Below are 121,896 nucleotides of genomic sequence, written 5' to 3'. Positions count from 1 at the left end.
CTCTTCATCGGTTTCACTGGGCTGGCAGGATGGGGAATACAAAGCGGGTTTTAAATCGTTGCCATCTGCAAAGTGGCACATTGTCTTATTATAGGACAAACTGTAATCTAGAACTGCACATATTTAACAGAACAGTACACTATCAATCACTTGTATGTGTACATAAAAAAGCCTTAATCATGAAAAGAACTAAACTTCCCACATGGTTAGGCCATCTGTGAGATACAAGCTTACTAAATTACCCAACCAAAAAAAAATATTCTCAATGTTCTTGCTCAGAAAGTGTTTGTTGTTGGAGTTTAAACAAGTTTTCTCTTGTACAAATTCTGGTATTCTTACGATTAAAAACTGAACACCGATTTATAAACTTTCTGCTTACTGTTACTGACACGTGGGCAATAACTGAGCTTAGAAACCCGCAAGAGCATCCCCTCCTGGAAGGAGACCCCTGAATCTCATCTTACTGACCACTCAGCAAAAATTCATTAAACTTTTCCTTCTTTATTTCTAGGTCATGTATTTCACAAGGAGTTTTATTATCTTGGTGTAGAGTGACAAAAGTAAAACTTAAATACATGGTTATAAACAGGCAGCAACATTACAGAAAACAAGGTATACACTTAATTGTCCTCTGTAATCATGCTTTAAAAGAAGGCAGAAAACCATTACATACAAATTTGTCTACTGCATATGGTCAGTGCAATTACTAGCACACCTGCAAAATACAGTTAAAAAGAGCAAGCTTGCAGATGTGCTATACTTCAAGCTCCTCCACAGCAACTTAGAAAAATAATCTGCGATTGTACTGATCCTTGCATTATACCTGTGCTTATCAGCACTTCTGATAACCTTCCAATGGTGATGTTTTTGAAGACAAAAATACGCTTCCTTAAAAGTAAGGCTAATGTAAAGCTATTACAAACTGGTACCACCTTGTTTAAAAGAATAATATGGAACACCACATAAAGTAGTAAGAGCTAAACGAGACGTTTCACAAGTACAGTAAAAGCACAGGCAGGCAGAGGAGGACGTGAACTCACAAGATGCCGGCTACTTTGCCGTGAAGGGCCAACACGCACGCCCTTCCCTTCGCCCTGTGCCCACCCACTGCGCAGCGAGAGCAGGCCACCACCGCTACCTCATCCTGCAGTCACTGGTTCATCTCGCCATACCCCCTTTTAACGTTTGGGGCTGCAAAGGAGCCACGGCACGGCAGAGAAAGAGCTGCTTTGTTACCACACCAGAAGCATTCGGTACTACAGCGATCATGCCATCATCCTTTAGTAAACTGGTGATCAACTACAAAGTGCAACTGCAAGGAAAATTAAGTTTAAAAAAATAGATCACACATCTGATACTTACAAAAGCAAGCCTTCAGTTCAAATGACCGATTTTATTTTTTTTTTAAGCAGTGACTTTATTTACTGCCTAATCTTCAAATCCCTGACAAGCAGTTCCACTAATTTAAATGTTTGCATAAATAGGGATAGCTTCTCGCTTAGTATCTTCAAAGACTGAGTGAAGAAGTACTACCTGCACAGAAAAATCATCAGTGCAACATTATAACACAGACATGTTTTTAGCATGAAACAACCTCTCAAAAATATCAATACACTTCTTTTTCTTTCAGAAACTGAGGCCATGCTTCTTTCAAATGAAGCTCTTCTGTTACCAATATAGATCTGATTTTTAAAGCATCACACTTTTCAATAGCAAATGATTGTAATCTTACATACAGCACGCTTTTTTTCAGTGAATCTCAGTTTAAGATAGTCTATCTTTAAATAATCTATATATATTACATATAAAAATACACATCTCTACCATAAATGAGGTCTTGTCTTTTTCTAAATGTCCCAGCTTTTTGGCCCGTTGGCCTTGCTGTAGGTCTGACTCATCTTCACCTCATAAACCAAGGGACACATTCACCAAGCAAATCTACTCACAGAAGTATTTCCTCAACATACAGTCCTGGAACGCAAATCAAATGCGACTCAAAAAAATGTATGCGTAACTTTTGTTCAAAACCAGCGTACCTTAGAACTTCATTCAATTTTCTGAGAAATTTTTGAATTCCAGCCAGCACCATAAATTTAACTTCCCCACTGAATCTCTGAGTGGTGTGCATCTCCAAGTAAGCTCGCTTTAATTTCAGTCTTTACATTAACAGATGACTGGGGAAAAGCTTCCATTATTCTATTTGTATTTCAAATGCAAACACATCTGTTTATTTCCATATGCTGTAACAGCACATATTTATTGAATGGCTGAATGTTTTAATATGGAGACCTTAACAGGTAAATTTCCCATTGTGCTGAATTCAGATGCGCATTTCACAATAGCAGAGCTACATTTGTTTCCTCAAGGATAAGCCTATCCTTAATGTTTAAGAGCACACAAAACAACATAAAGATACTAATCAAAGAGGAGTTATAAACCATTGCGCAAACTTATGCATCGTTCAATTTACCTTCAATTTATTTAGCCATAAAGGGAAACCATTACCTCATTGTAATGGCAAACGTGTTGTGTCTAAGACTATGGCTCCAAGGAGTGCACATACACCCATTTCTTCCAACTCTTGTTTCAACCTGGGCAGAAGTTTCCTAGCTCTGTTAGCATGACAGTGTCCTCTAACTGTTAAATTATTAAATTAATGATTAAGGCTATTAATATGCATAGAATAAGGGCTACCATGGTGATATGAAGTCCTGCAAGGAGACCACACAAGCTTCCAAAATGCTTAGAGAACCGGGGTCTTTTTGTACCAAGCCTAGTAGATTTGCCTATACTTTTAAAATTTTAATCCTTTCTGTTCCAAAACACTTTTTTTAAAAAAATTAAACACATAAATTATCTCACTGTCATGCAAAACATAAAATCATCAATTTCTTCATTAAAAACAAGCAAAAATGCTCTCTTAGCTACCAGAACAAGAAGCACCTGAATATAGCCTTGGTGAAACAAAGGCAAACCTCAGAGTAATATTGTGGGGGGGGGGGGGGGGGAAAAGCAGTTACCTAATCAACTGTGTGTGTAACTAATGTTACCATTTCCAAGAACTATAAATCATAAGTCAGCTATCTAGGAGTGCTCACAGCAACAGTGAAAATTTCAGAATTCAGAATTTTCAAGAAGTAACTGTTTTCTGGGGAGCCAAGTAATAGGACATAGCATACAATGCTCAGGCTCAGTTTTGTGATCTTTCTGTCTAATGTCTATCCCTTTCAGTAAAGAGATGTACAGATTTAGGCAACAAGACCGAATATCAAATCTATTTTTCTTTTACGTTGCAAGACATTTATTTTAGTGACAAAAATAGGCATGATGAAGAAATACTTGCTACTGTCTCAGAGCCAACATCTTAATGAGATATTTCAGAATAAAGGAAGGTAATAAAGATTTATTTTTGTGAGCATTCAAACATGTTCAGGTGAAAAAAGATCATATCTGAATTTCACTACAAGCTTCACAAATATCTATTACTAAAATTGAACAATACATAGGGTTCAGAATTTGCATTGGCACAATTTAAAACTGAAAATATGAAAGAGCTCATTCTTTAGGAAACAATAATTTAAAGCTTTGAGAGACAAGGTGTATTAAATTTAAAACAACCAGAAGTCGTACCATAATTAGAAAGTCACGCTCAGAATATAGATAAAAAGGAGGAAATACTGGAAAAACAGAATAAAATTTGTGTCTTTGCTGAGGTACGAATAGAAGGTTCCATAGTACAGGATTAACTCTTTCAATGGCAAATCCTTCACATACAAAAATCAAGCCAAGATTCACTTATCACATAATTCAAAATTTACATGTAATAAAGGCAAGGCAATACTCAGTTATGGCCTGTCAAATATTTACCCCACTAACATTATCTACAAAAGCACTTTACCATTTTGTACACAGTGATTCCTTATGCACGTTGAAAGGCTTTCAGTTAAAAAAGACATTATATACATATCTGTACACAATTCCAACAAACATACTCCATCTCCCAGTGGAATTCTTAAAGCAAGATACCTGAGGTTTCTCAACATCTTCAATTTCTCTATCACAAACCTAAATATACATTTCAGATTTTACAAAAAGACACCTCCCTGGAATATGTGCATTATCATTAAAAAATATTACAGCTTTAATGAGCTGAAAAAGACTGCCTCCATCTGAGAGACTTCCTTTTCACTCTTGTACATTTAGGAATGTCCTTCCATCAAAGGACATTCCAGTGACTGAGGGGCAGAACAACATTGGGGTGTGCGCCTTCAATGCAGACACCGTGGGATCTCTGTTGTCTTAGAAAAGTCAGGAACAGCATGTCAGTAGGATGAAGTACTTCCTCCAGCTAGTGAGTATCTGAAGAGGAAAAGAAATAATTATCGTCGTGACTCTCAGGAAGGCCTTCTACAACAAGCAGCAACTGAAAGTTATTCCATTTCACACTGTTGAAGTTCCAGCCTTTTTCCTTGCAGAATGACACCCACCACTGCTGCCGTGCTTTGAAGACAAAAGCCATAGAGCTGAACAACATGTAAAATACACCCTATTAGAACGTCGCTGCTTTTCTAATGAATAGGAACAACCCATGCTCAAGTGTGTTACTGAGAAGTATATGATGATGTAAGAATTCTGTATACGGGGGGCAACGTTTAGTGATTCCAACTTTCCTACTTGGCAAGTCTACATCAGAATCTTTCCAAAATACTACTGGGGCAGAAAACCTGTATTTCTTGGTCTAAGCAGATTCTTATATCATCCAAAGAAAGAGGCACACATTTCAATCATGTTAAGCTTTCAATAAACTTTGTAAAACATCAGAGATCAAAACTGGAGGGGGAAGGTAAATGAATTCACTCAAGTTATTGGGCAGCTCTTCTGAGGGGCCCAGCTAATTCATTCAGACAAACCTGGGAAATCCAGTTTTAACCAATCATAAGGGGAATGAAAGTCTCACTAGAAACATATTGATGAAGAGCCATCTTCAACAGTTAGCTATCAAATTGAGAGTATATTCTAAGTGGATACAATGAATGACTTAATTATGTAACAGAGCATATTTCTTGCATATTTCTTGCAGTATTCAAAGAAGGAACTATCTTTTCAGACGTTGACTAGCTCCAAAAATAGCTTTATCCATGAGGAATACCTACTAAGCTATGGAATGGTCCAAACTCCTTTTTAGGGGTGGAATCCTGCCATTCATTTCTTTCACTCATTTTCTGGAAGGAGTGCTAGTCATGATCACATACGAGCTGAATATCATCCCTGGAATGACTAAGAGAAAGTTCATCCAGATGTGACCCAGCAACAAACATTCTCTATGACTATTTCTTTCTCTCCTTCAAAGAAAATTAAGTGCCTGCCTCTACTGTTATAAGACATTATGACTGAGAAAAACAGCAATATTCCAAGGAAGCAGAAGAGAAAGAAGACAAAATGCTAAATAGGTATATAAAGGGTTCTGAAATCTATCTCGTAGGACAAAAAATGATGACTGTTGCTGTCGTGACAGGAACAAGTAAGATCATCTCCAGCATCCACAAAAGAAGTGCCCCGTGGAAAGCCTGTCTCCACACGGTCATTTTCAGCTTAAATTACAGCATCAAAAGGCTCCCAGTTCCAGGAAGGCCCTGTACCAGGCTGATAGAAACTTGACACTAACAGATTGGGCTGATGAAAGTCTGGGGTCAGTTTTGGAACCCCTAATGGAAACCAACTGAGATGGAAGCTCCAGAAAGTCTTTCAAGCCTGTCAGGATAAACTGAAAGAGAATCAGGACATCTGGCATCAAGGAGTGACCTTGTAGCACTAGAGATGCTGACCGGGCTTCATGCTTACCAGCCCAGAAAGCAAGAAACATGACTGATTGCAATTTCTTGGCACTGATTTTTTATTGAATGACAAAGTGTCAGCCTGGCAATCCTCTGCTTTAACTTCAGAGGTGTGAACTTTTTAAACCTTAAGGTTTACCAAGCTGTGGTTTGAGACAGTGTAAGGGAGACACCTGCTAAGGGTGATCTTTTTCAGCATAGCAGTCCATGAGTTTTTTCTAGTACCAAGCAATCCAACCTGGATGGTGTTGATTCACGACAGCTGTGGGCTCCTGGATTCAAGGTTGCTTTTGAAGTCTCTTCAAGCAGTAATTTTGAAATTCATACCCCGATCTTTTCTTGTGTAGCATTAAAAGAACAGCAAATTGAGTTTGTTAAGAATATATTCCTAGCCTAGGTAGTTAGAAAATCTCTTGGGAAATTTGGTCTCTTAAGGTAATACAAAATGCTGGGTTTGGAGATACCACCTAAAGGCCATACAGACTATCTTTAAGGAATGAACAAGGAACCACTTGCTATGTGACCAAAAGAAACACAAACTAACTGAACAGTCCATTTATCAAAGTGGATAAAAGAAATTAAGAGTGACACGGGGCATCCTCTGCAACATACACCCAGACATTAAGAAAGTGTGAATGTCCCTGACAGGAACTGCAAAGGGAAAAGGCTGTCCAGTCTCATTTGACACAGAGCATACACACAAACAGGGTGAATGTACGTGTGGGCTATCACCTGAAGCTAGAAATTAGAACTGCTGATATGATTCGACTTTCTTCTACTAAGCAAACACAACTGTACAAACTGTAAGCACAAGTGGTATTTTCCTCTATTATAAATAGAAATTAATTCTTTCAATTTAACACTAGTCAAATATTTGTAGAATCACATATGCAATCTTCTGTAACCCTTAGGGAAATAGTTTCATTACCTCTGAATCCTCTGCACAAGGTGTGACACCATGTTGTCTGCAATGCCTGGACAAGCCTCTTCAGCTAAATAAATAGCCTTTCTCAGCTCTTCTATAGAATCTGTGTTACCACCACACACTTCGCTCTTCTCTTTCAACTGAAAGAAAAACAGGAAGACATGTATTAAGAAGATATTAATAAATATTTCTATAAATGATATAATGCAAAAGCTTGTTAGGAAGTGACTGCCAGTGTTCACAATGTCAGGATTTGACTTTCATTATACACCCTCACATCCTGAAGTCTTTTTTCACCCTGAAGTTAGTCTTTTCAGTAGTTATCAGGATGTAATTCATCTTTACAAGCCTTCAATCATTCATATACCCTTTCAGCATGCTCAGATTCAAAAATTATGACAGAGTATTCCAAGAATGATGCACTATTTACCTGTAGCTGTTTGGTTTCGAGATGTGCTGCTTACACACACTCACTTTAGTATACATACTTGTACACCTAGAGCTTATATACATCACAGGTGCACTTGTGCAAGCACTGTTAGAAAATGTTTTCACTCTGTCAACTATCAACAGAGTACCCCGAGCACACTCTCATCTCCCCTCGAAGTGTAGAATCCCACGACTAGGCAGGAACTGAGGGCTCAGAGGGAAGGTCTCAGTGCTTTGCTTGTGTAGAAGCTGGTATAACATGCTAAGTATGGCTGGTAAAATGCTTGCTTTCTCAACTCACTAAAGAATGTTCAAAAATCTCAGCAGGGTCTGGGCTTCCTTGGAAGAAAGTGCCAGTTACCAGTAGTAAAGGTGAATGAAGGCATGGTCTTCTTTCAGGGACTGGCCTTTCCCCAGCAGGTTGTATGTCTGCATTTACAGGTTTCTCTCCACATTTATCACTACAGCTGTTGTCAAGAGCTGTTTTGCAGCAGCATTCTCTTAAGAAGGATGGAATTGGAGCCATTTCTCAGGGAAGAAAAAAAACCCACCAAACTGGTGAAAAAAATATGCCAGTCAAAAGCTAACTGGGCATATGAGTGCTTTAGACCAAAGAGTTTGAGTTGTTTACGCAGAACTGAAGAGCAGTGAAATATTCTTCTACATATTTATCTACAAATTATTCAATTAATTTTAAAGTCATCTCTGAATGCTGGACCTATAGCCAGTCTGCCTTTACGCCTTTACTACCAGTAATGAAGAAAGCTCAGCTTGAACAAATGGCAAGTTTGTGCCACTTTCTGAGACATAACGCATGCATACACTTTTGGCCCTGCTTAAGTATAGCACAGGGGATTGCCACATGGAATAAGCATGATCCCCAAAAAGCAGCAGAAAGCAGAAGTAATAGATCAAGACAATTTTGAGTTCAGTGTAGTACAAGACATTCCAGAGGGAACAAAGTGGCAGTGAAGTTCTTCAGAGATGTCCAAGCATTAAAGCAGCCTTTCAGGACTTTCAACAGGCGTCAGGAACTACAGTTCAAGAGTTCCCATGATCATTAAAGAACTGTTTTTATTTAAAAAGGAATCTGAGTCTTGCAAGGGAAAAAATAAAGGAAATAATCATTGTTCTAGTTCCACATTTAGCAACGTCTTATAGGTATAGGTCTCAACGAAAGGAAATCAAGAGGATTCTGTGTGTATATACAACAGCTGAGGTACAACCACAGCAGTAGGAAGGCTTCTGCACTCTTCTTTGGCTGCTGCTTGTGGCTTCTTTTCAGGATGCTCAAGAGTGAGATCTTGCATACAAAGCATAGGTAACAGGAAGACACAAATGCCTTTTCTTTTCCCAGTAATAACTAACTGTGTCTTAGTCTATACCAGGAAGCTTGAGGATGAGATGCTAGAAGTAGACAATAGTGGGAACATTACAACAAAGGACATCTCCAGATCTTCTGCCTTCAAAAAGGAACCCAGAATGAGTCCCTGCATGCAGCACTTGGCCAGTGTCCTCTGATAAGGAGAACAAAACCACAGCAGGGTGGTAGCTGGTCAGTGAAGATCACATATAACTGACAAACATGACAGCTTTGTTCATTTTCAGGGTGCATTTTGCTTTCTGTTGTTTGAGGTTTTGTTCTGTTTGGCGTTGGGTGTTTTGTTTGTTTGTTCTTTTAATTGCTTTGCTGAAGTGCACCAAGCTTCAGCACCAGCAACACAGAGCAGCAGGGCCCCGTAGCTGAGCAAGCCTCTTCAGCCAGGCTCTTAAGTTGCATCAGAGTTCAACTGAAGGAGAAGGATGCAGACCACACAAGATTACCACCCTGTAAGATTAAGGACCGCAGTTGGTTTTTACACCCATCTTCTCTGCCAAAAGCTTTGAAACCTCCATGATGACAAAAAGCTCTGAATGGCCAGCTTTGTTCTTCTTGGAGGAGTTCCATGGAGTAACTCACTAACTTAGCTAGCAATAATTCCTGAAGGTACAGATATCTGTGGTTTGAATGCTAAACAAATGGAACGCTGAAAATGTAACATAAGGCTTCCTTCAGACAGCAGAGACAGTGGCCATGCCCCTAAGAAAAAGGAAACCCTGCAATGAGATTCTGGAACAGTTTGGGAAAGTTGTGGCTATCCACCAAAAGTTGCATGGAAGAGGAGTTTAAAATATGAACCAAACAGAAGATACCAGACCAAGAGTCTTCTCCCATAGCATGAAAAGATACAACAAACAAGCATGTGAGGAAAAATTTTTCTGTAGCCTCTACATGCCATAGAGATGAAAGTAAATGTCAATCTTAATAAGGACTGCAATGAAAAATGTTTGTGTTGCTGCAGCAGTGCTAGGGGAATCCTATACACACAGGCATCAGCAAGTGGCAATTAAAAGAATGGCCTTGAAAATGAAAATGGGAAGCAAGAAAGGTAAAGAATGGCACAGCAACTAGGTAGCAACACCATGGGAAGGAAGAACCCAGAGCAGAGATAGCTAGAAGACAGGTAATAAAGGGAATAGTGGAGAGAAAATGAAAAATAAAGGATAAAATGGAGGATGGAGTGGGGAAGACAGTGGATGAAGGACCTGTGTCATGCCTGGTATTGGAAAAGGAGAAGGAAGACCTAAAGGAGAAGCACATCAACTAGAAGAATGTTTGGGAGATGGAAGGGTAGGGAATTGAAAGAAATTCTCAGAGGCAAGCAACTGGGTAAGATATAAAGAACTGCAATGGAAAATGCCCCAAAAAAATCCCTGTTTAAAGTGTTTTCCACTTTACATAGAAGAAAGACAGTCTGATTTAACACTGGAGTCTGAATAACCAATACAGAAGTCATCCCTTTAAAATAAATTTAACTGCCTTACTGCACTCAATGTTCTTAATGAGCAACATGCAAAATTCAATCATAACCCTCTGAAGCAGGACTTTATTCATTAAAACAAAATTAAGACAACATCCTTTTATTAGAACAATTTCTCTAAATATATTTCTGTAACAGTTGCAATGATTGAAATCATTAAATTTTCATATCAAATCTAGGGTGAGAGGGGACTTTTTGTTTCTTAGAATTCTATCAGCTTTTTAAAATAATCACACCTTCATAAATATCTGGCTTACCCTTCATAAGATTTTTTCTGAAGTTGTTTTTAAGTATTTGGAAAAACAAATATAAAAAATATAAAACTCAGAATGGGAACAAAATACAGTTTTCAGCACTGAAATTCAAAAGTTAGGTCCTTGCTGATCTGGTCCACAGCCATATCTTGGAACATGGAAGAACCTGAAATTTGTGATAAAACGACAGATAAAGAGATAAAGCAGTGTCAAAACATGGAATGCTGCAATCCAAACATTTACATACCTTTTTGGTTTTCCATTCTTTGCTTTAGGCTAGCATGGTTCATGTTGCTACCATGCATATGAAGTATTGTTAGAAGGAAGACAAAGACCTCAAAAGCAGACATGCATGAAAGCAAAGGTACAGCTAAAACTGTAACACATCAAGTTCCAAATGGTTTGTAGAACCCTTAGGTGTCATCCATTACATTTTTCTATTTTTCAGAGACATAAATCCTAAAATTGTTAAGTTTTAAAGCAATAACTTACCTCTTCAAATAAAGGGGATATAACTGTAGACAGGCATTGGGATAGAGGCCTCTTTGAAATATCCTTTTCCTTTAAAGTAAACAAAATTGTGACCAATTTTATTTCAGAAAAAAAGCATCCTCACTGTATTCTGTTTCTACTTAAAGAAAGAAATAGTTCCAACATGCTACACTTTATGAAAAATCTGTTTCTAAGTATATACAAATATGTAAAATGTCCTACAACAGACTATTCCAAAGCACTCTGGAAAATGAGCCTCAAAGTTTAATTGAGCCTCCAAATACATGCAAGCTCAAAACAAAAAACAAAAAAACTCGCCAAAACAAAGAACCCCACAATCCTACTGAGCATGTACTAAGTCATAGACATGCTGATATTTACTAGGTTCCTCCCATACGATACAACATTTTTCTTTTATTTCTCCAGTTCTGGTAAGAACACACACACAGAACTTTCAGAGCCAGGGTAGCAACCACCTGCCCTAGCCACACAGAGTGCAGAAAGTATGATGGAGCAACTCGAAAACAACCCTTATGGGTTGAGTGGTTTGGTTTTTGGGGTTGTTTTTTTTTTTTGGACACATGCACATTTTATTCTTTGCTACACTGTAGTCTTTTTTCCTAAAAGACCAGAATGCCTTCCCCAGAACCCCAGCCTAGCTTTGTACTGTACTGTATGGTTTAAGTTTAATTTATAGAAGGAAGATTTTTAAAATAAAATACTGCCTGGTCTTCCTCCAGTGGTAATATTTCACAAACTACAGAAATATTTTGGTACATATTTCACAAACTACAGAAAAAGGACACATTTGCAGAATACCTAAACTTCAAGACTTACTCAAGACATTTTGTGAAAGGCTACTGTAGAATATACTTTCTTAGCAAAAGTTCTGAAACTTTTACAATTTAAATGCTTTTAAAGGTATAAAATGAAAATCACCCCACTAAATTACTAAAGCAAGAAATTATCTCCTTATATAATACAGTCAGTATTTTGAGCACCTTATTTCTTTGCAACTCCAAAGGCTGGGCTGCTCCATTCTCTAGATTCTTGGGGTCTTTTTCTCTTATTGTAAAGATCCACTCTCCTGAATCACTCCCACCTGAAGCCTGGCCATCTGGTTCACTTCAAGGGAGGGGAAAAAAAGAAAAAGTTCTGTTACCTACACCTTATTGTCCATGTTCATTCAATATACACACTAAACATAAAAACTACAGTCAAGACCAAAATCAGGATTCTATTGTGCAAGCCAATAAGAATAAAGACAAGTATGAAAAGTACCATAATTTATCTTTGGGGGAAATTAAAAAAAAAAAAAAAGAAACCTAGATACTTCACTACATATTAAATTAACTTCAAAACAAAAGAGAGGCATTACAGATTGAAAACATTTTCCCAAGTTAGATAAACAAGTAACATGAAGTGCTTTATTGTTATCGGAAAACTGGCTTTAACCAGAGTATTTCAAATCATTAGGGAAAGGGGAAAAAAATTAAAAGACTTAAGCCACTTTTTTGCCTAGGAAAACAGCTAAGACACTAGTTTAGAATACCTTTGAGGAAAACAGTGCATCCCCAGACCGTTAGCAAGTTAAATTTCCCACTCCAAAACAAATGGCTAAAAAAGTACAGATACAGCATGGCTTTAACAAACAACATTACCATAAATCAATCTTTTGCCTCATGTTTTGTGGCATAGTACTTCTTTCTGTAACTCCTACTAAGTTAAAAGACCAAAAATCACTCACTGCATTACATTTCTCATCTCATGACCATAAAGATCCTTCTCTAAGTTCATTTCTTTCTGATCTGTGCATTAAAAGTGATTTGCAAGAAAACTACCAATTAAAAGGGCACCTAATGGCCATTGTACAAGAAGTATTTACCACAGCCTACCAAGTCAAAAAGCATGTGATCAGTGTAAGAAAATTCTCCAGGATTTCTGCTTGAAGTCACACAGAACTTCTGGCTGTTACTGAAAGAGGTAGGTCTACCCTCCTTGTATACATGAGCTCTAGTAACTTGATCCAATAGAAAAGTATTTATCGATTTGGAAAGTTAGTATTCCAGCATGCCAAATCAACTCACCCTTTTATCACATCTAATACAAGGGTTGCTGTGGAAGCAGAGGAGGGGAAGGCACGCTTAGACATAATGTTAAATTGCCTCACCAGCACTCAATAACCATTCTAGTTCCACTATTCTCCTATGCCAAGCTATTAAAGCTGGTCTGCCATTCCACAAGAACAATGAACTGTAACCTCAAACCTCAGTTAGTAACTGAGACCAGTATTGGGACTAGTAATTTACCTTCCAAATCAGAGCTGGTTTGGGGCTGGAACTGTGATCACTGGAAGGCATGAAGCCATTAGGAATGTAGGACAAATATACAGCTGTAATGGCAGCCAAGAAATCATAACCAGCCTGATGCTTGCCATTAGCACACAGACTGAAACGGCAGAGAATAGTTGTGTTTATGAGGAATTTAATCCATTTGTGAATAAATTGTGGCAATCCCCTCACTTGATTTTCAAAAGTGTGTAATCTGATGATACCCACTATTTTCAAAATTACTTTTAGACTAACAAAGTTAGTTTTTTAACTAAGTGATAACTATTTGTAACTCGGTTTCCTAAGGAAACCAATTCATGAACCTACTGAACATCAAAACTTGATGGAGAGAAGTAAAAATTGGAAAGAAAGAAATCTGGAAATATTTACAGCACTTCTCCATTTTCAATAAATACTCTGACTTTTCATGACTATCATGGTGTAATGGCCCAACCTTCCTGGAAGGACAGAAGGAAGAAACCTCACATAAAAAAACCTAGGTAATATGGTTTGTACCCCAAAACCCCATTATCACGGAAGCATTTTCCAATAACCCTCTCTTAGATGCAAGGATATGATTCTGCCCATTTACTCAGATAGCCAAAATAAGGCACAACCTGCCACCAAGGAAACAACTGCCCTCCTTAGGTGGCCATGTGCACACATGACAGGAGTAACAGCTGGCTCTACGTCTAGGAAGAACCCTAGACCCTCCATAAAAGAGAACGTAGTATAGAATGGGCCAGAATTGTTGTCAGTGAATGTTAGTTGCATGAAATTCCTTGCAATAATGAAATTAAGATTTCATTAGTTTACCCAGGCTGCTAAACTGAAAAGCTTTAACCAAAAGACTACAGGAATATATATGCTAAAAACAACTATTTGGCTCCTATACTTACAAAGGATATTTTACAAACTTGTCAAACTTACGTATCTGAGTCATCAGAACTGGAGTCATCGTGACTTTGTTCAGACTTCCATCTCTTGTGCCTATCAATAAGGTCAGTCAGGTAAGAAGTTTTCTTTGAGTTTCGTAAAATAAACTTGTGTTTTAAGAGCTCTTTTGCAGTAGGTCTCTTAAAAAAAAAAAATAAATTTTACTGCATCTGAGAGTGTTAAATGACTTACTATAAAAAGACTAAGAAATCCAGAATTCAGTACTGATACAAATGAGATTTTAAATATATACAGTATCTAAAAAAAAAAAAAAAAAAGATGCTGGTAAACATGTTGCCCCATATTAGAAAAGCTGAACTGCACTTATTCATGTAATTCATGTAAACCCGTCAAGTTCTCTACTATAGATTGACAAACAGATGAAACTCACAAAGCTTGGGTCCTTGTTTAAGCAGGCCTCAACAAATTCTTTGAGGGATTTACTGAAGTTTCCTTCCAGTGTTGGTGGATTGTTCTTAGGAATGAGGAACAAAACCTTCATTGGATGTAATTCTGAATGAGGTGGCTCTCCTTTTGCAAGTTCTATGGCGGTTATGCCTAATGACCAGATATCTGCCTGTAAGAAACAATGCTTTTAAGATTAGGTTGGAGAAAGAAAAGAAACAGTGTTGCTTGTTGTTGTGGTTTAACCCCAGCTGGCAACTAAGCACCATACAGCCACTTGCTCACTCTGCCTGCAGCTGGATGGGGGAAAAAGAGAATTGGAACAGTAAAAGTGAAAAAACTCGTGGGTTGAGATAAGAACAGTTTAATAATTGAAATACAATAATAATTATTATCATTATAATAGATGTAGCAAAAAGGAAAATAACAGAGAGAAATAAAACTGAAGAAAGCCAAGTGATGCAAACTAAAACAATTGCTCACCACCGACTGACCAATGCCTAGGCAGTCCCAGAGCAGCAGCCCCCGGCCCACCTTCCCCCTAGTTTTATTGCTGAGCATGACATTGTATGTTATGGAATATCCCTTTGGTCAGTTGGGGTCAGCTGTCCCTCCTCCCAACTTTTTGTACACCCCTAGTCTACTCGCTGGCAGAGTGGTGTGAGGAGCAGAAAAGGCCTTGACTGTGTAAGAATTGCTCAGCAATAACCAGAACATCTCTGTATTATCAACTCTGTTTCCAGCACAAATCCAAAACACAGCCCCATAGAGTTAATTTTCTTCGCAGTAGCTACTATCCCAGACAAAACCAACGTACTTGGCAAAGGCAGATTTTAAACCTTTACTGTAAATAATTTTATATGTAAATTGTTTTTGTTATCATGGTCTGGTTTATGTGGTTAAACACATAAAATGAAGTACACAGAGTTCCTTGGTTGGTTTTACTCCACAGCATAAAGCAGTTCTACTTACTAGAGTTTTAAAACTTTTTGAAATCAATACTATAACACTAACAGTTATAACTGATCTTGAAACAAAAATATTTTTAAAAAGTAATGGTAGAGTTGTCATAAACTAGTATTTTAGCCACCATGTTCAAGTACACTATGTAAAGATAGGGCAAGACTCAAATATTGGCATACAGGAAAATGTTACAACATGCACAAGATTTTTCCTCAACAAGCATCATCTAGTACAACCATCAGAAATTTAATACATTAGAATATAATTTTCCTGGGGTTTAACACTGTTTTATATATCATTCTTATTCACAGACTAGAGAAATGTAGTCTAGAACAGTATTATTCAACTTTTTTCAACCCACGATTTCAACCAGTTAAGTATTCGGTCCAAGTAGCTTCTGAAATATTGACAGCACTTTTCTACCTGATCTGCTTTATAGACTTTCTCCTGTAAGCCATGTCTTGTAGGCCAAGAAGGCCTGATCTAAATCAAACTTCTCTAAGTCACGCACATGCGAAATGCAGATCCAAAGGCTCACTGCCAATTAGAGGGACAAATCAAGTAATGCAGCAGAAACCAGTGCTACATCCACTACCATTTAATTTCATTGATGAGTTGGATTCACATTGTTACTGGATGCCACAACAGACATACTGTGTTTTTAGGGAAGATTATTTAAATATATTTGTTTCATAGGTTTTCATAATCAAAATGTGCTACTCTTTCTAGGGAACACTACCTCCCTAGATCCAAATCCTATTGCCAAATCTGCCTGAAGTAATGTGACATAATGCATCAGGTTTCTCTATGTTCTGCTGAAACAACAAACCTAAAAGTCAAAACAATGGATGAATAAACACCTCAGAAAGGTGAAAGAAAAAAAATTTCACAAAAACATCTGTTCCAAAGGGCAAGATAGCAATCAAAAATATTATGTTTTGCTTTTTCTGGGTTGTTTTGAAGTGAAAGCAGAACAAAGACTTATTCTCAGGAAAACAGGAAAGATCTTAAGTGAGCTGTCTGGTTTTACCTGCAAACAGAGCATTTGGAACTTTGCTACACTGTAAACAGATCTATTTCCAAGTACTGGATAGAGATTTCACTTATCACTGCTGTCATTACTTAGTGTCCCTCTAACCTATCTGTGTCTGCTCAGTTGATATGCTAGGTTATCTCTGACTAACTCATACAGGACTACAGGCTGGTAGCTGCAATGCATGCATCCACTCCACAGATACATTGTCTGACTAAAAACAAGCTCTTCCTTCCTTGTTCAGACAGTATTCTATTGTTAAGAGCCTAGTTACCTAATTTTGCAAGTAAGTATGGAAAAAAAAAATTAGTCAATTAGCACACCATCAAATTTATGAGATTTTGTTAACTCATGTTACAGAACTGCCATCTCACACTAAGCACAGAGGATTACATAAGTATATGAGCTCCGAGTTTCATTTATCTTAATCACAGCATTATCAGCTAAACTCTCCTCAAGTCTGAATATAATTGTGAGTAACTGCTCTATCAGGAAAGGTTTTCTTGGTTATGAAAGAAAAATGTCACCTGTGAAGATGAGTCTTCATGTTAACAACTGAGCATTATTATTTCCAATTTATTCTGAATTTCAGTTTCTCAACAGGAATGTGTTAAAGCCATATAAATGGATAGAATTTCTTCTGCCAGACTTTCAGTCACAGATGGAGCATGTGTATATATAGGTATAAAAATCAAACTTATATGTGTATGTGTGTATGGATATCCATATGCGCACACACATATATAAATACTTCATTTTTTTTCCTCATATATTTATAACTTTCTACTGCTAGTGACCTTCCTCCACAAAAAAGGAATGAAAATCTTCAACAAGCCACAGCTGCACACTGAATTCTTTGAAGGCTGAGATGGGTTTTGGAAGCCCATTCCTGTTGGAAGCATCAAGAATAAACCCCCATAAATTCCTCTGGAACTGTAACCTCTCCTTTCACAGATAAGAGAGGAACTCAAAACAGGGATGTAAGCACCAACTGCCTGTGTATCCAACTAGGCATTTCTAGGATGCACTTGTCTGTGACAACGGAACTCCAGAACAAGCGCAAATCAGTCCTCCAAATGCAGACCTTAAGAAGTGATGACACTATATCATCATTAAGTTTTACCACGTGTTATGGTTTTTACAGTTCAAGTCTTGAATAAAAATTACTCTTCCAAGTTCAGATGAGAGTCAGCAACTCACTGGGAGCTACTATTTATAGCAGTACTGCCACAGCCTTTTCTCTTCCATTCTAATGAGTAAAATTTAGTCTGACTTTGAAGCTCTTGTCAAAGAAAACAGGCTATGTGCAAGAGAAACACATTTTAAAATTAAATATTTTATTTTTTCTGTTAGAAGTTACATAGTAGAAAGGACAGGGGACTAGATATGAGAAAACTGTAGTAGATGAGAAAAGATGCTGACTTTCAGATGAAGAAAGGAATCAAAACAGGAAGAAGTAGTAAGAACTATTGCCAAAATAACAGAAATTAGGAAGAAGGGAAAGATCCCATGAAGACATTATATCAAAGAACAAATATCTTGGATAGAAGGAAATAAATGGTATGGGAAAAGATAAATTAAAAAGGAAAAGACATTTAAAAAACAGGTGGTACCTTTAAGGTAATGATTGCAGCCATGTTTTGACATTTCACTATTTTCCCCCATGGCTGAGTTTCTTTAGCAGCTAGATTTTATCACCCCCTTGGATTACTTGGGCTTTAAAAATAAACTACATAAAGAAAACGAAAAGTGAAGTTGAAATTTTTGCTCTCAAGTACACCTCTCACATTAACTACTGAGCACATCAAAATGCAAACATTATAGCTAACGTACTCTCTCACACAAGCCACCTGCTAATCCTGTGTTCTCAAATATATCAGTCTGAATTATTGTTTACAAAAGTCTGACAGAAGCTGCTGAAATTTAGTATCTGTGTCAAAAATTACATACCTTGATTATTTTTTAGGCAATAAAGACAAGTTGTTGGAATGCCTTATAAATATACCTTGCAATATATGATCTGAGAAAGAGTAACAGGAATATCTTAAGGACACAAAACACTTTGGGAATGGGACTGAATAAAGCAAGAATGGAATGGGCAAATTCTTTATGACAGTTAAGGAATACACAGCTCACGTATGCATAAAGCAGTCCAAAATACCTCACATAATTTTGAGAGCACAGTACTGGGAACATAAATTGGGACTTGGTTTACATTGTTATGTGTCACATATTTTAAAAGAAAAAAATACACAAAACGTATGCATTTGCATCCTGAATTAAAACAGCATTTTTCAAAAATGCAGACATTTTTTTATCTGTAAAAAAACCCGCTTCTCTACCTTAACAAAAGAAAAAATAAGTTATATACATAAATTCCCATTACATACATTTGGGAAAAAAAGAAAGACTATATGCAAAATCATCAGCTTATGTTAAGAATTCACTACTTTTACATAATCTTAAGAGACATTAAAGTAACTGCTAAAATATTATAAAGTAACGCAAAGACCATAAAGATATACTGTTTTAACCAAAAATATTTTAAGTGCTTCACACAAGGCAATTCCACAGAAGTTTGTCTCTTCAATTCTGGAAACTGTGTTTGACAGCATGGTTAACTCACAAGCATATCTGAATTTAGAGAAGGTTTAACTACATCTTAATATTCGAAACTGCTTCAAATGGAAATCAATACATTGGAATAATAGTTCTTGCATGAGTTATGTTAATAATATAGTGTAAGCCATGGTCAGGAAATCCACCAACTATCTGTAATATTAAGACAAGTGATAATAGTGCTGAATCAACAAGGAGACCTTAAGCTTTATAGCAATAATTGGCAATGTTAGACGTCAGGATGCATCTGCCTGCCTTTAGCCTGGTTAGTAGTTTTATGTCATAACTTAGGTTTTGCTTTGCCTTGCACAGTTGTGCTATTTGTGCTATATGTCAGCATGAACAAAGACATCAATCCAATCAGAAAAGGAGCAGTAAACAATTTAACAGTTGGTGTGAGGCATACAGTAAATGAGGAAAGAAGCAGGTGAACTGTGCCCAAGGTAGTGTTAACAGGACACTTATAAGCTTTTACTGGGAACCCATCAGCATGTGGGAAGTAAGAAGATTCAACAGGACAAAGAACAAAACTGGGTAACACAGCAACTACGTAATGGAAATTGCACCTCACAGGGACTATGCTATGAAGAGGACAGTCCTACCTAACACCTCCTCAAGCATTGCCAGCTTATAGAAGGAAAATGAGGTTAGCTCTGGATGTCTGTGTTCTCACATATGCATAAGACTATCTTAAAATAAACTGGCTTTCCGAAGAGGTTGTTGTGCAACAACAGCCAAACTATTATAGTCTAATACAATTTAGTCCGGTCTGAGTGCCAAAAGGTTCACAGATGCAAATAAGTATCTCTAGTTCATTCAAAACTTGATCTCTGGCCTTCCTCGGAACTGATGAAGTATCCAAGACCTTTTTATGTCCACATGACATTGGAGACTGAAACAGCCATAATTCAAAACCCAAGGACTGAATCATACTTTGTCCAAGTGAAGATCATTCCTAGAAGCCAAACCTCAAAAAAACCCCAACCATCAATACCCCAAAACCAAAAACAAACAAAAAACCCCCAAAACAATCATCCACCAAAAAAAATGGTTTACTCAACCTTCAAATTGGGAATTTGTGGTCATTTAGGCTTCTAGAGGCTCTACAGAGCTCTGCTAGTTATTTTTAAATAGCCTCTCTACAGAAAGATATTAAAGAGAGAAGGAAGTAATACTACAGTCTAGGCTAGAGTCAGTATTGGTGAGTTCCTTACGTGGATGAGGGTGGAAGGAAAGACACCAACCTGTCTCATTGCATGGAGATGTAACCAATAAACAAATCACTACAAGGAGATCAGAGGAGATGGGCAAGAAAAATGAGCTCAGGGAAGAACATAAGGAATGACTGCTAATTATCATAAAAAAAGCTGATCTTAACACAAGTGGGACGTGAGGGTGACCTTTGTTTCAGATATACAGCTACATCAGTGGGTTATCAGGTTGTGCAAATAGCCTTCCCCAACATAATCCTTAGAACAATGCCTTACTGAGCTAGCCAGACCAGCATGGGGGAGGGGGAAGGGAAGGGCGGCAAGGAGGTGTATATGCAACTCAGCCTACTAGAAGTATAAAAACTGAATAACTAACAAAAAGAACTTTGAAAAGTGCAACGGGCTTGAGCTGGCTTCAATGCACGTATTCCTTCCCAGCAACTGGGGACACCCAGTGCCATGCTGGTGAGCATAGGGAGACCAGTAGCGGGAATCACATTTCTATTGCGATCCAACTGTATATCAGAATTGATATATTGTGCTTGTGTTGTGATTTCAGTATGCTGCTGTACCACTCTGCTAAATCAAAATCCTGTGTAATGTGAATATCTACAAATGAGCAAATTTGATACAAAACATTAAACCCTCCCTGTGCAAAATATCTAAAAGAACATGGCCAGAGAGTAGCATAGACCTATGTGGCATATTCTTCCACAGATGGGTAACAGCACTATCAAACAATGGTTTCACACCCACCAAATCCATATTCTTCAACAGTGTTGCTTTTTTTTTTTTTTAAAAAAAAAAAGTGGAAGTATATTAACATTTTGTTTGTATTTGTTCTCTTCTACTTTTAAACAACCATCAAAAATACTCATCAATAAAAATGGGATAAAAGGTTACAATATGTACCTGTCAGTATTATAATATTTCTTGCTATCTGGAGGGGCTTAATACACTAGGAAACTTAAGGTTTGGATATAAATTAGGAAAGATTCTTTCCTTGCCAACAGTTTTAGGTGCTAGGTATTATCTAAATGTACATCTGTCTAGACACAGCCAAAGTTATTAGCTACATTCTGAAGACCAACCTATGCAATTCAAATTTTAAAAGGAAGGGATTTTGGCTAATGCCTTGAAAGACCTTACCTTCGAATCATATGCCGATTGCTTTATTACTTCAGGTGCCATCCAAAATGGTGTTCCCACAAAGGTATTCCTCTTTATCTGTGTATCTGTTAGTTGCCCTGCTACTCCAAAGTCTGCTAGTTTTACTTCTCCTTGTTCAGATAGCAATACATTAGCAGCTGGAATAAAGAAGAGGAAATAGCAGAAATTAAGACATTTGACACTGGAAGGGCGTTCATTTATACTGCATGAGCTCTTCTAATAAAACAAGTAAAAAAAGAAAAATTTACCTTTAATATCTCTGTGGATTTTCTTTTCTGAATGCAAATAATCGAGTCCTTTGAGTATCTCCCTCAATATTGTAGCAATCTGGGTTTCCTCAAGTGAACCAGGTTCTAACTAGGAGACACAAGATTTATTTTTATATATATTTTTATATATATATGTGTGTGTATATACATATTTATATATATGTAAAGGAGAAACAGAACAGAAATAACACTGACTATAGAAAAACCTGCAAAACTCCTTCTGTCACACCTCAAAATTTCCAATTTGCTAACTTCATAATATGAGATACAACACAGAATATTCTTTTAAAAAATACATTGTTCTAAACTAAGTGGCCTTATGAACAACTGGCAAAGAAATACTTCATTTATCTAAAACACTTAAAAGTTTGTTAAAGGCTCCGTAATGACACAGTTTCAAGTTACTGTTTGTGGTCCCGTCATACATATATACTCTTGAGTCTGAAAAGCATCTACATTGTAATCTGATTATTAACAATATACTGAACTTCGATGTGCAACTCCCCAGGCCCTATATTAAGGCAAAAAAGGTACCATAATCAATCACATGTTCTGTTACTATATACTGCAAGGAATTTTGTGAAGCTCTCTAAAAGTCAACCCAAAGTGCTTTTTTCATATAAACCTGGAGGTATAAATCTGAAAATTGTTAGAATTAAAAGTTCCAAGTAATTTAATTCTTATGAAAAGAAACAGCAGTGGTAGAAGATCTCAGAGCTCTCTACAACTGATAAAAATTCTAGAAGTGAGTATGCTAGTAACTCTAAAGGGACAGAGGAAAGGTCACTACCCAGAGAGGCTGCTTAACCAATGAGGGCATGTGAGGCATGATTTTCAAAGAAGCCAGTGCATATTCAAGTAAACACCAGCTTAACATGACATGTATACACTTCGAACATGGAATTCAAGGTTCCCATTCAGTCTTGCCTTGAGTAGGGAAATGTGATAACATGTGCCAGTTGTCCTACCAGATTCTAGCTGAGAACCATAATGTGCATGTTAGAACTAAGAAAACATGCAGCAGAACATACACTGAAAATTAACGAAGCACACACAAGATGCTTAATGTACATTTCCATGATGATTTCAGTTCTGTGTCACAGTTTCTTCAATAACATTAAGGATGTGACCACAGACTGTACTATTTCTAGGCAACAAGCTGTACTGGTTCAAGCCCAGAGGGCAACTGAGCACTACACAGCCATTCACTCATCTCTTCTCCCTCAGGAATGGGAAGGAGAAAATAAAGTAAAAGGCTCAGGAATTGAGATATGGACAGGGAGGGATGACTCACCCATTACAGTCATAGGCAAGAAACAGACTCATTAGGGGAAGAAAAAGAGAACATCACTTTAATTCAGACACTAACAAGGACAACACTTAATAGACACAGTAGGACCATAAGAAGCATTACCACATCTAAAAACACCTTCCCCCCACCCCTCTGTTCTTCCCAGGCTCAGTTTTGCTCCCAATCTCTCTACCTCCTGCCCCTTAGTAGTACAGGGGGCAGGGAACGGGGTTATGGTCAGTCTGCCACTCCTTCCTCCTCAGGGGAGAGGACTCCTCGCATTCTCCCCTGCTTCAGCATGGGGTCCCTCTCATGGGAGATAGTCCTCCATGAACTTTCTCCAACATGAGTTCCTTCCCACGGGCTCCAGCCATTCCCCTGCTGCTCCAGTGTGGGTCACCCCCACATGCTGTAGTCCTCCCAACGCTGAACTACTACAGTAGGGACTAGTTCTTCCCACAGAGTCCCGACCTTCTTCAGGTGCAGCCACCTGCTCCAGTGTGGGGTCCTCCATGGGCTGCAGGTGGGCATCTGCTCCACCATGGACCTCCATGGTGTCAGGGGGGCAGCCTGACCTCTCGCCATAGGATACAGCAGGAGGGTCTCTGATCTGGTGCATCTCCACCCCTTCCTCCTCCTTTCTTCCATGGACCTTGGTGTTGGCATAAGTGCCCTCCTCACACTCTCCTCCTCACAACTCCAACTCTTCCTCACAGATTCCCCTTCTTAAATATGTTACTGTAGAGGTGCAGTCACTGTTTCTAATTGGCTCGGCCTTGGTCAGAGGCGGGTCCAACTTGGAGCCAGGGGAGCTTCTAGAAGCTTCTCACAGGGGGCCACTGCTGTAGCCCCCCTCCCCCGCTACCAAAAACCCCCATCACACACACAAGCCCAGCACACAAACTTAGGGAATAAACATGGTCATCACACAAGTAAAATGTGTATGATTAAAAAAAAAAAAGACAAGAAAATATGATAACATCTGTTTTCTTTCTGATTTTTTATACTTTTTTGAAGCACAAAGTAACTAATAATTTATAAAAACCAGGCCAATTTCCAATAGTTTTCTCCTGACAGAAGAGCAATCACAACAGTAAACTTTTTCAGCATATCTTTATGGGAACATTATCAACTGCTACACAACCACAGAACTTCTTCTGGAGTGGAAACTAAAGGTACAACTGCAGGAAGCCTGCATTTGCTACCCACTCCTGTCTTCTGGATGTCACCAGCAGAATCCCTCTACACTGACCTTTTTCCTTTTACTCTTTCCTTGAGCAGCTGAGATCAGCAAGCTATGCTACACAGACATTCCGCCTCGATCAGTATGACAATTTCCACATACTTAAAACATCCATTTTCATATCTATAATAGTAGCTTTTAAATCCACAATAAATAAAAGATGGTTTGTGATTTTGTTGGGGATTTTTAATAGCTAAAGTGAATGGACAGCATCCAGTCACGGAAAACATGATCTGCACTGAACCTTCTGAATTATGATTCAAAATTGGGTACTTCGTCTGAGGTGCAGAATCTGGCACTTGCACTTGTTAAGTTTCATACAGTTGGCAACTGCCTGGCTCTCTCATCTATCCAGGTCTCTCTGTAAGGCCTGTCTAATCTTGAGGGAGTCCACAGCTCCTCCTATTTCTTTGAAATATATTAACACCAGCCTAAATTGTGCTTCTGTCTATCTAGACTTCAATGAGACTTCAAACAGGGAAATTTTTGTTTGGTTTGGAGGGGGGGGGTGGGGGGGGTTGGGGGGGGGGGGTGGGGAAGATGCATTAAAATGGATACAATTAGACGGACTTGTGGTGGCAGAATTAAGAGACAGAAAAAAGTATTTTCAGCCACTAGTGCTCTCCAGCTGACTGAAGATTAGCATTCCAAGATGTTTATATCCTGCTTCCAATATTATGTTGCTTAGTTCCCTTCCATTTATACAAATAATCAGTCTTGCCTCATGGAAAATAACATTTTCCTGACGTTGACAAATACTTTTTCTCCTTTACTGGAAGCAAACATTGTCATAGCCAAATGACATGTTATAGTTTCCAGAATTATAAGTTACGAAAATAATTATGAGGGGTAAAATAAGAAAAATCACACATAATCTACTTACTAGATCAAGGGCAGAGCCTCCACCCAGATATTCCATTATTATCCATAATTTTGTATCCTGCAAAACAAAAGCAACAAAAAAAGAAGTTTAAAAAAATAATCAGTTCTTAAGTTAATGGGACTTGTTCCATTCTTTTTGCTGAAGAAACTCTACAGTTTTGAAATTCCACTAACGTTTAGCTGTTCCTCCAAAATATCCTTGGATTATTCTTCAAGACATATTATTTTTAGTCCACCTGATAAGGAATTAATTTAGTCTGTCACAAGCTACTTACATAATTGCATATGTTCAAGAAAGTTTAATTCTGGTCCTCTAAATTAACAAAAGGAAAGCTACTTCACATTTGCCAACGGGTAAGAGCACAGACATCAGAAGTTCATTACTTCCAAATAATGTCATACTCATGTTCATTTCATGGTACCTCTTTTTTGTACTGATAGTAATACTACTAGAATATAAACAATATCCACAGAAGAAGAAACTTCTCTTTAATCCCTACCAAAGAGTCAGGTAGCAGAAGGAAACTTCTTGCCTTTATGCAGACTAGAACTGGACAAATACTCTGAGCCTGAGTTCACCAGCATATTAACTCCCAAAAGCCACCCAGTTCTTAGCACACTCCTTAGTACATTCTGCAAAAGTATCTTCTGAGACAAGGAAGAGACAGACAGGGGCCACTCAATGAAAATGGAGGAGAAAAAAGTTACATTTTAAAACTCTGACTATAGACATTCAGAATACCAAATAATAATTACATTACACACAATATAATTCCTTTCCTTAGAAAAAATGTCCTGATTCCGTTGATTATCTTTATTTGTACAGAGACTCCAAAATATTTTCTTTAATAAGCCTGACTCCTGTCTAGGTTGAATTTAATTTAAAATGTCTTCTTCACGTCTCTGCGCTGTTTCATTTTCTTGAACAGCCATCTGTTTCTGACCTAAGGAAGAACACAGGTAGATTTTCTCCACTAATGCTTATGCATCTAATATATGGTAGAGAATTTTGGACAATTGTGTTCAAGAAAGATGAAGCAAATGAGTAGTAAAGATTATTTAAGATGACTGTAGCAATTTGCTAGCTTTAGCTAGTAAAATAAAAGCTAACAACAACAAAAAAATCAAGCTATTATATTCTCAAGAGAAACCTTGATACATATTATAGGAATGTTTAACACAAGATACACAATACACTATGCTAAGTCTGGACCCAATCATTTCTTTCCACTGTCTGCAGCATCTTATTCCTAAATACACTAAAAGAAGCACTTAGTCCACCTTTCCCTTTGCAGTACCAGCCTTGAAGCATGTTTTAAAGCAAGGCCATAAATCTACCAGATAGATATTCAAATGAAATTGATGCATGGAACATATGGTGGGTTTTGTTTTAGTTTTTATGGTTATCAAGTTATATTATGGTTTGCTATTTTTAACTCTATGTACCAAACATTCACAAGACTTCTAGCATAAAAATGTAGGAGCACATAAATAGCAACAATATTCATTTACTTTATCCTGCAAAATAAAACTTAATATAAAAATAACAGCTCACAGCCAGGGCAGGTAAGATTCTGAATACTCATCTATAAAGATGGATTAAAACTTTTAGAAAAGTGATAAATGTATTGCAGAACATAACTTTTGTTAAATCCCCTAAGGGATTAGAAAATTTTGGCCCTTAGTACTCACGTAAGCCTTTTAGTCATTACTATAGCTCTGGTTCCATCTGCATCTGTTCCCTCTCTGGTCTCAGAACGCACATTCTGTAAGTAAATGCACACAGCCCTCCTCACCTACATCCAGTTTCACAACTTGTACTATTTTTAGGTAAGACTCTGGATTAGAGTTCCTTCATCATCCACTATTTTTAACACACAGATCCAGCTAAATTTAGATACATTTTTTCAGGAGTCAACCAGTATTATTTGACAAGCACAGTCTTGGGGGTTTTTTTAATTTTTTTTAAAAAAATATTTTAAAAGAGACAGAACACATTTTTTAGGGAGAAAAAGTAATTTTAAAGTATAATGTCTATAGAGCATTTTGATAATGTTTACTTTCTGCAGGCCTCACAGATACTCCAAGAAATACTGCTTATCCTAAGAAAGTCCCTTATAGTACTGAAATACTTATTTTGCTTCTAAGACTTTCTCGGGAGTTTGCCTGTCCCTTCAAGGTTCCAGGCCTCTAACAGTTTGAGAACAAGTATGCTTCTGAGACATGTCTTATAGTAAATCATTTCATCTTCAGAAATCTTCCTAAACTTGATGAAAATTTTATATATCCATTTTGCTTCAGCCTGATAATGCCTTTTAAAGCTGCATGAAATTTCCTGAACATTAAACTTTTCTGTCCCTGTAAAACTTAATTTTAATAGCAATTTAAACACAAACACATCAACTCTATCACTATTTTTTATTTCAATGGAAATGCCTGGGTGTGAAAGAACAAGGTAGGGCAAACTCCTTGATCCTCTCAAATATAGAAAAAACAAAACAAACAACACCAAAAAACAAACACAAAACCACCAAGAAGTCAATAAGAGATGCATCTTCTCTTTTCCATCATCTCAGTTACCTCATGGATTTAAAGAGCTAACAACTTGAAAGTAGATACAATTTCTCAAAAGATAAATTCTCCACAAACCTAGCTACTAAATTTTCCAGCTGAAAATTAGAAATTAGAGGTAGCAGAAAATAATTTAAAAAATAGAGAATATAATTTTAATTAGAGTTACAAAATCATGCAACACAATTACACAAATACAAATTATACAATTCATATTCTTCTAAAATCATCATTTATCCTTTTCAATTCTTTTCCTGATTTGCTCAGTCTTTGCTCCTGAAACTTTCAGCATCATCTGCTTGGGGTCACATGTCTGAATTTACAATATGAAATCCACAGATCCAGTAAACTCAGTAATAACTACCTTCTAAAACAAGTGAAGTATGGAAATGCAGTTGGAGAACACACACAGAACTGTGTCTATATCTCAGTGTGAAGCTAAGCAATAGCAATCTGTTACAATTATGGCATCTTTACACCTGTAGCCCTAGATTCAAATTGATTTTTAATTCGCTACGGTTTTCCCTCTCCCTTGCCAGAGAAGTATTACTCAACTTCATGGATATTTTGGAGTTGGTTTTTTTTTCATCATTCATATTAAGTATCTGAACAGATCTAACTAACTACTACTGTAGTGAATCTTACTATCACCTTTCATTTTTTCTGGAAATTTTTTTTTAGCTATTTAAAATCTGCATACATTGCTTAACAAGAAAATGCAAAGAAATGCTTTTGGTGAGACAGTCTTCATGAATTACTTAATATATATTCTACCTTAGAGCCAGTAACCCACATATACTTAACTTTATACCTTGTAACAACAGCACAAAGCAAGTAAAGCACTACTATCAATTGACTTTGGCATCACCAGAGCAACATGCCTCCTTCTTTCCCTCCCCTTCCAGAGTATCTCTGGCATGCTTCACATTCCCTAACACCTGTCACATTCCTTTTTAAAGCTGCCCAAATTCTTTTTTTTGCTTGTACTTCTCACATTCCTCTGTATATATTCCCCACTTTTCCTCTCAAACAGACACCAAAAGCACTAAAATTTCTTCCATAGCCTAGATTAGTAATTACATATTACACATAATCACTTATTTTCAGGAAGATACTATGCTTATATACTGAGACTAGCAACATTCACTGCTCCATTTTAAGACCTGAAATAAGACCAGTTTTCTTCTTTTAAACATCAGTCACAACACAGCATTGAATTTTTGTCCAAATACAGTGAAGCTATGGTGAGTCATCAATCCAAATTTAGGATTATTATTTCCCTATAAACATAGATGAACACATTAATGAGGGCACATGGAACACTTCCTTTTTCACAGTAGGAACAAGAGGTTTTCCTCTGCTGCCATAAAACTGAGGAAAGGAACAGCTCTGGAATCTAAAAGAAGCTCAGTTACAGAAAGGCAGAGTTTCTGTAAATCCTTTCCAAACTAGTTTGCTCTTCTTGAGGTCTGACTTCTCATTTTAACTCTGGAACAATGCAAAAACCTTACAATTTACCTCTAATGAAGTATTCTCCATTAAGTCACTGTTATACTGTGAAAGTATTTGTAAGATAAGTGTAGTTACAGCAGGTAAATAACTTCTCCTAATACGTAAAAATCAAGGACTATACACTGAAAAAAAGGCCATCCACCAAATAACTCCTCTCAAGCCTCAGAAGTACATTTCAAATGAAATCAAAGGAGTATAGAAGACACAGAAATAAGTAATCAAGATTAAAGTTTCTGTGTATAAGTCCTTATGAAGTTAATTAAACTTCTGAATAAACATGGAGAGGCCTATCTTCAGAGATGCTATGTATTTTATTGGGGTTTTTTTACAAGAATATACTCACACATTTCTTAGCACTGTGATATTATACAAGAGAGATTGACCTAAACCAATCAAGTCACAGTATATATTGATGAAAATGTTTCTAAATCACCCTTCTCGAGGGAAGGAGAGGTTGCAGAGGGAAACATAACACAGAGCCACGAAAGAGAAGGACTAGAAGGACTCATAAGTAAGAGCACCAAGTGACCTGTACAGTAATTTAGAATTGAATTGTAAGTCTTAAATCAAGGAAGTCAACTAATGCAATTTGAAAACAGTAAAATAGTGAGCATGTTTGTTTCTAAGTGAAATAAAATCCTCCCCATTGTGAGAAAGAGAATTTCCCACCTTAAATTTACGGTACACTATTAGCAGCAGAATAGAAAGTATTTATAAGTATGTATAAAAGTCATTTAGTTCTAGAGACAAGCCATCTCCAAATTCCACTTCGAATATATATTTACAAGCACTTTTAACTTATGTCAACAATCACAAGCTAGAAATCACATACTTGACTGCAATAACGCAACAGATTAGCTAACCAAAATAAGAACTAGCTTAAGTTGATCTATGTACTAAAAGTTTTACCATCACTGGCTTAGTAGAAAAAACCTACAGTACTGAAAAACAGAAACACAATTTCTTGGACAGAACCTCAACTAATCTGAAAAGAACAAACTAGTTCCAAAACTGATAGGCATTGCACAATGTGATGTGTGACACTTTGTTCAATAAAAATTTCAGCTTAACAGGTATATATGCCAAAGTAATACGGGCCAGAAAATGAGACATATTTCAAATACTGGTATAAATTTACTAATTTTTCAGCATAAGAAACCAGATTAAAGGAACCTTGAGATACACAATGTATGCAACAGGATAACCTCTCTAAGTTGCATTCCTCCTACAGTTTGTTACTACTCCTCGTGGAGATTTGTCCTCTGTTAACTTCATACACAAAAACACCCAGGGAAGTTTGACAGCTGTAGCAACCAGAAGCTTCTCAAATAGCTGCACACTGATTCTTAGATGCCCGACTTCAAAAACATGATGCAGAGATCATGGAACTTGTCTTCTATTATCTACTTTAAGCAACCTTGCCCACCGATTCCCTGTTTTGGAAGGAAAGAAGGATTTTTTTTTTTTTTTTTTTTCAGGATTTCTTCATACTTGTGCTTTTAACTATGCCTCTGAAGCCCATGCTGCTCGACAAAGCCACCAGGTGGCAGAATCATATAATGGCAAAGATACTCTCTCACACCCCATCCCGAACAAAGAAGGTCCGGCCCCAAATGAAGCTGCACAACCCACTGAAGACAGAAGCACAAAACCACCTGTTTAAAAGGAATCTGAAAACATTTATCACTCCGACACCCGTCATAAAAAGAGGAAGAAATTATTAACCAAAGAGAAATGCACCTTAAGGAATATGGTCGCTCATATATCCGAATTCTTCAAAACACTTTCCTCACAATCATCAAGTCCAGCTTCAGGCACCATTTTATTCATTCACCATCTCCTTTCAACACCAAGTCACAACAGTAGTCACTGTCTTGTTATATAGGATGAAGAACAGGCAGACCCTGGCACTTGAGTTCTCATTATTTATCAACTCGCATGGATATCTGTGAGCTTATACACAGAGATAAGATACAGATCAATGAGAAAAAAGTAAGTTTTGTACAATGCCATAAATGATCCATTGCGGCAGTGACAAGAAATGGCATTTATGTATTTGTGGTTCCTGCTTCTCTTAGTCAAGCACAAACCCTTTCACAACACTCTAAATGTTGCCAACTGTCTCAGATTTGAAAACCTGTATCAAGAAGTATCAGGACCTCCAAAATATTTTAAATGCCCTTTCTCTGGAGTTTATCCTTTCATAAACAAAGAATAAATATACAAGACAATTATTAGTTTACACTTTAGAGAGAAGGCACCTATTAATTGATATCTTGCCATTAGATCCTTGAAACTCATCAGGATTTGCAAACTTTCCAATTGTTAGTTAACTGTTCAGTTTCTAGACCCACAGATTAGTATTAGAACAGGTACCACCTGCCAAGAGTGAGTTCTTTAACAGTACAAGGTGTTATTCAGCAAATGCATGGTTTTAGCAAGCAATACATTCAGCTCTACCTCATAGCCTCAATTCTTGCCATTTCTTGACTAGTTATAAATACAACCTATATATATTATTGGTTCAATTTAAATCCAATCAGAACTAGATCCAGTGCTGCCATATGTTAACACTGAAAAATGAATAGCATACCACTATCTCCTTTCATTCCATTATTTCCAGTACACAATCCTTGAACAGAGGAGGTAAGCAATGCACCCTTGAACTTCAAACAGCCTATCCAGATGCCAGATGGATTGCTCTATGTCATATTATAACTTTTTTGATACACAAAAGGGATATGACAAAGGACAGAATTACTGATCACAAAAGAAAGGTATTTACACTTCAGTTTCTCCAAAATTTGAACACCACCGGTACTCAATTCTGTTAGTGTAAGTAGTAAACAATCAATCCCTTTCCATTGCAAATGGACAAACAGATTCTACCACTCCATATCTAGGGTCCTACAACTGTTTAACAGCTATCAAGAAAGGCTATAATGTTTTTACATGCTTTTGGAACTGTCTTCACAGAAAACAAAGTCAGAAAAAGAAAAATCTTTTCGTGTCAATTCACACCACCGTTCTAAGACAGTATAGTTTGTTCTTAAAGGCAATCTCAGTAAGTACTACTGGTTTTCTTCTCTATCGGATTAACAAAAAAATTCTCCAGCCTCATTACAAGGAATAAAGAATGCCACCATCATTCCAACACTTCCCAGGGAGCAGCATATTGAGTTCCATCATGCAGTTAATCCTTCACTTGACCTTTCCCTTGACAATCTATTCATCTGCTAATGTTCTTCCATCTATTTCCACCTATTACTACAACACAAGCTTGTATAGTTTGGTGTATTATTTTATAAAGAGGAAAGCTATTTGATTATGTCATTACAGATTTCATTAAAAAAAAAAAATTTAAAAAAAAAAAAAAATCAAACTGTAGTATTTCCTACAGACACTTGTTTCAGAGCACCTGAAAGTCAGATGGCATGGAAAGACAACTGTTGGCTTTGAAGAACATGAGAAACTATTTTATGAGAGAACAAGGCTAAAGACACTCAGTTTACCTTCGCCACCAAAGATATCCTCTGGATATAATCCTCTCTTTCCCCCTTTCCCCTCTCCCATCCTGTCACAACTAACAGACCATGTTTTAGAGCAGAGTCTTCAAGTATTGTCCAGTGTTCTAGGAAAGGTGAAAAATAACTGGCCATCTTTAACCTTGGAAATAAATATCCTGCTTTGGCATTCTGAAGTATAAGAGGAGCAAAAGCAGATGTTATGAAACACAGATTAAGACAATCTATTCATCAAGAAATCATGAGCAAAAATCTAGCCATGCTGAAGTAGATCATCTGGTATACTACTAAAGAGAGAGTTAAAATTTATTTTGCTTCTTGAGTGATTGAATTTTACTATCAATTTGAAAGGCTCCAAGAGAAAGAAGGGGACTGTTCAGTTTGAGGAGGAGAAGGCTAAGGGGACACCTCATCACTCTCTACAACTACCTCAAAGGACATGGTAGAGAGGTTGGTGCTGGTCTCTTCTCACAGGTAATTAGCGATAGAACAAGAGGGAATGGCTTTAAACTGCAACAGGGGAGGTTTGGACTGGACATTAGGAAAATTTCACAGAAAGAGTGGTCAGACAGTGAAATAGGCTGCACAGGGAGGTGGTGGAGTCACCATCCCTGGATGTGTTTAAGGGTCGTTTAGATGAGATGTTGGGGGATAGGGTGTAGGGAAGAACTTTGTAGAGTAGGGCTGATGGTCGGACTCGATGATCCCAAGGGTCTTTTCCAACCTGAATGATTCTGTGATTCTGTAATATTGCTTTGAACATCACTTCCCTCCAGGTAAAAATTGTCGAAGCAATAACTAGATTTACCTTTGAAAGGAATTCTTTAAGTATTTCATGAACTCCAGAGCCTCCAAATAATGTAACACTTCCCACCTATAGCTAGGTGTCTCATTTTATCAGAATGTATGTCCATCAACAGATACTGTATTTTAGATTAGAAAGAACTCTAGCAATTCTCAGCTCCGTTTCTACTGTTCCTTGCTGAATTCCTAGAGAAGTAGGCATAAGACCAAACTTATTTAAAAAACCCAACAAAACAAAACCAAGTAAGAACACCTCCACCTTCATTGACACTAAAAGGCTGCTCAAGGAAGGAAGTAAAGGAATGTGTGTGAAGGAAATAAAAGATGCCTTTGTTTCCTTCACATCTGCTCACAAGGCAGGGCAACCCACTATTAAAAATAAACTATATTTGTAATTTAGCTTGTCTTACAGGAACAGAATTAACCTGGTAAGGTTTACACAAGCTGCAGTGTGCTACTACTCATTTTGGTGCATTCAGTAATACCTTGTAGAGATAAAAAAGAAGTATTAGAATAATTCTCAGAAAAAGATTTGCAGTTTTCTGAAAGTTTCCTTCTTTGAATTTGAATATTTGTTTTGCCTTTTTGAACACCAGAAGAAGAGGTATAGAAATAACACATCATGGAAAGACTATACATTAAAAAAAAAAATCCAAATCCCTACAGTTGAACAACACACAACATATGAAGCACAGATTACAAAAGAAAAATTTCCAATTAAACTAAGGAAACTGACTACTGTAGAAGAAATACCAGCATTTGGGAAAAAAAAAAACAAACCAACAAAACAAACAAAAAAACCCAACCCATAAAAAACAACAACAATCAAACATTTGAACACAGTCAAGCAAAACCCAACCTAATTTAATCTATCGACATAGTCAGGACCTATAAACATTTTAAGTCTGGAGGATCTGCAAGTTGTTCATAATATCCATAGGTAAATCTCTTCCAAAGGTATGTAAGTGTAGAATTAGGTGGAATATTATTTTATAGGACGATCCATTTCTTTACTGCCTCAACAAATTTAAGTTACAGTCTGGAGAACCTTTATATTTATTATGGTAGAGCCCAGTAAGAAAGCAAGCTAGATGGCAGCTATTGGAAGTACTCTACATAGTTAGAAAGCTCTCACTTAAGTTTAAAGAAGTCAAAATAATATGCTGTCATCATAAATGGATAAAACAAGGTAAAACTTTACAGGAACTTAGTAACAGATATAGCTTAAATAGTCTGACAACTATGCTCTCCAAATCCACACCCTTATGGGGGAAAAAAAAAAAAAAAATCTCTGTTCAGCAAACACATAACTCTTATTTACTAATGGTCTACCACAGGCCCAAATATTCCCATTAAAAACAAACAAACTAAAAAAAGCCCAAACCAACAAAAAACCAAGAAAGTTCTTCCTTATGATTCTAGTCATATTCTTAGTGGGTTTCATATGTTTACTGGAAAAAGAACAAGAAAAGCAAGATCTATAGTTGAGTATTTGTAGAAGTGACCTGAAGGCAGGTGGGGAAGGAATGGAAATCACCCCTGAAAAGTCTACTTTTATAAAAAATAAAAAGAAATTAAAAAGCTAATATGGGATTTTTGTGTTTAAACTTCTGATGTCAAGGTAAACTTCTACTTAAATTGCTCTTTCTACTAATTATTCTCTGGGCATTTGGAAGACAAACAGCTGTGCTGCATCTAGGTGGCACCTCTAACAAGAAAAAAAAAAATCCTAAGGACATACTTCCCTCCAAAAGAATGAAAATGCAGTAATTTGTTTCTACAGAACTTTTCTGGGATAATGCTCACTAGAAATTTAAACACACAAAGAATTGGGTGGAAATCATCTGCATATTAAAGAACCATTCTGAGATCCATTTAAAAAAAAAAAAAAAAAGCCTTTTAAAAACTGTGTGGGGGAAGCAGCGTTTGGTTTTTTTTTTCTTTTTTTTTTTTTGCCCTGACTTTAACCTCAAGGATCATGAATTGAGAAAAGCTCAAGTTTGAACCCCATCCAAAATATGAAAAACAAAATAAGGGAAGGAGGGGAGTATATGTCTGAGTACAAACCCAGGAAGTATAAAATGTCTTTTTCCCTTACACTAGGGGCACATTCACAAGCAACTGGACAAGGATTACTGACAGCAGTGGACATCTCCATGAATCTTAAGGGGGCTGCAACCAGCTGATGAGGCCTCACAGAGTTCTCAAAAAATTTTCACGAAGGAGCCATGAACAGAAACCTTTAAGAGATGGTAATGCTGTACTAAAGAATATTACCACGCTGGGGTGTAGGACTGATGAGAAGTATTTTGTCTGGGGAGCATTTCTGAGGCGCTTACCTCCTTTGAAGTCTCTTGGCGTCAGGATGAATGCTAGCTGTCCTCGGGCTGCCATCCCTTTGAGGGGAGGGAGATACAGATGAGCCCAAAGGTTCTCTTCTAAACACAAGTCCTTACTGCAAGCTGGCCAAAAGGTCCCTGCAATCAAAGAAATCATTGTGGTTTTGCATGTGGCGCATTTATGTCCTTTAATCAAGGTTTGTCAGCCATCTAACGTGTTCAACCACAAAGAAAAAAAAAAATAAATGCATCTGCTGGGTAGCCAATGCAGAACAGAGACCAAGGAAAGAGAAGAATTGTTCATTCCAGTTTGGACACTATAAACTCCATGAAAAACACAGGCAACATGATTTTTCAGACTAAGCAGAACCACCTCAGTACACAGTATTTTATGCATGTATATATGTATAAAAAAAAGCTATTTGCTTTGGAATCATTTTCCAACACTCTGAAACTCCTGCCTTCAGATCTCAAGAAAAAATATCACATTTTCATTTCTAGACATACATACTAGTCAATGTATTCTACAATCTAATGCAGCAGTCCCTCTTCAACAATTACCTCTTGCAATTACCACAGCAATATACAATTAATCCTTAAATGCATTCTTTTTTGCCATAAGCTACTTGTAACAGAGTTTGCAGAGCCACTTGGTAGGAAAAAACAATGGAAGTTCTGTCACAGTACTGATAAAAGATTCCTTCTGCAGAACATTTAGCAGACTTTTGTGTTTGCATGCCAACATGCTAGAGCCACGAGCTCCATGTTTTCCTTAGCGTGAGTCAGCTCTAACAGTGTCCATATTCACAGCCTCTTTGGCACATTTCCTGGGCACATGCCCTTCCACCACAGAAATGAATCCTTATAACCCAGCTGTCAAAGACTAGGCATGTCATATTGAGCACATGATTTCCCAAAGCTCCAAACTAATGGGTAATCTTGGTTTATAACTCTTCTACCAAATTATACCATTATAGTAGAAGCAAGCAGACACGTATTTCTTGTATTGGCTGCAAAACCACTTCCTAGCTAGTAAACACAAGAAACTTATACAACTGAAGAACCGTACACATTTCACTTCCTGAAGGACTGGGTAATCACTTCTTTAGAACACTAAGAGTACATGACTCTATACTCTTTCTCCTCCCACCTGCCTGTAGCCATTTTCCCTCTTCATGCTTCAAAAAACAGCAGTGGGAAGAGTGAAAACTACTGTCTCTTGCAACCATTACCCTTTTAATATTTTCTTATTACCTCATGGGGCTAACAGCCGTAACCCCCTTCCCTATCCACCAGGCAAATAATTACTTCATAATCATGCCTATTCAGTCATTACCTTATAAGGAAAAAAATCTAACCACAATCTGTGGCAGATCTTTTCCCAGGAAGTCCATTTAAAGAGGCAATGAAGATTAATGAGTGACTTACATGGTTCTATGACAATCCCAACATTTTGTCTATTCACCTCTTACAGACAGTCACAGGGAAGGCAAGAAACAAAAAAATGTAACCCATAATCAAAGCTCCACATAGAACTAAATTTTACTGAGAGATACATCAAATGGTTATTAATAAACTGTACAAAGTCCCAAATGGGAAATTGGAAGCAAATGTAAATCAGCATTAGTTTACAGAATCCATTCGTCTAGATAAACCACATTACAACAAAAGCAGAACTTACAAACAAACCTTGCATCCAATGAATACTGAGACTTGTAAATTTTTCCAACAAAATGTCACCCTACTTGCACCTATGTATCTTAAACCTATTTCACTGTGGAAGTTCACATCAGTAACACTCAGGGGTTTTATGAATTACTCCCCTCTCTATACCAAAAACAAACTTTCAACAGAAAATATGAGGCACAAGAACCCCTTCACCTCCACTGTCCAAAAAAACAACTGCTCTAATGCAGACGTCTATTCCTGTTTATCCGTTACATCCAATTAAATTAAAAATCTAAAGTACAGCTCAAATTTACTTCTCCTTTGCACAAATATCAATCCACCCATCAGTTTAATCTTTTTTTCACCACTTGTATACAGCTTCCAAGATCTTTTGCATCCCCACGCTGCAGTCTGTACATCTTTACTCCTCTTTTCCCTTCACCTTTTCCATTCACATTGCCATTAAACTCCATTGCTTCCTTTACCGAATATTCACAGGCAAATCCTTCTTCAGAACTTTTACTACGGAAGTTGTATGTATCAGCCCTAGAATCACCCTGGTTCTTAAGACTTCTGTCAAGCTCATCGCTCCAATCCCTGCAAAACACATAATTTTTCAGCAAATCCCTTATTATTTTCCACTTTTTCTCTTTACAACTCTCCTGACCTCTAGTTACTGCTAAAAATAGCTTCTACTCACACCCATCATCTCCATAGTTCCTTCCTCCCCTATGTTTTTTGTTTCCTTCTTACAAATTGCTGTTTCAAGGAACTATTGAAGAGAGTGAAAAAGCCTCAGTACCTCCAAATCACCAGTTTTATCCCAATGTTATGCAACATCTTATCAATTTAGTAGTATAATGAAAAAAAATAGATGGAAAGAACTGTAAGAATTAGTTTAAAACACTGGGTCCTGAATACACGAACTGCCATGGTTTAGGTATAATACAGTCCATAAAACTATTCACCAGGGAACCCTTTCGAAGTTCAATATTTTTGAGTCTAACCAACTTTTTTCAAATAACAATTGCTGAAATATTAATTTTAATATGCTTATTAATATGCCCTGTAACATACCATAATATTCTCTCATATGTGTAAAGAATGTGACTTTTCCACTTTTATACAACTACCTCCATATAGACCATATGAAGACCTAGAATAATTCACTTGACCCAAAGAACTGTATAAATGCTGAAGGATGTTGAAGAAAGTTAACTGAGCAAAACAAACTATCTAATGTCCACATTAAAGATAGGACACAAACATAGTAGCTATGTAACAGCACAAGATTATGACAGAGGTACATAAAGAAAGAAGTTTTCAATTGAAATGGCAAATGGTTTAGAAGTTAATGAGAATGTCGGATCAATAAACTGGCAGCCATCTGATAGTGCCATCAGTCACATTCTAGCTGTGCCAAGATGGAGAACCAGCCCACCTAAACCTGGACGCAAATACATAAACACACATATGCTTTTTTCAGCATTACTGTTGGCTGATCGAAGAAGTTTCATAAACAATGATGTGCTAGCGTGCTCCCATAAAACTTTAGACCAATCTGAACCATCAGTGTACAATCCCCCCAATCATTTAAAAAAACAAACAAACAAAAAAAAAAACCAAAAAAAAGGCACTTAGTCCCCTTCCTACTCAGTATGCTGAACCACTTCACTGAAAGTTTAAATAGCCCCTGCTGCTAGGGTAAGGAAGCGGCCAGTCACAAGGCAGAGCTGGACTTCCCCTTTCAGCAGCAGCAGAAAAAAGCTTTCACCTAGATGCCATACTAATAATGCCTTTTCAGATACCTCACAGGCCCACAGCAACAAGTGGAGCAGTTAACACACAAGATACAGAAGGACATCTGACACAAACAGTATTACATACTGTTAGAAAGCAATGTTATACCACCCTGATCTGTATGGCCAAACTAAATACAAGGCTTCATGTTACAGCTAATTTACCAAAAACCGTGGTACTTCTCTCTTCCCCTACCTCCCAATTTTGGGGCCACCTGACTCCACCACTTTTTTTTTTTTTTTTGGCACCTGACCTAGTAATTTTGAAGCCACATGTCTGAACTGGCTAATCTGTAAGGGTTTGGGGTTTGCTCTTTTCAAGACCCAGGTTATTTTGGAAGGGGCAGGAGAAGGCACTGGGCAAACTTGTTTCCCAGGTGAACCAAGTAATTATGCAGTCAATAGATCCAATACAAGTAAAACGGCAGGAAAATGAAAGCAGGATGGGGAACAAGATACTGTTGCTGCCTATTTCAGCAGCAGCTACCTGTTAGCTCTTCCTAAAGGCAGGTACCAAGATGTGAAATTATACACAGAGTATTTCACACCATACAGAAGCCAGCAAGCAGAGCAGTACAGAAGCAGCTTTTAAGGCCATCACAACAAGCACAATGAATATATTACTTCCAAGAAATTATATTTTACATTGAGCTTTCTAAATTTTTATTTAAAACAAGATCAGAATAATATGAAGTGGTTAAGTGCCTAAACATTGGGTAATACAAAATACAGTTATTATGAACTCTCAGGGGTTCTTTGAGATATACTAGGGATGCTTCCCAATCTTGATACACTCATACAGTAAGAATTATTTAGCTATAAAAGTGTAACAGTGTGGAACTGATTGATAAACAGGAAAATTCTTTAAGTAACCATTGGTTACTAGGTAGGTTTTCTCACAGATTCAGAAAAATAGGACAATATGATGCAGATTCCAGAAAGTGACAATCATCCCTTGGACTACTGAAAGGAAAACAGTGGAATAAAAAGTTTCTAAATTCACATTCAAAACAGTATCTTTGAATAACAACCATGTAAACAAGGGACTCCTTTCTCAGTAAAGAGTACAGCAAATGGCTACAGGGAAAGACAGAAGTAGTAAAGACTAGGGGCAACAAAGGTTCAGAGTTGCAAGGTAACCACCTCTGAAACAGGAAGGGACCAAACTATTTTAAATATGAAACCAGGGCCTCACAGCAAAACCACTTACGCTAGAGATAGACAAAGTTCATGGGTTCTTTCACACTCCTTTACTTTTGTCTTATTTATGGCTGTTAGTGACTGTATCAGTGGAAGCTTTCAACTTGTTCTTTAAATCAGTAGACCAACTAGATCTGAAAGCCTAGCAGAACCAGGACAGAAACTCTCTTGCTACCTCTTTCAGGGCTGTCCAGCCAGATGCCAGTTTCACAGTTACTATGGACAAATGAAGGCAATGCCTGTTCAACTCCTCCGGAGGCTTGTGCTGCCTGGTGAGAACAGAGCAGGTTACCAGAGGTTAGGGGGCTGCCTCACAAGAACCTAGGCCTCATTTTGTTCCTAACACTGACACAATAAGAGAGAATTTGCAGTCCCAGCTCCCTTCTTATTTCAGCTGCAGGAATTCCTACAGGGTAAGGCAATTCCATCTGATTTTAGCCAAGAGAACAGAGAAGGCACGCCATTGCCTCAGCCCCTCACAAAACGCAGTAACGACAACATGGCTGTAGTTGTAGCAGGCAAAGAGAGGGATAATTACAGCTTTTTTTCCATTTAAATGTGTCTAACTCCCATCCAAAGTTCAGTGACTGTGGTTTGCAAAAGTGAAGTCTGAAAGCACACCAATTGCTGCTATGGGGCTGGGCACACAACACAAATGATGGAACATCGAGAAACTACTGACACATTTCACTTCTCCCTGTGCTGAGGTAGCAGCCCCTGTTGCAGCAGATTCTACAGTCCTAACGTTAAGCGGGAATCTCTGCTCTGCTCTCCCATCCTGACAATCATGATATTACCTGCCACAGGCTGCCTGCTATATCAAACGACAACAGAATGCACCAAGTCCATTAACTTCTGGCTGACCCACAGCATACATTTAAGGTCACATCAGTTCAGTGATGCTCATAAATGTTAAAATAAACCAGTTAAATCTGTAAAGTAAAAGGACATAGAACTTATTGAAGTCGCATAAACACCCACATTCAAAGCTACATTATGTAGATTGTTGTGGCAAGAATATTCAACATACCCACATTAATGTCCTTGACTTTCCAAGTATTCAAGCTTAGGCTTCTTTAAATTCAGCAAATACTGATTTAATAAATAACTGCAAGTGACATAAAATCCACCTCATACAAACTTTCTCAATATTTAAGCTATCTTTCCTTTAAAAAAGTGTGTGTGATTACCAGATGAAATTTGCTCAGTCTCACCACTCAGTAATTACATCTTGTCCTATTTTGGTGTAACAGATTAGAAAACACTGAACTATCAGTACTTAAACATGGAAAAGCTTTCATATATACACAGAGTCACTTCCAAACCTTCTGCTGGATAAACAAAATTAAGCCTGGACTTCAGTCTTTCTCTCGAATACAGGCTTTCCAAACCTCAAACTGTTCCTGAAGCTCTTTACTGAATGAATTACAGTTTTCCAGCCACACTGTGAAGTGGCCATATTATTCCAAGAACAACCTCACTGATGCCATGTACACCAAAGCCCTAGTCAATACAAGATTTGTTTTGGCTCAGCCACAGTGTTACTTACCAACCTTATGTTCACCTGATTACCTAAAATAAACTATATATTACTTTCAGAATCACTGCTTTTCAAAAATAAATCTTTATTTCTAGACTTCATTTGCCTGAACTCGTTCTACAGAGCTCAGTTAATCAAACTTCATAGAAGTGGCATGGATTTTTTCACAATGGTATGTTGTGTCATTTGTTAGATTTAACCAGAAGCTATTTTTGTTTTCCTGCAGTCTGTATAAACACCAGCTTGACCTACAGCAGTAGGTATATCACATCCTAGACATGAAATAAAAACCCATACAGGCATAAAGACTAAAACGAAAATTATCAGCAGCTATCCTTTATGAACCTTACCAGAAGCAGCAATTCTTACAAGCTTTTGTTATTTTTGAACCCTTAAAATACTTTTACAGAATGGGAAGTTGTCTGGGTAAAAGAAGGGGGGAAATAGAAGTGTGATTCTCATCGGGTTTTTAACCCAAGTTTAAACAGTTCTCAAAAGCTACAAAGTATCTCAAAAGTATCTCAAAAGCTACAAAGCATGCTAGAAAAATACATCTGAAGGATGAAGAAACATGAGCTTAGAGACAGTAATATTTTTTTTTTAATACATACTACAAGACTACAATACCAGTTCAATATCACTAGTGCCTAGTTATACTGGAAGCTGAAACTACTCAGCAATCATTTGCTTTACCACTATATTCATATGTATAGAAGTCTAAGGGAATTTAAAGACTTGTTAATGTGTACATATAAAAATACATTGATCTCAGCTTGTATGCATATACATATGTTAATCTCAGCTTTCAGAGTGACATACTTATACATACATGCAAAAAAAGCCAAGAAACTTTATTCTTCAACCACTTAAAGAAAAATTAATTTCGTCATATATTTCTAAATGATGATCCAAGATCAAAGAAATATATAGAGGTTATGTAGTTTTAATAAAGTAGTGATTAAAGTTATTAACAAAACTGAAAAAAAAGTTATCAGAGAGACATCTGAATCTTGGAAATAAAACAGATTCCAAACAACTTAGCTTAAAAAGGGCAAGAGAAACAACTGCAGAACCAAATCTAACTAAGCTTTTGAAAAACTGGTATATCAGAGTAATATGCAAAAAGCAGAGGTGACAGGCTCCTAGACAGAAAAAATTTTAGAATAAATAGCATAGTAATACTTTTGGAAGAGTTACAGTATGGCAAAACTCACAAGAGACAGCAAACAACTTTAGACAATTTTATAAGAAAAGTTTAAAAAGTAAATATATCTGACAAGAAACACAAAAAATCCCTATTCCATTACAAAGGAGGTAGTGGATGCTGTTACCTAAAATCTAAATAAGTAAATAAGTAATAAATAAAAAAAGAAACAGAGAAGTTTCAAGCATGAACTTTGTAAGGATCTAAAAAGAACTATAATTCTTCTATCCATGGAGCATTTAATCAGATCAGAGACAGAACAGATGAACCTTTCATGTGGAAGACAGCAAGGATAGATATGGTTCCCAGAGCAGAGATAAAGTCACTACCTATTTTGTTAAGCCTACTTCATTAAGGAATATTGATATAGGTTTTTAACACACCATGGCAGATAAGGAACAGCAATCCCTCTAGATATATGCACCCACATAAACCATTTCACTGCAATATGCTTTAAGAACAACATTCTAGTTACTTACTATCTCCTGCAGTAGACAAAAGCCCTTTGTCCCAACAGAATGGGAACATGAAGACATCATATTTTAAAATGTGGCTTTAGAAAGGAGTATTTGCATTTCTGTTTTATATAAAGACCTTTGGGTTTCTCACAAAAAGATCTTCCACAAATTAATTTATATTCAGGATGACAACTTAAACTGGTACCCACTTCATTACTTACTGCTCTATTCGAATGAACTCTGACCGCAGCAATTACACACAAATTTGCAACAACAGACATAGATAACAGTCTAGAGGGAATGGAAGACTTGCTCTATGCAACCGATAAGCTGCTTTTTATTTAAGACTCACTGTGTTAAAGCAATAATACCTCACACAAACAGATATGCCTTAGCCTCTGGATATGAAAAAAAAAATTGCTATAAAGCAAACACACTTCTGAAAAGATGAAGTTGGGATATAAAAAAATTGTAGAGTAAGAAAATTTAACAAGACATCTGGGTATATCACCCTACTCTAAAAAGCAGGTAAAACTTAATATTTTTTTTAAAAAGTAAATTTCCAGTTCAAAGTAACTGTCATTAACTCATTAAATGATAATACTCATTTTAAGTTGTACTTCCATGTATATCATACAGTAGACACCAAGAGCTTGACAAGCTATTCTCACGAACATCATCTAAAGACAGCAGGAGGCCTCAGGCAAGTACAGCAGTATTATATAAGCCTTCTAAAATTTCAAGCAACAGGTCCCTTAACACACTGGCATGTATAATCATGTGACTTAATTGAAGCAGGTGTGGAATAACAGAGAATGAAGAACAATACAAGGATTTCTTAAAGGCAGATGATTCAGATGTCAAAAAAAAAAAAACACCAAACAAAACAAAGCAACCCCAAAACATTCTAGCTACCTAGAGAATCTTCAAAATACAAAAGTGTTAATGGCAATGCCCATTAACCACCTTTACTGAAAATACAGAATGTCTCAAAATATGTCAAATATTCTTACAGAATGTCAGAGCAAGTATTCTGCAATTACACAATTACATAAACCTGTTCTAGAAAGGGACTTGCTATATTAATCATCAGGTCTGCAGTGTCCCAAATACTGAAAAAGAAAAATTTCTGTCCTATCTTGAAACTTGTTATAAACAAATACCAAAAGTTCTCATAAAAGATACTTACTCCTAGTTAACAACTGACATGGGAGTGCTTAAGAAAAAAGTTATTATGTAATAAAAGACACCTCTTCAGCTCACAAAAGGATATGCAAGAAATACAGGGAAGTGGAGACTGATCTAGAGCCAGAAGGAAAAAAATGAGATTGAAATTGTTATTGGAATTGCTATTTGTCTGCCAAAAATCACTTACAGAAAATCAATTTAAAGAGTTCTCTATAAACAGTACCTCTTCCTATCCAAGATCAACCAGGCATATGGTCAGTACACATCATGCTGCACAGGCTTTCGAGAATAATAATCACTGCAGTGACCGGCAATATAACCTACAATTCTACCATTTTCCCCCTTGCTTATTTCAAAGTAGTTCATTCTGTGAGGAAAACATTAATATCTTTCTTGTAATTACTGCTAAACTGTCCAATCATGGAAGAAATAATGTCTCCTAATCACTCAAGATATGGAAAATTAATGTGTTGAACATTCATGGTAATGGATTATCACATTGTCAGAAATAGAGTTAAAAGACGGTCAGACCCTTAGAACTACATATGGCAGTCCTGGCTTGCAAATACAACAAAGATCTGCAGCAAATAAACCTAGATTCTTAGCCAAGACTATAAACCAAATTCCTTCAAACAATAATATGATTCTTCTTAAGTGTGCCTCTGTGTGTGTGTATATATATATATATATATGACACATTATTACTATCCAATAACAACACCTGACTCTTCACTTAGAAAGCTAATAGAAATGCAAAATGTTTCCTTTGCAAAGATTCTGTCACTTCAGCATCACCTAATAACCACCACATATTAGTTTTTAACAGCATAAAGAAATTAGGTTTTTGTCTTGAAGACCAAAAGTTCTGTAGTACCAAGTGTCTTGCAAAACAACATGCATTCACAAAGAAATGAAGTAATGAATGAACATGAGTAGCTGTACATTCTACTAGCTGTAGAAAGAGCTGTAGTTTCCTCCAAGAGTAACCAAGTCATAAACAGGCACTGTTAGTGCAGTATCTTAGAAAACTGACACAAGTTGGAAAAGTAGCAGGCTACTGCACTTGACAGAAGTGATGCAGAAGGTACAAGTATTTTCAGAGGGTCCTCCTCATAACAGTAAGCACAAATATCACTAAGGACACTTCCATCCAGCCAAACCTGTTCAGCCTACTGAGCCCTACAGTCTCCTCTCTCCTTCAATTAGGAAAAGCAACAGTTGCCATATTACCTTCACAAAACGGTGACATTCACTCAGTTCAAATTTGGTCACTGGATTCTCTTTTTCAGCCACATTGCTATTATATATTTTAAAACCCATTTAGTGGCATTCCCATCAATCTTCTATTTTTCTTGTATTCTATTCACTTATCCTATAAGATCCTACTGTTCCTCCTCTAAAATGAACAGATCTGAAGCAGAGACAGTCTGGGTGAAAAATAGCACTTTTGCTTTTTTGCCATACTTAACTACCAGACTGAGAAATTTCAAAAGTAGCAATAAAAGCCATGATGAAAAATTTATCCAATTTACTGTGCTCAATTACATGCCTCCTGATGCTTCTGACATCTAAACTATACATAACTCTACTGGTGACAGGTTATCAAGTCTGAAACCATTCACAAAGCCTTCGCTGATAAGCTGTCCAAGCAAACTGGTTCAGAGCACAAGGAAGAAAGGAAAAACTGTCCCTGTCAGTAATGCATCTCCTGGATTCAGAAAAAAAGTTCTTTTTTCCTTAGAAACTAACTGGCAATCTCAGAAAACCAGAGATAAAATGGGGTCCTCCCTTCAGAACCTTTATGTCTTTGCTGATAAATAGAATGCTTCTGCAAAAGCAGACTGAAAATTAGTTTTAAAGTATTTTCTGCCTACTTGTAACTTCAAACCCTGTCAATAGAACAATCTCTTATCTAGACTGCCATCTCACTGTCATAAAAGAGAGAGCTATCCAGATGGGAACAAAGTCTCACCAAAGAAATAAAGCAGTACCAAAAGCTTCCAGATATTTTCACTATCTTCCAGAGGTAATAAATCACTATATCCATCCAACTAAAAAAACAACAACAAAAAAAACCCCACCAAATCCCTCTATCTGGCACACTTAAAACTGAACCTAGAAATTATTTAAGATGGCAAGGGCAGGAATGGAAACAGATTCAGAAGGCAGTTAATGGAAACCCCTTCCATTAGCTTCACTTACAGAGAATGTGCTGTTTGCTAATGTGCAAATAAATTAACTTTTAGATTTTAATTTTGAAATCAGTCAGATCAAAGCTAGGTTCAGTCTCCTTTGAAAAACAACCTAAGTTCTGCCACTAATCAAACCTTAACATATACTTTCAAGCTTCACAAAACAGATGATACTACATTGTTTTTAATGTTTTGACAATTCAAATGCAGACTTAGGTTACATTTTCTGAATTTAAACAACAGTTAAGAGTTACATTCTCCTAATATTAAGAGAATCCAAACGTACTACTTGGAGGATAACAAACTGATGCTATTTAAATTAATTTCTTTTTGTACAGAAATAGCAACAGATGTGCATTTTTTTCTATTAAGTTTGTCACATACTTTACAAAATATAGTAACTCGTTCTTTCTTAGAATTGAAAGGACAAAAATGTATTTTTCTTCAACTGAGGTCTGACTGAAACCTTGTCAATGAAAACAGGCACAACTGGATAACTTGGAAAAGGATTACTTATAAAATCAAATCACCCTCATCTGTGAGCATCTTACCTTTAAATAGGATCCATAATATTTAGTTACATATGGACTGTCACACTGACTCAGCACTGTGATTTCTTGTTGGATGTCTTCTATTTCATCTTCTGCTTCTTCTAGGTCAATAATTTTTATAGCAACCACTTTCTGAGTCCGATTGTCAATTCCTTTAAAAACTTCACCAAAAGAGCCCTTACCAATTTTTTCCAGTTTTGTAAACAGTTCTTCTGGATCTGCCTTCAGAGTCTGTTAAAAATAAAAGAAATGTTACTCAGTATTTGTAACATTAAAACAAAATGTGATATTTTTAAAGGCAAACACTTTGAATTCTACACATTCTTATTTATCCAGCTATTCTTTTTCTATCTTCATAATTAATGCGTTCTTCCTACATCCCTTAGATGCACACACTACAACATTTATGCTTCCCTGTATTATCAAGTCCAAATTTAACACCATCCTTGTGACAGGGTTTTATCCTATCTAGCATCAGAAAATGCTGCTACCTCAATTTCTTTTTCTCTGTCAATAAACTGCACCCAGGCACCGAGAATGAAAGATTCTTACAAAGATTTGGTTTCTATTAAAACCAAAATAGATCAAATACCACTACCGATAAAAGCAAATGTTTTGTCTACCCTTTTCTCTTGTAATTGGTTCCTTCCCAGAAGCCAGGGTCCTACTTTCTTGAATTTTGCACATCTCTCATCCTTTTAAAGATTTTGTTCCCATTCTTCAGGGCACAGACTGTTTCCTTTCACTTGATATGGCTTGCAATCCTCTTCAATTTTCTCCTACTAAGGATCATCTGCATTAACCACCATGCTTCCTCCTTACCCCTAACCCTAAGGTTTTCTGGAGCAGGATTTATTTTTCTTTTTCTTCTTCTCTCACTTGGGTAAAATCATTCACTCCTAAAAAAATATGCCCTTCCCAGCTATCTTGATTTGAACAGTCACATGAAAACTATGAGTGCTCACCTAAACACGCGCATGTAAGACCTCTGCCCCATTTGGTTTTTTCTCCACTGTCAAGTACGCAGCTACTGCTGCTCTTAGACTTCCCACTTTCAGTTCATGGATGGTAAATTCCACTGTGTACCTTCTTAATCTAACAGCAAGAAGCCTTTATAGCTAACAAAAATATATATAAATTACAATTAAACTGGAAAATTCATAGCTAGAGGGAATAGTCATGAAATGAAGAAAAATAGGATAGGATTATTTAGAATCTTTCCCTTAAGAAATAAAACAAACACTTCAAAAGACTTGTTTCTAAAAGGATGAGGTTCATGATAACTAAGTGTAAATACACTGTTGATATAGAAAAAGGCTCATACAAGAAAAATTCAGTAATGCCTAAATAAGCATGAAACCACACAGTTTACACTACTTAGCCAAACCTTGTAGCAGCCTAAACAGGGGAATGAAAATTTCTAAGTTACCACCGACAAGCACTGAGCCAACATTTTCTCTTTAGCAATTAAATTTAGCTTATACAGCATCTCCCACCCATACTTCTGTCTATTTCTGCTCTTACATCTCAAAGGTTATGTAATTAACCCATGCAGCCCTGAGAGGAAAACAGTCCAGACAAATCTGCATTTCACAGCTGAATTAGGTGTTTTGAGGACCAGGGAGCTGTGACTGACTGAGCCCAGAGATAAACCCACCCAATTTTTCAGGCAACGTTTGTGGAGCAGTCTGGATCATGTGGCGCAAACTGGGAGTACGCTACTTCTTCTAATACTTTAAAGAAAGCTACAAGACTACAGAAAGCTACAGTTTTCAGATAATTGTTCCAGGAATAGACCACTGGTGAGATCAGTCCTAAGAAAAAACACTTTTAAGTGGTGAAGAGGGCTTTAAACTAAAGTTGCCGAGGGAGGGGAACCTCAATCCATCCCACTCCTACCAGTTTGATGCCAGTTCCAGCAACAGATGCCCAGAGCCCAGAGGGGGATCATGGGTCAGCAGGAGAACACCTGAAGAGCAGCACAAAGGAATTCCAGCCACTCCAGCCAGGAAGTCAGCTTCATCAGGGGCCCAACTTAAATGCCTCTATACCGACGCATGTAGCACCACAGCACGGGGAGTAGACAAGAGGAGCTAGAGATGTGCGCACGCCTGCAGGGCTACGATCTTACTGGCATCGTGGAGGCGTGGTGGGATGGGTCCTATGACTGGAGTGTTGGAATACAGGTGCTTTAGGAAGGACAGGCAGGGGAGACGAGAGTGGGTGTCACCCTCTATGTCAATGACCAGCTGGAATGCAGGGAGCCCTGACTGGGGATGGACGAGGAGCTGACTGAGAGCTTAGGGGTCAGGATTAAAGGGAGGGCAAGGACAGGTGACATTATAGTGGGTGTCTACTACAGGTCACCTGACCACGAACAGTGAGTGGATGGGGACCACTATAGACAGATGGGAACAGCCTCATGTTCATAAGCCCTGGTCCTCATGGGGGACTTCAATCACCCCAGTATCTGTTGGAGGCACAACACAGCAGGGCACAAGCAAACCAGGAGTTTTCTGGGATGTGTTGGTGATAACTTCTCTCTCCAAGTGATAGAGGAGCCAACAAGGAGAGGTGCTGTGTTGGACCTTGTTCTCACCAACAAGGAGGGGCTGGTGGGGAGCGTGAAGCTCAAGGGCAGCCTTGGCTGCAGTGACCATGAAACGGTAGAGTTCAAGATCCTTAGGGGAGCAAGGAGGGTGTGCAGCAGGCTCACTACCCTGGAGTTCAGGAGAGCAGACTTTGTCATCTTCAGGGATCTGCTTGACAGAGTAGCATGGGATAAAGCCCTGGAGGGAAGAGGGGCCAAGAAAGCTGGTTAATATTCAAGGATCACCTCCTCCAAGCTCAGGAGCGATGCATCCCAACAAAGAGGAAGTCAGGTAAGACTGCCAGGAGGCCTGCATGGATGAACAAGGAGCTCCTGGACAAGCTCAAACATAAAAAGGAAGCCTACAGAGAGTGGAAGCAAGGACAGATAATCTAGGAGGAATACAGAGAAATTGTCCAAGTAGCCAGGGATCAGGTTAGGAACACCAAAGCCCTGAGATAATTAAATCTAGTCAGGGACATCAAGGGCAACAAAAAAAGCTTTTACAGGCACATCAATGATGAAAGAAAGACTAGGGAAAATGTGGGCCCTCTCCAGAAAGAAACAGGAGACCTGGTTACATGGGATGTGGAGAAGGCTGATGTACTCAATGACATTTTTGCCTCAGCATTCACCAGCAAGTGCTTCAGCTACACTGCCCAAGTCACAGAAGGTAAAGACAGGGACTGGGAGAATGAAGCACAGCCCACTGTAGGAGAAGATCAGGTTCAAGACCATCTAAGGAACCTGAAGGTGCACAAGTCCATGGGGCCTGATGAGATGGATCTGCGGGTCCTGAGGGAACTGGCAGATGAAGGGTCTGAGCCACTGTCCATCATACCTGAGAAGTCATGGCAGTCTGGTGAAGTTCCTGCCAACTGGAAAAGGGGAAACATAATCCCCGTTTTTAAAAAGGGGAATAAAGAAGACCTGGGGAACTACAGGCCAGACAGTCTCACCTCTGTGTCTGGCAAGATCCTGAAGCAGATCCTCCTGGAAACTATGCTAGGGTACATGGAAAATAAGGAGGTGACTGGTGACAGCCAACATGGCTTCACTAAGGACAAATTGCGCCTGGCAAATCTGGTGGCCTTCTACAATAGGGTTACAGTGTTGGTGGATAAGGGATGAGCAACTGACATAATCTACCTGGACTTCTGCAAAGCATTTGACACGGTCCCACATGACATCCTTGTCTCTAAATTGGAGAGACATGGTTTTGATGGATGGACCACTCAGTGGATAAGAAATTGGCTGCATGGTCACACTCAAAGAGTTGCGGTCAATGACTCAATGTCCAAGTGGAGACCACTGACAAATGGCGTTCCTCAGGGGTTGGTGTTGGAACCAGTGCTGTTTAAAATCTTTGTTGGAGACATGGACAGCGGGATTGAGTGCACCCTCAGCAAGTTTGCCAATGACACCAAGCTGTGTGCTGCGGTCGACACGCTGGAGGGAAGGGATGTGCCATCCAGATGGACCTTGACAGACTGGAGAGGTCAGCCTATGTGGACCTCATAAAGTTCAACAACGCCAAGTGCAAAGTCCTCCTGCACATGGGTCAGGACAATCCCAAGCACAAATACAGGCTGGGCGAAGAGTGGATTGAGAGCAGCCCTGCAGAGAACAACTTGGTGGTGTTGGTTGACAAGAATCTCAACACAACCCAGCAATGTGAGCTTGCAGCCCAGAAAGCCAACCATATCCTGAGCTGTGTCAAGAGAATTGGGGCCAGCAGGTCAAGGGAGGTGATTCTCCCCACCTACTCCGTTCTCATGAGACCCCACCTGGAGTACTGTGTCCAGCTCTCAGCCCCTCAACATAAGGAGGACATGGACCTGTTGGAGCGGGTCCAGAGGAGGGACTCAAAGATGATCAGGGACTCAAAGATGATCAGGGGTCTGGAACAGCTCCCTTACAAGGACAGGCTGAGAGAGTTGGGGTTGTTCAGCCTTCAGAAGAGAAGGCTCCAGGGAGACCTTAGAGTGGCATTTCAATATATAAAGGGGGCCTACCAGAAAACCAGAGAGGGGACTTTTTACAAGGTCATGTAGTGATAGGATGAGGGGTAACGGCTTTAAACTGAAAGTGGGTAGATTTAGATTAGATATAAGGAAGAAATTCTTCACTATGAGGGTTGGTGAGACACTGGAACAGGTTGCCCAGAGAAGCTGTGGATGACCCCTCCCTGGAAGTGTTCAAGGCCAGGTTGGATGGGACTTTGAGCAACCTGATCTAGTGGAAGGTGTCCCTGCCCATGGCAAAGGGGTTGGAAGTAGATGGGGACCTTTAAGGTCCCTTCCAATCCAAAATGTTCTATGATTCTATGAAATATACTGCAAGACTTCACTAGCCCCAAGAAGCTCCCCCTGACTTACATCTTATTGATCCATCTTTCTATCCAAAGTCAGTTTCAGGAAACAAATAGAAGGACATGGGGTTTTATGACCCTTTTGCTATTAAAAGGAACAGAGCAAGAGATCCAAGTCCCTTCCACCAAAAGAAGCTTGTTCCTCCTTTAATTTCATCATAATGAGACTTATATACTATTACATACTATCAAATACTACATACATAATATGCTAATATATTCCCCACTCGGAAACCAGACCAGGGCACTTCATGTTTTCCAGCAAGGGTATTTATCCTTTAGCTACACAGTAGACCCCTATCAACGCTTCCAGGGACACAATTTATAAGAGATCACAGAACCAGCAAACAACATGTGCTGTAGTGGTTCTCCTCATGCCTCAAATATTCAAAACAGTCTTCTCTGAGAACTCTTCATGAATAAAAACAAGCTTAACACTTGCATGAGATATTTTCCCTTGTGGAAGACAATTTTCAGTCTATGCTTTCATACATACTGTGTTAGAATTTGAGATGATGTGCTGTAGAGAGCTGTGCATGCCTAATCCATCCACACAAGCCTTCTAGTTCCACTCACTAGCCACAGGAATCTAAGCATTACATCATTACAAAGGCATTTGGGTAAATCACAAACCAATCCCAACCACAGAGGCCTAAAAAAGTTCCATGTTTCACCTCCAGAGACTGAAAAGCCAACACTACTTAAAATCATATGGTACTATAGTTGTTCGTATGGAGAAAAATACAAGGGCTACCTGCCAGCAGCTCTTTGAGATCTGTTGGCCATATGTATTCACCCCCTATTGTCTCTTGCCCCTCAACCATCTATTCCAATTGTATATTACTTCATGACACCATGATCCTCAGAGACTAGCATAACTCTCACAGCTTCATTTTTACAGTGTCAAGCTCTCGGGATTCCGGTATTAGGCTGACAGTTTTATAAAACACCTGCAAAAGAACATTTCCCCAGTCATTTTGTGTTAGTAATTCCAGAAAAGCAGGGAAGATAACTGTTCCTGGGAGTCCTGAGAAGCAGGGAAGAATTATACCTGTTTGATTTTTTACAATCAAACTTTTGCAGCTGTTTAGAAATGTTAATTGTTCAATAATAGCGGGAATTAATACGAAGTTATTACTAATAATAGTTCCTTCTCCAAGTTCCCTGTGAAATTAGTAATTATAAAAAAACCCCCACACAACAGTTTTCCTTTTCAAATCAGTACTTTTGTAAATTCATTTCTTAGTTTTAAAATTTAAAAGTTGCCATTCCTGATTTTTGTTCTGAGCAACAGGAAGTAGTAGTTGTTTAAAAAAAAAAACTTAAAAAAAGGACTCTCACTCTGTAAGAAAGTCTGAATTTTCTTCTCAGGAGACCAGGTGTTTGAAGTGAGAGCCTTAAACTGCTGGCAACCTGTGTTCTTGGAAAACTGCCAGTTGGTGTCTCTTTAATGACCTGGTCTATTTCAAAAATTGAGAGATCAGCCCTCCAGATACATGGTGAACTGCTTGAATTTGAAAGTACATGAGTGGCCAATTCCCATTCATTTTTCCAAGATCACATCTGGAAAGGATTCTCACCAAATTTATTTTTGTTTGGTTTTGTAACTACTTCCAGCAGAGCCAAAATAAACAAATAGCTTTATAAATATTCTCTCTATATGACTGAATAGAGAAAACCCCTTCCACAGATACTGTCACTACAGTTTTGCTGACTCTACTCTTTGCAAACTTCCACTAAGCATACAGCTTTTTCCTACCAATATTAAAATAAAGGGAACTGGCAAAAGAGCCCTCATGTAACTGAGCACACTGAATATTGCTAGAAACCACAGAATAGAACAGCAACACCTGCTGCAAAAGGATCAGGCTAATGACCTTGTTTAATAAGGAGCTAGATCTCTCCCACCAAAACATTTCCTTCAAAGTGTGTCACAGGATATATATTGTGGCAAACCAAAAACAAATTCTGAAACATTGAGATCTAATGTTTACAGATCTTTCAACTTTCATAACCACTTGAATTTGTTTTTTGTTTAGAATAGTTTTTCACACTTCTGAACACCAATCACAACCACCCTGTCTCAGTCTCCGGCTTGTTTAGCCATGCAGAGGAAAGTCCGTTACTTTTCACCGTAAGCAGAGCCACCATTCACCCAGTAATTTGAGTAATCTCTCTGTACTTGTTCCACATTGGATTAGTTACTTTTGACCTTAATCAGTCAGAAAAACACACTGCACTTAAAATGAACTCTTCTCAGTACCTAACATCACTATGGCCCACTTCCGCAGAATAAAGATAGTCTGATACATTCTCAGATCCTATTTGTTCAATTTGGCCTCATGGCTCAAACTCAGCTGTGACCAGCTAAACCCACTCACCTCTCCTGAATCCTCTGCATTTCCAACTAATGAGCTCTCAGCCTATTGCAAAGGTTCTCTGTAATAATTCATACTTATGACACCTTGCACTTCGTGCTATTTTGTCCAGTAATTCAAATCCTCAAGGTTATGTAGTACTTCAGTAACGTCTTCCCAAGTATAACTGGTGCCTTTAAAATTTGGTACCATCAGCAAATTTTATCAGCATGCATTGCCTTTTTTTATGTTAAGGTCACTTTTCAGTCACTAACTGTCAAGAACAATCCTGGAGAAACCAGCAGTATCATCCACTCTGACATCACCTCTCCAGTACTCTTCTTATAGCCAGGACTATAGATGTCTTACAATGTATTTATTTTTCAGAATCTCTAATTCTCATCTGCACTAACTGGCCCTATAGCTCAATAGAAAATGTCACTGAAATTCAAACTAGTTAGATCAAACTTTATCCATAACCATTCTGACCTAAGATAGAGCTTTAAATGAGTCTTCTTCTGCATCTCATTCCAGTTCTTATTTCTAACCTCCTTTTATGAAGGGTTATTCATCCACTTACTGTAGAAAAGGGTTAAAAAAACTATTTTTCTCTTTAACTTACAGGAATTACAAGCCATCTCTGTATTCAAGTTCTCAAGCTTATTTGGGCAACTGATTTTACTTGCAGATCTCTAATTTCTCTATGCCTGCTCTTTTTGAAACAGACAATCATCTTTCAACACCTCATTTTGTATACTTTTCATTTCACCACATCAATTTCCAATTAGTCAGTCCAATCCTCATTCCCCATCAAGGATGAACTCAAAATACCATGGTCTGAAGAGGTACAGAGATTTCTGGTGAAAATAAAATACCACATGGTAAACTGGCTCGTGATTGTGACTACTGCTGTCTGCCGCCACACTTGGAGATAAAAACAATGTTCTGAACCTTGTTCTTGCACATGCAAATAAACCTAGATACACACTGCAATAGGATGTTGCAGACAGTGAGCCCTACAAAATCATTAAAGACTGGAGAACTACTGGAAGAAAAAAAAAAAAAATCCATCAAAATAATCACTTCTGGCTCTGGAAATCCTTGAGTACTAAAATTTAGCAGAAGCTGTGGAAGTATGCCGAAGAAGTATTACAAGTAACTGTATTCTTACACTTTTTCTTAGACATTTTCCAATAACTGCTGTCGAAGACAAAATACAACTAAATAGGCCTATGATCTGACCCCATTCAGCTGATACGTTCTCAAATTATCTGCATCCAAGTCAGAACTTCAAACACAAATTAAATGTTATAGCACAGTCAATGTATGTTATTGCACAAAATTAAGAACACTTAAAATCAGAGAGGAAGACTTTAAGGCCACTGCCATTTGACGAATTGACTTTGCGGTTTCTTCCTCTGCCCCACAACTGCACATCAACACACTTTCACATTCTAAATAAAACACTGAGACTTCTTTCAACTGATAAAAACAAAAGATAAAAATAGAGGGAGAAAAGAGAGGCATGATGTTTCTGAGACCACTACTACAGGTTTGTTCATTGTTAATATGTGTGGTGATTATCTGGTGTTCCTTTCACACAAAAATGTCAACTTGCAAAAGAAATTAGTTTCAGAAGACCATAACAGAAACACCGACTACTTCATAGGTATTCATCAGAAGCAGAAGTTTGGACATGGCAGGTTAGGTGTGCAACCTACCACATTAAGGAACAAAACACCTTTTATCTTCTACAAGAAGGTGAATCAACTTCTTGCTCAAATTTTTGTACTACTTACACAAGTAAATCTATTTAATATAGAAATAAGGTACATAAACCATTCGTTTTATGATAACACCAGGAGGAAGCTGCAATCGGTAGTAGTGGGAGACTCCCTCCCTGTGAGGGATGGGAGGTCCCAATCTGCTGACCTGAACTGCTTGGACAGCTTGGTGTTTGACAGGGACTCCAGTCAAGGACGTTTTGACAAGGACTGTTGAGGCTTGTTCAGCACTTGGACTATCAACCCATGCTACTCTTCCACATCTGGCACCACTGAAATAGCCTGGGGAGATCTGGAGCATATCAGACATGACTACATGGCCCTGGGGTTGAGGGTCAAGAGCACAAAGGCCCAGGTGGTTTTCTCCTCAGTCCTACTGGTGAAGAGCTCAAGGAAGAGTGGACAGATCAGGGATCTGCTTGGAAGAATTCCAGGTGAAAACATGCTAGAGACAAGAGTGATCAAGGAGAGCTGGTTGATTTTCAAGCATTACTTCCTCCAAGTTTAAGAATGATCCATGTGATGTGCAGGAACACAAGAAAAGGTGGCAGGAAGAATGCGTGGGTCAAAAAGGAACTCCTGACTAAACTCAAACATAAAGAGAAAGCATACAAGAAGTAGAAGTAGGGTCAAGTGATCCAGGAAGAATATAGACACTGTCCAAGGGTATGGGGATGAGATTAGGAAATCAGCAGTACAAAGTCCAGCTGGAGGCCAGTCACTACCCAGGGGTCAACACTGGGGCCAATACCATTTAGCATCTTCACTCATAACCTGGACAATGAAGCAAAACACACCCTCAACAAGTTTGCCAATCACACAGAACTGGCAGGAGCAGTTGATATGCTAGTTGTTTGTGTTCCCATTCAGGGGGACCTCAGCAGTCTGAAGAAACAGGTCAACAGAACTGTCATGAAATTCAACAAAGGCAAATGCAAAGTCCTGCACCTGTGGAAGAGTAGCACCATGCACCAGTACAGGCTGTGGACTGACTGGCTGGCAAGGGGCTTTAAAGAGAAGTCCTTAGCATCCAGGTGAACATAAGCCAGCAACGTGCCACTGTGGCAAAGAACACCAGCAGTATCCCGGGCTGCATTAAGAAGAGCATTACCAGGAGGTCAAGGGAGGACATCCTACCCCTCTACTCAGCACTGGTGAGACCACATCTGCAGTGTGCATCCAGTTCTGGGCTCCCCAGCACAAGACATGGTCATACTGGAGCAAGGCCAGTGAAGGGCCACAAAGACGGTTAAGGATTGGAGCATCAGATGTAGGAGGGGAGGCTGAGAAATTGGGGATTGTTTAGCTTGGAGAAGGCTGGGGAGTTGGAAATCTTATCATGTGTGAATACCCAATGGAAAGGAACAAAGACAGAGCCAGACTCTTCTCAGTGGTGCGTAATGGAAGGACAAGATGCAGTGGGCACAAACTGAGATATAGGAAATTCCATTTAAACTTCAGGAAGGAAAAAAAAAAAAACACCAAATTAAAAACTTAACCTTTCTTACTGTAAGGGTAGTCTGACACATAGGTTGTCAAGGCAAGTTGTGGATCCTTAGAGGTATTCAAAACTAGTCTGGATGTGGTCCTGACCAACCCGCTCTAGCTGACTCTGCTTTGAGCAGGAGGTGGACTAGAGGTGCTCCAGAGGTCCCTTCCAATCTCAGCTATTCTGTGATACACTATTTCTATCCAAGAATTATTTTTACTGCTAAATTTACTGTGCAAATACATGAATTTCTTTTGATGAGACACCATTGCTGCACATCATTTCTTCATCTTAAATTAATTTCTATAAAGAACAGAGAACAGAAATCTAGCAGTTCAAACAGGCAATTTTCTCAAGTACCCAGAGAACTTCAAGACTAAAAGCCATTCAGAGTAAACAGCTGGTGCATCTGATGTCATCATTCACACAGATCTCCATTTCAGAAGCAGCACTGCAAAGGTTTGCCTGTATCACCACTTGCAATCTTTCAAAAACCATCTAAAGCCTATTCACCTCAACACAGACCAGTATTAAGCAGCTTTCATTTTTACTTTAACCTCCAAAGAGCGGGCTGCAGAAGTGGCAGCAATGGAGATATATTGTAAATTTGGTTAAAATGCAGAAATTCAAACCATGCAGCCCTCCCACAAGCCTGGGCTATCAAAGCAGGCAGTGAGGAGAGGGAGGCGGGGAGAGGAATAAACAAACCAAAAACCCAAACCCACAACTAAAAAAAAAAAAATCTCCCCAAAACACCCATATAAGATGGTTTCCTATCAGGAAAAACTACTTTCAGGAACAAGAAGCCTCAAATTTTGCTACCCAGCATTCTACCTTTCTCTGATGCTCCCAAGTTTTTGCTTTCAGCAATATATATACACCATATATGAAGAGCTGATAAAATTCACAAGTTTATTTCCTGCAGTTGGTGGACAACTGAAATAAAATAGAGGCAGTATGCAGAAAATAAACTGCTCATTTTTACTGCACTGTATATCAAGCCCTACCTACATTTTCAAAGAGCAGCTAACTAACCCCAAAAGACAAAATATATTAAAGTATTTGGATTTATAGTCTGGGACTTTTATCTAAACAAGAAAAAAAAATACATTTTTAAGAAGCCTTGAGATTTGAACCAAAGGTAGCTATTGCTCAGTTTCATTAATAATAAAGTAAAATCAGCTGAACTAGGATAGCCACTTTATTACAAACAGCAACAACTGATTTTTATTTTCTTTTTAGAAGACTAATCAGCAAAAAGTTTAATGAAAGGTACAAAGACTAGAATGGAAGTGTTCATCTGTACTAACTTGCTGTAAAACTAAGACCCAGCTGTTTCACTGAGAATTTGTCAATGATCAAAAAGAACATGTGATTGTTCTTTTCTTTTATTCTTCAAACATATGCATTCCATATTTCTCACTTTCCATCTCCAATACTGCAATTATTCAATTCAGACACACACTACCATAATGAAAATGCTTCTTTCTGGGAAAAAAAAATGCCAACATTTGGAAGAATTAGGAATACATTAACTATCATAAAAAGAACAACTGCCATAAATTCTGTCATGAAACTTCAGTGGGTCGTAATGGCGGGGAGCAGAAGCAAAGAATAAAGCTGCAAAACCCTGCATCTCTCAAACACTTTAGATGTCACAGACAGATGAGGATAAAAACATATAGCATGAATCACAATGGCCTTATTAATCCTCACATTTGTCACACAGTTCAACTCCCTTGCTCTGATTTCCAGCTACACTGGAACAGGTTTTAAGTATGTTTCCAGGGGGAATAAAAAAGTTGCCTAAAGTTAGCCTATCATAAAACTATTCCTCTGCAATTGTATAATCTTTTTTCCACTTACTTTCAAGGAAGATGCACTTATCTGAGATTCAAAATACAAAACATTCAGTTCTTTATCAATAACACAGATATCCAAAGATGCTTCCAAACTTCCAGTTAACTATTACCATTTTCTGGGTGTGATGTCCCCTGTACAAATCACACTGTAACTGTATGATATTTTTCATTCAGAAAGCTGCTTAGTGTATAATGTTAAGAGTTTAATACCAAAATTAATAGTTACGTAATCATAGACTGCTTTTTACAAGCATTCAGAAGGAATAAATTCCAATCAAATATGGTGAATTTCTGAATAGTTTCTTAGGGTCTTTTTTTTTTTTCTTTAATATAACATTACTACAAACTTTCAAAACCTGTAGCTGACTTTCTGCCTTCCACCCATTACACTATTAGAATGCAAATCACTTCAATTGAAAAATCTCTCCACATCTTTAGCACATAAGGAAAACAACAAACAAGTATCATCAGTATACATAGCATAGCAGTGAAACCCAAAATGTATTTTAGACACCAAAAGAAAGACAGCTAAGGAAAAGAGTCAAAAATCAGGTTTAGAACAATGTCTCTCACTTGTTCCCATCTGCTAAAAGGATCATACACAGTAATAACCACTATTAAGTAGCTTAACTATTGATAAGAAGAAAAAAAAGTAGTGGCTCTTTGTGGAAATTCTCACCATTATGACAAATGGCTGAATAAATAATGCTAATAGAGGCATTCACAAATTTATGTTGCACTAATACTAATTGAGGAAAAGAAGAAAAAGAACGAGTTTTCAGATCTACAACAATCCCATAATTTGAGGGAAGACTTTTCTTGCATCCATTCTATCATCTGGCAAGAAAATCCCAATCCATGTCTCTTAAGAAGCCATCAGTGCAACTAAAAATAGGAGAGTACAAGCATTCCCAAAATTTTCCTGTTCCAGGCCTCACTTTCTATAAAGTTACACTGTAGAAGGCTCCTAGTTCTATACTAATGTAGAATCAACACATGGAACAGTCTCATGCTTGTACAACCTAAACGTTTAATACTCTCAGATCTGCTCTTCTCCACTAACAGGGAACAATTCCATGCATAGATACTTCCAATAAACAAAATATTTATTGGCTTATGAAAGCAATTTCACTAAAAAAGACTGTCTATTCAATACACCTCTTCAAAATAAACTACACTTATCTGATTTTGGAACTATACATCCTGAACATATCCAGGAGTTTCGTTTCAGATAATATACTAAAGCTTAAAATAAGCTTGGGAAAACAAACACTTTACTGGTATCAACAAACTTGTGAATGCCATCATCACCTTGTACTGATCATGGCTCAAGACTCAATTAGCTATACAACCCAAACACATCAGCTTAACTGACTTAGCAATTTTGTCAAAATGAAGATTCTCAAAGCTCACATGGCTCCAAGTTGGACCTGCCTCTGCCCCCCTGTGCTGCTGGAGGGGAGGAGGTAGAGAAACTGGGAGCAAAGCTGAGCCTGGGAAGAAGGGAAGGGTGGGGGAAGGTGTTTTTAAGATGTGGTTGTATTTCTCACTGTCCTACTCTGTTTGATTGGAAAATTAGTGGTGGTGGTGTTCAAATTAAATTGATGTTTCTTTTTTTTCCCCAATTCAGTCTGTTTTTGCCCATGGCCATAATGGGTGATTCATCCCTCCCTGTTCTTGTCTCAACCTCTGAGCCTTTTATTTTCTCCTCCCCATCACTGACGAGGAAGGAGTGAGCGAGTGGCTGCTGGTGCTCAGTTGCCCTCTGGACTTAAACCAGAACAGTCCTTTTGTGGTCAGCTGTCCTCCTGTGTCCAAACAAATCTCCCCTGGAGTAACTTGTACCCATTAATCCTGTCTTTTCCATGTGACTCCTTGTAAAAAGTGAGTCTCCATCCTCTCTGTAGCCACCCTTTAAATACTGGAACATGGTGACAAGGTCTCCCCTAAGCCTTCTCTTCTCAAGGCCGAACAAATACACTTGTCTCAGCCTTTCCTCACATGGCAGGCTTCCCGGTCCATTGATCATCTTTGTGGCCCTTCTTTGGACCCTCTCCAGCCTGTCCACATCTCTCTTGTATAGTAGGGACCAACTTATTATGGGATGGATGCAGTATTTTCTATTATTATTATTTTATATTAGATGCTTTGCTATCTTTGTTCATCGGTGTTTGGTACATCTCCCCCCCTCTCCCCCCCATCCCCCAAGAAAAGAAGCATGAAAAGAATTTAAGCAAAATTTTAAAATTTGGCCAAGATACATATATCCATTTACTATCTCAGAAACACAAAAGATGCTATCATACAAGTTGACATCAAAGCCTTGTACACCACTCATAACACAAGCCCCAATATTAAAACATATTCACTACATCAGTAGTCTTTTGTCTCTCTGGGAAACAAAGATGACAATTGACTAAAAGGGCACTTACTCAAACATGAAACTGGTCATGAAACTTGCCATGACATATGACTAGCCTGAGTGGTCTATAAGATACCTGAAAGATACAATTGCCATAAGCGGTATCTATTTACCTGTTCTGGAAGGCCACCCAATGGAAATGTGCTTTTCCTGTTCAGAGGCTGTTGCCACTAATGGGAAGACAACAGTTAAGATAAAGATGAATGTTGACATTGGTCACCTAGTAACTGACAAGGATGACCAACCATCTTGGATGTGACTGATACCACAGCAAAGACACAACACTAGATTTTGTAAGTCCAGCCTTTGGAAATTAGAGTACCCTTCCTCACCTCCTCTGCCATTGTGTAAACACCCCACCTTACCTCTATATAAACATTTAAAATTAAATAGAATTCTGGAAAGCATGTCTAAAATGTGTAGCTCCAAAACCACAGAAGGGCTGAAACAATTAAAAAACAACGATTCACTATTGTCAATCCTTACTCCAAAAAGCTGTCCTAGTAAATCCTTCAATTATTCATGAAGTGACAAAGTCAACACAAAAAACTAGGAGTACCTCAAACCGCTCCCCAAACACAGAGCAGTCTATACATTACAGTTACTTACCAGGTTTTTTCCACCTAATAGTAAAGTACCTGCAAAGGCCACAGAAAGAAAGAAGAAAGAACAAAGAAGCTTAAAGACTGCGAAAACAGAAATGCAGTCATTTTAACTGTACACCAGGATTTAATAACATTATACAAATTGAAGCTTGACCCTTTAACAATTATTTCCTAGGAAGTTAGGTAAAGCACAACACCAAGAAATCATCCATAGCAGCATGTCCAAAGGAAACCAACTCTAAATCCTCCACACATGCTTAATAGCAAGATTTCAGGAGTGTATGACTAAAAAAATTTAATATCCACATATTCATCAGGAGTTGCTACACAACTTCCCAGTATCAATTGTTTCACTGTTGATAAGAGTCAACTTCTCTAAAACAGCTCTATACATCTATTGCATAGCCCTGGCACAGTCTTTGACCTACAGAGCAAGAAGATGTCGACTTTGTTTTCACAAATTCTGTCCCTGTACCCAAGGACTGAGCTTGTAATATGCCACAGAATCATGACATCTATCCCCAGAATATTTTAAACCAGATTAGCCATGATCATAATAGTCCAAAGATCTATCAAATAATTAAGTACTGTAAGTCACTGCAAAATATTTATCAAACTATAACTTAAACAGTAACAGCAAGCACAAACTTTCAAAAAAAGTTGAATTAAGGAAAATTAATCTCCTGCACAGAAGCCACAAAATGAAAGGCAGCAGAGGTTACAGGGCCTTTTCAGTGCCTTAGATTTTGCAACCTAATGTTTTGCAATTACCAAAACCAGTGCTCACATAAAATAGTTACAACAGTTTATTGTGAAAGGAGGGTGAATTATAATAGGGAAAAAAGTTTTTTATATATATATATATGTAATGTGTAAGAACAAAAGAACAGCCATGCTGGATTAGAACAAAGGATCCTCTAGGCCAGAACACTTCTCCTACAGCAGTTAAAAGAGAACATCTTGGGAACAGTGCAAGAACAGACAAGTAAATAGCATTATTTCCCAAAACACTCTTCCAGTCTCCAGAAAATTGACAGTTTGGACACTTTCTGAGCCAGAAATAGTGCCTTTATACTTAACAACCTTTCTTTTCTGTTCATTTGTCAAGTTGCCACTTAAATTTAGTTAAAATTTTAACATTTCTTAAAGCAAGACAGTGCGAATGTCAATGTTTACCTGTAGCTCTTGTACTGAAAATAACAATGAAGAATGAATAAAAATACCTTGCTGCATAAACGCTGTTATCCTTACCAAAAAACTAACAGGGAGGAAGATAAAGAAAGGTTTTTATCTCACAGAAGAGGCTTTGGCTTAAGGATGATGGAATTTTAAAATCACCTTAGGAATTTTATGAAGCTGACAGAGGCACACCTAAAAATACAAATAAAGCATCTCAGAAAACTATTTTTCTGGGGAGTTCAAAAAAAGGTTCGGGGTTTCAGGGCATTTAGAGGAGGATGAGGTTAGGTTTTTTGGTTGTTTTTTCCCCCTTTAGGAGACTGAAACAGGAAAAAAGGTGACAATAATTATTTCTAATCAGTAACTCTGGAATCCATCAGTATCAGTGTTCATTATGCCACAGAAGTGTACTTGAAACTCTTATTCATCTGAAATTTTTAATTACCTTTACTATGGAAGCACCTAGAATTACAACTAGAAGTCATACCTAGATCCATTCTAACCGTGGCACTGTACTGCCTGAACACAGCTAACTCCAGAAAGGCAAACCATCTGTGGGCTTTTCTCACTTCTCTGGGATCTGAAGCTGACGGAGCCATTTATCTTTCCTCAGAAGGAGTTTAAAGTATTCTTATTGTTATTACCATAATATAAGGCTCGTTTTAAAGTAGGTTAACAAAATCTGTTCTACACAGTTATTTCACACAGATCGAAGTACACAAAAAAGCTAAGGTAAAAAACTGCTTTTCTGGTTCTCCAACTTCAGAAACAAAGAAAAATACAAAGCAAACTAGATGCGGCTTAACCCCAAAACTTTTTACGTCGGGAGAGAAGAAAGACATTTAATCACTATTCATTTTAGCATTTTGTTATTAAAGATTACCTTAAAACTGGCTGCTGCCACATATCCAACAGCTTGATGTACTGCTGCACTATGTTCTGCAGCTTCATCCCTTGAGACTTTCTCTGCCAGCCTACATTTCCTGAGCTTTTTGGTTCAACACACTCCTAACATACTTCAAAATACATTACGAATCACCAAGCACCCTTTCCATAAATTTATAAACACAGTACTTTATGATTTAAAATATAGCTTCCATGAAGAAGTTATAGAAGCTTACAACAGCCTTGAAATGCAGGCCAATCTGAAAATCAAGGTCATACGCACTCATTCCAAGTAAGCCTTGCAGAAATCTCATGCATTACAGACAAACAAGAGTTCTCCCCAGGTCACTTCTATAAAGCATAAAGAAGGAAGACAACATACTCTCGGTTTAGTAATCATGGACCTTCATGCCACACCCCCAAACCCACAGATCTACACAAAGCCCTTAAACCAAGGACAGCATAAACTTTGAGTCCAAACTTATTTGCATGCAGAGAAATTTAGGTCAAAACCCAACTCTGGTTTTATTCAGGTTACAACATGCCCACTTTGCAGCAGACAGCGAATCTCAGGTTTTGACAACCTTCCAGCACCATCCTACATTTCCTCCACAGTTTTTCATTCCTTTGGCTCACTCTCTACCCACTCACTTTTTATGCATCACTCCTCAAACATCGATCATGATGTTGTTCAGAGAAAAATACATTAATTCTTCATTCCTCAGCTCTATTTACACACTACTCTGCTCACGCCAAACAGCATTAATAAAGTGTTGTCCCTGCGCATGACTTTTTGGGGGTCAAGAAGTTACTCTTGTTCATGCTAGGATACTGACTGCTCTCTTGCATAAGCACAGCAAAGAATGTAGGAGAAGCTGCATAACTTGTCACTGACACTGCTTGCACCGTTTGTTGCAGAAGCTGGTAGGTGGGGAGGAGGGATCACACTACAGAAAAAGAAAAGATAGTCCCGTGATTTAGGCAATGTAATTATAACCCAGAGAACTAAGCTCTATTCCTCTCTCTTCTACATAACAAGAAGTCCTAAACCATACATAACCTTTTCTTATTTAAGTAGATGTCACACATTGTATGTACCTTACTCTTTGAACATTTATCTGCACGTAAAATCAAAGAGAATCATGTACTAAAACCAGACCACTATAGAATTGCTATACAGTCTGACAGAATGGAAACAGATACAGACATCTTGAACTGGGTGCAGAAAATTAGCAAGTAGCATTCACATTGCTGACAGACTTTATGCCTCTACCTACCGCAGGTCTTTACTTTGGTGTTCGGTTGGGGTTTTTTACACTGTTAAAAGTTCACACTTGAGAAACTCTCATAATACAATAAAAATTCATGAGAAAAATAACACTGACCTGAATAAAAAGAGATTTGAAGTAAACTCCCAATTTATGTGCACATTTAGTACAGCTAACGGTATTGCAAACTAAATAACAAATCAAGTCATTCATTTAGTTTGCCATTTAGTACAGCTAACAGTATTACAAACTAAATAACGAATCAAGTCAACAAAAAAAAGCAGCTCCTCAGGGAGATCACGCAGTGACACACATAAGCAGTACACGCATATATTGCTGGAATAATCTTCATTCGCTCACTTCTGAGCAGCTACAAATCTGATTTTTTAATTCTAAAACATTACAGATTCTGTCTCAAAGTAAATAGTCCTCTTGCTTCTAACATGTTTTAAACAGATAAAAAATGCAACATTTATCTAGCCGTAGCCAAAGCAAGAAACCCTGACTTCTCTGTCTCTCTGGTAATCCGCAAACTGCTCATATTTGGAAGGTGAACTTGAGCACTCGACAGCAGTACCTACAGAGCAATAAATTAATCAGTTCAGAGTGAGGGCCTACATATTCTATTTGGCATTCAGTACTATGCCTGAGCATATAATTCATGCTATGCCTAAGCATGTAACATTTTAAATTCAAATTCTGAGGTTATGCAAAGAAAAAAAAAAATCATGACTTGGAATCTTGACTCATGGAAAAACGAACCAGAGTAAACCAATACTTAAACCAAGTGAAGCACAAAAACTTTCAATCTAGGAGATAAATTGAGAAAAACTCTACTTGCCATTTTTAAGTTTTTCTTTTGGAGGTTGGGGCAGGGAAGTTTCTAATAAGTGGGAAATGTGACAACACGCAGATACCAATGACCTTAATGTTTTTCTGGCAGTAGTTTGCATTGGGACTAAGAAAAACAGGGGGGGGGGAAGCCAGCTCAGTCACCAGAAAGCCACACCAGTTACTTCAAAAATATAGTTACAACACAGAACCAACAAATTCCATCGTGTAACAGCAGCAGCTAACCAACTCCTGGAGCCAAACAAACACGATCCCCGAAGCCCCCCGACTGACAGCTCTCCCACTAGCCAGCACCACAGAGATGGGCACTGCAGCACGCGCTGAAGGTCAACATTGTCAGGCCCTGGTTTTATCTACGTTTCCCCTTAATCGAGTCAAAATAACGGGACCGAAAACCGCCCATCAAGACACGCTTCGCTCCGTGAATTAAAAACACCGAGGGGAACCAGTGGACGGGGGTAGGGGGAGACAACCACGCACCCCTCCGCTCCGCACACTTGCGCCAAAACAGAGGCTGTTGAGGCAGGAGAGAGGCAGGGAGGGAAGGAGGAGGGAGGGCTTCACCAGGCGGAGGGACCTCGTTAGGCATTACGCGAAGTGCTGACAGCACGTTTCGTTTCCACGGGTTACGAGATCCCGCTCCGTCCGTGTCGTCGTCCCCACCCCCGCCCCCAGCCCCCGGGGCCGAGTCAAAGCGAAGAGGCGCCTTCTCCCCTCGCCCCGTCCCTCCTCCCCGGCGAACCCCCTTACCGACACACACCCTCACGCCGCTGCCCCCCGTCCCCACGCGCGGGGAGAGGAGGCGAGGGCCCACCCCTCGCTCCCCTCCCCGGCCCCCCGCCCGCTGCCGGGGGTGGGTGCCCGTGCCTGCCCTTGGGGCTGGCCCTTCCCGCGCTGGGGGCGACCCGGCTGCTCCTCACCTGCATCCCCGGCAGGCCCGTCTGCACGGGAGAGTGAGCCATGGCGGCGGCGGCCGGGACGGGGGGTGGGGGGAAGGAGCCGGGTCTCCTCAGGCGGCTCCAGGGGACAGGGCTTAGCTCATCTCCACACTTTATCTCTCTGTCACACACACACACACAGAGTCGTCGTCGCCGTCCTCCTCCTCCTCCTTCCCCCGAGCGAGCAGCGCCTCTGTGCCGGCGGTGGGAAAGGGGCCGCCCCAAGCTCGGGCTCCTCAGGCCCCCGTCACGGATGCAACGGCGGCCTCCTCATCCCTCCTCTTCCTCCTCCTCCTCCTCCTCCTCCCCCGGCCGCGCGCGCAGGGCAGCCGTTACTGGCGCGGTCGTGCGGGGCCCTGCCGGCGACACGATGACAAACCTGGGGGGGGAAGAGGAGGAGGAAGAGGAGGAGGAGGGGCGGCAACGGCAGCGAGCGAGCGCCCGCCCCGCCGCCCCGCCTCTCCTTTCCTCTCCTCCCCGGCTACCTGCCCGCGCTGCCCCGCCTGCCCCCGCCGCCATCGGCTACCGCCGGCGGGGAGGGGGAGAGGGGAGACGGAAGGTCCCGAGTGCCCCCCCCCCGCGCGCCCGCCCGCACGTACCGCGGGGTACAGAGACCCGCCGGCCCGGGCCCCCTGAGCACCGCCGGCTGCCGAGCGCCCGGCTTGCATCCTCCTCGGGGCGGGAAGCGGCGGGACCCGTCGCAGGGCCGCGGCCTTGTGGGTTTTGTTGGGTTTCGGCCGTCGCCTTCTGGGTGGAGACAGCCCGGGAGTCAAGACCCGCTTCTCCCCGCCCGCAGGCTGAGCGGAGCGCAGCTTCCCGGCTGCCGGTGAGGCAGGACAGGTGAAGCGAGGCGAGCTCGCTTAAAAGGAGGAAACCGGGGTGAGGCGATAGATGAAGATGGCAGAAACCCTAGACATTTTCTGGTATGTCCTTTTCCCGCCTCCCCTTCACTGGGACGCTTTAAGAAAGGTCACAGTAATGCTATCGCTCTGGCGAGGTGTACGGTTTCAGGAAGCACTTGACTTCCTGTCAGAAGTTGCAAAAGCACTAAACCAAAGTTGACGGTCATGTTTGTACAGTACTTCCTAAATGGAAGAAGAGTGGGTCAGCAGTCAGGTCTCCCCAAACAAGACAAACCCTGGACACGTGCAAAGCCCTTCACAACTTGACAATGTTATATTCCCCGTATTTGGCCTATTTAAGCTGAGATTCAAGAGCTCCATCACACCATTTCCAACACACCCTGGAATGCCCTAAGGTTCTCTCCTTTTTTTCCCTACAAAAAGCTAGGTAGGTACATGAGTATTAAAATTATTGAAACCTGTCCGCCAGTGGGTCTGGGATCCACAGGAGGGCAGTTCACTGTCTTTTCAACTGAATTAAAGAAAGAGGTGAGCATCCACAGCAGCATAAATTTCTTTTCAGTAGGTAATTCACGAGACAGTTTGTACAAATCTCTTAACTGCAGGAAACACTTTAAAATGGTCTTATTGATACATGGTTAGAACTACCACTGGAGTTGTTCCTATAGTTAGGATAATCTTTGTTGTCTAATATGGAGTGAGCTAATGCTCACTGATCATGTTTTCCTGAAACTTGAAGAAACATAAATGTCTCTAAGATTTCTTCCCCTCAGTCAAATTCGAATAAAATTAGCTAACAGCCTTATACAGACATGTATGTGTACACACACACACACACACAGATTGTTTCTCAGAGAAATTACGACTAAATATACCAGCTCTTGAATACAGTGAAACATGGAGGGGATGATGGGTAGAAATTGTGTAGAAAACTGAACTATTGGAATTCTTTTATTAGTTGTTCATGAAGGAGTTGCTAGTTTCCTTAACGATGGAATGGAGTGTAAATTATGGAGTTTTTTTAACCTCAGGAAATATGAAAATGTTTCTACTGTTTACTGGTATGTAATTTTCTAAGAAACATAAAAGCTTTCATTTGAATTTTACCTCAGTCAAAAGTCAAATAACAGTCACAAGAAATGGTATCAAAACTTTCTATTATTTAGATTGTTTTGTAAAACATTTTTGCAATTTTTTTTAAAAAAAGTAGAGCTTTAGTATCTCCATGGTTGCCCTACTGTTTGCAGCAATTTTTTTTAGCTTGCTAGGGAGAAATTCAGTGGGTTTCAAGTGAACCTTTTCCTTTGTCCCATGAATACCATTGAGCTTTAGCTACCTCGCATAGTATTAAAAATCCTCATTGAAAAAATGTGAGGTTTACCATTGCCTGTGCAGCTTCATTTTTGCTTTTTTCTGTATAGTCATTATGACACAAATTTTATCAGCTGCTTTACTTTTCCTGCAGTTGCACATTTAGTCCAGAGTGAAAATAAAAAAGGTATAAAACTAAGTTTTATCTTTTATATTACAAAAGGTATAAAGCTATTATTTCCTGTCTATTAGTACATTCTTTGAGACTTCGATAATTTTCGTAGGGAATGTATACTTGATTTGCTAGAGTTGTTTATGTTTTATTTTGCTAATTCCCTTTCTACATTTAGTTTGTAGTTTCTCTAGCTCAAGGCACATAAGCACAAAAAAGTTCCCATGTGCTAGCTGCTCTGAAGTAACTTCCCCTATGTAAGCTCCTAGCCTTTGAGATAAGACTGTGAGGTCTTTTTCTTGCTTGTATGCCATCACTGAGTAAAGATCATGGATTTATTCCATCTCAAGGTTTCAAAATTCTGCATTACATGTTCAGCGAGAAACTGTGCCTGAAAAAATGATTGTTTGAGCCAGTGGAATAAGCTCTATGAGCAGATTTACTTGTTAAATGCAAGAAAACAAAGGAGCAGATTCAAAACTCTATGTCATAAACCGGATACCAGTCTAAATTCTAATGAAGTCAGAACAATGTATTAGAACATCTAATTTCTGTCAACTTCTATATTTTATACTGTATCTTACATTCTGATACACTTCCATTTTCTCCCCCAGACCTGAAGAAATTTTAACCAAAATGTTTTGAATATAATCTTAAAATAATGAATGTGTTTCTGTTTGCTGTTAGTTTTGTAAATGCTACTCTTTCAGTCTATATTTCAGCTCCATCCTCACAGACAGAAGCTGAAGCCTTGAAAATTTTCTTCTCTTTTTCTAAGAAAAAATCATTTTGTGTATTATACTGGAAAGAAAGGCTACTCTTGCAGAAATCTTTATTAAAAATAGAATGATTACATGTTATCATAGCCTGCCATCCCAGTACAGTGACAGAGACTTCAAAAATAAACAGTGCTTAACATTAAGACTGTTCCCTGTTGTATCTTTTTGAAGCCAGATGTTTCCAGCATGCAAACATTCAATTTATTTTATGTGTAGAATTCTCAATACCTGGTTTGCTTTTGATTTAACTATACTTTGAATACGCAGAGATTTTCTGCTTTGGTGGTTATATAAGAAAAATGTTACAAAAGAAAAAAATAATTACATCATTGTAATGGCAGTAACTATAAACTTCTGTTTATAAACTGCCTGTGAAGATAAAACATTTTCCTTACTGACCAAGACCGAAACTTCTCAAATGACCCATTTAAGACCATTGATCTTTTCTAAGAAGAACGGTGCACCAGAAACTTAGCTGGTTTAGAATTTGTAATATACCATAAATAAATACATAATCATACCTTGAAATACATACACTACAGAAAAAGCACCGTGGATTGTAACAGGTGGGACATTTGCCTACAAAATATAGTGCATGAGAAATGTAATGGTAAATAAGAAGCAGGCACAAATTTACCTGGGGAAAAGAGAAAAATGAGTGGGCTGAAGGCATGACAATATTGCTTGCAGTAGGGTATGGCTACAGGATTACAGAGACTTCCACGCAGTCAGGGCTGAGTTCTTCTGTCCCGTATGGCAGCAGGGGTACCCTGCCATCCTTGGTCTGAGGGCTGTAGAACAATTAACTGAATCACAGTACCATACTGTTCACTGCTCAGCTTGTTACTGGATCTTTTTCTCACTTCCTTAGCATCTTTATCCACCACTACCTTTTTTCTTTCCTGTTTTTTTCTACACTTTCATGACTGATCGATTTCTTAGTAAATTGTTTTAACAACCTGTATAAAAATGTGTCACTTCTCTTAATTGTATATATTAGATTTCTAGTCTTATCCTTTATTTTTAATTACCCTATTAATACCCTGAGGGACTATGTACTCAAAATTAAATTCTCAATAGTTTGTCAGTAAGGCTTCATTTTGAATACTTACATTTTAAATGTGTGACGCTTGCCTGCATCATATAATGCAAAGCAGCTTTAACAAGGCTCTTCACAAACGAACCTTAAAGATTTTAAATGTTCCCGGGGAGGTCCTAACATGGGTCTACAGCTGATGATATAAAGAAAAAACAAAAACGTTTCACAGTGGAGGGTGTTACCAGTAGACTGTCACAGGAATCCGTCTAGGACAAATCTTGCTCAGCGTATCCATGAATGACCTAGAAAAGTCTAAAGGGAAATGACAAAATAGTCTCATGTTGCCAAGTATCATGAGATAAAAACTAAAACGAAGTGCAAGGAGTTGCAGAAGAATCTCAGAGTGAGTGATTGCTGAGTGACATACCAGCAGATGGGAGTTCAGCATTGAAAACTATACAGGAGGAAAGTATATGGGAAATTAGTATAACTTTACATATTGGAGTTCCTACCAATCAAGAAGGAAATCTTGGTTGTCACTGATTTCAAAACAGGCAAAAGATAAAACTAGGTTACAAGTTATTAGGAAAGGAATAATGAATAAGGGAGACAACATTGTTATGCCTCACTATAAACCCATGCTGCTCCTATAGACTGCTTGTATCTTCCATTTCCAAAATTATACTGTAGCATAGAAAAAAGACACCAGAAAGGGAAGAAAACTGTGATCAAAGATTCAGAAAAATTTCTCCAGATGGAGAAATTAAATATATTATGAGTCCTCAGCTTAGGAAAGAGATTTTTCATGAGGGTAGTAGAGATCTCATGAATGTCCTGGAGAAGATGACTAGGGAGTGACTGTACACTTTGTCTCTTAACAAGAGCTATCAGACAGACACTTTAAAGTAGAGGATAGCAGATAACAACACAGATTAATAATGCAGCTCACTTCACAGAATCACAGAGTCGTCTAGGTTGGAAAAGACCTTGAAGATCATCTAGTCCAACCATTAACCTAACATTGACCGTTCTCAACTACACCATATCTCTCAGCGCTATGTGAACCCGACTCTTAAACACCTCCAGGGATGGGGACTCCACCACTGCCCTGGGCAGCCCATTCCAACGCCTAACAACCCGTTCTGTAAAGAAATGCTTCCTAATATCTAGTCTAAACCTTCCCTGGTGCAACTTGTGGCCATTCCCTCTTGTCCTATCGCTTGTTACTTCATTAAAGAGACACATCCCCAGCTCTCTGCAACCTCCTTTCAGGTAGTTGTAGAGGGCAATGAGGTCTCCCCTCAGCCTCCTCTTCTCCAGACTAAACCACCCCAGTTCCCTCAGCCGCTCCTCGTAAGACCTGTGCTCCAGACCCTTCACCAGCTTCGTTGCCCATCTTTGGACACGCTCGAGTAATTCAATGTCCTTTTTGTAGTGAGGGGCCCAAAACTGAACACAGTAATCAAGGTGTGGCCTTACCAGTGCCGAGTACAGGGGTAAGATCACTTCCCTGTCCCTGCTGGCCATGCTATTTCTGATACAAGCCAGGATGCCATTGGCCTTCTTGGCCACCTGGGCACACTGCTGGCTCCAGTTCAGCCGGCTGTCAATCAACACCCCCAGGTCCCTCTCTGACTGGCAGCTCTCCAGCCACTCCTCCCCCAGCCTGTAGCGCTGCTGGGGGTTGTTGTGGCCCAAGTGCAGCACCCGGCATTTGGCCTTATTGAAACTCCTACAGTTGGCCTTAGCCCATCGCTCCAGCCTGTCCAGGTCTCTCTGCAGAGCCTCCCTACCCTCGAGCCGATCAACACTCCCACCCAACTTGGTGTCATCTGCAAACTTACTGAGGTTGCACTCGATCCCCTCGTCTAGATCATCAATAAAGATGTTAAACAGGAGTGGCCCCAAAACCGAGCCCTGGGGGACACCACTCATGACCAGCCGCCAACTGGATTTAACTCCGTTCACCACAACTCTTTGGGCCCGGCCATCCAGCCAGTTTTTTACCCAGCAAAGCGTGTGCCCATCCAAGCTGCAAGCAGCCAGTTTTTCCAGGAGAATGCTGTTGGAAATGGTGTCAAAGGCCTTACTAAAGTCAAGGTAGACAACATCCACAGGCTTTCCCTCATCCAATAAGCAGGTCGACCTGTCATAGAAGGAGATCAGGTTTGTCAAGCAGGACCTGCCTTTCATAAACCCATGCTGACTGGGCCTGATCATCTGGTTGTCCCGCATGTGTTGTGTGATGGTACTCAGGATGAGCTGCTCCATCAGCTTCCCCGGCACCGAAGTCAAGCTGAAAGGCCTGTAATTTCCCGGATCATCCTTCTGACCCTTCTTATAGATGGGCGTCACATTGGCTGATTTCTGATCTGTGGGGACCTCCCCGGTCAGCCAGGACTGCTGGTAAATGATGGAAAGCGGCTTGGCGAGCACCCCAGCCAGCTCCTTCAGCACCCTCGGGTGTATCTCATCCGGTCCCATAGAATTCCATGAGATGTAGTGGGGGCAAAAAAAAATAATTATTTTTTCATTTAAAAAATTGACAAATTCATGGAATAGTTGTTTGTACAGCAGCAACATATGAGAAATAACTTGTTTCTAGCTTTCCAGTGTCAATCTACAGTCTTTACTTAGACAAATTCAAAAGAGTATTAAGTTTTGACAAATTAGAGTACTAGAAGAGAAAAAAATAACAGGACTCTGGAGAGCCCACTGAAGAGTAATGAAAAATCAAAGAGAGAAAGTCAAGCTTTAAGCTTCACGTACAGTGTATGAACAGTAAAATAATCAAACAACCTACCCTTATAGCCAGATGGGTCCCATGCCTTTTCATGTGGTTGTATATTGATATCAGGAGCAGAATTTCTCTGAATGAGAAGAAATAAGCTATCAGAATCTGCTCTTTTGACTTAGATGAGGTCAGGATTAAATCCTCATATTGAATTGATATAATAATTATAGCTGAATTGACACATTACCCTTAGAAACTTTTTTAAAGTTTAAATAATATATATGCATGCTAAAGATTTATTTTCCTACAGTTCAGAAACAAAACTCTTCAGCCATTTCTCAATTCGAGAATGAGTAGAAATGCTGTGTGTCTGGCACTGAAGATTTTTATTTGGGTTCTAATTTGCCCCTGGCTAAATGGCACGTGGCTGAAAGGATTTTATTCAGTGGCAGAGGGTTGGTAGGGAACACTGCACTCGAACTTGTAAACTACAAAGTTGGGTACATGGCCTGCTAGTGAGCCAAGCAAAAGTGAACGTCTGAACCCCACAGGCCCAGGGAGTCACCTTTTACTGGAAGAGCATACGGAGGTCAGCCAGCAAGAACTCTGAGCAGCCTTGACCCTCCTGGGAGACCAACTAGGTAAGAGAATCCCTACATCAAGCTCCTCCTCATCCCTCCCCTGCAGCTGCACAAGGTAGAAGAGGCTTATTCCCCAGGCTGCCCTCCATACCCTTCTTCTTGCACTTCATAAATAACTTACTGGCTGTTCAGCTCTCTCACTACACTCTCCATCAAGAATTTTGCAATCAAGATTTAAAATGGTCTGCCTAACTGAGGTCCTGAACCAAAACTGCCTTGAGAAACAGGAATTTACACCTTCTAGCAGTTCTTTGGAAACACTTTTTAGCACTAAATGTATTTTTTTAAAAAATAAAATTATTTCATACCATTGTCAAGTTCCTTGTTGCATCCATGGATGAGTAAGTCCCTGTTTGAGCAGACCTCTCAGAAAGGAAAGCGGAAAGGACTGGGCATTGTTCTGAAATGAGAACCCGTAGTCAGGATGACTCAGTGTGCAGAAATGAACTATAATTATATCTGTGGGTTTTCATTCACGGACTTAGCTACTTCATGTTTATAAAGTTTGCCCAGAAAGCTTCTTTTCTGTAGGGCCTCATTAGGATATTTACAACACCCATATTCTGACATTCTTCTACTGTGCTGAAGCAGAAATGCACATTTCCCTGTTAAAAACAAAAAGTACTCTTGTTTTGTCCAGGACTGACATTTTTCCTGCCTTTAATTTTTTGCTCTGCAAGATTAGTTTCTAGTGTGCTTTCAAATTTTGTTGGGATCATACTTCTACAAAACACTGGGTCTTCTGTGTTTTCACCAAAATTTGAAAATTTTGGTTTTCAGTTTTTGGTGGAGAGGGGTTCCCTTCTACAAAGTTCACGATGGAGATGTTCTTCCTCTTGACATGCCATGGGTAACCCTGCAGCTGTGTATTTATGCCAGGAGAGGAAGCTTACGTAGCTTCAAAAGCACACAGATTGCCTTCCACAGCTAGACTCAGCTGTGCATTTAACTTCTGGTTCAACAAACTATCTTGTCAGAAAATTATTTTGTCTATTACAGAAGCAGAGTCTGAAGTTCAAGCACGGACATTCTGCTTTAGGTCTCATGAATGATGAAGGGAAAATTGGCTATTAAATTATGTTCCCCAAAGAAAAGTCCAGTATTTTGCTATGTTTCTATAAAACATGCTGTTCTCTGTATATTTCACTTCCTGCAGTGATGTACTTCACATCATTCATAGAAAATTGCAGGTTTTTGAGATTCTTATTAATAGGAGAAAATTCACTTTCTCATAGTACTGAGAATCATAATGGATAAGCCAGGATGAGGCAGGAAATGGAAGAAACATCTCAAGTGTTGTATGCCCTTTATTAATAATGAGCAGAGTATAAGTGCCTGAAAGTATTTTAGTATTCTAGGCAGACAATTAAAATTAGATGGGGACCTAGAGCTCATTAAGAAACATGAGATTGATTATACTGCACTGTGCCTCTGCCCCCAAAGAGCATCATTTCATTAAATCTTGCTTTTTATAAACCTTTCTTGAGGCCCCTTGTCACACAAACCAAACATATACGAACGGAAGAAAATATCCCTTCTCTGTCTTCTTCTCTCATTTCACATTTTATAATGGAGACATCAATTCTTATCTCAGATTAATGTCTATGTACACAGCAGACTGGCAAAATCTCCAGACTAAATGGATCCATTAAGGGTGACCCTGTAATTGTGATGAGATGCTCTAAGCTATGAGATGCTCTAACTATAACTGTGTCCCTAGACAGTCCATGTCATCACAGATCTAAAATGTTTGCTTGCAGGCTACAGTTGTCCCAGCAGGAAAAGTTGCACTGTATCTCATTGATAACTGATAAGTAGTGGTCTTACAATTGACTGCACTATTTCACTGTTTTATCATGTTTTACCGTTCATTAATCTCATGATATAATAGAAGCTACCTGTAAAATCTTGTGTTGACAGAAGTGTATTATATTTATCCACTGAACACAAAAACATATGGATTCCTGCAAGTTTCAGTTGTCAGTCTAGGATGTTGGTAACAAATGAAAATCATTGTGATGTGATGGGTTTTTTTTGGGTACAGCTTCATGTTGCCTTAATTCAATTTAACTGTGGTCTGCTGCCAAAGTGCTGATCCTGCTCTTCCTTTCTCCCAGCCCTGGCTCCTGTCCTTGCATAAGCAATCACATGCCTGCGTGGTGATTTGGATCAGTTCACTGATGCCATGGGAAATGCATCCACATCCTGCTGGATTAGTCTCCTGTGGCAGCAGTCTCTGGGTGTCATGCAGCAGGGACACCATGTGTGTGGGAGGGAGGGAGGCCAGCCCATCCCATTCACTGGTAGCCTGCAGTTAGCTCAGATGAGGCAGAAGGTGAAATTCCATCCAGAATGTCCTGTATGGAGTGGGATGGTGGCTCCACCTCTTTCATACCACAGAATCCACCTTCTCAGCTTGCAGCAATGAATGCTCCTGCCCGTGGTTTAAGCCCAGAGCTGTGTATCCGGAGTGGTTGGTCTTTGCAGAGTGGGTACAGAAGCAAACGGTGGAGGGATGACTTTGCTGCCACTAGACCTCTTTGCTAGGTAACTGGAGACCTGTAGTACTTAGGAACACCAACCTGCAGCCTTCCCAGCCCCAAAATTTACCACCCAAGTGTAAAAAGCCAGAAATTACAGATAGCCCCAAAAGTGGGAGTTTGTTATTTTTGGGAGGATTTCTATTAGGAAAATAAATTACAGGTTGTAAGCTGTTTTCTAACATTTAAACCTACCATCATCCCCACTAACTATGTGTGTGGGACAGTTACAGCCTGTAATAACTGTGCCCCCACAAAAAATGTAGGTCCTGTGCATGTGCCTTCCCACCCTCCCCATCATTCCCATCCCACAGCCTTCTAAAAGTAGTTACCCAGTAAGTTCCTGTAGTGCTCACGCTGCTCTGACACGCTCCAGCCATCTTCCACTTCCTCCTGCAGACCTCCTTTCATTCACAAAACTCTGCTGCAACCTCCCACTTGCACCAGACCTTTGGCGAGATCCCATGGCCTCGTGCTCCTTTGGCATCTACAGTTGCCAGCTTGGTTTTCCTCATCTTTTTCATGAGAGCAGGCTTCCTGGGGATTTGGGACTAAGCATATCTCTTCTTCCAGCTGAGATAGTGGGTACCTGATGCTTTACTTGCAAAGGAGAGCAGATTTTGCTGCTCCTTATCAGCACCGGTGTTCTTCCCTGCTCAGAAGTCAATTTACAGGGGAAGTTATGGGCTGTAGGCTCATATTAACATTGCAATGGAGTAGCAGAGCTGCACAGACTTCCCATCCCACTGTCTGCTGAGAGCAGAGGATTTACCTCAGCACTGCAGGAGGCCACAAATCTACATTTATTTTCTGATGAGGATTAAATGAGAAATACAACGCGCGCACACACACATACATACACACACACGAATCTGCTACCAAGAATTATCTGTACTGACTGTGTCTTCTGAATACAGCAAGAAATACAGAGATGACCCTGCTAGACCTAGCTTTGTATACAGACTTACTTGGACTAACTGCAAATTTCTGCTACACTCAGTGTGCAGAACTCACCTAGACAGTCTGTTCTTCCTGGATCAGGTTCTAGTTTCTTATCTTAATACTGCAGTTGTCTTACACATCTACTCTCAGTTCCGTTCATTGTGCTTCTTGCACCTAGAATATATCCTGCTCCCAACTGCACCTTCCTCCCTAACTCCCTTGGTGCAAACCATGACCTTCCCTGCCCTTCTCTTGAGAAGCTCTCCAGTGCCAACACACCACCCGCCTGGATCAGACATGGAAAGGTGCTGTAGTAATGTGCACTGAGGGGCTCAGGCAAAGCATACTGAGCCCCTCAGTGGAAAGATTCTCATCAACTTCACTGGACTCTTGATTTCTGCTGTTTGTAGGTAGTACATAGGCTCCTCAGCCCATGGCACATCTTCCTTTCTCACTTGTATGTAGGCTGACACTATAGCCACTGACATTCCCATGAGCAATTTTCTCAAAGAATGTAATGCAGTTCTATGCTTGCATTTATTTGTATTTATGAAAGTAAAATAGAAATTTCTAATCTGTTCCTTCTTACAGCTCAAGGTTTTACCATGTGTTTTTATGTCATTCTTCCAGCAGAAACACAAGACCATGTAGTTATGTTCTGGCTGTTAAACAAAGAATCATTTTCAAAATATGCTTCTCTGTGATTTTTATACATGTAAAGTGTTTGTATTTAATGATTTGGGTGTTTAACCAACTTCCGTAGAGATTATTTTTAAAGCATTTCAATTCACCTTTAAAATTAAATTCCAGGCTTCCAAGAAGTCCATGTGAGGATGGGGGTGCAGCATCATTAGAGGTTTTAAATGCTCAAAGACTACCCCTCCTAGCAACCATCTTCTTCACCACTGGAATCGTTTCATATTAACTTAATCTGAGCTGGAAACCACACCTCTCCCTTACACCAATCCTGAGCTGAAGTTTCCTCTGCTTTCCACAGGGCAGACACAGTGGAGGACGAACCAGGGAGGAGCAGCTCTGGGGAGAGGGATCAGGGTCCAACAGTCCTTGCACACAGGTCCTTGGCCCCAACATGAAGGTCTGGTTAGAAGTGCTTTGGGAGTTGACATCCAGTGACTCTCCTAACTCCTCCCATCCCAAAGCTTTGGCACCCAGCATCCCAAGCTCTCCCACATCAGCTCTTCCCAAACTATTTCAGCATGCAATGCCAGGGTAATTCAAAACCCTCCTCCTAGCAGTCCTGTCTCTCAAAGCTCTCCCATCTAAGTCACAACTCACTGAAAATGCCTTCTGCTTTGAAGACCTCCTCAGGATCAGTTGCCTGAGGGGCCATCCAGACACAATCCTCTCAGCCCTTGCGTCATCCACAGCCCCACAGGCTATGGAGTTTCCTTGTTGCCCTCCCAAGGACTGTAACAACCCTATACCCAAAGCTTTTTCCTAATCATGTCCAAGTCTGACACTAAAGTTTGCAGGATTGCTCGAAAACCTGCTTCTGTATACACTTGAGAAGACATCAGTGTGAAAATAGCAGTGTTTAGAAGAGGTCTAAAACTGAATGTCATTCAGGAATGAGATGCTCTTCCAGCAGACTCCCTTAATGGACTGTATCTACCCGGGATGGCCTCACTAAGTGCCATCTCAGAGAGCTGGGACCCCTACCAAACGTTGTGATTGTGGCTTGCTTTCTGAAGACAGGGGCTGAGCTGAGTGATTGTACAACAGATTAAGAGCTTGGGAAGTCACCCAGGAGGCAGGGACACCTTCCACTAGAGCAGGTTGCTCAAAGCCCCGTCCAACCTGGCCTTGAACACTGCCAGGGAGGGGGCAGCCACAACTTCTCTGGGCAACCTGTTCCTGTATCTCGCCACCCTCACAGTAAAGAATTTCTTCCTTATATCTGATCTAAATCAGCCCTCTTTTCAGTTTAAAACCATTACCCTTCGTCCTATCACTACACTCCCTGACAGAGTCCCTCCCCATCTTTCCTGTGGGCCCATTATCTTATAGACCGTTATCTTGTGATAACGGCGACTGAAAAATCACGAAGGAAAGGAGGCAGGAGGGGTTTCTGGGAGCCGCCCCCCGCCCCGCCTTTTCCCGCCTCTGAACTGTAGTTTTCTGCCCCCTGGTGGTGAGAACTGACCCGCCGCTCCCGAGGCGGGGGGAGGGATTTGCTGGACACCTGGGCTGACACTTAGGGAAGCTTTGCCTGAGCAGGGAGCCTGGAGTTGGCGCAAAATAAAAGGTTAAATAAAGGTAGGAGAGCGTCGTATATTTTATCACTGTTAATATTACTTAGAATCTGTAGTCACAGACTGGCCACTGTGGCACAAAGCCCGATCTGGGCAAAGCAAATAAATCCCTCCAGTTCTGCAAGCTGCCTCAAGGCAGATCAGAAATGGTTCAGGGCTTCTGTGATTCCTCCTGGTTCTGCCAGGCTCCCTGAGCTGGAAATAGGTGTCCCAGAGCAGCACCTTGGCTCTGGAAGCAAGAGCATCAGCTGTGTGCTATGTGTAGTGTCACTGGGCGCTGGGGCAGCCATCTGCTCTGAAGCTGATGTAGTGGAGAAATGATGAGTCACACCTGCAATGAATACATGAAATAAAGAGCCAAACCCCAAACCAAAAAAACCCCAGAACCCCAAGCCTGGGTTTCCATAGCTCAGTCAGGAATGTGATGGTGAATGGCCATGGCCTGGTCCCAAACAGGGGGGAGGAGATGGTCTGTGGCAGTAACTTCTTGCCCTGCTGCAGCAGAGGGTAGCATGACCATTAGTCTCCTATTCCTGCTCGCTGCAGAGCAGCAGAAGTCGAGGATGCAAATGTAGAGGACTTGGAGGTCCTCCCTCTCTCCTCATTTCCATGCCCAGCTTCTCAAGTGCAGTCCCCCCCTCCCCGTGCCCCCCAAAAGGTTCAGCACTCAGCCAGGCCCTGCCAGCATGGGGCATCCACGAGTCTAACTTTACTAAACTCATGGCAGCAGCGTTGCCTCCCTACCCTCCCATGTTTGGGATCAGATTTCAGTAAAAATACATTCAATGTCATTAATTCAGTTAGGCGGTTACAGAACTGATCTCAGGCACTCTGTTGAAGTACCAGCCTGAAGGAGCTGCACCAATTGAATTAACCTTTACTTGAAACATTTTATGTAAGATAAGACCTTTAGGAAATAGGATTCCCATCTAACTAGAAGACATTTCTAATTTTTAATGCCCAGGAAGCATGGCATGGCTCTAGGAGCACTGATTTTTTTTTTTTTTTTTTTTAAGTTTATCAGGCTTGAATAAAGTATTTTTCACAGCTGTAAGAGCTGGATCTTCAATTTGCAGTAAAAAAGCCCTCTATGGGCTGTGATGGAAAGAAGCTCTGACAGGGACATACATTGCAGTCAGCTGAATCTCACAGGAGGACAAACACAATTTCACATAAGCAGACAGCTGAGATTTCATCTTAATCTCCTGAGGGCTTTATTTGCCACTAACAGCAGAAGCGGGTCAAACGAGGGGTTGCAACAGCAGCTTGAGAGTGAGTACTGTGACAGTGCCTCTCTCTATTTCATGCCTAGCTTTTGCATAATTTTTATTCATTTTTTTATTTAGCTATGCAGCTTCCACATCTTGAATTTTCATTTCCCTCTCACCCCCAAAATACAGCAATGGTGTTATGGAGACAGAGCCACTTTCACTGCAGATAGTGTCCTTATGAGTGTTTCAGAAGGTCTTATGGCCATTTCGGCATTGCAGGGAAAGCCAGCTTTTTCTTTCCAGTACATCTGCTGGCAAAGTCAAACCTATCTGATTAGCTTCTGCAATAATTAAGGTTCCTTTAGGATGCAGTCAGTGGTAGTTGTGACACTGCTTAAGGTCATGAAATCAGTGTTTGGTATGTCAGTATGAAGGAAATAGTAACATGTAGTTTCTATGAGCTGTCCCATTCCCAAAAGACTTTGGGCTCTGTCTCTCACTGAAAATGACCCTTTACAAAAGCACAAGTGGCTTGCCTGTGTCCAGCCCAGCACTCCCCAAGAAAGCAGTCATGGAGGCTATACAAGGAAGAACTGTGCCTGCTGTGGCACGGGCTTCACCCGTGAGCGTGCACTGCCTATGTTCCACCTTTTGGCCAAGCTTACTCAGGCCCTGCTGCCAGAGACCTTCTCCCAACTCTTCACTGAGATCTCTACACTTATGAAACACTCCAGCCTGTCCTCTCCAAAAAGGTAACAAACCTATTTCCACACCCTGCCCATTTTTTCCCTAACTGCTCCCCTTTACCCTTCCATAGAATCATTGCCCCTGGATGCTGCTGAGAGCTTCCAAGTGATGGGGCAGGTGCCACCAGAGGGTGGCCACTGATCTTCACATAAGCCTCTTAAAATATACTTGTGATTTGAACTAATTCAGGTAAGCATGAAACTACTCTGAAAAACACAGGTCCTGTTTTCCTCATCTTCCTCTCCTCTCTCTCTCCCATAACACAGGCAGATCAGCTGTTACACTCCCCAGGACATGGACTTGTTACCCACCTCCGGGCATTAGGTGTTTTATGCAGATCTTTCACTGAGATTAGGAATGAGCATGGGAAAGCGATAAATTTTAACAGCAATAACAGTCCATTGAATTGTGCGTTGTCATGTTACCTTTGTACTGTGCTAAACTCCACAAAATCCTGTCCTGAAATGTGTCTCTAGGAAGAATATCAGTAATTCAATTAGGCTGGAAATGGGGCATCTTTGATTGTCCTGAACCCTCCTGGTGGAGTAGGATGATTTCAGGAGTTACTTGCCCTTTGATAATTTGTCTCTCTCACTCTTTAAGGCATGACCCAGTTATTTTATTATCAATATTCTACCGTCTGCTAGATGGTCAGTGATATTATGCTAAAGCACTGTGTCAAGGTATAAATGAAAAATGTAAAAGTAATTTCCAGAGTAACAGTACATATATGTGGCTTGCAATTTCTTCCAGGTATTTAATTCCAGGCATTTAAAAAGCCCAACAACTTTGTGTAGACATGTGCTTAAAACTATAGAAGTTTTGAAAGGATTATGCTTGCTCGTAGGCCCATTTTCAAGAACAGCAAATGACAGGGACTGGATTCATGTAGTCCAGAGAATCTGACTTACAACTTTACTGTACAGCTTCCCTGTTCTTCCTACTGCTCATTAGCTCAACCTAATGACACTCGACTTCAAACCATTTTAATATTAGTAAGCATACATACATACACATTCATGTGCCTAGGTGGCCAAACATGAATGCAGATTTGATTGCTAGAACAAGCTTTCATAATTCACCACTCCTGCGTTTTTTTTGTTTGTTTTAAAAAAGAACTGAACTTAGAATGATCAGCTGTTAATTCAACTGATGTCTTCTCTTCAGGTGTCTTCTCTGTAACAGTAAAAGTTATTCTGGTAGTCTAGACCGAAGCATCCAAAGTTAAACACTGTCAGATTTAGAGGTTAACCTTACTTCTTTAATCCTTAAAACTAAGGGACAGAAACCACATGATTCCAACCCAGAGACCAATTCCCTGCACAGGGCTTCTAGACACAGTCACAGCAATGCTGACAAGAGCTTCCCAGGTGTCTATCCAAGGTTCCCTGATTTTTCCCACATCAAATTTTGGATGAGAAGGCACATGGATATTTTAACTGTAATTACTTCAATTCCTGTTGAAAATGAGATAAAAATCTTGTCACATACGACTGTCTGCATACTACCTTACAGTGCTGAAGAGATGGAAAAGTTTGTTTTCTTTTTGTCAGAAAGCTTTCCCATCTAATTTTACAGCATTAGTGGCTTTCTACCCATAAAACACATCCATCCATGTGGTAGGCAAGTTAGTGGGTTTGCTAAAGTGCTAACTTCCAACAGCTTATGATATAAAAATAGACACCTGACCTGCATTTCAGAGGGGAAAAAAAAAAAGTTAAAGTGCTAAGTAAACATTTCACCTGGTATGGGCAAAAGAGTAGACAAGATGCTATGCTGTAGGGATGTAGTTAAGAAACAATTTATTTTGCTTAACTCGCACTGTAAAGGAAAGGCTGGCTGGTCTACCACAAGTAAAGCTGTTGCAAATCCCCCTTTGCTCCTCAGAGGATGGCTTCTGGGGCTCCCTATGGGCTGAGGGGACACCCAGAATCTTGAATCCATGGGAAAGGCTCTCCCTGGATGACCTTAGAGACCAATAGGGGTTATTGCCTATGGGGTAAGGACTAACAGGGGTGCAGGTGAAGACCACCTTGGACTTGCCTTATCAAACTCCGTTTCTAACTGCTTTCATGGTCAAGGGACTCTATTCTCTGTGCACATGTGTACATGGAGGTCTAAGTGCCAGCAACTGGAGTGGGAACCAGGGGTCAGAGGGGCCCATGCATCTGCAGTGCCAGCAACACGCACGCTGCTTGAATGTGTGTCTGTGTGATCACTTGCAAATACCAAGTTGGACTTGCTGTAAAATAGAATAAGAGTGTTAGGAGCCAGGTATCAAAGCAGCTGTAAGTCTGGCCAGGCTACTGGAGAGGCCAGGGAGTCCAAACCAGCTGCTGAAGAAAGTGTAGGATGTGGATCTAAATACAGGAATTCCCAAAACAACACACAGACCACAAGCACTCCATAATATGGTCAACAGGGCTACAGAATCCTGTTAAGCAGCAAAATCTAGTCTTCCCTACTATAAATTTGATGGGTGCTACAGGTATATTAAGATAAAGAAGACAGACAGTGGTCCATTGCTTCAAGTGACTGAGCACATATGAAGAGGCAGCAGAGAGGTGGTATCAAGTTTTGTTAGCATGCAATTTTAAGCGATACTCTTACACCACTTCCATTATTTTGTTACAACACAAGTTTTATTGCTGTTGCTTATTCCAAACATCATTTGCCATTGTCTGTTTACCTGAGTGGACACCTCATTAATATGTTTTTAATTAAATATAACTGGAGTTAAATGGGTAGTTAACAGGCACATAAAACACTACATTACAGTGCATATCCAAGTTACTGCCATGTGGAACACACAGAGCATTTTAATCTGAGCAATGCTAGAGCACTGCTCCCATTATCCATAAGGAAGTACAAAAAATTTATGGCACATGTGACCTGCTGCTTTCAAGTAACAGTGAGGCTAGAGGGGTCATGCAGACAACTTGGCTTCAGTTATTATTTCTTGGTAATACTTGTTTCTTTCATGGTATAAAATTGAAATGCAGTATAAAAATACATCTTTTCACAGGGTCTAATAGTGCCAAGTGCAATTTCAGTATTTTAATGCTATGGTATTTAAGCCTGAGGTACATTAAGAGTGCAAATTCTGCTGGAGTTTCTTCAGGATACCATGTTCAGTAGAAGAGAGACTGATCTTTTCTTCTTGCTTCCCAACAGAGACTGCCTTTTAAGTCAAAAAAGTTTTTCTTAACCTCTCTCATGAGACGTATTATCCAGAGGTGTTACCAATACCCTGATTTCTCTTAGTGCAGGGATAGTTAATGGGATACCATAAATTACAAACGCTTCTTGAGTATACCTTTTACATCTGAGAGACAGCTTCAGTTTGCTTTTCATAGACATCTTCATCCTTTTTGACTTGTTTCTTTTCTTCCTCATCAAATTGGGCTTCAATCTCATTTGGATCAGTATAGGTATAAAAATAAGCCATGACAGCAAAAATTATGCAAACTGCCAACAGCAAGGCAGCAAACAGTACATACTCTGCCCACTGTAAAAACAAAAAAGTATAATTTATCCATCAATATTTGTTCCTCAAAAGAATTACACAATTTTACCATTCACAAGAGATGAGGTTAATTCAGAATATGAAACTGAGCATACATAACAAGTATCATATGACTTAAAGGAGTAAGTATTAGGTGTATATAATACATATTAAAGCAACTCAGAATTGAGGCCCTTTCAACAGTTCTGTCTTCATTGAAGAGACAAAAGTTTTGGGAATGCTGAAAAGTTCTACAATATCCTTTTTCTGGAGGCATGGGAATGACCAAAAGACTGAAAAGGAAACTCAGCCCCTCCTTTAGGTCAAGTAATCTCATTTTAAATCAGGCTGGCAGTGATCCTGCTCCACTTAAGTCAGCAGTAAAAAGTTTCTACTGACCACAAATGTGGGCAGAGCAAGAGCAGGAACTCTGGTTTCAAAGTGCTACCTCCACCTGAAAAGCCTCAACAGCTGTTTCATGCTTTTTCTGGTTAATTTAGCTGAAACCAGGACTGCCAGACCCATTTCAAAGACAGGCTCTTCCCTCTCTCAAATATTCATTTTGATTCATTAGGGAGTGCCACTAGTAGTCTGAGAAAGTCCTGTCCAAGTGCTCTTCACCAGGAGAACCACAGTTTTCATGCCCCAAAGAATGAGGTTTGAAACCAACGGAGCCAAAAGAAGGGATGTGGCAAGGATGAGGTATGCAGGATGAGTTTCATTAGCAGTGAACAGAGTTTTGATAGGTTTTAATCCCATTAGTCTAAAATTTCAGCCCAGAACTTCACAGCCTTTCCACACCAGGAGAAGCAATTTATTGTAGAAATATTAGAAACTGCTGCTTGCAAGCAAAGGAGCCTGACAGAGCAAGAGTTAAGAATGGCAAACAACAGAAAAAAAAAAGAGGTAGAAACCTTTGTGGAGGAAGTATTTGTTGAAAGTTTCATATGTGTGTGTACACATACATACACACACATGTTGGGGAAATGCTGGGGGGAAAAAGTCCAACAGAAACTTTAGAAGAGGTTCCAGGAGACATTACCACCCTGTTGTCACAGACTTCAACACTAGTTTTGATTCAAACAGGTTATAAAGATTCATAACTTTGTTACTTATATACTCAAGCGCTAGTCCTACAACTGACTGGTACACTCTTGTAGCTAACACTAACCTCCTGTATTCCAGTTATAAATGAAAATCCACCATAATGCTGATGTTCAAAAGTTGTAGTTAAGGATTATCAGCCATGACTCCCCCCTGGATTAGAGCTGCTTTCTCAGAGTGTAATATGATAGCACGCTGATTGCTTGTGTGCTTACCTGCTCACTGAGTTTGGATGCTCCAGCTACGATAAGGACAATTATGTTACCAACAGCCACTGTCAGCAGCCATCCTGCCTGCAGCACTGCCTTCATATTAGATGGGGCCTAGAGAAGTAAAACACTTAAGTTTTAGTCAAACACTGCTATCATTTTCTGATGTTTACTGCATTCTTTACATTATAACAAACACCAGTTCTCTGGGGAGAGGATTTAATGGTTTGATTTTATGTGGTTGGGTTTTTTTAATTAAAAATTGCTAGAGAACTAAACAGGCCTGGAGAAAGCTTTGAGGAGCAATCAGTTACTATTACTAACTAGAACACCTTTTGCCTTGTACACAGTGGGTAACTAACAAGCACATTTTACATCTCAGTCACACATAGTTCACATTAAATGAAGAAATTGAGTGCATCATAGTCTAGCAAGCCACATCTTACAACGTTCTCATCACTGCAGTTTATAGACTCAGAATTAAGGAATACACACAGCTAATAACAAACTGGAGTTGAAAGACAAAGGAATTAAGAGTGTATAATTGAACTGCTGCTAAAGACCGTATGGAGGATATTGGTGTGAAGAGAAGGTGTCAGCACTTGTTCATTTGATGTTTGAGGGCTCTCCAGTTTGGTTTTATAGCAGCAGTACATTTTCACATATTTTCAGTGGAAATTCACATGTGAGAAGGAGATTTGAGGACTTGTGGTTAGTATTCAAATGATATAATTCAACATAGCTTCGTGGAAAGCACTGAATGCTGGTGAAATATGGCCGACTTGCACCAGCCTATAGTCCTCCTAGGGAGCTCTGAAGGACATAATTGTCCAAACAAAGCAGCAATATGAAACCACCACTTAAAAACAATAGATCACAGAAGATTTTTGTTTGTACCAGGATTCTTAGCACAATGAGAGCTCTGAAGAGCAAAACCTACCTGTGAGTATGAAAACTCCAGCCCGGTGACGGAGAAGACTACTTCTGCACATGTAAGAATAAAATACTGAGGGATCTGCCAAGCCATATGAACTGTATTGGGTGAGATATCTTCAGAATATGTTACATCAAGAGTGTTGCCAGTACACTGGAAATTAAAATAGCACATTAGAAACAATGGTAAAGAGTCTGTATGCTAAAGGCACTCTAAGCAGTTCTATATCATCTCTGTAATCATGTATACACAAAGTTCTAGGTAAATCAATATTGTATGTGAAGCACTGCATAGCCAGTTGTTAAGTAGTAGCTATTTTACAGCAGACTTCATCCTTAGTGTCTAGTAGGGCTGAAGATTTAAGGCCATTAGTGATGAACATTAATTCTTGCATTATGTCATTATTATACCCATCATTATTTTTATAGTTAAAAGTAGTTTTATGTGCTGTTTAGCATACCAGAACTCTATCATATGTACAATTAAGAGCAAGAGTGATAATTCTGCAAGTATTTTTTAATTAAAATATTGACAGGAAAAGTAATTCTGTATTGTCCATCCAACACCCCTGGCAACTCACCCCGTTAATTACAATTGTATAGGCACTGCCAAATCCTAATGTCTTTGAAGTAACTGAACAAGGGATTGAATTTATAATAGCCATAATATTGTCTTTTCTGAAAAAGAAAAAAACACAGTTCAGATCATAGGTATAGCCAATTGTGTGTATTGTATAAAATAAGGGAGTACTCTGTCCTTTTCCCAAGGACAAGTAAGTCTAAGTGGTTAGATCAGGGTAAAGGAAAATGCTTACCTTCCTCCTGGAAAGAGGTTGTAATTACTGGCAGAAAAAGACATCAGTGTTTCAAAAGCAGTGTCACCCATAGTGATGTTGATAGTATCAGGCAAATTGTTTATGAACCTTTAAAATGCAAGAGTGTTGAAATATTAACCAAAATACACATAAGTTAAAGAATACAGGTTTTACTTTTAATGATATACTGGCAGCACAACAAGCATCAAGCCTTCCCCTTTCATTTTTGTCAGTTAACATTTTTGGAAGATCTCTAAATCTCTTAAAGTGTGGCTAATGCAAAAAGCAAGCTAGACCCACATCAGCCCACTGTCTGCTTAGAAGAGTGTCTGCTACAACCAGTAACAAGTGCATCTGCAAATGGAAGATGTAGAAGAAAAACAGAGAAGTAGTAGGATACTTCTTACCCAAGATTAAAAAGGAGGGATAGACGTGCAATCTGTGCAATCTAGACAATGGAGCAAAACATACACTTCCAATTTTAGCTAAATTATACCCAAAGTAGATATGCAAGATACCAGATGAATCATGCCCCAGAACTTCCTACACCCTCTAAATATCAAGTGAAGTGTCCAGCAAGTGAAGAGTTCCTACAGTATAGAAAACTGTTAAACAAGAAGAGTCCACCCAAGAAGCAGATTGAAAAGACAGTTACACTACCACCAAATTTTAGGAGCAAAACAAACTCTACCTGACAAGATTATTTCCTTCTTCTGGTTTTGATGTGACATTGTCAAACAGCTGGTGGAAGAAACCATTATCAAGATACTTCGTTGGCATCAGTGAACAGCTTAAATGTGCACTGTTACATAGCAGTGAGAATTAACAGAGGCTTTGGAGCAGAACTCCAGACCTTCCCTTTTAGTACCCTACTAGGATACATGTCTACTGGAAAATGCTGTATGACCACACATTTAAGTCTTGGCGAAAGGGTAATTGTCAAGTTAAATACTAAGTTGGTAACTTTTTACCTTTTTTTTTTGTTTTTGAAACAGCTTCCTACCCTGGTCTCTACAGCTCACCAGTCTCACTGATACAGCAGAGAATGGGAGAGAGAAAACAAGACAAAGGGAAAAGCTACCCAGAACTTGTCCTCTCAGCTTCACACACTCACGTAGATAGCTGCTAAGAGATTAATGTATATCTTCGGAATTAAGCAGACTTACCCATTTAGCAACAATGTTTGCTGAATTTTTAACTGCAAGAGTGTGACGACTTCCCCCTGGCAATGTGATAACTTCAGATGTAGTTTTATTTCCAGAAATTATGTTTACTGATTGCAACTGAGACGTGTCAAATGTCATGTAGCCCGTCTACAAAGACAAACAAATTGCCATAAATTTCTATGCAACTGCATATTTGTCTACACCTTTGAGGCAGTGTTGTAGCTCCAGGAGGTCAGAAGTTTACACGTGTGTTACTTCTGAAATGCCAGAGATTGCGAGCATCTCCTAACTTTCATTTTTGTTAGGCTTTCTACTTCAAGCACTAATTTCACTCGATCTTTTTTTTTTTTTATTAATTTCTTTTGTTACACTAGCTTCAAAGGAACATAAGCTTGCCAGAAGCATTATGGAACAGCTGTTACATTTTCCTGTGCGTTTCCTGCTCCAGATAAGTCAGGCATACCAGCACCACCAAGTAAAAATCTGTTTAGCTACAGAGGCTATACTAGCATAAGTTAAGATGCAGCATTTTCCAAATAGCAACCCCTCTTAAGAGATGCAAGTGCAAAGCTACATCTTTATGGTTTCAGCATTACAGGAGTGACTATTACCAGGACATGTTTTAAATATTCTAAATACATTTTATCATCATAAAATATTGGAAACACTAATAAGCACATTAATGTAGTACTAAAATAACCCTTTTGTTTTATATGATTATAAAGAACATTTTATAATCCAAAACATCTGGATTATAAGATGTCTACAGTAGGGAGTGGAGCATTTTACACCCTTCATCTTCAGGTAATCGCCATGGTTATATGAATTCCACATCAGCATACAGTTTGGGTGCTCTTACCTTCTCACAGCTCAGTTTCCATGTGAGGCAAATTTGGAGGAGAATGCAGTAGGCTTTCTCCTCTTACATGGAAACAGGACTGAGAGCTATCAGAGAACACACTTCCTAACATCCATTATTAAAAATGTCCATCTTTGCTGTCAATAGAGCTATCAAGGTTGTTCTGTATTAGAACATGAAAAGGTTCTTTGACAGCAAAATCTGAAGTTTAATATATGTGATGTAGCCACAGAAAAAGCTGTTCAAGTAAGTGATCACTCACAGTGACACAGTCACAGAGCAGTGACTTACTAGAGCTGAATGGACTTTTATTGAAAGAAGGGATGTTCTTGCTGTTAAGAAATGGCACCTTTCTAACAAGAGTGAAATTTTCAATTAGTTCAAAATCACTATTAAGTTTCTTGAAAAAAAAGACTTGCAAAAGCAAACTAGTACTATTTAGAATATTGAAAGTTACCATTTCTTCATTCACTGTTTTTTCAGTAACAATTCATTCCACAATACAAAAAAACCCCCACTTTACAATTACTAGAGAAAAAACTAGGAAAGAATCAATTTTGAACCATTAGTTAAGAACCACATTGACTTACTCAATGAGATTTTTTTTCTTTACCTTGCTATTTCCCATCCTCCCTTACTTACCGACTCCATAGACATTACATTTACACTCTGAAGTGGACATTCAAACTGAACTGTTGCACCATCAGTACCTATATTTATTACTTTGATTTGGGCTTGCCCAGCTGCAGGGAAAACTGGAAGAGTTTTCTGTAGGACAGAAAAGAGTAAAATCAGTGCCCTATCCTAAGTCACATGGAAAAAGTACTCTAATTACTGTGATCTTAATTATCAAAACACTTTGTTCTAACAGCTAAATATTAATAGTAAATACTTGCATGTGGCTGAACTTACATCTATTTGCACTTGCACAAGGGCAGCAGCAACAAAAGCCAAAGATGCCAGGAACATACCAACAGTGATCTTCCTCAGGGGCCTAGTACAACAAAACCACACACATGAGTTTTAAGACATATATTAATACAAAGCTTCAGCTGTTAGTTGTTTTTCTTCCATGGTGGGAAACTCAAATGGCCACAACTAGCACATTATCACCATTTGAAGGGCTGATGTTGTTAGAGAAAGTGTTCTGCTAAGCAGGTACCTCTGAATTCATAATTACACTATTGGGAAATATATCTTTCCTGCATCATCTTAATAACCTGTTACTCTGCATCTGCTGGGCTCAAACATTGACTGAGCATAATTATTAGTTTTCTGGAAAAGTCTGATCTGCAGGAAGAAAAAACCCCAATCCAGTATAGCTGTTATGCCTTTTAAAAAAGTGTAACAACTTGTGTCTATATTGCTATGTTTAAATCAAAATAATATTGAACAGAAAAAGTCAGAGAAATATATTGAATTAAGAGATATCTACCAACATTCAGGTAAGCTGTAAGGGTAAATTTAAGGTAGATATTTTATTTACAGCATCATCTGACAGATGTAGAGTGTCCACAAATGAATGACAGCACATGACCCCAGTTTTTCATGACTAGATGGGAAAGCAGTGTTGCATCTTGGCCCTATAAAAATTTTCTGAAGAACTGTATTTTCTTCTGCCTCTCCAACTTGCAACTGCAAGCTACTTCATTACCAACATTAAAAATAATGGGCAATGCCCCCTGAATTGACATCTAGAAGTATTCAATGAGCCAGGTTCCTCATGGGGAGTGAGGAGGAAACATCTTGTCTGAGGTAGTTTTAAGCCCAAAACATAACACATGCTAAGGATGCATGTTGTATTTCTACTCCTTATGCTTTGGGAAGGAGAGGGGGTAGACATGGGGGAAAAGGAAAACAGTAAACAGCATCTCTCCTGCAATAAAAAGATTTTGCCCTTAACTGGAATATATTGTTACTTTATCATTAGATTCTCTTCCTCTAGTCTGTGGTGCCTGTACATACCACTTGCAATATTCTTTATTTTTTAATTTTAATTTCTTTAAAGAATTAACCCCATTTTAAATACACTGCTATTCTCTACTTAGCTTGAATGCTTGCTCTTCTTACATTAGTGCTGGAAGAGCAGTTTAAAGAAACCACTAAAATGACCCTCTGTTAAAGTCAGGTAAGTATATCAACTTACGTAAAATTGATCTTGCATTTCTTGATTAAAGGATAAACCACAGCATCTACAACTGGGACCATTATAATAATCAGGATTGGATTCACAGTCTGTTGAAGATGAACATAAGAAGGGAAAAAAAAAAAATCAAGTATTTTTCAAAGTCCTTTTTTTAACGGAGGGCAATTTACATATATAATCTTCAGGAAGTCCTTAGAATTGACAGACAGAAGATTACTGTACCTGCATTTGGTCTGGCTGAATCTGGATAGATCCCTGGTGAAGAAAAAATAAATAGGTTTTAATATTGTGACAACAATCTGAAAAACAAGTGCCAATTAAGAAAAAAAGCAAGAAAAAGTAACCTACAAAATTCCCATCCATTGTTGTGGCTTGCAGTGTCCATCTTGACCCCTTAACAAAAGAAGAGAAAAGTTAAATTCCACAGTAAATCAATCTTCCAAAGTTCCTCTTGAATCGTTTTCATAAGTAAAGTGTTGAGAAAGACATGCAATACAATCAAAAATAAAGCTAGCTTGCTATGGAAGTATTCTTACTCTGCAGCGTAAACATTTGAACAAAGTGATCCTTGTGGCCCATTTCACTTTATTTACAAGCTTCATGAAATAGAGTGGAAAATAATTTAGATGCAGAGATTAGCTGGGTACAGCAGGGACATGCTGTGCAGAGCACTGCTGCGTGCTGTGCACAGAGGCCACCTGAGTGCCTTTGTGCCACCCACCTGAGCCCCAGTACCCCACACCACTGCACATCCACCCTCCCTTCACACAGCCCAGCAGTGAGCAGCCAAGCCAGGGCTGGACCTGCCGTGAGCCCTCTGCCCAAAAGCCTGCCTATAGCCAGGTCAAGCAGGGCTGACTTTTAGCCTGAGCCCAGGGCGAGACAGGAACATGCATCACTGCATCTGTGGTGAGAACTTTTAGCCACCCGTGATGTATCACTGTCTGAGATGTGAGTTATTACTCCCATAATGGGTATTTAGTTCTGAATTTCATAGCAGGGTTGCCTATTTGTAACAGGTCACACTGATAGTTACAGCTCATTGGTACTAAAGCAGCATGATCTAGGCAATCTGGACCAAACTTCCTACAGCCTGCCTTGGATAAAGCTTTCAGCTGCTGGTTCTCTCAGACACCCTCCTAAATTTGTACTTCATTAGTTAACTATGAAAGCCTGCTTTCATGAGTCCTGAGCACTCAGTCCACAAAGTGAATGGGAATTACAGGCTTCTACTTCTGCTTGAAGGTGTGAGGTATTTATAACAAGTTTGAGTGGTTAAGCAAACCAGCATCCAGCCCTGATCCAGGACCCTACATTTTGACTCACAATTGGGAGTGGAAGAAGCATTAGAACTAAGAAAGTTTTAAATTACTATTTCATCTGCTGAGTCCTAGCAGATAAAAGATTTGGAGTGGCCTCAGTCACTGAAACAGTCTTGGGCATGTCCAGATAAACAGTTTCCCCTAGCTGCAAAACATCCTGTACTAACATATCTCAGTAACTACCCCTTCATGTTAGAACCAGGTTAAAGAACTTACAAAGAATTATTTTGCACCCTCCCATAGGCACCTTTTATGTCTGGTGACCTCAGAGTACATAGAGTGACAATGGTACAGCTCTAATTGCTTTACCTGCTGGTCAAAAAGCGCCCAGAACATGGGAAGAGGGATGTAAAGGAAAAGCACCTTCAACACCGCCTTAGTCTGAGCAATCAGTCGTTTCTGCAGCAAATGAGAATTACAGAAGACAAAGTGATCAACAAAAAAAAAAAAAAAAAAAAAAGACAAACAAAACAGTTGCAGACTGTTCACAGCACAGTGACAGGTAAAACACATCATGTAATGTTTACCTATGCCTTCAACTGTGTGGTGGGTACTTCTGCTGATTTCTGTTTAAAAGCACAAGGTCTGCTTGTGGGTGTGAGAAGGGCTGGTTAAAGGTGACACCAATATCAGAAAGACCTCTGCCTCTTGGCATGTATACTGATGGCTGCGTGAGATTTTGCACTTGGCGCTGTGTTATTTTTCTAGGAAGGAGGTGTTTGAATGACGGGTGACTGAGGAATGCATTTCATACATGAAAAATGCATATAGGAGAAAGGAAAATAAAGGGGGCAGGCTAAGGTTTGTATTGCCATTGACAACAGGGCAGGGTGGATAGGAGGCAAGGGATGTGGTTGGGGACTGTGGAACACAAGGCTTTGAGAGTCATGGTAAGGAGCTTGTACTGAGGGCAGGGGGAGACAGTGTTTATCCACTTAAGCTGAAATTTCTAAGCATAATTCTGCAGTTTGATCCCAAGACAAGTGTTAGGGCCCTGAGCATTAACCACGACAGTCAACACTATGGCCATTTTCCCATGAGCATATTTTTGTTTGAAGCCAGCTTACTGAGAGAAACAAGAAACTGACAAGGATAATACTTGCTATTTTACAAAAAATAATGGATGCTTGTATTTTTTCCAAGGGAAAAAGTCTTTTCTTCACCCACCATGAGTCTCCCTGGGCAGCCTATGATCCAACAGCGCATCAACTCGAACAGCTCTGCTTTCTCCAATAGCAATCCCAGGGGAGCACTGAGGTTTGGTCAGACTATTAGTTTCTAAATATTTGAGAGGCCCAAAACTATTTGCCCAGCGCTTGAGACAATGGATCAGAGCCTCTTCAGACAGAAGAGAAGCTGAGGGTCAGGGCCACGACACAGGAGTGCTCACACAGTACTTACGTCATATTTCTCACTTGCCCAGTCTAGCCAGTGCTCTCTCTTGGGGAACTCCTTGCTGCGATGCCGAAACCTGTTTTTGATGGCAAACTGAGGAGAGACAGAATTTTGTTTAATGGCGTTACAAGTATTTGTAAAATGCTGTAAGCTGTTTTGTCACTAAAGATGACATTCCTGCTTCTAGTGTTTAGAGGGTGCTAAAGGTGACTTACCTCTGTTAATTGCTCTAAGCATCTCAGGGAATATTGCATTTAAAGCCTCACACTGCATATCCAGTGGAATGTGCACCTGGGATTAGGTGAGCCAAACAGCTCAGGGTAGTTTCTCTCAATGTGGGTTGCTGTTAGGAACTTGAAGACCTGCCTACTTCAGTCTTACTTATGTACAACAACAAATAGAAGAATGTCATAAGCACAGGTTTTCAGAGCTGAATGGCTGTAAGAGTACATTTCACTATGAGAAGCTTCATCTTGTAGATATTCCTCATACCTTGACACTGAATATAGCCCTGAAAAACTCCTAAGACTTTCAGCATGGGTTAATATGCAAGGTTGAGCTGGGCCTTAGGGGCAGCACTCTAAGCAATGGCCAGTTACCTATAGAGATCTGTTTTTGAAAGTGTTTACAAGATAATCAGTGGTCTGGACTATAACAAGCTGGCAGATCTGCATGGAGAATAAATAAGTCCATAAATGAAAAAAAACCCTGACTTCAAAGTTGAGATATTGCAAAGTTGGGACATGCAGTGCTATTCATGCAGATTTAGCTCCCTTCCTTGCAGGCTTCCACTTCCATGTAACCCCCTCTATCTCCTTAACACAGTAGGTATCAATATATCTCTGCATTGTAAATAGCAGTCTTTTAATAAGCAATAAATTTTTGCTGATAAGATATACTAGTAGTTCTGCTCTTGAGAGCAGAGAGGTCAAGGTATGTTTGTCTCTTATTACAGGGCTGCATAAAGGTGCACAAACGAGGAAGGAATGATTCCCAGAAGTTGGGATAAGCTTTTACACATCATTGACATCTTTCTTTGTGTATAAATTCACATATAAACCAAGATATAGATAAATAAAAAGGCAGTCTAAATCTGGAGGTGTCAGTAAGAAGCCTTCTATAAGGAAAAAAGTAAAAAACTTCAGAAGCTTTCCTCATATTATGACAGATTTCTGATCTAGGCAAGTTTACTGAACAGTTTTATAAACTGCTGCCAGGGTTTTGGGGAATACAAACAGTACTTACTCCAATGCATTTGGAAACTTGAATCATTATATTTCCTTGAGGTTTAACTTTCTTGTACATTCCGCTTCCAATTATGAACACAACTACAATATGCAAACAGAAACCAAAACCAACTCAGGATTTATTGAAAATAGTGGCAAATAATTTGGTGTGGAAACTAACAGCCATGGAGTTACATCAGAGTGGGAATAAGCCTCCTAAGGAGCAATGAAATTGCCTATTGACATGTTATTATACAGTAAAAGAAATCAAATTAATACCAGCAGATTGCTTCTATGTAAGACAAAGGACTAAACCTGGAAACTCGTAGGGTAAGTCCTCAGTGGGACATTAGCTTGACTGAGGGATGGTCAAAACAAGGACCACATAGGACCTTGGCTCTGTCCTTGCTGTACCAGGTTAAGACAGCTTTACATGCTCCTTTTCAGGAGCCCAGGACTCTGCAGCTCACGTCACACAGGGACACGTGAGGCTCTGCCTGGACTGCAGGACTCACCGAGGCATCCTCAGCTCCCACACCCAGGCACGTTCCCTGGCCTCACCCTCCCACATGCAGGGCAGGACACGGGCAAAACCCCACAGGCACTGTCCACCCTGGGTTGGGTGTATGGGCAAGATGGGGTCACCAGTAGATGGAGGCCCACCCTAGGTGGGCTCCTGGTTAGAACCATGAAGGACCAGGACCCTGAGGAGGGATACTGTGGTATGTACTGAAACCCCCCAGTTTCTTGGTCTTTGTGCTGCAGCAGAAAGGCTAGAGGAGTGACCCGTAGAGCAGCTAGTAAAAATGCAGCTGTTTGAGAAATACTGACACACCAATATGGCATTTCTCCTGTGCAGGGACAAGTACCTTATACAGTTCGATATCCTGGACTATGGATAGTTTCCAAAACCCACATTTCAGAGTTCTCACACTACATTCAGAAGATCTTATTTATACACCCCAATAGTCCAAGAAATATAGACAGTAAATTACATAATGTACAAAATTCAATGGTATATTTGTGCCTCTCCCCAGCCCCATCAGTCTCTCCTGGTAAATCAGTCTCTTCTGTAAAAGTGAGTGCTTCAGGTTAATTCCACCCACCCCCACATCCAAGAAAAAAGTTTAAGGCAAAAATTGCAGAAACAATCAGGTGTTGATAGAGGTTGATACCTGGACACTTCTACCACTTTCTCATTATTCTGAGATACTTATCATCTAATCATGTCTATAACTGAAGCAGCAAGATGGAAACAGTTCCACTTACCCAAGGACACAGCCATGAGGGCAGCAGGAACTCCAAAAGCTAGTGGGTAACATCGCTGTTTGCTATGAATGCCACACTCTTGAGCTGAAGTACAAAGTAACATTAGATAAAAGTCCCAGTCAGTGATGCCAGTATTTTACATAGGGTCTTTGTTCTTTGCATTCATTGTTAACTCAGAGATAAAAAAAATTATCTGCTGATATTATTGACAGAGTGAATGATCAGTAATCAACTTAAATTTCATTATTTAAAAGGGGAATTATGTATCACAAAAAAAAAAAAATAATCACAGAACGGTTCAGGTTGGAAGGGACCTCTGGGGGTCATCTGATCCAACCACTCTGCTCAAGCAGAGCCACCTAGAGCTGGTTGTCCAGGACCTTGTCCAGATGGCTTTTGAGTATCTCCAAGGATAGAGGCCCCACAACCTCCCTGGGCAACCTGTGCCAGTGCTGTTACCCTGACAGTGACAAAGTGTTTCCTGATGTTCGGAGGGAACCTCCTGCGTTTCAGTTTGTGCCCATTGCCTCTGGTCCTGTCACTGAGCACCACTGAGCAGAGCCTGGCTGTGTCCTCTTTGCACCCTCCCTGCAGGTATTTATATAGATCGATGAGCTCCCCCTGAGTCTTCTCCAGGCTGAACAGTCCCAGCACTCTCAGCCTTTCCTCATAGGATATTTACATTTAGTTTTACACTGGGAAGTGAAGAATCCTACTAGAATGGTCAAATGCATGTTCTTGGTGAGAAAGGAACTGGATTACAAAAGTTTTGAGACAAGTTCATAAATAAAGAGGTAAGTGACATAGTAAGTGTAGCTTGTTGAAAAAAAATTCTCAGAAAACACACATACCCCAACCCCACCCACCCAGCAGTAGTCAGTGATTTCACTTTATAAGCTTCATGCATATATCCTGAAATGATGCTCAGAGTGTGGGCATAGCTACTAACAGGGAAAAGTAAAAGACTAAACAAAATTATTACCCTTTTCACCATACTTCTTCTAACAGGAGAATTAGAGACTTTAATTTGAAAAAAATAATAGCTTGCAGCTAATTGATGTCTTGATTTAGTTGTGTTAGCCTTTTGGTTAAGCCTTTACAGGACATAATGTTATCACTTTCCTCAGCTGAATTTGTCTGTTTTTCCAAGGTAGTTTTCATCCTGTATCAGCATGGAAGTAAACTGCATATTGTGCCTTATGCATATCTCCTTCATTTTGGGAAAGGATAGAATTTGCGTTAAGCAAACGTCTAAAAAAGCTTCTACACAGTCCATTCCAGTCAAGAAGTCAAAAGCCCAGAATTTCAGCCTAGTGCTTTAAGGTTATTCCAGAACTCACATGCTCTTTTCTTTCTTTTGAGAAAAACAGCCTTCCTCATACTCTATACAGCACCATCTGTGTAAGCATGCCATGAAAACCCATATGCATATGGATCAGTGAATTGTTTCTTTTTTGTTTAGGATAACATTATTTTTTATAAGCAGAAGAGAAAATAACTTTCTCCTTTAATGATATGAAAAACATGATTTACTTTATCACATGGATAAATGTGTTCCCATGTGCATAAACGCTTCTGTACTTTGCATGGGCACACTTTGGAAGAGTCTCCACTTCCAGAGTAGAGGACTCTCTCACCACTTCCCTTCTCAGCAACAGTACAACTCTTTCTTGGAATGGTTTTAAAGGCATTGGAAGAGGTGCCACGTTTGTGACCCATGAAATTAAAACATGCATTAGGCATACAAGTTGATGGCTTCAGCATGTCTCTTCAGACCTAGCACTTCTGATCTTAAAGGCAATTCAGATCTCAAAGTGTCTTGTTTTTGACAGTACCTCACCTGTGAGAAGCTGGATGACATACATAAAAACTTGAAGACTATTTGCCAGATAATCCCACAAGGTGTCAAAGAACAGGCCGTTCATTTAAACCTAACTGGACTGCAATCTACCACACAACCTTTAGTGATGTTTAGCTATTTTATAAACAAATGCGTGGCCTTACCTCTGAGAATTGGGATGATTGTAGTAGATAAAAGACTTCCAGCATTAATGGACTAATAAGCACCCTTTACTGATGTTCAGCTATTTTATAAACAAATGTGTGGCCTTACCTCTGAGAATTGGGGTGATTATGGTAGATAGGAGACTTCCAGCATTAATGGACAAATAAAAGATGGAAAAGAATCTCGTTCTTTGTTTTTCCTACAATAAAAACAAAAAGATGTTTAGAAAGGCTTAGCCAGAACTATATTGATCAGCCCAGATTGAACAATCAGCAGCTCTGTTTGCACAGTTCAAGACAAATAGTCATCTAACTCCTCCTTCAGCTACTCAGGAAACACTACAGTAATGCACATGTCTAAATATGTATATTATTAGAGGATTATAATAGCCAAACATCAGTAAGAGTATCTGTATGATTGAAAATCTGAAAGACATTTTTACCTGATCATCTTCAAACTGATCTCCACCAAACGCTGACACACAAGGTTTGATCCCACCAGTACCAAGTGCAATGAGGATCAAGCCAGTCATGGACAGAGCACTGGAACAAAGTAGAAAAGAGAAAAAGAAAAAAAAAACCCAACACTTTGCTTTCTTATTTAAAGTGTATGTAAGAGACTGATTGCAAGACAGTTAAAATTCAAGTAGCATAAATTTAAGGCACAAGATGCCCCACCCTTCATCAACTTGGAAAAAACCCATGTACAAGGCAACTCACATGTGCACTGGTACATTATCAGGAGAGCCATCCCGGTTGTGATCTGTCAGGTCATTTATGGAGCTCACAGACATGACTGCCTGCCCAATCGTATAGACAATGGACAGGGAGACAATGGTCCTGTTTAAGAGGGAATATAGATTTTTAGATATGTTTAACACAATTACACACATATACATACACACAGAGATAATGCCAACTTCTGCTTATTTCAAAGATGCTTAGTAAAGAAGCATAATTAAGAGATATGACAAGTTATGGACTCAACTTATCACAAGCTACTGTAAAAATTTGTCCATATACCTCTGTCACAGTATTTCTATTCTGTTTATTTTTTTATTATTTTAGCTAGCCTTGTTTAATTAAGCCAGACAAGATGACTAATGGGTTCTGCAGATACCACCAGGTCATGGCAAATATTTACATCTCTCCAGTGGTTGTCTTTATAATAACTAACTCAAGAATGCCGTTATCGTATTTAATATATTGTGAAGTTCAAATAGACTAGAACACTGAAGTATGCAATACACTGATTTTAATATTGTTTAAACATTCTCTATGTTCTTTTATATTTTAGCTGCAAGGAGTAAAAAAAATTTTTTAAGATCTACTTTAAAAATGAAAACTTCCCCAAAATGCTGTTGTGAACAACAACTCTATTACCCCACTCTCTCAGCTGTAAGTGTACCAACATCTTTAAACTCAGACCAAAGCAAGAACAGCACTGAAGAGTATAGACTGCAGACTTTCAGCCTGACTTTCCTCAGAAGGTAATACCACAGAATCACCAGCCCCCCTGCCCCACCCAGGCCTTTAGGGTCCATTCCTCTTTCTTGTATGTAAGAACATACTCCATTTTAACTTTGTTGGAACTTGAGTACATGACTATAGTTTAATCCACATTCATTCACTTCCTTGGTTGGGGCTTCATTCAGTGGGTACAGACCCAGGTCTCCGGTTTGGAGGATGCAATGATGTCAAATTATTTAAAACTCTGGTTTGCAGGAGAATCAGTCCCTAACTCAGTGCAGCCCATGACAATGAAGGGCGAGGCTCAAGGACCCAGGACAATCTGAATCTGACAAAGGCAAGAGATTCTCACAGCAAGCTTGGAGCACCCAGATACAAGAGAGACAGAGGAAGCATCGTTCACACCATTGATCAAGTTCTTCTCACTTTAGAACAAGGTTTCTCTGACTTAAAAATGCTCTTTCCTGTGGCAGGGTAAAAAGGTATACAAAGTGGGGCAACAGCAAATCTGCTAGTTAGTAGATAACTTAAAACTTTTTTTTTTTTTTTAAATAGCACTTCCATATAGTTACTTTAGTGGCTTAACAACTTTGCAGAAAGTTTCCAATTGAAGTTAAACATGAACTGAGCAGGAGAGAAACTTCTGGTTTTTATTTGTGAGGTTCATAAGCATACTGTGAAGACAACACTTACACAACTGGCACTGCATAGATGGTACCCAATTAAAAAGGTAATTGTGATTTCTATACTATTTTCCAGAAGAACTTTGCATCTAACAACACATGAGCATGCTCCTTGGCAGACATTACACAAAGTACATGGACTGTGGGAGATTTGAGTTTCTCCTATAAGAGTGCTTAACAGTGCTTGGGTAACCACCTCATCTTCTTGTCGTCACAGATTTTTTAAATAAATTATCGTTTAAGCCTTCCTCATGGCACCTTGCTGTATTTTAGAGCATCTATACATTTAAACCACACTTTTTCCAAAAGCATATTTTTTCTTGTCAGCCAGCCTACTGAGCTCCTGTTAAGGGTCTGGTGGCCAGGGGCTCGCAGCTGCAGCGCTGCTACACACAAGTACCAGAGAAGGTATGCAAGGTCTGCAAAGCTTCATCTTAATAAAACAGGTAAAAGCCAAAATAGATTTAAAAAAAACCACCATAGCATCTAAACAAGAGAGTACACAACATATTTAGGCTGCAATCTACAAGATATCTAGCTACTTGAAATGAGTTTACACTGATGAGACCAACTCCACAGAGCATACCTGACAGTGGTTGCAGCCCTGGTCTCCCAGAGGCTGTCAACACAAAAGAAGATGGTGCAACCTTCAGCTGACCGACTACACAGCCAGCTTCATCTCTAATCTCTGGGAGACCTTTGACAAGTCAGCTAACATTCCTGATTCATATCCCTCCATAAAATCTTTATTGTGCTTTTTTTCAGGAAAAGTAAACACTATTAGAATCATGACATTGGTAAAGGAAAGCGAGATCAGGCTGTTGGAAATAATTTGGTTACATTCAAAGCAGTTCCGTCAGTGGGACTTTTCTGAGCAGCTAGCACACAGGTGAAAACACAGAATTTAAAGAAAGAGCTGCAAGTCAGTAAAACCTTCCACTGAGCTGTCAAGTCAATACTGAAATCACAGAATATTTTAGAATATATTCCAACTCCCAGTTAATACCAGATAACACAGTATTTCACTATTTCATTGGTCACCTGCAATAGGTAAAGAGGTGGTCCAATGTTGTTATAACCTCCAGTATCTATTGTCACAGCTTTGTGAATACTTTCCTTGGTTTACCTTACATTTTGTCTATATGAGACTTAAAAACGTGCAGCATGCTTGGAAAGAAAGCTACTACCCTTAACTGATTAGCAGAACTGCAAGAAGTGTTAACTTATGGTGCAGCTTCAGGTCTGAGCTAAATCAGCTAAAGCCTCAAGCTTTGAAGATAAAAAAACCCACAAACAATCCTGGAGTAGCCAACACCAGCTCTGAAGCTGTTGTGCTGAGCTGCTGCTTTAGGTGATGGTTTAAGTAACACTGGTCTCAGGTTGTAAGCTTCCATGATTTTTGATTGTTTGCTGGGGAAGCACTCACTTAAACTTTCCCAGCCAAGAGTCTGCAATGAGTGCTCCAAGGATTGGTGTCAAGTAGCACAGAGCAACAAATGTGTGGTAGATGGCTGTAGACAAGTTGTCATCCCATTGCAGGAAATACTTGAAATACAAAACGAGCACCGCTGTAGGAAGAACAAAACAACAAGTTACAAACTAAAGTCAAGGCTGGGTAAGTAATGGTCAGCATGAGGGGACACAGGACATGGGACATACCTCGCATGCCATAGTAGGAGAACCGCTCACAGAACTCATTGATGATGATGAAGAAGATGCTCAAGGGGTACCCAAAGCAGCTTGGCTGGAGGCAAGACACAGACAGCATAAGCTCAGAGCCATGCAACACAGACTAACATTGCCCGCTGTGACCCACAGCTTGAGCAAGCTCAACACAGGCTCAGCGGGAGCAGGTAGGTACTCAGGGGTTAGGAGGCTGCATGGGCGTCTGTGGAACAACACCAGTTTATCTGGACCAAGAGTCAGTCCTCACTTTCTCCTCTTGGTCCCCAGAGCTCTACAGACTTCTCATCTCCCTTTGCAAGAGATCTTTAGTAATGCTATATTTGACCTTCAAGTGTTGCACTACGCACATTTGAAGTCTTCAGCATCTAACCCTCAAAGCAATCTTGACTGATATCCAAAAACATGCAGAAAGCCAATGTTTTTGAAAAAATCAAAACCTGAACACAATAAAAAACTCACCATGCTAAACCCCCACAGCACACCACAGTTAGAATCCTGTGACTATTTTTAAATACCTCCAGTGGAGACAAATAAACATTTAAACATTTTATTCAAACGAATATCTCAGAAAAGCTCCCCATCCTTAAAAATACTCTGCTTGATGAAGAATCCTTCACATCTTCAGACTTTCTGATAGAACTGACTTTACTTCTACTCTAAAAGGACATGGCATTAACTGCCAAATTCACTGAGCCTTCACCTGCTGCAATAGGCATCTCCACAGTCACTGTCCTGCATCTTGCGACATGGCTCTTGCCATTGAGACAAAGGGAAAAAAGCATCTATCAGGTACAAATCTGGCATGGTCAGTAGAATTGGAAGTTTAACTTCTCATCACCTACTTTTCTTAGTGGATGAACACATTATATCATTTCTGTTACAATTACTAGGAATGCAAGCTGAATATAATCTTCCCTTTTCATGTTTTTATGGGTTTAAATCTGCAGGTTACAAAAAATAGATTTTGAATAAGCCTTAGAACATCCCAGAGATAAAACAGTTATGAAACCTAAGAAGCATGGACAAGAAAAAAAATGGCACTAGTTGTCTTCATGTTGTGAGGATTTAGGAATCAAAGCAATCTGTATTCCATATGAAACAGAAAAAACTTAACTTTGTAGATCAAAAGGAAAGAAACCTTACATGGGAAAATCCTGCCTAACATGAGTAAGCTGGAGGAGAGCCCATGTCTCCAGCAAAGGGTCTGGGCAGAGCCTTAATGAACAACACAACACTTTAAGACTTGTGAGCTACAATGAGCTTTTTGTGAATACTGCAAGAGAAATTAAAATGAGAGAGTGGTGAGAGTATTGCTGACTTAGTCTGACTCAGTCATGGGGATGTCCAAACAGCCTGAACAGCATTGATCTTTGTTATCAGTTGAACCAAGTATATAGTGCACACCTTACCCGTGGTTTGATAAGCAGGCTTCACTGAAAAAGTCTGACTGAGGTGAGTGCCAGGTGGGACTCATCTAACTTTAGAGCAACCAAAGTTAGAAGCCTAAATAGAAACTTGTCACTCTTGATTTATTACATCCTCCATGGGCAGAAAGAGGTGTCTCCAAAGGAAGACCATCCACATGTATCCCAAAATTAGATAAAATTCACCCGAAGGGGCTTTTTCCCCTCAGCTGAAGATAACAGGAGCTCTAGATGACTAGCCCCAACTTGGACACAGCTTTTGGTGGACTGGAGTTCATACAGAAGAATGCTACCCAACCCTGTTCACGCACCATCCCCCTAAGCCATGCAAATGTTCATGCTCCCAAGGAGACAGATTGAGAACCACACTGTTAAGGTTTGGCCCAGCGCCCATTGGATGTATCCAAAAGGTTTTGATTTCATCGGTTGTTAGGTTAGGCCCTAAAACAGTAACCCACACAGCACGACTGGTTTCTGCCAGTGTAATTGGCTATAACCCAGCTGGGGAGGAGAGAATGTCCCCATGTGAAGCAGAACAAAGCCTTCCCCGTGTCTGGCCTGCCTACAGAGAAAAAAAGAGACAGGGCAGTCCTAGCCCAGGGACTGGTGGGACCCATCCCCACTAGAAATTCACAAAACCTCACTAAAATCTTTTTGACCTTCTTGGAGTTCTCACAAAGCTCCCCAGTGTTACACCATCACACTATCTAACAGCTTTTAAGAGGGTGCTATGTGCTGATCTGGGGAGGTATCAAGCTTCCACCAAAGTTAGGTTTCAGTTTTAAGCCACTAGCACTTATGTGCCTGGCAGACATGTCCTGCATTCACATGCCAGCACAGCAGCCACTGGTGGGTTTTACTGGCTGCCCCTGAACTGGTGGGGATCTGCATGTCACAGCTGGGGCTGAGCATGAACAGGGGCATGTAGGAGAAAGCTACAGGGTCTTTTCCAAGGTAACAGACCTTCTTCTGTTTTTCCAAAATGCTACAAGCAAGAAGAGAATATGCAGTTATTCCTTCATAATATATGACCCATACTTGTTTTGCACTATACTGTTCTTGTTTTGCACTATACTGTCCTCTTAAACCTGTTGCGTTATACACACACATGCATGCACATTTACCGAAACATTTTCTGTTGTGATCCTCATTGACCAGGAAGCACTGGATCCACCACTGAAGAGTTAACCTGAAGGTCACGTTTTATAATACTCTCTGTAGCATTCTCCTGCCCTGGGGACGCCAGGCACAGGTCTGACACCACCCTGCTGCGCAGCTTTGACTTTGGCTGCTGAGAAAGCCACGAAGCTGTGAGAAAGCTGCAGGGTAAAACCTTGTGAGATAAGAAAAGCAAAGGCAGAGATAGGGTTGCTGAGACAGATGTCATTGACAGTTCAAAGATTCAGGAGGAAGAACTAACACCGAAAGGTAAAAGAGTCCTAAGGGAGAGTCCGTGGATGACAACAACTCAGCCACATGAAGGATGGGCTCCAGGGACCCTTCTCCTCCCAACCGCACATTTTTATCAGGGTAGTGAGCACACTAATGCTTAGCGGGGATTTAATAAGCTACCAGGCTGCTTCACATGTGTTGGCCAATAACTTTTAAAGTATATTTACCCAAACAATGTAACCCGAAGATAGTCAGTATAGCAACTTCTTAGAAGAGAAAACAATACTTACCGACTTGCCCTTACTCCTACTTTTTGCAGCTGTGGAGGAAAAAAAACCCACAAGTTAATGGAAGCTACTAAGTAACATTCCTTTAAAACCACTGGAAGACATGGGACAGCTCAAATCGTGAAACACAAACACAGTATTGCTCAGGATGAGTAAATTTTCAATTTGTTGAAGGGGGACTTTTCATGGTGCAAGACTATTAGGAAAAACTTCAATTGATAGCCTTTTGTTTTTCAGGCTATGCATAGACTCACATACACTCCCAGGGGGGAAAAAAATTCAAGAAGGACTGACAGGACAAAACATCCCATCCTACTATGACTGCTCACCACACATCATTCAAGGTGCTGGTAGAGCATCCTACCACCCACAGAAGATGAATCCTGTTTCAATTCACTCTTAGGGATATTACCTAAAAAGCAAGTAAAGAGTAAGGAATATTCACAAGATGCCCTGCCAGGGGTGGATACCAAGTCCTGAAAAAGGACAAACTTCCCATAGCTCAGACTTGAGGGCCACATACATGGCCCAATGGAGTGATACACGTTAGCAGGCATTCCCATAACCTGAAGATTAATCTAGGAAGCCCTGGAAGCACAGGAGGGGTCCCGCTGACAGCTGCTTGCAGCCCTGAACTCACTTCCAGCTGCCCACAGCAGGTTTGCTACTCCTGGCAGCCCTCCAAGCAGGCTGTCTTGCAGGGCTTGCTTGGCTCAGGGGATGGGCTCAAAGGCTGAGTTTCAGATAAAGGCCCTGTGCCCACATAGCGGATGTCAGCATTTCCTGTAAAACCACATGAGCGAGCTCATTATCATTAAGATAAAACCAGGTACAAGATGTGAACTTTGAAATCCCTGCTTGCAAACGAAGTGTGCCCATAATAGATCTCTATAAGAAAAATGTTTGCTAAGATCATTATTTAGTCCATAGTTCACAACATATGAAAACAGCTGACAGCCACATTATAGTGTTTGACATGATACTGAATAAAGTCACTTTCAAAAATTATTGCAACGAATTAATCTGATTCTTTTCTTCACTGCCATGGACAACTACCTTCAGAATAGAGATGGAATAGTATTATACAGGTAGTTCAAGAATATATTTCCCCAGAAAACAAGTAATATCCAGAAAGTGTTAACACACCAACTTCAGGGCACAGGCACCTTAGTCATTAAAGGTATTGGTAATGTCCCTTACACAACTCATGTGACCAGATATACTGAAGGATACCAAGGCATTACTCAGACTATTTTTGTAACAACTTCTTCATTATTTCTACTTGTCGGCCTTTCCAGCACATATGCATCATACTGTCAGTTTTTCATAACATCAGCTTGAACAGCTCACTCCTGTCTGTTAGCTAAACCTTGGGGGAGGGGAAAAAAAAAAAAAAAATTAAAAAAAAAAAAATCAAGGAACTTGCAGTTGGTTGGGGTTTTTTTCCTTTCCAGAGAGTAGAAGTATCACCTCTACAAGAAACCCTACACAGCAGACACCGCAGAAGCATTTTTTCTGACAACACTGACTGACCAGTGTTTAAGAGACACACTTATTTCTCAACCATTTTGACTTTACCCCTCTATTCCCCTTTTACAGTGACAATCAGAAAACTCTTGGTGGCATGAAAGCCAACATTTCAACATAGACACCTAAACTGTCTGATGAACTCCACTGTCAGGCAGCTTCAGGGTTAGACCTACAAAAGCACAGAGCACTCAGCATTTTTCATCAATTTCAGTGATAAATCTGGGTGTGGCTAGTGGCACGCTGGAGCAGTCCCTCTTTTGGGCAACCCTCAGTACCTCTCATTCTCTCCCCACAAAGAATGACCTACAGAACTGCTCATTTTCACCACAAAATACTGAAGAGCTTTCTTCCAAATTTCACATTTTTCCAAATAAAGCTCTGAACAGTTATGCACTTTGTATTCCCTTAAGATATAAAACATTTTTTAAGCAGTGTAAAGACAGAAGTCACTCAGTTCTTGGATTGAGCACTGAATCTAAATGGTTATTTATTGGTGGGTCACTCTTTCCTTCCCACGCTTGCAGACAGGGCGAGGAGCAGGCTCTGACCCATGCCCCAGCAGCTCCCACCAGTATGATTCCCTGTCGTCACAGAGATGCTGTGGGACGCTGCAGATCCTGTGGCTCATGGTCCATGTCACCAGATGGGAGCACATTGCCTTGCTCTGTGCAGCCATCACAGCAACTTTATGTGGTTTAAATACTTCATGTCTGTGGTCAGGCTAAATCTCTACACAACCATGCTGACACCGAGGGTGTTTCTGGCTCCAGAGCAAGCCTGTTCTCCTGTCACAGCTGAGCCTGGTGCCTCTTGTCTGTGGAGCAGCCTTACAACAGCTACACAAGGATGCTGCTGCTGTCAGGACAAGTGACTCCAGGAGTCCCTGCTTCACACCTCAGCTCTTCCAGAAAGCCACTGACATGGAAACCATCAAAGCAAACCTATAATGCAGCAAACCTGATGTTACGTGAGCAGACCCAGCTGCATCAGGTTTCTCTCTCTTCCAAGAGCCATCACCAATTTCCCAGCTGGCTGCCCAAACCAGCGAGACCCTCGTGCCCCTCTGGGCAGCAGCACTGCTGAGCTCTGCCTGCTCATCACTCCAGTTGCCTGCTCCCAGAGCACAGATTTGCCTGCTGAAGAAGCAGGGGTACTTTCTCATGTTCTGGGCACCTCAGGTTCTTTTTCCCCTATGTGAGACAAGATTTCCTCAGCTCAGGAGCTGCTTGCTAGAAGAGGCACACCAATGTGCTCAGACACTGCAGGACCAAGGGTCCAGCAAAGGGCGGTGGAGAGCTACACCACAGAAAAGCATCATTTGTGCCTTTACTACTCAGTGTTCCAGTTCAGGCAAGAACGAATCTTCAGGGTTAACTAGCTATGTGGGCTTTGCCCTTATCTGAGTCTCCCAGCAGTGTTTTTAAAAAGTAGCAGTGTATTTGAAAAGTAGCAGTGTGTTTAAAAACCACTCATTAAGTCAACCCTAGGTAAACGCTTATGTGAAAAAGCATTATTTAACAGCTGTGAGACACACCCCATTTAACTTGTGCTAGGATTTTAAACTCCATATGCCTTAAAGGTTTAAGATAAACCTCACCAGCTAGGGGTTCAGCTCAAAGAGCTTACAGACTGAGGGAGCATCCCTTGGCTTCCACTAGGGTTTCCAGGCAGGTTCAGACAAGCGTGGCTGTAGTACTGCCAGAGGGAGAGGTGCCCCGGAGGACGAGGACTGATGAAGAAGCAATAGCAGGGGATAGCCCAGAGGAGCACAAGGCACCCGAAGGTGCCCTCAGACCTGCACCGAGCACCAGAACCATCCCGGGCCCCCTCGGCCATGCTGCCAGCTCCCCGGTGGGCTGCTCCCAGCCCAGCACGGACACGCGTGTCACAGAGGGAGGCGGCTTGAGACCCCCCCGGTGCCCATCCCATCATCACCTACCCATGTTGCCGGCGGGGTCCCGGCGGAGCGCCGGGGGAGGGCGGGCAGGAGGGAGGACGGAAGAGAGGGCGGGTGCCAGCGGCAGCCGGGGTTTAAGGGCGGCTCGGGGGCTCCGCCCAGCCCCGGGGTGGTGCCGCCGGCCGAGGCGTGGGGGAGCGGAACGCCGGCGGTACCGGGGCGGTGCCGGGAGGAGCGGGGCGCCGGCGGTGGGGGAGCTCGTGGCCCCGGGAGGGCAGTGCGGGGCTCACCCGCCCTTCACCCGCCGGTTTCGGCCCGGACTGCGTTAGCGCGACGCGTCGAGAAGGGTTTGGAAACCGGTCCCGGCCCCTCCCGCCTCCCACCCCCCACCGCCGGCTTTTGACTGAGGGCTGTAACTCTCCGCTAGGGTTTTTGGGTTTTCTTTCTCCAAAGAAAACAGAGAGCCAAGGCTAAACTGAGCGCTGGGCAATACTAACGCCACACGTCGACCCTTTGATGACAACGGCACGATGGAAAACTTAGTGTTTAGTGAGGATCTACCTGCGGTGGGGAGGACAGCTTCTGCCTCCTGCCCTCCCTTCAGCCAGGGAGATGGAGATTTTCCCACCTGCTGCCGCCAAATGCAAGAGAAAACGCAAGTTTGCCGGCTGGCACTCAGTTTCTAACGAGGTCTGACCTGCGGCTTCCATGAACCGGTGCTTCTCAGAAGTTGCCCAGAGCAGCTGTGGCTGCCCCCTCCCTGGCAGTGTTCAAGGTCAGGTTGGACGGGGCTTTGAGCAACCTGGTCTAGTGGAAGGTGTCCCTGCCCATGGCAGGGGGGTTGAACTAGATGATCTTTAAGGTCCCTTCCAACCCAAACCACTCTGTGAGTCTGTTTCTGTAACCCAGTTCACTCATCACTTCAGTCTGTCTGCAGCAGCCACCAACCTACAGGGAAAGCTGGGAGAATGCTGATCAATATATCATGATGTACATTTCATGTGTGCACCTTACTGAACTATATATGTGATATATGTGAGGTATATGTGGTATATATGTGATGAGATGTTTTGTGTGAGAAGAACAGCCAGAGTGCAAGGCCACAAGAAGAGAGGACTAGGGCAGCTGCACAATACTAAGACTTGAATCTACTCAGAATGCAGAAACATAAAAATATTAGTAGGTGTTGCCAAAAAAATAAATTTCTGAAAGAAGAATAAAACCCTTCTTTGAGGGTTGCTGATGTTGCGTTACGCTGGTCTGTGGTTTATGCAATCAATCTGACGGCATCTCCTACAGTGTGCACTTAATAATTACCCAGCTGCTGAACAGGCTGATTTCTTCTTAGGTACAAATCAAAGAGAAGCATTGCAATATATTGCAATGTGGAGTATCTACCATCAGTACTTCAGGTGCTAAAGAAGGCTGCTCTGACTGTGATGTAGAGCTACAGCTGAACACAGATCTCTTAAACTGTGTTTTTATGAGGGTAATCTGCTCAAAAGAGCTCTACCTTCTTATCAGTTACTCATACTCCCAACTGTTAACATTTATGAATAAACTCTTTAGGTAAAGAACGAGTGTGTAGTTATAGCCCTATTTATTGCACATAGTCCTGTAAGAAACACAAATCTTGCTGTATAAGTTCCACTGCCACAGCTGATGCTAGTCATAATTTACTGCTCTGTGAGATATATATATATATATGGCTGCACAGCACAGAAGTGTTGCATTTCTCTATTATGTTACTCCAGCAAGACAAGCAGTTTGTAATGCAGCAAAGAATGCTGAAATCACTGATAGTTCGTTCACATACAGAAATAATTGAGACACTAAAACCATTTTGAGCTGTTAAAGTATGAAATGAAAGATGTGATTTCTTCCCCAAACATTTGGTCATTTGGTCTCTTCCTCTTGCATAAACAGTAGTGAATGGGAACTTCAGTTTGTTCCCAAGCACATCTTATACAATACCATGCATTTGGTGGAAACAAAGAATAGGCCTTTGATGATTTCCTAGAAAGAGACATACAACTAAGAAGCAAAAATTAAAATAAAAACACCTGTTCTCTCAGCAATTTGAGATAAACAGGCTGGTTGGATCATCCTGGCTTCCGCTAATGTTATCTTTCCATATTCAAGGTCTCTCTTAAACCAAAAATAATTTAAAAAAAAAAAAATCACAGAAATCTCCTAACAATACTAGTAAAGAATTCACCCTGATGAGTGCAAATGTTTTAACTTGCCCCACAGAGAGAGATAAAGGTCCACACAATTCCTTCACAGATAATTCTGATGTGGACTGGATTCTGCTTTCATTTAGTAAGCCAATGCCATGAGGTTGACCTCTGTGGGGCTATTTTGTGGTTGTACTCGTTGGAGGGGCAGAATTTGTTCTTAAAGGATTTGAGTTTTGTAGCGAGGCACACTTTCTAGGAGAGCTCAGAGCACAGCAGGGCTGTTAAACATTCAGCAAAGGCAAAGATGTAATTCTGCTTTCTTCTACACAGCTCTGAACTCACACGAGTGCATTTTTAAGGTATAATAGAAAACTCAGGCAACATAACTTTGAATAATTAAGTATAAATCACAGTTGGTGATTAGAAAGTACAGTATGTGATTTCTTTAAACTGTGCAGGTTAAAATGACACATTATTCCAAGACTATATCCTAGCACCAACTGTTTGGCTGTATGGGCGGAACTTTTAATTAATGGGTGTCTTACTCTGTCATTAGTTAAATGCCACAAAATATCGCCCAGTTAAAGGTTGTAAAGGTTGTAGGGAAGTTGGTAAGATTGTTTCCTTGTGTCTCCTAGGTAGGAAAAACACGATCATTTCAAAGAAACTGGTGAGGTGAATCCATGATATGGAATAGTTGATAACAACTATTCATTGTTTAAGGAATAATATCCTGAATTAATATTGAGGTTTCTAAAAGAAAATAAAGACAAATTACCTATTTGTTTAGAATATGTGTATTTTATGAATCTTAAGAGATGTTTTTGACTCAGTATTTTAGATTGGAAAAATGATAATAAGCATAAAGAAATTGCAAGGGTGTACAACTCTTCGTGGGATAGCCAGTATTGGGTGGGATGCTGAAAACTGCTTTAGGTGGCACATCAATTCCAGTATGAATAAAGACTAATGGATTTTGCTCTATAACCACAATTTATTTGGCCTTCACAATGGTAGTAGCCAAACACTAACACTAGTCACTTCCCAGTACTACTCCCAAGATAATACATCCTTTCAAGAAAAGTTTATCCCCACATTCCAGATAGGGAATCTGAGGGAAAAGGTGATTAGTGAGTCAGCTGGTGCATAGGAAAGCCTTCCACGGAGGAGATGCACTTTCTAATGTAACTGAGGCATCTCTCTAAAACCACAAATATTCAGATAACAAAGAAAACAGAATTTGGTTACTGTGACCTTTTTCACATCACTGTATCTCATTTTGTTTCTTGAAGACATGGTTTGCTAGCAGAGCAAATAATTGGTGGGATGGTCTAGAGGAGATGGGGACCACAGGGAGGAAGGGCACCAGGGGTCTCTGAGAAGGGGTCTACAGCAGTTCAGCTGCATTCAACCACTAGCAATACAGCTGCCAGGTGCTGTGCACTTCCATAAGTGACACTAGGTTTGGTGTTTGAGATGCTCACTTAATTTCCATGCAAAGATCAACTTTGGCCCCAGAACAGGTGGACTTGCTACTTCAGCAGTTTGCTAAACCCGACCAAGGACATACAGAGAAAGGGAAGTTTTCTACTAACCCAGCCTGCCAGTCCAGCTCAGCAGCATTTGGCAGGTATTCCTCACCAGAAAAAGGAAAAGAGTTCATGCTCTGCAGCCCAGAAGGGACTTGGCTTCTCGGGCAGCTCTGTCTGTACACACACTGAGTGTAGGGGTGGAGGGGGAAGCAGGGGAGTGGGAACTAGAGCAGAGACCTGTACATAAATAAAATAACTAAGTAAACTTTATTTACCTGGAGCTGCCCCAGACTGATGCCAAAAACCTTTGGCTCATTAACAGTGTCTGTGGCAACATGCAAAGTTGGCACAGTGGATGTAGACCTAATGAGTTAATGGTACACGATCCGTTGTGAAGTCAATTCTGCCAAAAAGTGGTTTAGTTTGGTTTGTTGTTTGGTTTTTTTTTTTTTTTTTTTTTTCTGAAAACATAACTTGTGATCAATAACTCTGAGTATTTTACTTCCAGTTTGCTTACTGTTTTTGTATGTTTGATAATGTTTTCTTCTCCGAAGAGCCAGTTACATTCACTTGTATTTTTATTGCTGAGGAGAGCACAGGATGGATTGCCAGTAAGGAAAACAAGCCCCACACAGACATCTGTCAAAAATAAATGCAATCCACCACAAGGAGCAAGGGGTGTCCCCACTGAGCTGAGATTTACCCCTTGTCCTCTTCCTCTTTATATCCATCACCACCATGCAACACCTTCGCTGTTTTTTTCCTCCACAGTTTTTCCCTCGTGGAATCTGAAGGTACAGTGTTTTGTGAAAAGCCTGGATTTAATAGGGATCTTCAGTTCTGGAAATGCAAGTCTGTACAGAAACCAGAGTTAGCTGACAGTTGCAAGGAGTTGTTAAAGATCTTGATTATGGACTTAGAGATGTGACCTTCCCTTCCAGCCTTGAAATGCCTTTGTGGGTCCAGCCTTCAGCCTTAACCTTTGTACCACGCTCAGCAATCAATAAACACAGAGAGCACATACCGTGTTACCCCTGTGCAATACATCAGGCATGAGACTGGGAGAACAGAAACACACATAGTAAATCCCAGTTTTGCTGCTGAGTTACTGTCAGACCTTGTGCAATCTGTCTCTGAGACTGGGAGATTCTCGCCTGCCAAGCGAGGGCACTCCCAGCAGGTATGTGGGGTAGACAAATAGGAGTGTTAGCATAAGTATTAAGGGCAGCTGGTAAGGGAAGTAGGGCAGAGCAAAAGTATTCCTGATTCAAAGCCTTTGTGTATCCCTTTCTACTACAGAGACACATGCACCTTCGAAGCATGTAACCATATTTAAGGAAAACAGGTAACAACAAAGGTAGGAGTATCCTGCATCCAGCTAGGATTCAAGCCTTTCATTGGGTGGTAAAAGCTCTTTTTATTCTGGATTATGTACCTCTGCCTATCTTCGTGTTAGATTTGCATTTGCCTGACACACAGTATCACCCTCTCTCACCTAAGGCAGTGCAAGTTTGTTCAAAGCATACTGAAACCACCGAGCCATCAATACTTGGTTTTCTTTGCACTTCCACATTGATATTCTTCGAAACTTCAGATTCATGTTGTGAGACCTGATGTTTTCGAGTGAACTTTTTAGCTTTTCATTGCATTGTGTCTGCTGAAGTTTCATCACTAGCATGTTTTCAGACAAACTGTACTTGCATGTTTTCTTAAGGACGGTACATCAGTGTCAGCAGCACAGCAGCTGCTAGGGCTGGCTGGATTATCTTGCCAATTTATGCAACCAGCCCTACAGAATGAATCATGTTGTTGACTGGACAACGTAAGTACAAGTGTCATCCCTTGACCAAAATCCCTTTTGACTCAAGAACATGTTAAAAGACTGGAATTAAACTGAGCCAAAATTTAGGAACTGAAGTGTTATTTGCATTTAACTTGTGGACATGCTTAGATGATTATTTATAAGTGATGCTGTGGGAATGCAATGGAAGATTGGCAACGAGGATTGTAAACACGCTCAAGTGACTTGCAGCGGAGGTGCTGAAAAACACATATATCACACTAATTGTTGCTTAGCCCTGTGTGCTTGATGGGTAGAATGTCTACATTTAGATAACATAGGCCTGTGAGAGACTCAGAGGCACTTTATCGAACATCCTTGAGATTCCTGCCCTGCTGTGGGAAAGATCAAAGCACAGTGGAAAAGTACGCCTGCAAAAATCCCTGATATATACAGGCGAAAGCAGCAGGTTTGAGATTTTTTTCTCTCTTCTCCTTTTACTGGCTAGCAAGGACTGAGCTCTGCAGTCCTGTGTCCCCACTTGTGTGCCTCCACCTGGGTGTTGCTGCGGAGATCCCATGGGTTGTGAGGTAACAAGAATAAATTTACTCTTTACATTTCATCTGTGGTTTTGTGGTTGTTCCTGCATCCTTCCTGTGCCAGCTCACACAGATGCATACTTTTCTCCCACCTTCAAATAAATCATCTTATAAGCTTGGATGCACACATTTTCAAGCGAAAACATCCTTTGACTTTGTACATCATTTTTGGGGTGGGAAAGGCAGTACTGCCACACAAAACATACATGACTTCAGATGACATCAATGTCCACAGTGGAAATAACATATTTTGAGTTCAGGTCATAGGACAAGACCATATCATCTTCTAGAGATACATTTTCTGGTGTTGAAATTCTACAACTGGAGACCAAGAGCTGACAACATCTAGCTGTTGCAGCTCTGTTAGAAGTCTGCAGATGGACTCATCCCTCCTGAAATGTATTTTCACGTTATTTACACAGATGTTTTTATCATAGAATACAAAGCTTCCCTCTTTCCATTACCTGTAGGTCTACTGTAGCTCTCAGATTTAAATTAAAACTTTAGCAGTAGTATCTGACAGAATTTAATATGTAATTAAGTTTCAATAGATTCATTTATCTTGCTGCTGACTTGTGAAGTTGCTATAAAGTCAATTTTTGTATTTCATCTTAGAAATCTTGATCCATTTTCTTGCTACTGGAAGATTCAAGCATCCAGGACTCAATGGGATTAATTCAGCCCACTGTGTTTTGAGGGGTTGGTGGGAGGAGAGGTTGGGTGGAAGGGACAGTGTAGTGTAGGAAAGGGCTAGAAGAGGGTTTCATGGTGGGGGTCCCACATTGAAGGGGAGTAGGGTCTGAGAGAGGGAGAGGAACACCCGTAGCTTGCTAAACTGAGTAGTGGTCAATGAGGTGCTTAAAGAGAGAGAAGCTCTTGTTGCCCACAGCCTCAGTGAAAATTCATTTGAGACCTCCCAGGTCCTTCATCGGCTGTGAACAACCATCCCAAATCCACTACGTCATTTTCCCTTGTGAAGCGTCTCCCAGCCTCCAAAATCCTTTCACCCCTCCTTCTCCCCCTTTTGCACTCTCAGGCCCTTGCCTGGACCCCCTCTCCTGCAAAATGGAGTTTGGCCTATGGCAGCAAGAAATACTGAGATGGCGCTGGACAGTACGGATTCGCTCGTGAAGCAAAAAAAGCATCAGATACACACTGTGGTATCTCTGCCCCTCTACTTCTCTTTGGTCTTTTCTACTAGCACCTCTAACCTTCTCTAGATGGCCTCCTTATTTTTTTTAATACTTGTCCAAATTAGAAGAAAAAAGTGTTACTACTGACATATGCAGTTATATTTTTATTTCCTTTGTGCTTGGCACTCTCTTGAGAAACTGATTCCCAGTACGCAGCAGAACACAATTCAATTACTTTGTTCTTTTAGCTTTTAAAACAGGGATGCCCCCTTACCTGATTAGGCTTGGAAAGCCCAGGATTTGCTATTATTTGGATTTGCTTGCACTTCCTGCTAGTAGCTCAGCCCATTTTCCCCTTAAGGGAGTGGGAGATTTTGAAAAGAAAGAAAGAAAGAAAGAAAAAACAAATCCAAAACCAACAGATTCTTGCAAAGGCATTGGAGTAAAATGCATTCAGTACAAAGGTAAGGTTACAATACAACAGTACATAAACCACCTAAAATTACATAATATATTTCATAAACTGAAACTGTGGCATGTAAATGACCTAGTCCTGTATGTCAGCGTAACGTGTTACTGGGTTACTGGCTGCTTCCCTCAACATAATGAGTTTTCCAAGAAACAGGAGTTGATAGTCTTCTGAGAAGAACCAGAGAGAGAAGTAGAAAACAAGAAGCACATTCCCATATTTTCAGGTCAGGCTAAAAGCAAATCCTGGGAGCTTAAAAAGTGCTGCTCAAAATGGTAGGACTTCTTCCTGCTCTGGATATATTCACCATTGGAATACACCCAGCCATTTGTTTCTTTTAAGTGTGCATTTTTCTTATGTGTTCAAACATATTCTAATTTTCAGAAGTGGCTCATGGAGGTCCCAACTGAATGAAAGATAATTGATAATCTACTCACAAAAAAGATTGTGTATGGCCTTCTAGCACTGTCCTCATCGGAGAAGTATCATCAGTAATACGGAGATTTTAATTCTGTAATTAATTTGCCTGCAATTTTGGTACTGAAACCTATCCTGCAAAGAGTGAATGAAAATACTCACTTTTTAGCAGCTCTAGACAGAAAGCATCTTTGATATCTATATCTGAGCTAATGTTTTAAAGAACAGTAATGTGGGGAAGCAGGTCCTTTTCCTTCAGTGGGCTGCTCTAATTTCTGCTTCATCTCTGATCCCTCCTTCTCTCACAAGACTGGGAATCAAACCACCATCTCTCAACCTCCTGCCTGAAATCCTGTTGTTGAGGGAAGGTTGTGACGGGAAGAAGAATTAAGGGTATAATGTGTGATTGAGGTCTTGCAGTTTCCAGTTCTTCTGGTAAGCATGGCTGTTCACTGTGGAAAAGGTAAGGATCACAAACATCTTATGTTTATAATTGTTTAAAAAACCCCCAATAAATATGATACTGAAAAGTAAATCAAATTCTGCCACTCATAATTCACTTACTGTTTTGTGGTGGGAGGAATGTCCAATTAAATCAAATGTAAACACCAAATACAACCATGGCAGCAGTATATAATGGTTTTTTGTTGTTACAGATGTCACATTTTCAGAATTCTGATTATCCGGTGCTAAAAAATACTGTTGAAGATATAGCTGAAGTTTCAGGAGACTTTGTAAGTTATTCAAACACCTGCAGTTAGCTATACAAAAAATAAAATTGTTTAAAAATATTATGCTGTTTAATCAAAGGTTGTGTCTTGCTCACCAATTTGATCAATAGTTAATTTTCACTATTCTCTTAACAGTCAAAGTTTGCACAGTTTGTAGTTATTTTTCTACTGCAAATTTTTATAAATGAGCAAGTTTTAAAGAAAGAGCTGTTATTAATCAGAGGGTAACAGGCCCAATGGTTGAAAACAGGGATTCAGAATTTAATTATTTCTTTGCTATTGACCCACTGACACTTCAGTGAATAATCTAAATTTCCCACATAGTTTTCTGTCTGTAAAAATATAATAGTTGTGAACCTTTGTAGATATTAATCAGATTTTCACACAGAAAATTTTATACTTCTTTACTCTAAGAATGCTATGTAATATGGTGATACCTTGCATTCAAAATTGTCTAAGTCTTCTTATAATGAGATCATGGAGTTAGCACATTGGAAGTCTTGAGATCCCACACACATGCTACATGAAAATCTTTCTTTTAAAAGATTTCAAATTGCTCAACCTATACAACTATATACAAAAGAAACGTTTTCTATAATGGAAACAGTCCCTCGTGATGTAAAACCAGTGCAGAGCAATATGTACCTACAATCTATGTTGAAAAGGGGAAAAAAAAAAAAAAAAAAAGGAAGAGGCATGCAAGTAGAATAAATTGCTCTATTTTTTCCTTTGAAAACTGATGTGGAACAGATTAGCCTGTAATATAGTGCTTTCTTACATAAACAAGCAATTATATCTGGTTGAGAGCAAAGCTCTCTAAAACACTCCTAGCTAGTTACAGGTAAAAGCTCTAAAAAAAGTAGCCTAAAATGGAAGGGCTCTTTGTTATGGAAAATCCTTAAGACACAAGAATTTTAGTAACAGGCTATAAAATAATCTTCCAGAGAACAAATATAACATAAGCTACACAAATCACTTGAACAGGAGTGTTTGAGAATCAGTTTGTGTATCAGAAGTTAACCCAGGCTTATCCCTCCAGAACTGCAGATGCTTCAGCTGAAGCAAGTACTAGAACAGAGCCGACATTTACCTGTTTCAATACTTGAGTAAAACTTAGATAACTTTAAGTTATATATATGTTAAGCTTGTATACTATTATTAGAAAGCAGTTCTTTGTTAATA

The 121,896-nt window shown here is 39.9% G+C and overlaps 2 protein-coding genes across 4 annotated transcripts; both read right to left on the bottom strand.

Annotated features, from left to right (window-relative positions):
- Positions 1–485: 485 nt before the first annotated feature.
- Positions 486–68,993, bottom strand: STK24 (serine/threonine kinase 24). 3 transcript variants are annotated; one of them, XM_074815415.1, is made up of 12 exons: positions 68,282–68,312; positions 47,880–47,928; positions 35,898–36,035; positions 25,149–25,205; positions 21,711–21,819; positions 21,442–21,599; positions 14,453–14,638; positions 14,056–14,201; positions 11,797–11,920; positions 10,796–10,864; positions 6,763–6,899; positions 486–4,359 (listed from the first exon to the last, which is right to left on the bottom strand). In XM_074815415.1, the coding sequence occupies exons 4-12, from the start codon at positions 25,182–25,184 to the stop codon at positions 4,323–4,325; spliced, it is 1,002 nt and encodes a 333-aa protein (XP_074671516.1). In that variant the 5' UTR covers positions 25,185–25,205; positions 35,898–36,035; positions 47,880–47,928; positions 68,282–68,312; the 3' UTR covers positions 486–4,322. The 3 variants fall into 3 exon arrangements, with proteins under 3 accessions (XP_074671516.1, XP_074671514.1, XP_074671515.1); XM_074815413.1 differs by lacking the exons at positions 35,898–36,035; positions 68,282–68,312 and adding an exon at positions 68,899–68,993 and having other exon boundaries at positions 47,698–47,928; XM_074815414.1 differs by lacking the exon at positions 35,898–36,035 and having other exon boundaries at positions 47,698–47,928; positions 68,282–68,694.
- A 17,877-nt stretch (positions 68,994–86,870) lies between these two features.
- SLC15A1 (solute carrier family 15 member 1) lies at positions 86,871–111,138 on the bottom strand. Its single transcript, XM_074816721.1, has 23 exons — positions 110,934–111,138; positions 108,441–108,478; positions 105,317–105,401; positions 105,084–105,225; positions 102,225–102,344; positions 101,948–102,047; positions 101,614–101,704; positions 99,501–99,584; positions 98,251–98,333; positions 97,012–97,098; positions 95,920–96,009; positions 94,637–94,681; positions 94,511–94,543; positions 94,289–94,377; positions 93,055–93,136; positions 92,785–92,910; positions 91,284–91,430; positions 90,809–90,858; positions 90,118–90,225; positions 89,884–89,980; positions 89,310–89,456; positions 88,376–88,483; positions 86,871–87,059 (listed from the first exon to the last, which is right to left on the bottom strand). The coding sequence occupies exons 1-23, from the start codon at positions 111,136–111,138 to the stop codon at positions 86,871–86,873; spliced, it is 2,346 nt and encodes a 781-aa protein (XP_074672822.1).
- Between the last annotated feature and the right edge of the window lie 10,758 nt (positions 111,139–121,896).

Source organism: Strix aluco, chromosome 2, assembly GCF_031877795.1.
Source record: "Strix aluco isolate bStrAlu1 chromosome 2, bStrAlu1.hap1, whole genome shotgun sequence".
Taxonomy (NCBI): domain Eukaryota; kingdom Metazoa; phylum Chordata; class Aves; order Strigiformes; family Strigidae; genus Strix; species Strix aluco.
Note: the sequence above shows the minus strand (reverse complement) of the source record. Positions and strands in the feature narration are given on the sequence as shown.

Bases quoted from the DNA above. Each gene is read 5' to 3' on its own strand.
- SLC15A1 (XM_074816721.1), bottom strand. From the start codon at position 111,138: ATGAGAAAGTACCCCTGCTTCTTCAGCAGGCAAATCTGTGCTCTGGGA. The intron at 102,048-102,224 runs GTGAGTTGCCTT...ACTTTGTTCCAG, and splicing joins GATAATGTACCAGTGCACAT to TGCTCTGTCCATGACTGGCT. The intron at 87,060-88,375 runs GTAAGCACACAA...TTGTTTTTACAG, and splicing joins CATCCAAACTCAGTGAGCAG to TGGGCAGAGTATGTACTGTT.
- STK24 (XM_074815413.1), bottom strand. From the start codon at position 68,967: ATGCAAGCCGGGCGCTCGGCAGCCGGCGGTGCTCAGGGGGCCCGGGCC. The intron at 10,865-11,796 runs GTGCTCAAAATA...TTTACTTTAAAG, and splicing joins TGGAGTTGCAAAGAAATAAG to GAAAAGGATATTTCAAAGAG. The intron at 4,360-6,762 runs GTAATGAAACTA...TTTCCTCTTCAG, and splicing joins CTTGTGCAGAGGATTCAGAG to ATACTCACTAGCTGGAGGAA.